Raw genomic sequence first — 144179 nt, 5'->3', positions numbered from 1 at the left:
GGAAGATGAAGGGTTGACTCCCGGGCTTCTGTGTGCCACTGACTCTCCTGGCACCCTGCCCAGCCACCTCGTGCCCAGCCCAGGTTAGCCTGCTAGACAATGAAAGTCACAGAGAGCAGGGACAAGCCATCCAACCAGTCAACACAGAGGTTGACATGAGAGAGCCAGGCTCAGAATACAAGAACACCTGCTGATCCCAACTTACCCTGACAGCCACAGGATGCCGAAGCTCAGGATGACAGCTGGTGACAGCCACTGGGGTTAAGGTCACTGGAAACAGCTCATTATTTTGTTAAGGAATCTGGGCTTGGTAACTCTATCATTCATCCATTTGCCCTGAGAAAATCTGGCCATCCTGGTCGGTTGCCGAGAAGGATTTCAATGTCTTCTCTTGCTTCCTGCTATTCTATCCTTCCTCCAAGGGACTCTCATTCCCAACCAGGACCGCAGAGCTGTTACTGGGGGCTTTGACCTGTGAGACGTGTGGTAGGTGCTGGAAAAGCCCTAAATGGTTTGCTTAACATCTGCTGTGATAGTCAGTCTTCATGACCAACTTGTCATGAATTTAGATTCACCTCAGAAGCACACTTCTGGGTGTGTCTATGATGATGCTTCCAGAAAGGATTAACTGAGGAGCTAAGACCCATCCCAAAAGAGAGCAGGGCCATCCCATAGACCAAAGGTGGAAATTAAAGGTGAACTGTGCACCAGCATCCATCTCTCTGCTCCCTGACTGTGATCACATTGTGACCGGCCACACCTTCAACCAAGAGTGAAAACCCCTCTCTTAAATTGCTTCTTGTCAGAAACTAGGTTATAGCAACAAGAAAAACAACTCCTACAGTGTCTCAGAAGCTGGCCAGTTTCTCCAGCCACATGACTTTCGATGGCACCCCTGGCCTTCTCTTTCCTTATTTCTAGAATAGAGACATTTCATGCCCACTCCCAGAACAGCAGTGTCATGAATCACAAAAGAAAACAGCGAGTGTCAATTTTGGGGGGACCCTCACACCATAAAGTGGGGGAGTTGGGGTCTTTCATTTGTAAGGTCAAAGACTCACAAAATGCTCCCAAAAGGGGTATTAGGCCACCTCTCTCCTCCTTGGGAGCTTACTTCCTTGAAAAAGAGTTTGATTGGGGTGGAAAGTGGGAAAGTCACTGGCCTACAAAGTAGTTGACTTAGCATTCAATTAGGGCAGCTTGGATTCAAATGACAACACACCTATGTCCTTGCTGGGTAACCTCGGACAGGTGGCTTGCGGTCTCTGGGCCTCAGCAACAGGAGGCTGACAGCACACTGTAGCATCCAACAAAGGTGGTGAAAATAGCTTGGAATAAAGGAAACAAAGAAGAGTCACCAGAGAATGAAGCTGATGGAGTTCTGAGTCCAGCTGAAGAGGAGAGAGCGTAGAGTGGCAATGAGTTGTGCAGGGATGGAGGGACCTCAGAGGCTACTGCCCTTGACAGATGCATCAAGGGAGCCAAGGACCGTGCTCCCCACACAGCTGAGAATATCAGGTTCACCTTGGAGTCCAAAGAAAACTGCCTAGCAGGGATGAAATATTCTTTTTTGTTTGTTTGATTTTCAAGACAGGGTTTCCTGAACTCACTTTGTAGACCAGGCTAGCCCCCAACTCACAGAGACCCACCTGCCTCTGCCTCCCGAGTGCTGAGATTAAAGGCGTACGCCGCCACCACCACCCGCCGGGATGAAATATTCTAAGTGACATTTGTGTCCCATACTTTTTGACTATTGGACTTGTTAAACAATAGACACCCCTCCTACCCCCACCCCAGAAACTAGAATTCCCCCCAGGAATCTCATGCTGGTGAAAAGAAAAAGGCTAAAGTATGGTCCAACCACACAGGAAACTTTTCCCTCAATGATATTTCATAGTGTTGACAATTTGGGGGCCTATCTGCCTGGAGAGGCCAGAGCTCAAACCAGTGACAGGCAGGGACATACCTTGCTCAGGACTGCCATGACATGCATAAGTCTGTCCTCCATTTAAATTGCAACCTCACTTCAAGGCCTGAAGAGAGACTTGGCGGGAAGGGATGTTCTTTGATCCCTCCCTAATGTGGTCACATTGAAGAAACATTTTTCTCTGCTAATTTGGCTGTTTTAATTGGCTAATGGAGGATGGGTGGCCGAACCTAGGTCAGGGCATGGGCTGTGAGGCCATGTCTGGTAACAATACAGCAAGCTCAGGCCTCTGGGAGATCAAAGTGACAGGCTGCACATCTTCCTGTTGTTTTCCTATAAACGTTTTCTTCTCCAAGGAAAACAGAGCAGGTCTCTCACATCCTAATGACTTTAAAAGGGTAAAAATATGTAATCTTCAGCAGCCCTAAGTCTCCTTGGAGCCACAGGCAGATGTGATGGTTAATCCTGTGTGTGCACATGTCCTCAGGTGTGTGAAGGCCAGAGGAGTCATTCATTTCTCGGGCACAGTGCATCTTTGTTTGAGACGGGTTTTCTCACTGGCCTGGAACTCACCCCAGTAGGTTAGGCTGGCTAGCAAGCCCCAGGGATCTACTTGCCTCTGCCTTCCCAGTGGCTGCCATGACAATCACATGGCACCATGTCCTGCTTTTTTTTTTTTTTTTTTAATGGAACTCGGGTCCTTGTGCATGTGTGTCAAGCAGCATGCTGACCTAGCTCCCCAGTCCCTGGTTAACCTCAGCTGTTAGCGCAGACGGACGGAGCCGTGCCTAGATGAGGAAAGCAAGTGCTGGGAGTACGCGTGATGCTACTCTCGAGATCTCTGACCTAACGGTTGGGTTCATCCTTTCATGCCGTCAGTGATATCACTGGGGGAAAGGCAGGAGGCAAGGTCTGTGTGGGGGACTTGGGTTGGGTGTGTCTTTGGAGGGACACATTTTGACTCTTGCCTCTTCCGCTTCGCATTCTACTTCCTTCCACTGTGAAGTAAAGAAAGCGCCTCTGCTTGCCCACCCCACTTCCATTCCCACTGGTGAATGTCTGTTCTGCTGTGGCTACTGCTGCTGGCAACATCCTCTGCTGACATCAGAACCTAAGTTTCTTCAGCCTCGCACAGTGAGATGAAGGCCTGCCTGACTCTTGAGAACCTTCCTGATCATCATTTTGAGTCTGGGCAGATGAGGAGGCAAACCTCACACACACACACACACACACACACACACACACACACACACACCCGTCACAGACTATGCAGCTAACCAAGCTCTCAGCCTCTCCTGCATGCAGACAGTCACCATTGAGCTACCCAGCCTATTGTGCAGTACAATGATCCCCTCTATATATTATTTTAAAAGAAATGCCTCTGAGGGGCATTGAAGACAAGATAGTATAGTTTTACAACCAAGTTTAGTTGGTTGGGGGACAAGATCGTTTTAGATCAGGATAAAGAAGTTAAGCTATTAGAGTTGAGATAGGATAGATATTGAATCTCATTTGGAAATTTAGACCCAACAAGACAGGAAAGACACTTACTTCAAACGAGACGAATGCAGATGGCCAAGTCACTATGAATGTAACATGTATAGAACTCAGTATTCTCATGATTGTCACATGGTTCTCCCTGCTGTATGTAGTTTGTTTTATACATGTGTAATAAAATAAAAGTATTAAGAGAAAAAAGAAAGAAAGAAACACCTCAGCCACATGTCCCCATCACCACCACCACCGTGTTCTACTCACATGCACTGGGCTAAGTAGCTGTGGACCCCGTTAGCTCCAAGAAACCCTGAAGTCTTTCTTCCTGGAGTGCTTTCTGTCAGGTATTTGGTCATGAAGACTATTTTTAAAATGACTAATAACAACTTACTTTTTAAACTTGTGTGGAGCCTGGGGTGGGAGCCAGAGCTCCTGTGACAGGGGTAGGCTCCGCTTGCTCTCAGCTCTGCAAGACCACACCTAGGAAAAGGCATCTAAAACTCTAGGACTTACAATCCCGTAGGGCTTTGATTAAAGGCCCCTGCTGCCACACCAAAGTCTTCCTGGCATTCAGATAAGTGTTCTTGATGATGAAGAAGAAGAAGAAGAAGGAGGAGGAGGAGGAGGAGGAACATCCCGGAACATCCCCTGTGTTCACTCATTCTGGGTCCCCCCTGCCCCCTGCCAGCTCCTGTCTGGCGAGCAAATTGCTGCTCCTGAGGCTGATGATATGTGCATGAGGCTGACTTGTGGCCCCAAATGCAGGGATACAAAAAGAGGCGGGAAACCTCCCTTCTTCTCCATCTGCTCTCACCTCTGCTGCCTCTCAGGCCACGCAGGAGCGGCTTCTCCCTCCTGTTGCCATAGCCATTGTTGTTAATTTCAACCTACAAGGCCTGTTGGCTCTCCTCAAATGCAGACCTTGGGGGAGCAAGTGAGCCCTTGGCTTCAGATGCAGTCCCCCACTTCCCTGCCTTAGACTCAATTTCTCTCCCTAAGACCTCCTCTGGCACAAACGAAGATGGGGGTAAGATGATTTATTCGGCCTTGGTTGTCAGCCAAATCCAGTTGCTTAAAAAGATTTTCAGTCCGTAGACCCCAGTGGTTCAAAGTCAGGGAGCACACTGTACCTCTGAAGGCCTCCTCCCGAGTCCTGTGGCATCAGAAACAGAGACCCCAAGAGCCAGCCAGTGGCCAGAATAGTGTGGACTCGGCTTCCGAAAGCCTGTCGTCACCCCTGAGCCTGCTGGGCTTCCACGGTACAAGGCTCAGGGCACAGGACTCAGCTAACTGGGCTCAGTTGGCAGTGTGTTTGCCTTATGACTCTGAGGGCCTGAGTTCAGTCCCCAGAACCCACATTAAAAAGCCAGGTGTGGTGACATTATGTTTATGGTAATGGCTCTGAGATTCCTAGAGCTTGCTGGCCAGATAGTCTAGCCTACTTGGCAAATTCCAGGCTACTGAGAGACCCTACCACAAAAAGCAAAGTGGACAGTGTCTGAGGAATGTCCTCAGTTTGTCCTCTGGCCTCCATATGTGTGCTGACACATGTGCATGTGTACACCGAACACACACACTTAACAGAATTCAGTTGTGTCTGTGAATGCAGCTGACCCGTCCGCCCCACCCAGCAACACTCAGGTAAATTCATTGAGCCTTTTTAAGTTAAAGTCAATTCCAGTGGAGGTAAATGATTGCCCAGAATACTGTGTCTGCTTTAAATAAACATGGAAACAAGATTCTCAATGACAGATCACGCACATTATTAGAAGGAGATCACTTCTGAACACCAGGAACAGTAGCTGGCGGGCTGGGGGGGGGGGGGGAGCGCTTCACACTCTCACACTCAGTTTATCTTCTCAGCCATCCAGGAACAGCCGTAACTCCTGGCCCTGGAAGATTCTCCCTTGGGTAATAAGATGATTCAGCACCAGCTAGGGAAACAGCACCCACGCATGTCCCCCAGAATCTTCAGGGAAAAACTCTTGAGATACTTTTTGGATCCTCTTAGAACTTGGACCCCCATACAAGTGCTTTTTGATCCCCCTTCCAAATGGTTGAAAAGGCACAAGGCACATTCCTCAGGATGAGGGAGGCGTGGTCTGAGCGCGAAGATCCAAAAAAGCTACTGAGGAAGTGGTTGCGTGCCTTGCCCTGCAAGTACAGAGTGGAAGTGCACAAGGAGCATGCGCAAACGAGCGAATACTGGTCAGGGCGCTTCTGAGTGGCAGGGTTAACACCAGTTCCCGTGTTTCCTCACGAAGATTGACATGGCCAGATGGGGCTGGGGAGCGGAGCCCCAAATCCCAAGGCCCATTCTAAATCCTTCAACTTCTTGGGAATCTCCCTCTTCCCTCTGAATAAACATCCCATGCCTGACTTCCCTTAACTAGAGCCTATGATGCAGCTGATATTTTCCTTGGGGCACAAGGTGAGGAGCCCACCGAACAAAGGATGGCTTTTCCATTCTTGGCACACACCATACATGTCAGTGTTTTACAGATGAACAGGTAGCTCACCCACTTTCATGTTCCATAGGGCTTTGATGTAAGCACCTTGCTGAGGCTTTAATAGTCAAATATGCTAAGGATCGACTTTTTGTTGCTGTTTGAGTTTCCTTCAAGTCTTGCCTAGCTCTTTAAGACTTAAGTCAATACAGCCTTCTGGGCGTGATGAGTATTTCCCTATTTGGGCTGTCCCAGAAGTAGCCACTAGCCACATGTGGCTACTCACACATGACTGTGATTTTGTCTAGTTTGAGTTCATTTTTATGGAAAACACAATACCTCTGGCAGGTGTCACCACCACCTGGCAGCACATAGTCTCTGCTCTAAATGCAAATGGAATGTTGGAGCTGCTCTACGTCCTCACTCCACGATGATGCTCTGCCAGCCGGCTACTTCTGCATGTTCGCTCAGTGCCTGAGCACAGCAGTCTTGCTGTCCCAGGAGAAGCCGGAAACACATCGCCAGAGAGGAAGCCAGTGCACCCAACCACTTTGGACTCTAGCACCCTGGGGATGGGGGGGGGGGATGGGGGGTCAGCCAGGCTCCATTTATTTATATCACAGAGTGTTACAGTTGTCGGCTCTGCAGCTGAGAAGGGGACAGAAATTGGCTTTGTCTATGTCCCCTGGCACCTACTCCTGTTGTTCAAAGGATGCCAGAAGAAGCAGGGTTGGGGAGGGTGGCGACAGGAGAGCTCTGCGTGTCATCATAGAAAAAAAAGCTCAGTCACTTTCATGTCTGCATCAAAACTGATACAGATGTCTCTAGGTTATTCTGGTTTATTCATCACGGGGACAATTCTTGCTAGCCAAGACATGGTGACATGGGTCCGTCAAACAAGTAGCACTTTGAACAAAGCTGAGTCTGGCTGTGACCTGAGTGGGAATGTGGTCACAGGAGCCAGACTCAACATGGGGGTGCTGAAAGGCAACATCACCCCTGATCTTCATGCAGGCATTGACCTTCCTCAAGAAGAAACAATTCTTAGTTACAAACCCAAGAGCTGACAGCTTTCACTGTGGAGGTAGTTCATCCTGGGGGGGGGGGGGAAGCACAGGGGGAGGGAAGGTCTGGTAAAACATGGTATAGATCAGGCTTAGCCCCAGCTTGTCACTTTTGGGAAGTAGTGAACCTTTCTGGGGTTAGGTCGGTCCAAAGTCACGCTTGGGGGAGGGGGTGGTCTACTTTTGTCCTTTATGAACTTCTACCACGGTGCACTCCCCCCACCACAGAGCTAAAAGCAGCAGGGCCAACACCCATGGGTTTGAGTCAGAGCCTGAGCCAAAACGTAACTTTTCTCTTTGTAAGTTTACTAACTCAGGTGTTTGTTACAGTAACAGAAACTAATCACACAACCTAACCCTCAACTCTGCCACCTGCTGTCTGGGCTCTCTCTGTCCTTTCTAGCACAGTCTCTGTCCTGTGGATAACACACCCAAATCACATCAGGACTAATCAGCTAAAGAGTATTTCATCCCGAAGGGGAGCGGAAGGCACAATGTTTACATAATGTCACTCATCTTTTCCTACCCAGGTTTCAATGTCTTTTCTTCTGAAAAAACTCCTTCCCTTCCTCACCTTTTGACTGTAAACTTTCTAAGTTACTCTTGCAGTTTTTCTCTCCTCACCCACTGCACCTGACCAGCCGCTGGCTAAACAACTACCAAATGCAGAGCCCCAAGTACCCTGTTTCCCGTTTCACGAGAACTTCTGTAATACAATACGGAATACTGTAAAACTGTCATCCTTGCTGACTGAGGATGTCTGATTCCAGGAATTGATTGCAAGGAAATAATTAAGAAGGCCCACAGTGCTTTGTTGTGAAAATGCTTACTTGTGTTATTAGAATTATAAGCAACTGGAAATGACCTGATGAGTTGAGAGGACAATTGGCTCAGGGACTGTGTAATACTGAGGGACATTCAATCATTAAGTCAACCAACCCGCCCTGGAGGTGTAAGTTAAGGCAAAGATTTAGGGTAGATACGAATTTCACAAGACTGGAATCTTACATATTTACAGTGATGCTTTAAGATTATTCTCAAAGAGCAGGAATAAAAGTAAGCCCAGGCCACAGTTGGGGCTTGTGTAAGTGGAAAGCCTTTGTCTGGTGTTCCATTAATCTCATACAGGTCTAGCTCTAGAGAAAAGGAGGAGAGAGGAAATGGAAGCTTCTCCCTCTTCAAAGTCCACGAGCCCCTGACTAGGCAGTAATGCCAGAAGAAGCTGTACTTAAGAGCCAAGACAAAAATGTTGGGGGAATGAAGGAAGAGAGAGAAACGTGGGAAGGAAAGGTTTTTTGTTTTGTTTTGTTTTGTTTTTTTAAGCTGCAAGAGGAGATTAAGGTACTGTGGTGGGGGCAATCTGCTTCAAAGATATATATTTTTTAATAGTAAAATTCAAAGAGCTGGGAAAAAAAACAAAAAACAAACAAACAAACAAAACGGAGGTACCAGCACTCCAATGCAGGGAGTGGCTTGGCAGGAGGGGGCACTTCTGAGATCAGCAGGCCAGCTGCTTGTCCCCACAGAGATGCCTGACCCTCTCCCAACAAGGTCAAAAACCAGTATTGCCACCCTATAATGCAGCCTGGGTGCCAGCCTGGGTGCCAAGCATGAGGCCAAGATGTCTTTCTCTGCAAAAGCTATTCACAACGTCTTTCAAAAACAAAGCAAGCTGAACACCTTGTCTCTGCTGGGTCTGCTCTTATCTAGTTCTCAGCAGGAGGAGGCTGTGACCTGTGATCTATCCAAAGCCAGGTGACAGGAGCCTGGCCCATGTCCCTGGAACCACGGGATTGCTGCAGGACACATAGGCCCACCCACAGCTTGAAGTTCCCACTGAAGCTATGCCTCCCAGAGCTGACTGACTGCCCTTTCCTTAATAGCCCCCCACCCCCACCCCGAACAGCCCTTCTCCGTTTGACAGTTCCTCCCATAATGCTGATGCCAAGGTCACACTGTGTGGGACTCTGGGAGTATTCTACATACTGTTTCTATCCGGCCATAATCTGCACCAAGCCCAAAGTCCACATCAGACCTGGAGCCTGCGGATATGAGAGAGGGTTCTGCCCACTGTCTACAAGGGGTTTGCAAAGGCGGGAAGCAGCATAGAGCCGGCTGGTAACTCTATGATTACAATCAACGTCAAGAAGGGATGCAGATGAGAGCTACACACAGGGTCTTTGAAAACTGGGTCTCTTGGAGACTGCACTCCTAAATACACAATTGTTAATAAGGCTGGCCACAACGTTCTCTTTCCCCAGGGTTCTGGAGGGTCCCCCATGCACAAACCCCGGGTTCCCTCAGCCCCTGTCCAATTCTGAGCAGAGACTCTCGGTATATTCCACTCCCAAAGAGCACACCCCTCTTTTAGCCTGCTGCTGCCTCTAAGGATGCTCACTCACTCGATAATACCCTCAACTCGACTAGCCATCTCCCGGGCCCTCAGTAACAAACACATCATATAAAACGAGGTTGGGTAGCTTTCTGACGACCGGAACTCTAGCTGCTATGAAAAGGTGGGCGTGGTGCGGCTGTTTCATTCCAAGGAAGTGGTCTAGGAGGGTACCCATCTTCTCTAAGCGGTCCTGCTATGGGCTCAGCTAACTTCGCTAATGATGGTTAATGAAGGAGAAACTCTTAACCTTCTTTGCAGGCTCTCCCATCTCCTCTGTCAGCAATCGTACCTCTTGGTCCAAACAAAACTTCATCCTCTTAAGTCCTTTCTGTAGACTGGCACGTGAGAGATGAGCTCCAGGGTGCCTGCCAGGCATACAGTCTGTTCCTTTAAGAGTCCTCCTTACCTTACTATCCTGCATCCCAGATCCTCTAAGAACTCTGCACGCTCCCCCCCCCACCCCCCGCAACCTCCCCTGAAGATACTCACGACCGCAGAACCCACTCCCACCACATCCCCTGTTTCTGTGCTTCCTGCACGCAGCTGCCCTAGAGCATGTAAAGTGGTCCCCAAGAGCAGCCTGGCCTCCTAGGGGCCCTCTGGGGATCGGGGGAGTTGGCCAGGCAGCGGTGGCCCCTCGAAGGTGGACAGTCAAGTAACTTTGCTGTAGCGAAAGTGAAGCTGCGCCTGACTGCCCCGGGAAGACAGTGACCCCAGGGACCCCCCTGGGCCTCCTGGAGCAGGCCAGGATGTCAGCGTGGCCGCCAGACATTTAAATTGGCCCCACGGGAGGCGGCGTGGAAGAGGCCGGAAAGGCGGCGGCCGACTTGGGGGACCGTGGGGTGGCCGCGCCGGAGTCTAGGAGCCGCGGGACACTCACCAGCGCGTGTTGTCGTGGAAGTGCTCCAGCACCGCGTAGCCGAAGAAGGAGCCCGCGGGCCCCTGGAAGAGCACCGGGCGCTGCGCGTCGAGGTTGTAGGCGCCGGCTGGGACCCCCGTGGCCACCAGCAGCAGCAGCAGCAGCAGCGGGGCGCAGAGCCCCCCGGCGCCGGTCCGCGCCGCAGCCGGGCGGCCCATCCCCAGCCGGCCGCCGCCCTGCGCCCTGCCCCACGATCGGGGCTCCCGGGACACGCTGCTGCCTGGGGCGCGAGCTGTGCGCTCCGAGTCTGAGCCCGGGACGCGGCGATGGGCTGCTGCGCGAGCGGGAGCGAGTCCAGGGACGGCCGCCAGCGCGCGGCGTCCTCTTAATCCCCGCGGAGAGGATTGTGCTCACGGAAGGAGCGGGTCCCGGACCGGGCGGCGCTGGACTGCGGAGAGGCGCGCCCGCGGGGTGGGCGGCCCGGGCGGCTCGGGCGGGACGGGCCCGCAGCGCCCCCTGCTGGACGTGGCTCCTCAAGCACCGCCTGGACTTGGTACTGGACCCCGGTGAACCCCATCTTTTCCAATGTTCCAGGCTCTACGAGGTCCGGGCTGGCTGGGTCTCCCCGCTTTTGTCTTACGCTGTAAGTCTCTCACACACGCACATAAAGGCCCAAAGCCACCCGAGGCAAAGATGGATGAATATTCTGGCCCTGCCCATCTGGAAGCTCTTCCTCAGAGGCAAGTGCTCAAGACCGTGAATCAGTTGCTGTTAATAAGAATTAATCACGCGGAAGCGAGCGGCGTGTCCTCCACATGCCTTGACCCGGGCAGTGCTTTGCAACTTGGCGGACACGCAATGCAGCCAGGTGTGCTCCCCTACGTCATCGCGGTGAAGTATCCATTGCACACAGTTTACTTCTTAACCACCTTTTGGTTGTGTGATCATCAACAGTTCATTTTGCAGGTTAAATTATGTACAAGTTCAACAAGCACCTCCAGCTCAGCCCAGGCCCTGGTAAAGCTTCATTTATTTCTGACTCCGTGAGGTTAACTATTCCAAGCTTAATGTTACTACTGAATCGCTTTTTGTCTTTTTCTTTCTAAACCCGTTTGTCCTTAAAACAACAGCACAAGAATCTGGGGGTGGGGGTGCGAGCTCTGGAATTATCTGCTCGCGGTAGTCTAAACACAGGGATCCTTACAGGTGAGGAGCCTCTCCCAGCTGTCGTCGGAGAAGCTGGGACAATGGAAGCGAGATTACGAACAGGCTGTACTCCTGGCTTTGGAGATGGAGAGACAGGTCCATGAGCCGAAGGATTCAGGCAGCTCCAAAACCTGAAGACAGTGGGATGGCTTCTCTTCTACAGCTTCCAGGAAAGCAGCCCAGACTTACCTTGGCATGGGTCCAGTAAGACACGTGACCTCCAAAACTGTTAGATGATAAATGTTGTTGTCTTAAGCCACTGTCTTCAGGTAATTTGCATAGCTCTGAGGGATAACTGCTGTCTTAGGGTCACTATCGCTGTGATGAAACATCAGGGCCAAAAGCAAGTTGGGAGGAAAGGAGGATTTATTCAGCTGACACTGTTCCCCATCGAAGGCACTGAGGACAGGAACTCAAGTAGGGCAGGAACCGGGAGGCAGGAGCTGATGCAGAGCCCATGGATGGGGTGCTGCTTACTGGCTTGCTCATCATGGCTTGCTCAGCCTGGTTTCTTATAGAACCCAGGATGATCAGGGCTAGGGTTGCACCACCCACCGCAGGCTGGGCCCTCTCCCAAGAATCTCCAACTAAGAAAATGCCCTCCAGGCTTGCCCACACCCGGATGTTATAGAGGGAAAATTTGCTCAATTGAGGTTCCCTCCTCTCGACTGGCTTTAGTTTGTGTCGCGTTGGCGTAAAGCTAGTCAGCACAACTGCTATATCCGCCTATCCTGCTTTCTGTTCTGGGCTGTGGCAAAGCATTCTGACTAAAAGCAACTTGGGGCAGGACCGGGTTTATCCCAGCTTCTGGGTTAGTCCATCACCAAAGAAAGGCAGGACAGGAGGCCATGGCAGCAGCTGAGGGAGAAATCATGAAGGAATTTTGCTGACTGGCTTTCTCACTGGCTGGCTCTTTTGCTCATGCTCGGCTAGCTTTACATACGACGTAGCTCACCTGTTCAGGTAATGGTACCACTCACAGTCAGAGCCCTCTTACATCAATTAACAGTCAGGCCCACAGACAAACCTAATGAAGACAATTACTCAATTGAGATTTTTTTTTTCAGGTGATTTTACACTGTACCAAGCAGACAGATAATGCTAACTAGTAGAGTGTCTTAAATTCTATGTAAAGTAGTATGTAGTATGTGTGTGCATGATCTTCAATTAAAAAAAATCTACAGCTACCCAGATCTAGGCAATGGACAGGACATTCTCCACAGTTGAGTGGAGAGCGGGGTCTGACTTTCACACGTACTCTGGTGCCTCACATTTGACCATGTCCCCTGGATGGGGAGACCTGGTGGCACTCAGAGGAAGGACAGCAGGTAGCCAAGAAGAGACTTGATACCTATGAGCATATAAAGGGGGAGGAAGTCCCCCTCAGGCACAGTCATAGGGGAGGGGAGTAAGGGGAAAATGGGAGGGAGGGAAGAATGGGAGGATACAAGGGATGGGATAACCATTGAGATGTAACAAGAATAAATTAATAGAAAAAAAAAAAAAAATCTACAGATTTTAGTAAATTCTTAAGAGGTGAGGTAGCCTTTAAATGGTTAAGAACCAGAACCTGGAGATACAGTTCAGAGGTTAAAAACACTTGTTACTACTCTTGCAAGGGACCTGGGCTCAATTCGTAGCACCTGCATACTGGTTCACTGCCATCTGTGACTTCAGTCCCAGAAGATCCAACATCCTCTTCTGGCCTTTCACAGGTACTGCATGCATGCTGTGCCCACACATATGTGCAGGCAAGCAATTATACACGTAAAATAAAAATAAATGGGTCTTTAAAAGAGGTTCGAATCCATTGGACGAAAACACACTGATTGCAATCTTTATAAACTGAACCTAAAAGTGTAAAAACAAAACTGTTGATTTGGCCTTTCATTTCATAAATCAGGAATCCCAAACGTGAGCATACATCAGAATCCAGGGAAAGCATTAAATATATATATATATATATTTGGGGCTAGAGGCACTGGCTCATCCATTAAGAGCATACTCTGCTCTTGCAGAGAACCCAGGTTCGATTCCAAGACTCACACAGTGGTGGCTCATAGCCATCAGTATCCCCAGTTCTAGGAAATCACTTAAAAATAAAATAAATAAAAATACAGATTCACAAGCAGTGAGCTGGTTGGGGCCACTAAGGGGAAAGGCCCAGGAATTAAGATTTGTTAAGCAACTGGGGTTGGGAAGCCAGGTCCCCAAGGGAAGAAATCTTTCTGCATTGTGGCCCTGAACATGGGACATTATGTCAGGAAAGCCATACACTCTGAAATAAAACACATGGGGCCAAAATCCCAGGTCCGACCAGCTGCGCTATCCTGCTCAGTCAATGCAGCAGGGATGCTAATAAACTCAGAAGCCTCTGCAGCATATTGATGAGCTATTTGAGGCATCTTAAAAATTGTAAAGTGGAACGATTTTTAGTTATTCATGTTATCTGACATCAGCTGTCAGCAGTGAGCTCAATTTTCTCCCTGCAAGAATAAGCTTGTCTGTCTCTAGGATGTCTAACTAGAGGGGTGGGCATCTGCAGATCTTCTCGTTGGCTGTGGAAAAAAATGCCTGACAAGAAGAAACTGACAGGAAGAAAGGCTGACTGCAGCTCATAGTCTGTGAGTGCACACAGTCACCATGGTGGGGGAGGCAGCACAAGGCTTGTGGCCTCGGGAGCACACAGCTGGGACACCTCACATCTGGGCAGACCAGAATGCAGAGCGAAGGAGACATAGTAACTCTCAGCTGGCTTTCTCCTTTCCCCCTTTTCACTTCAGCCTTGAACCTCAGCCTATGGGATGGCACTGCCCACATCCTCCTCAGTCAAACCTCCCCAGAAGCAGACATATCTAGAGGTGTGGTCTCCCTGGTGACTCTAATGTCAACCAAGTTGACAGTGAAGATGAGTGAACACTTGGGAAAGCCTTCTTTTTCAACCCTGACCACACAGGAGGTAGCTTTGCTTCCTGGTGCTGTGCCTTTTTAGAAACTGCACCTTGTGTCCAATTTTCTACCTAAAAATGACAGCTTGGTGTTCCTCTTCCTTCGTACCCTCTCAGGCCTCATCTTGAAGGCTTGTTTTTGTAATAGAGACTCACGGGTCAAGGCACAGAGAACTATGTAGTGCTCAGCCATAAGTGGACCGACTATTTCCCACTTTCTTTCTTCCCAAGGCTCAGGGATCGTCACGGAAGGAAGGGTGGAAAGACTGTAAGAGCCAGTAGTAGTAGAGGGCTCCTGCGAAACAGTGTTTTCTGCACATGGCAGGGCTAGCTCTCACACAAGCTTTCGGTGGCTGTGACTCCGTGTGCAAGATGGGAGGGGGGCCAAGGTCAAGTCAGACACACTCCCAGCATCCACCCCTAGCCAAAGAGCAATTGGCAACTGATGTGGATAGTTGAGGGAGTCCATTTTCTTTAGAGTTGTGACCCCAGATAGAAAGCCCAAGCCTTAGCATATATATATATATATATATATATATATATGTAAAATAAAGTAACCTTGGTGGCTTTAAAAAGAAGTATATGTGTGTGCGCATGGGATTAATTGAAGGACTGTGTAGACCTTCCATTTCTGTGCTGGGGTTAATCCAGGGCCTTTGCACACCTGAGCACATATTCACCTGTGAGCTGCAACCCTGTGGTCTTAAAAACTGCCTTGTCGGTCTCGTTAGCTTTTTTCTCTCTGATAGTACTGTTTGTTAGACAGGATCTTGCTACATAAACCAGGTGGCCCTGAATTCTCACTTCCCAAGCACTGGGATGTCACATGTGGCCCTCATGCCCAGCTCTCGATCTTACTTGGGCTGCTCCCTTCAGGTCTTTCTACATTATATTCTGGCTTTGACTGTCTAGGTATGTGAAGGTTGTACGTGTACTTCTCCAGCTTGCACCCTCCTCTCTCTCTCTCTCTCTCTCTCTCTCTCTCTCTCTCTCTCTCTCTCTCTGTGTGTGTGTGTGTGTGTGTAGCTTGTGTTCTTGTGTTGTGTAGGCTTCGGCTACAATTTCATGTACCTTGGAATTTTATCATCATTCAGACCATATTTTTCCACAGACAAACTGTACTTCTTCTTTCTGGCAATTGCCTGGGCACTGCTGATCTACCTGTGCTGTGACCTAATGTCTCGCTGGTGTAGGGACTGATAGGGAGATGACAAATGACAATATGTAAATAGACAGATACGTACTATGTGATTGTAGGTAAGTGGGTGGGCAACAGGCAGACGGAGGCATAAGTAGGTAGGAAGATGATAGCTAGTAGGCAGATATAGATAGGTAGGTAGATAGATAGATAGATAGACAGACAGACAGACAGAAAGACAGGTAGGTAGAATGTAGCACAGGCTGTTTTAGTGCTCCTGAAGGCTGACTTCCTATTTCATTCATTTACAATGCCAACAGGAAAGACTTAGCCATGGTGATTATCACAGCAACAGAAACCAAACTAGAATAACTTTGGATGTCTCTTTCAATGGGGCAGGCTATCCCAGTTCAGTCTGACCTGGGGCTGCCAGTCTGATGGTACCCGAGACACCAGTCTGATGGTACCCCTGGGGCCGCCAGTCTGATGGTACCCCAGACACCAGTCTGATGGTACCCCTGGGGCTGCCAGTCTGATGGTACCCCAGACGCCAGTCTGATGGTACCCCTGGGGCCGCCAGTCTGATGGTACCCCAGACACCAGTCTGATGGTACCCCTGGGGCCGCCAGTCTGATGGTACCCCTGGGGCTGCCAGTCTGATGGTACCCCTGGGGCCGCCAGTCTGATGGTACCCCAGACGCCAGTCCCTGGCTTTGCCTGCTTTTCCCTGGCACATGTGATGCCCACTTAGATCCAGATTCAGCCAAGACTGAGGCTGACTTCATCATTCATTTTTCCTCTGTGCTAGAATTTTTCATTATTTTTGGCCTCTGAATATTTACTTTGTTGGCAGCCAAGCCATCCCTCGATCAGTCTTATATTTAATTCAAAAATGTGAGGTGTTTTGCAGGAAGAAACAGCTCTAGATGTCTGGGTATTTATTAAGTTAAAATGCCAAAAAGAAAACTTCCCTAATTTTTAAGTCATTGAATAACTTAATCATGCTTTAGCTCCATTGTCTATAAGGAATCCGCATGATCTCAAATCCTGTGCATGTATGTTTATATGCTTATGAATGTGCTATGTACATGGGAGTGTGTGTGTGTATGTAGTCATAAGACCACCTTGGGTGTCATTCTTCAGGCACTTTGCACCACATTTTTGAGACAGGGTTTCTCCCTAGCCTGGCACTGTCTGGCTAGGCTGGTTGGCCCATAAGTCTCAGGGTCTTCCTGTCTCCATATTCCCAGCACTGGAATTACAAGTACATGCTACTATTCTGGGTTTTGTTGTTTGTTTGTTTATTTTCTGTGGGTCCTGGGTGTGGAACTCAGGCCCTTGTGGTTGCAAAGGTAAGTGCTTTACTGGCTGAGCCATCGACCCAGCTTAAAGAGGAGCCAGAGCCAATGCAGGACTCTGGAATGTGAAGAGCAGATCAGACTATCTTCATAAACCCTCCAGAGATCCCTAGAACAATCCTGAGAACAATTGTAGTTCTAGTCCACCCACAGACATAGGCTCGCCACGTGGGTCTATCCTTCCCTGCTCACTGGGCACAAAATTCTCAAGCCCAGAGCTGGGAGTGGTGGCACACGCCTTTAATCCCAGCACTTGGGAGGCAGAGGCAGGCGGATTGCTGTGAGTTTGAGGCCAGCCTGGTCTACAAAGCAAGTCCAGGCTGGCCAAGGCTACACAGAGAAACCCTGTCTTGAAAAAACAAACAAAATTCTCAAGCCCAGATGAGCTTTCTTTGGAGTTAGCTAAAAGATTCAATAATCAGATTGTTCAAACACACACAGGGGTCCCACAGTGTAGGCACTTGCTGTCGGGATCAGCACCTTCTGTAAGTGCGTTATCAAAGGGTAGCACACAGCCTTACATGCCTACAAGCAGACACCTGCAGCACACACCAGTAAAATGTGAGTTCCTCAAACAACACACCCAGTTCAATCTGGTGAGTAAACTGCACCTGCAAGCACAAAACATGTAAAGAGAGAGCCGGGATTTTACTGTGTTTGCAATGTGTGATGGAGTGAATGGGATGTCCCCTGTGGTCTCAGGCATTTGAGACCCTATTGGTGGCACTGTTTAGGGTAGCTTTAGGAGGTGCGACCTTGACTAGAACGTATGTCAATGGGGCAGGCTTTGAGCAGCATTTCAAGATGAGAGCCCTCAGTTTCCTGCTTCTGCCATTCTGCCTCTGATCCACCACCATGGACCATTAACCCCTTGGGAACATGAGTGCAACTAAACCCTTTCTTTCTATAAGTTGCCTTGGTCATAGTATTTTATTATTACGGTAAGAGAAAAGCAAAACACAAGGATTACAGTTGAGACTGTCTGTCTGCCTGCCTGTCCTTTGTATTCTTTGAGTTGTTTGCAGATAGCCTACCATGGATGTAGAAAATGGGACCTCCATAAAACTGAAGTCACCAGTCAAAATGAACGCCTGTCATGAAGACAAAGCAAACCCTTGCACTGCTGCTGGTGCACACCTGCCACCCCAGCTGTTCTGTAGGCTGAGACAGGAGGACTGTTGTAAGTTTGATGCCATCATGCTCTATGGAAGGAATTCTAGGCTAGTCAAGGCTACATGCTAAAACTCTGCCTGGAACCCAGGATGAGTGAAAAGGAGGAAGGGGGGGGAGAGTAAAGTGGAGAAGGGAGAAGCATTGGGATTGGTGCACACAAAAGCCATCTGCTCTCCAACTGAGAAGAAAACTTGGGCGTCACTAGACAGTGGAAGCAGGTAGAGCTAAGAGCAGCCACATTGCCAGTCTCTGGGCCAGCCCTGCCTGCAGTCCTGGCTTTTGTGGAGGGCCTAACTTTGCCAACAGAGCTAAGGAAGTGACCAGCCAACACCATGTGGAAGAAGGAAAATGGTCGGTATCCAGACGGCTCCTCATGGCATTTCCAGAAAAAGGAGAAACACCGAGAACCATCTTCTAGATTGCTTACAGGTTGGTGGGTGGCTAAACGCACTTCTGAGGCTGCGTCTTCAAACATCACCTGAACTAATTTTTTATACACAAGAACAAATGTTTTTGAAGCCTGAAGAGTTGAGGAGGAGGGTAAGTCCTGTCGCCAAATCTTCAACTTGAGCAGCAGGCGGAGGCTTAGTGAATACTTTCCCACTGAGGTGTTCAGAAGCCAAGGTTCGCCACTGCTATTGGGTGTAGCCTTTCCAACCTGTTTCTGGGCTCCATATCTTTTTCTAGAGATCCACAGTTAGTGAAACTGCTTCTAGTAACAAACACTGTTGTTAGAGTCACACACCTTTTGAAATGATAAGTTTGAAAAAACATTCTTCATTTTCATTTAAATAATAAAACTAGCTTATGACTTGCCAAAACACAGAGACATAACTTTTTTAACTTTACAGTGGTGTGAAAGTATTCCCATACAAATGTTCTGCTTTGCCACGTGCAAGAAATTGAGCACTTTGTTATACAATAGGCTTTGTGTTGGACGATTTTGCCCAACTGCAGGATAATGCATATGTTCTGGGATGTCCACAGCAGGCGAGGAGGAGCCTAATGTCCAGAACATCAAATGTGTCAAATGCACCTTCTACTTGAGGGGTTTTTGACTTTCAAAGGGTAACAGAGATTTAATCACACTGTAACTTAAGGAACCTGGGACTTTCAAGATAGGTTAGGGTGATGAGTAAGACTTATCCCAGTAGCCTGTCAGGCGCATTTGCCAGATCAGGCTGCCACAACAAAACACCACACAATGCCTGGCTTAAACAACAGAAACACATTTTCTCACATCCCTAGAAACGTCGTCGAGCCTAAGATCAAGGTGCATACAGGACTGACACTTGTAAAGGGGTGCCAGTGGCTGCCTGATACCTTTCTAAATGTCCTCAGGTGATCTCTTCTTTGGATTTACATGGGACAAAGGGGAGGAGAGGAGAGGTGAGGATGTTGCTTAGTGGCTGTGCCTATCTAACATGTATAAGACCATGAGTTCGATCCCCAGCACCACAAGGAAAAAAATGAGACGGGGGAGAGGCCACCTGAGTGAGCTCTGGCATCTCTCCTCACAAGGGCACTAACTCTACCAGGTCAGGGCCCTACCCACAAGACTTTAGTCACTTTCTTACCCCAGATCTGTATTGCGTAGGGATGTGTGAGTGCATACGTGCGTGTGTGTGTGTGTGTCTGTGTGTGTGTGTGTGTTGAGGAAACACATATTTTCAGTTGATAGTATTGGTATGTGACCCTGAGTAGATAGGCTCTGTAGGACTCAGTCCCCCTATATGCCCATATATGTAAACAGGAAATCATCTTCATTATGCCGCTGTCAGGACTAAATGAAATAAGCCATGTAAATCATGTCACAGAGTGGGGGACGGAAAGCAACTGCTAACCCTGAGTCTCTGCTTTGATGATGAGACCACGGGGCTGATGGTTAGAGCATCGTGACAGACTTATATTTCTACAACTGTGTGAATCGGGCTCCACAGAAGCTGAGGAGACTGCTGCAATGCTTCCCGTTATGGGAATCGCTCTGTGGAGAGACTGATGCAGATATTGCCTGAGAGACTTGAAGCCTGAAGCAAAGTCCTGCTTTCTTACTAACTGCTAGACCCAGGGCTCATTGCTACCTCTCATTTAAGAATAGTGGCCTCCTGGGTTATGAGGGGTACTAAACAGAATAGATACCCAAATCTGGGTCACACAGAAGAGCAGCAAAGCTCAGACGGGGGTGTTCTAGTTTGGTGTCTCCTGCTGTGGTCAACACCGTGATAAAAAACAACGTGGGGAGGAAAGGATATTTTTGGCTTACCCATCACAGGATCAGAGGAGTCAAGGCAGTGGGAACTGAGGAAGAGACCATAGAGAAATGCTGTTTATTGGCTGCCTTTGTTTTCCAGGCCAGGCTCATCTACCTAGAGACCACATCACCTGCAGTGGTCCGGACCCTCCTACATCAGGTAGACAATTTAGAGACTGCCCCATAGACATGCTCACTCACAGGCCAGTCCGATGGAGGCAGTTCCTCAAGTGAAGCTCTCTCTTCCCAGGGATGCAAACAACAGAAGGGGGGGCGGGATAGCTCAGTGGGTACAGTGCTTTCGTAAAAGCATGAAGAGCTCAGATCTCCAGCACCCACAAAAGGCAGGGTGCGGTGGTGCACACCCGTACCCCAGTGTTGGGAGGTGGAGACAGGATCATCCTTGGGACTCCCTGAGCAATCAGTCTAAGACAACTGGTATACTTCAGATTCAGAGAGACCCGATCTCAAAAGATAAGATGGAGACCGATAAAGGAAGATAGTTGATGTTAATACCTTAGGTCTCTAAATGCACATATGTGCCAATCCCTTATATGTACACATACACACAATTTAAAGCATGCCCAGATGACATTGTGACAACTTATCCAAGCTGCTGAACAATCTGGCCTCATGTTTCAGGCACTTCATGAGGAATGGCCCACACAGGCCTGACAGACAAGGCCCACGATGCCCTCCCTTTGACTACCATCTTATCTAAATGACTTTCCTGACTGGGACGTTTTGAGATTATTTTTATTTTTTTAAATATGCTTAACTTGGAGTTAATTTAGAACTGAAAACATCTTTTGGAAAGTACCTATACAGCCCAATTCACTTTATTTTCCTGTCTGTGCCTGTGAGCACCAGCTCCTCCCATGCTGTGACAAGTCACTAGGCTCCAGCACACAGTTCTGACCAGCTCCTTGAGCCAGCTCAGAGAGGCAAGCTTCAAAGCTGCAAACCAGGAGAGTGTAGCTCAGTGACATAGTGATTGCTTGGCATGTTCACGGCCCTACGTGATGGTAACAGAAACACACACACACGGGGGGGGGGGGGGGGGGGGGGGCTAGGGGGGAGGGACAGACAGAGAGACAGAGAGACAGACAGAGACAGAGAGAGATAGACAGAGAGAGACAGAGAGACAGAGACAGAGACACAGAGAGAGAGAGAGAGAGAGAGAGAGAGAGAGAGAGAGAGAGAGAGAGAGACAGAGACAGAGACAGAGACAGACAGAGAGGAATAAATTGCAAATTTCCCAGAATCCTATGGCACGTGTCTTTCACACACATGGACTTTCAGAAGCCGAGAGGTTCTTCCTGTGTGTGCTATCCGTGTCTCCAGCTTCACCTCACGCTGCAGCCGTGAGCATCAGTTACAGCCTTCCCTCCCACCAAAAGTCCCAGGAAACGAGATGAGGTGTAGCTTTGAGCCACAGTTATGAGGGGAAACGGAAAAGGGTTTCCTTAAAGATAAAATCCTTAAGATACCCTCAACTGTGGAAGGCAGAAGCATCTAGTTTTAAGAGGATCCCTGTAGTGACGCACACACAAAAAAGACTCTTGCGCCCAAGTGGAAGTATGAGGAGTGCCAGGACACCGAGAGGCCAGAGGTACGAGAAACAGCGCCAGAGAGGCTCTGAGCGGCTAGTGGAAGATAAGCCCAGGTGCCAGAGGAAAGTCTTCAGGTCAGTATTCTGTCTCTACTGCCACTTGGAGTAGGCTCTGTGCACCACAATGATTCCTCTCAAAAGGAACACCAAGAAACCATGGAACTGCAACTCAGTACAAGAGTTTCCTTACCTGATACAAAACTTAACTTCTGAGGAAACAGAGCTACTAGACTGAGCTGATCTGAATAGTCAGTATTCTCAGAAAGACACAAGGTTACCACACTCCAGCACGATGAATGGTCCTTGTCTTAAAGATTAAACAATGGACAATTGAGGAAAGTCGGCATATGGGCTAAGCAGTAGAAGGAACTGCCAAAGGGGTAAATTCCCGTGACAACATCAAGACAAGCAAGTTTGTTAATCTTCTCATTGCTGTGGTAAAACACTTGACAAAAGCAGTTTAAACAAGAAAGGGTTTGTTTTGCCTCACGGTTTGAGAGTGTAGCCAGGCCATTAAGGCAGGGACAGGATGAAGGGGGAGCTGGTCACCTTGCGCCCCTGTCAGGAAGCAGAGAGAGCCAGATGAATGTTTGTGCACTGTTCACCTTCTCCTTGCTCCACCAGGGACCTGTGGATTAATGCTGCCCACAGTTAGGATGGGTCTTCCCACCCCACTCTAGGAAGTGCCTCGAGATGTGACCAGATGGTTCTAGATCCGTCACACTGACAACATTAAACATCACACCTGAGAGAACTTCCGGAATGTAACTGACATCTATAAAGTGTGCAATAGAATTCGTGAAATGTGGAGTGCAGCTAGGACCTCACCAGAATCGAGAAGCGTTTGTCCTTTTACCAGACCCAGAGGATGTCTCATCAAAAAACATTTTCTAACAAAAGGTTTCCATCCAGAGGGTGGGGGAACCCTCGACTCAGCAGCTACTGAAGCAACTCGTGGGGCACTAGATTTGACTACGAAATGCCTTCCCTCATCTCACAAAGAAGGCTAATGGCTCAGGCGCTGGAGGGCCGCGTGGGCATGCCTCTGACGGATCTATAACCTGGTGCTGGTCAGAGGAAAACTGTGGAGTCAGTTCTCTCCTTCCACCTTGCAGTGGCCAGGGACCCAGCTCAGGTGACCTGTATTGTGCCCCTATTGCCTCTACCCCTCTAAGCCATCTTACTGGTCTCAGATTATATACAGTTTATTGCATGTAGGTTACGCCTCAATGCGGCTGTTACTGTAGCTATGTACACCGGCTCACCTGCTATTTCAGTTTGCAGAGCTGTGGCTTACGCAGTGTGACAAACCAGAGCCTAAGCCAGGCCCCACCTCATGCTTGCCATGCACGCCTCATTGACTGACTTGGTCTTTCAGAGCCTTGGGCTTTTGTACTTGTTGTTTCATCTTTAAAAGTGGTTTGTGGTCTTAGGGGAGTGGTGGCGTATGCCTTTAATCCCAGCACTCGGGATGGCAGAGGCAGGTGAATCTCTGAGTTTGAGGTCAGTCTGGTCTACAGAGGGAGTTCAGGATAGCCAGGACTACATAAACCAAAGTGGAGAAAGTGAGTTATGGTCAGGCTTAAATGGCAAATACCTACAGTGGATTCTTGTAAAGTTTAGTCCGCCGCCCTTGTAGGAATGGAAGCATATGTATTTATGGTCTCCCCCAATGGTGCTGCCTTTATCAGCCATCCCGAGGCCAGAGGTCGGGAGGCAAAGCTGTAGCCATGTGATGTGCTCAGCCCTCCTGCTTCTGTCTGTTGTGCTTTGTGTCCCTCGCGTCCAGCTCTAGTGTGAGAAGTTCAGACACGTAATAACTTCCTCTTTGTCACACATTCCAACTCTGGGCCCCTCTGCAACATGCTGACCCTTTCTCGTTGCCGTTCTCTTCACGTGGGAGGCACTGGGGGCCTTCGCTGAAAATGTTTGCGGGTGAACTTGATACAGATGCTCACCGCCAACACCTGAAGATGAGAGCTGGGAGGAGTTAGCGCGCGCAGCATGTGTTGGCCCAGCAGCAGTTCTGTGAGGAGTGTCTAAAGGCCGGGGGCTGAAAAGAGCTGGGCAATGTCATCTGGCCTTAGGGCAGAAGTTGGATATTGAAAGTAAGAATAGAAACGTACCAAAGTGAAGGTGTAGCACTTTTAAAAATCACACAAAGGGAGCTACAGAGAGGGACAAGCAATTAAGAGCAGCTACTGTTCTATAAGAGACCAGAGTTTGGATCCCAGAACCCACACTGGTCAGCTAGCAAATGCCTGTAGCTCCAGCTTCAAGGGATCCAAGGACACCCACACTCACCCCCCGACACACACACAGACTATGCATTCACCACATCACACACACACACACACACACACACACACACACACACACACACACACACACACGTTTAACTATAGCCATTGCAAGTCACATGACTGCAAAAATCACTGCATCCTACTAACAATACTAGGTACACAGAGTGGCAGCTTCATGCTGGCCTTCGCTGAGCACCATTCTGTTTAGACCTTTACAAGCTTGTAGGTCAAAGACTTACAAGAAAATCCGCCGCTAAGTGACTCCTGACATGGAAGGATTGTATCAGTTCTAATAGCTGGGAGTCCAGATTTAATTCTAATGTGCAGCGAACCCTGCTCAGATGTCCCTGGAAACCTTGTCTCTCCTCCTGTCTGCTTTCTGGTGGCTTTGTCTTTGGGTTGCTGCCGTTCAGTACAGAAACGCCACACTTTCCTATGGCTACCCAGACCCTGCAGCTGTGCCAGAGATCACATCCTTATTCTAGGTCATCAAGGGAAAGATAGAAGTCCTAGAATTCCATTCCTCTCAATGGTTCAAAGGGGATCATGTGGCCTTCCCTGAAAAGGTCACTGGTTGTGGGGAGAGGGGAAGGTAAGAGAGATGGATTGCTTTCGTGTCTTGGGATGAAGGCGCAGGAGAGCCCCCTTCTAGGAATGAGGGATGAGGCTAACCCAACCATGGCGGCTGACTTGGTTTGCCTCTTTGTGGCTGTGATAAACACTATGGCCAAAAGCACTCTGGTTATAGTCCGTCATGATGGGAAGTTGGGACAGGAACCTGGAGGCAGGAGCCAAAGCAGAGGCAATGGAGAGGTGCTGCTCACGGGCTTGCTCCCCATGGCTTGCTCAGCCTGTGTTCTTACAGCATGCAGGCCCACACCAAGTACAAGCTTACCCCGGACCTGACCCATGCCGCCAGTCCTGCCCATGACTCATTGCCTAAAGCCTGCTGCGGTGGACCCCCATCCCAAGGATGAGGGTGCATGGCCCACAGGAGCTGGGGTAGTAGAGAGCTGAAAGTCTGAGAACATATCTAATGACAGCACTACCTGCCTTCCTGGTTACAAAATGTTGGGCTTAAAGAAACGCACTCTCCTTATGGGGTCCTGGAATCCACCCAAGGTACTCTCTCAAGGGACAAAACAGCCTATGCACATGGACTTTAATCACAGTCTTGTCAGTAACAGCAACAGCCCAGACCAGCTCAAGTGTGCATCCAATGCTATTCTGATACAGTGAGCAAATTATGGTGCGTGGGACAGTGATGCAGCTGTAAAATCTGTGGGAAGAATTCTGCAAACAGGAAGAATCTCCAGGGTACACTGCTGAGGGAGAAACGCCACACGATGAAATGTATACTTTGTCAAATTTCGAGTACAAAAAAAAATTTACGTCTGCATGTCTGTATGCATATGTGTTTTTGCTAAGAGAAAACCTGAAAGTGGGAAAGGAAGGTAACCTTACAGATGGAGGCAAACCTTCATGAAAGTACCTCTTTGTGCTGGTCATGGTGCTGTGTGCCTGTAATTCCAGTACTCCAGAGGCTGAGCCCGGAAGATCTGGGATGTAAGGCAACCTGAGCTCCACGGGGACACCTTATCACAAAATGAAACCAAAAATAGGCAAACACCTTTTAACATTATCTTGTCTTTGAACCATGTAAATATTTTGTATGTTCAAAAAGGCAGTTAAGCAGCAAAAAACTAGGTCTGCATGTTGCTTCTTGGCCTTTTGACTACGGTTCAGTGTAGAACTAAAGATAAAACTATAAAATTTCACGATCAGCGTGGAAGGGGGAGAGAGAGAGAGAGAGAGAGACAACTGACATGGAAGCCACCATGGAAGGGGCAGGAGTGAGAGGGGACAATCAGGGCTCAGGCTTAGGAGCGTCCCATTTGAGACTCTGGTTTGACTTCTATCCATGTGGAGATGTCATGCTGGACACACAGTTGGATTCATGAGTGTGGGGCTGGAGCTGGGGTCAGACAAGACACATAATCATAAAAGTCATTGGCATATAAGCGGTGTGTGAGGTCATGAAACACGATGGGGTCATGAGGTGAAGAAGAAAAGCCCTTAGCCGGGCGTGGTGGTGCACACCTTTAATCTCAGCACTCGGGAGGCAGAGGCAGGTGGATTGCTGAGAGTTCGAGGCCAGCCAAGTCTACAAAGTGAGTCCAGGATGGCCAAGATAACAGAGAGAAACCCTTTCTCGAAAAACCAAAAAAAAAAAAAAAAAAGAAAGGCCCTTGGATGACCTTATGACCTTAGATGTCAAGAGAACAGGTGTGAGCCATTCAGGAAGGGAAGGCAACGGTTAGGCATTCTAGAAGCTGTATTCCTTACTACTGTGGCAGACACCTGACCAAAGCAACTTAGAAGAGGGAGGGTTTCTTTGGACTCAGGGTTTAAGGATACCATCCATCATGTATGGCCGCAGGCACGTGAGGGAGCTGGTCACATCGCACCTGCCCTCAGGAAGCAAAGAGGTGAATGCTGATGCTCAGCCACCACATTCAAAGTGGCTTTTCCCTCTTCAGTGAACCTTTCTGAAAAACACCCAACAGACATCCCTAGAGGTGTCCCCTAGGAGAGTCTTAATCCAGCCAAGTTGACAATGAAGAGATCAAATGAAGGGAGAGTTGTCGCAGGAGAAAGGCCACTGTGGAGAATCAGCAGGCGACAGAGAATGCCCTGCCCTTGCCATTGGTCTTGCCAAGAGTGGAGTCAGAGAGGAGGAGGGTCACGAACATGAGTCCACAGGGGAATGAAAGTCCACTGAGTGGCCACAGTGAACACAGACATTTGCTTAGGGCTCATTTCTAAAGGGCTATCGGAAAACTGACCTTCTGTTCTCTAGAGGGCAATGTGGCATAAAAAGACAGTCACCTATGTAAGAAAGGAGCAATGAATGATGACATATTCATATGTGGATAGCAACGAACTAGGATAGAAGACAAATATGGTGACAAGTAGGCCTTACCATCTGTTCATAAGATGAGGGCGCTGCGACACAGCGGAGTCTGTACAGTGCTCTGAGTTGATCTCTGGAACTCACGTAACAAAGCCCGCTGTGGTGCTGTGCTTTTTCTATCCCAGCACAGTGGAAAGAAGACAGGTGATACCCTGGGGCCTACTGGCCAGCCAGCCTAGCTGAGTCAGCAAGATCCAGGCCAGCGAGAGACTGTCTGCTCCCTTGTGAATGTGCACACACACAAAGGACGGTGTTGCCCAAGCTCACAACGCAGGGCGTTACTGCCACCTCCAGACACAGCAGCCTCTGAATGGGCACAGCAGGTCTCCGGCGTTGGCCACACATGGCCACAGATCTGTGAGTGGCTTCTAGCCCTGCCTCCAGAGACAGGTTGCCACAGAAAGACAATAAAAGAGAAGCCACTTCCATGAATCAGAGTGTAGGCTTAGATGTGCGTGGCAGTTAATGGCAGATGCCTTGTCAGCAAGCTACAACTAGGGCAGCTGACTGGGGAGAATCCGGCAGCCCTTAGGAAGAAGCATGCCTCTGCAGCTTCCAAGAAGCCTATTTGAAGAAAGACTGCCTAGGTCCAACAGTGCACTCTGGCTCCCAGAACCCACCCAAACCACAAAACAGAGCAACAGCCCACGACCTACACACTCCAGAAAGCGGGAGGGGAAGCAGAAAGATGTCCGACTCTCTTGGCTCATAGCTGTACATTGGCCCAGTGCGCTCAGTGTCTGCAAAAATGGACAGAGATTTTCCCCTTCTAGAACTCACACTCCCGGACATTAAGGAGTGGCTGCCTACTTCCCCAGCCCTTGGTTCTGGATTAGCCTTCAAGCTTGCTGCACTCAACAGAATGCAGACATGACAGAGTGTGGGGCCTCAACCCGGGCCTCAAGATGTGCACTCTCAACTTGTACCTTCAGACCCCTACTGGGGTGCCATGCAACAAGGTTAGGCTGGCCTGCAGATGGTGGACCATGGCACACTGAGATAAACCATCCTTGTTCTAGGAGGAGGCAGGATTCAATTCCTGCCGTCTCTGTTTATGGTCACTTAGCTTCTGGCCCATTTCCGGACCTCTTTGATGACTCAGGCTTCTTGCCCACGGATGAAGTAAAAGCTAAGCAAAAATGACACAGGAAAAGCACTGAGAATTCTCTTGTTGAAGCTCCACCCTTGCCATTAGTTAGTAAAATCCACTTAAAAGGCTTTGCCAATAGTAATTAAAACAGCATGGTACTGGCACAGCAACAGGCTGGTTGATCAGTGGAATCGAATCGAAGACCCAGATATGAATCCACACACATATGGTCACTTGATTTTTGACAAAGAAGCCAAATCTAGTCAATGGAAAAAGGATAGCATCTTCAACAAATGGTGCTGGTCTAACTGGAGGTCTACGTGTAAAAAAATGCAACTGGACCCATATTTGTCACCTTGCACAAAAATCAAATCTAAGTGGATTAAAGACCTCAACATAAAACCAGAGACACTCAGTCACTTAGAAGAAAAAGTGGGGAAGAGCCTGAAACATATTGGCACAGGAGACAACTTCCTGAACAGAACACCAACGGCCCAGGCCTTAATGTCAACCATTAATAAATGGGACCTCATGAGGCTGAGAAGCTTCTGTAAGGCAGGAGACACTGTCCAGAGAACAAAGCGACAGCCTACAGACTGGGAAAAGATCTTCACCAACCCTACATCTGACAAAGGTCTAATATCCAAAATATATAAAGAACTCAAGAAATTAAACACCACCAAACCAAATAACACAATTGAGAAATGGGGCTTGGAACTAAACAGAGAATTCTCAACAGAGGAATATCAAATGGCTGAGAAACACTTAAAGAAATGCTCAACCTCCTTAGTCATCAGGGAAATGCAAATCAAAACAACTCTGAGATTCCATCTTACACCCATCAGAATGGCTAAGATCAAAAATTCAAGTGACACCACATGCTGGCGAGGATGTAGGGGAGAGAGGAACACTCCTTCATTGCTGGTGGGAATGCAAACTAGTAGAGCCACTTTGGAAATCTATCTGGCGCTATCTCAGAAAAATGGGAATAGGGCTTCCTCAAGACTTAGCTATTCCACTCCTTGGAATATACCCAGAAGATGGTTCAGCACACAACAAGAAAATTTGCTCAACCATGTTCATAGCAGCCTTATTCATGGTAGCCAGAACATGGAAACAGCCTAAGTGTCCATCAGTAGAAGAATGGATAAAGAAACTGTGGTACATATACGCTATGGAACACTACTCAGCTATAAAAAACAAGGAATTCCCGAAATTTGTGGACAAATGGATTGAGCTAGAAATGATAATAATGAGTGAGTTAACCCAGAAGCAGAAAGAATCAAATGGTATATACTCACTTATATCTGCATACTAGCCCAAGGGGCATGTCCCACGAAAGCCTTCACTTACCAGGAAACTGGGACAGAGGGGAGGACATCCTATTGGGACTCTAAATGAGAGAAGCATGGGAGAATAGCAAAGTAGAAGGAGCCAGAGGGTCCTAGAAACCTACAAGTAGAACATTATGATACGCAGATTTGGGCCCAGGGGTCCCGCTCAAACTAAGGCACCAGCCAAGCACAATACAGGTGGTAAACTTTAAACCCCTACCCAGATCTAGCCAATGGTCAGAACATTCTCCACAGTTGAGTGGAGAGTGGGATATGACTTTCTCACGTACTCTGGTGCCTCACATTTGACCATGTCCCCTGGAGGGGAAGACCTGGTGGCACTCAGAGGAAGAACAGCAGGTTACCAAGAAGAGACTTGATACCCTATGAGCATATACAGGGGGAGGTAATCCCCCTCAGGAACAGTCATAGGGGAGGGGAATAATGGGAAAATGGGAGGGAGGGAAGAATGGGAGGATACAAGGGATGGGATAAACATTGAGATGTAACAAGAATAAATTAATTTTAAAAATTAATTAAAAAAAAAAGCTTTACAAAGATTAAATATGGCTAAAGGAGAGTTCTGCATCCTCAGGAGGTAGCCACAGGCCTGTGTAGAACTTTCAGGAAAGGCAGATTGGAAAAGGAAAGCCTTTCCTTTCTCTTTCCAAGGAGAGCAGCGCCCTCTTGCGGGCCCTGGTGCAATTACAGTGCTGCCCCTGGAAACAGGAGGAAGTAAGTCATGTGCTTAGGAAAGTGGATGAAGGAGAACAGGAGGAGCAAGAGAGGCAGAAGGAAGGAAAGGAGGACAAACAGGAAAGGGGAGACTGAGGAAGAGGCAGGTGGAAGGAAGAGGAGAAGAGGAAATGAAAGAGGGAGGGGAGAAAATAGGGAGGAGAAGGAAAACGAGGGGAAGGAGTAGGAGAGGAAGGGATGGGGTAGGATATAGGAGGGTGAGGAAGAGAAGGAACAAGAAGAGGGAGGAAGAGAAGGGGAGAAGGGGAGGGGGAGGGGGAGAAGAGGAGGGGGAGAGGAGGAGGGGGAGGGGGAGAAGAGGAGGGGGAGGGGGAGGGGGAGAGGAAGAGGAGGGGGAGGGAGGGGGGAGAGGAAGAGGGGGGGGAGGGGGAGAGGGGGAGAGGAGGAGGGGGAGAGAGGGGAGAGGGGAGAGGGAGGAGGGGGAGGGGGGGGGAGGGGAGGGGGGGGAGGGGAGAGGGGAGGGAGAGGGGGGGGAGGGGGGAGAGGAGGAGAGGGAGAGGAGGGAGGGGGAGGGGGAGGAGGAGGGGGAGAGGAGGAGGGGGAGGAGGGGGGAGGGAGGAGGGAGGGGAGGGAGGGGAGGGGGGAGGGGGGAGAGGGGGAGGAGGGGAGGGGGAGGGGGGAGGAGAGGGGAGAGAGGAGGGGGCGGGGAGAGAGGAGAGAGGGGAGGGGGAGAGGAGGAGGGAGAGAGAGGAGGGGGGGGAGGGGGAGAGGAGGAGGGAAGGGGAGAGGGGAAGGGGAGGGGGAGAGGGGAGAGGAGGAGGGGGGGAGAGGGGAGAGGAGGAGGGGAGAGGAGAAGGGGGAAAGGAGGAGGGGGAGGGGGAGGAGATTCTATATATTCAAAGCAAAATCCCTTACTTGTATGTGAATTCGGTGTGAATTCACTCGGTGTGAAGCTGGAGTGCTGGGCCATACCATCTTGGAAGCCACCAGACCTCTGAGCTAGCACAGAAAGGGCTGTGTGTAGGATGTGTTTCAGGGACCCCACTGTGTGAGAAGGAAGTGGCCATTGCCGGTTTGCTTTCAGGGTACCCACTGGCCACTCACTCGGTCCCTCTTCTGGGCCCTGGGTTCTTTGGCCTTCGGTGCTCTTACAGTTGCGCCTTGGCCTTGGCACCATCTCAAGGACCCTCCTTCCAGCTGACAGTCGGTTCTTCTTGATCTTTTTCCAAATGTTCTTCCCCTCTCCTTGGTCCTCTTACATCCACCTGACCTTTGCATCTGAAACACTCTCAGCCCACATCTCTGTAAAGCACTCCTGGTCTGCTGAGCTTCCAATCTATTTTCATGTCTCAGTCTCTCCTCCCTCCACCTCTGCCCCTGTGTCCTAGTGCACATCTGTGGCCACAGCTACTTGGCTGGGGGGTGGGGGGGGGAGGGACTGAGGCTGAAGGCTAGGTCAAGTCTGGCAACTTAGAGACTGTGTCAAAACTAAGCAAGAAAGGGAACACAGCTGTGTGGCCCTCATGTTTGGCATACGTGAGGCCTTGGCTCCAGTCTCCAGGACAACAGAACAAGGCTGGTGGGTTGAAGGTAAATGCATTAGCTTAAAGGAATAGGATTGCTGGCATCCCTTCCCTTTCTATGTGTGGGATGTTTGGAGGAGCACAGGTGTCCACTCTTCTGTAATGGTTGCTAGAATTCTGGCATGACTTCATCCTGACCCAGCTTCCCTCAGTTTCAACCTCATTGTTATATGTGCCTATTTATATCTTTTTGGCATCATTTTGATAACTCATGCTTTTAGAAACATAAACATTTTTTTCTAGAGGTTTTAGTTTTGAGGATTATAAAATTTCCAAATATTTTCCCTGGTTATTATCTGAATTTCCTTGGTCTTTGTTTTGTCCCTTCATTTCATCTCTCTGCATATTAATTTGGGTCTTCTTTCACTTTTGGTCTGACTAAGGTTTTGTCAATCTCATTCATCTTTTCCAGAAACCAAGTATGGTTTCATTCTTTGTATCATTCCTCTGTCTCCATGGCATCTGTTTCTCCCTTGCTTTTTCATGCGTTCCTTCTCCGGCTAATCTGGACTTTACTTTGCTTTTAATTTTCAAAGGCAAGGACAGCATTATTCATCTGCACTCCCTCAGATTGTTTTGTTGTGGCTTGGGGGTCTGGTCTTGCTATGTATCCCAGCCTGGGTTTGAACTCAGTGATTCTTCTCTGCTTCTACTTCTTGCAACTTTAGGCACGTGATGTCATCCTGTGCTCTCTGATTTTATAGTGTATTGTTGTTGTTGTTTGTTGTTTCGGGTGTTGTATGCGTTGTGTGGGTGGCCTGCCTTCTAGTACTCAGGTGGAAGGGTTTGCCCACAGTTCTGAGAGCTGGGAAGGTATTCCAGGCCTGAGGTGGGACAGTGTCCCAGGGGTACCCTGAGGCATGGGAGCCCAGGGACCTCACAGCTCTGAGAGGAGGCCTCCTCAAGAGAGATGATGCAGCTGCCAGGGAACAGTGCCCCTAAACCCTGAGGGACTGAGGAGCCTTGGAGCCTGAGCTCTGCTCCTTCTCCATCCTCCTCCTCTTCCTCCTCCTCCTCCCCCTCTTCTTTTAGAGTCACAGCAGGCAGTAAATCTCTTAAATTAAATTAAAATTTAAAAATCTCTTTAAAGAGATTTACTGGTGGGATGAATCCAGGAGAGATTTCCTGAGTGTGCATTGGTGGGATTTCAAGTCTGGGCTGGGGGATGCTCAGGGATTGGTGGGTTTTTGTCCAGACTTCTCATCCCAAATTAGAATAATCTGGGATGAGTCCTACTGAGGGGCTGGAGATGGCAGTTAAAGAGGTTGGGGGGCAGCGGTGCTGGGCTGCTGGAGCTTTCTCAGGCAGAAGTCAGGCCAATTTTCTGCCTTGACGGGTAAGAAAGTTTACAATGTGCCAAAGATTTAGAAAGAGTCCATTGTGAAGGCTACCAATAGGCTGAAGCAGGAAAGGTGGCCATCATGGACAGCTCCCATGACTGTGGCAATAGGCTTTCTGAGGCAGGAAAGGTGTCTGGGTTTCATAGAGCAGTTGGCTGAAGCCTGAATAGTCACCTTGGACAGAAGCTGCTGCCATTTTGTGTCCCTCCCACTCCCCATCCCCCAGACCCATCTCCACAGCCCCAGGGCAGGAAGGAGGAGGTGACTACCTTGAGTCAAGAGGACTGGCAGCCAGCCACTTTAAATTTAGTGGCCCCTGCTTAAGGGCTACATAGCTCTTGGGTGTTAGGCACTCTGGGCCGAAGGACTGGGACTGGGGAGGGCAGTGGGCTCCCCTCAGCTTGGGAAGGTATTTTGTCATAGGGTTGGGGGTTGTGATCGGTAGTGTTAGGCATGGAGAAATTCCTAAATGAGTGTTCGAATGAGTGTGTGTCTATTGGTGGCAACAGTGGCATTCCAGCAGCAGAGTCCTTAAACCTATAGCTAGGCTCTTCCATCTTATAACTGCCTTTGTTGTATCCCAAAAGCTCCCATAATGTCTGTTTTCATATTCATTTGATTCCAGAAATTTCTTCAATGAGCCACTGAATTTTCAAGAGTGCTTTGCCATCAACTGTTTTTGTAGTGTCTATAGCTTTCTTTGTTTAAGTTCTTTGTTGCATATCTCGTCCATTCTGCCAAATTTCTAGTCCAGATTCTAAGTGGAAAAACTTTCTTGCTTCATTTATCTACCTGTTTGAATCTTTTAGGTCAATGATAATTTTCTGAAAAAAAAAATTTTTTTTAAAGGACAGGGATTTAATTAGTTAGTTTTAATGTGCATTGTTGTTCTGCCTGCATGTATGTCTGTGTGAGGGTGCCAGATCCCCTGGAACTGGAGTTTCAGACAGTGTGAGGTACCATGTGGTTCCTGGGAACTGAACTCTGATTCTCTGGAAGAGCAACAAGTGCTCCTAACTGTTGAGCCAGCTCTCCAGCCCCTGCTTCTACAGTTTTTACTCAGCATGTTAGCTATTTTGTATCTTTGGTTTAGTTATTGGAGACTTACAGTCTTTTTTTTGTTGTTGTTGTTGTTTCGAGACAGGGTTGGCTGTCCTGGACTTGCTTTGTAGACCAGCGTTTTGAATTGACCTTTTGGTCTTTGAAGTTCAGGTTGAACTTTATGCATCTTGTGGTTGTGGTTTGGGCTTACTCTTCCCAGCAGGAGCCTGAACCACCGAAGCTGGGGGCCATTTCCTATTTTCTCTTGTGTAGGCTTTCGGTTTCTCCATGTTTTTGAGATGTCTTGTCACCCACATCTTTCTGGGCCTTTTCTCTTATCAGCATATAGTCTCCTTTGGCTACCCTGATTGCACCTATTTGGAGGCAGCTCCTAACTGGGCGCTGTACCCTAGAAATACCATCCTCTGTGACCTGGGCTCTTCCCCTCAGGAGATGGAATTTGCTCAGCTAAGTTGGGCCAATGTTGAGATGAGATGTAACAGAAGCACAGTGAGCGTCCTGGCCTCCACTTTGTACTTGCATCTTGGCCTTGACCATGAGAACATGCCTGGCTGGGCTTTGGGAAGAGTAAAGCTGTTCTGAGTTGGCCCTGCAGCGCTTTCCTGGCAGACTGTCTGGAGTCAGCTGATCCCAGAGTGAGCCCCCAGTCCAAGGCCACTACCTAGATGACAAGAGGGTGCCCAACCTCGGCAGACCAGAACCACTCAGCTCCATAGGTATTTTTGAGCTACTGAATTCTGGGTGCCTTATTGCTAAGTACTTATCATGACAATAGATGCCTTGGATAGCTGTTCTGTCACAGAAACCAGAAAGAGCCAGCTGCATTCCTGAAAGGCATTCTGGGAGAACTGATGCCTGGGCTCCATACCATTCTCCATATCCCCTGATCCCTGGCATTCCTATGCAGTGTGGATCACAAAGTCTCTGCCACATCAGAGAGTTGTCCAAGATCAGCTTCCCTACAGGGTGTCTTTGGTAGATCCTCACGGGGCCCAGATGGATGCTGGAAAAGCTTTCTGGACAAAGTGAGGTTGGCTTTGGCAATCATTCCACAGTCCAAAGCTGAACAGGGAAAAAGAAGCTGATATGCTCATGGAGGGTGAAAATACCGTCTTCCCTTTAAGTCATTCTCCAGTCATTAGTTATGTGTGCCTTCAGCTAGATGTGACACAGATGTTCCACGTCCTGAGTGGGATCTATTTGTGGATTAGTTCAGTAAGACCCAAACTATGGGCCAAAGGGTTTGGGGGTGGTCCAAACCTTGCCCATAAAGCTTGCTGGCCATTCTTCTGCACCCAGGCAGCTAGCAATAGGGTGCATGTAGCTCCAACAAACAAACTTGGCTTTAGACAGCTTCCCCTTCTTTCCATGAGGCCGACTACTTTGTGCACCAAATTCAGCTTGAGCAATGGAATGCCCTGTGTGTGTTTCAGTTTTCAGAGTCCACACTGGCAAACACTGCTGCTGAAAGGTTCTAGCTGCAGCACTGGCCCTGAAGTTTCAAAGCTCTGTGGCTGAAACCAGCCAATATTGTGTTGAAGTTGTCTCTTACAGTTGATGACATCACAGAAAGCAGCCAGGAAAATGTGGCCTTGAGCATCCATCTACCTCTGTCCTTAACTCCCACATTTCCCTCACAGCTCCTAGGCTATCAGCTCTCATTTGCTGTGGGCTCATGCTCACACAAGATTGCCAGCCCTTTCTACCAAGGTCAACTGCCCATCCTTCTTCCTTGGACTCTTGGATTAGGGTCATTCTCCCCAGAGTCAGTGGAGTGTCCTCCTTTTAGCTTGTTTGTTTATTTCTTTATTTGAGTCAGGGTTTCTCTGTAATGTCCTTTTAGCTTTTATTTATTTGAGACAGGGTTTCTACGTAGCCCTGACTGTCCTGGACTTGCTTTGTAGACCAGGCTGGCCTCAAACTCACAGCGATCCACCTGCCTCTGCTTCTCTCTTTTCAGCTTTTATAGTGCTGTTTTGTTTTTCTCCTGGCACCACTACACATATACCACGATCTCTCCCTGGTGTTCTTTCCTCATGCTAAGGGAGCAATTTTATTTGTGCATCTACTGCTGGTCCTCTTTGCAGATTTGTTTCGGAGGGTTCTCCTGCTAGCTCATCTTTAGCAAGGTAACTCTAAGGGGTTCTAGGCCCTCTTCCCCTCTACAGGGAAGACTTGCTCACTCACACTGGGGTTCCTGGGGTTGCAGAGCAGTGCTTGTGGGCTTCTGGATGCCTCTGTGTCCTTATGTCACTCAAGTGGTGTAACGACCTGCCTCTTCCTATTAAGTACAACTAAAATCTCTGGTGTTATAGATGAAACATAGCTGAAAGGGAAGGGGAAGGCAGAGTTGCTGGGAAGCTCAGGACCTGTGAGGTGGCACGGCAGTGGGCTTCTCTTTCCCTTACAGAACCCAAACACAGAGCTGGAAAAGTCAGCTACCTAGAAATAATGAAGATAAAACAAAAAACAACACAGAAAACCAAAAGCTTCCAATGAGTGCCGTCACTCTCCAGCCACAGAGCCAATGAGACAATCAGCTTAGGGAAAGTAATTTTAAATTAGCTGTTCCACTCCAGTTTAACACCTCCAGGACCTGTGGCCCTAGCCCCACCCGTGCAACACATGCAGAGTAGAGACTTTACACTAACATCTGTCAAGCTGTGAGGTACCCACATCTCTCCTCAGGGTGATTATCAGAGAAGGCAGAGTCTGGAGCATCCCTAGGGAGTAGCAGAGACCATCCCACACTACCAAAGGGAATCCTGAACTTATAGTCTCTGCCAACAAACAGGTACCTCTCACGTGTTGCTGGGTGGTATAAGATGAAGCCTACTGATTAAAGCCTGTGGTCATTTCCCAGAGGTTCAAAACCATCCTCATACTGTGTGACTGGAGACTAAGTGAGGAGCAGTATGAAGGTGCCTCTATCCCTTCCAGACAGTGACAGCCTCAAAGAGAACCACGCCCTACACCCACCCACCACTAACAAGCACCCTCCCTCACCATGGGTGTCACTAAAGGCCAAGTGGAGAGCCTGGGCTCCTACTCTTACCTTTGAGATGATGTGTTCTTACCCAGCCCATCCTCTGACAAAGCAGCATCAAAAGAGGCCATGGAACCTGAAAGATCCTGTATAGTGAGGGTTTTTGGCTTCTTTAAAAGCACAGAAATGTTATGGGGATATGGGACTGCTTTGGATTATACACAGCAGCTGACTATGACTTGCCTCATGCTCTAGCAGAGGCGTGATTTTGCCAGCTGCAGATAGTTTCTGCAAGGGTTTGGCATTTGGAATTCTGGGGACTTTTGAGAGGGTATATGAATGCGTGAGCCTTGAGAGGGACTGATCCTGTTGCTGGTGGCTATTGTTGTGATTTGTCAAATGATAAGAAGAAATTGAATATCCTGATGGCAAAGATCAAACTTGCCCCTAATCAGCAGGAAGCAGCCTTATAATAACAACACCCCCTTTCCTTTCTCTTTCTTTCTCTCCTACCTAGTGCTGGGGGATTGGCAGGGTAGAAAGTGGGTGAAGAAGGGTGGAAAACAGAGTAAGGAACCCACAAAGTAGCAAACACCGGCTAGAATCCCATCTCTCAATATCCATGAAAGGCATATGACAGATGCTAGAAAGAGCTGACAAAGCTTCACAGACATTTTGGTGAGTAACTACAGAGAGGTCCGAAGCAAAAACCAGTCTCTGCAAAGCAAAAGATGTAAAGAACTGGGAATTTTGGACATAAATACAATATCCAGATTTTTAACACTACAGATGCATCCAGCAACTAAGATCTAAAAGAAAGAAATCAGTGGACTTAAAAACAGAATGACAGAAATAATGCTAAACATGAGAAAACACACTAAAAACTGAATATAGCCCCATAAGCTGGAGGCATAACAAACAATCTAACATTGTGTCCCTGTGACTCTGGGAGGGGAGAATGAAGGTAGGGCTGAAAAAGTAAAGCTGTCATGGCTGAAAACTTTTTACATCTGACAAAAGACCTATAGGTTACAAAAAGCCAAGCATGGTCTAGGGAGGTGGCTCAGTGGTTAAGAGTGCTTGCTGCTCTTGGAAAGGACTGGAATCTGGTTCCCAGCACCCACACTGGGTGGCTCACAACTGCTTGTATCTCCCATAGCTAGGCATCTGATGTCCTCTTCTGACCTCCATAGACCCCGTACTCACAGGAAGCAGCACCACACCATATAAATGTAATCTGCAATAAAATATAAGAGGCCAAACAAACCCTAAACAGAAAAAAAGAATTCTACACTAAATGTGTGCTATGGCTAAGGTTCCAAAGCCTGGAGACAGTGGCATTGGCCTGAAGTTTACAGCTTTCACAAGTAACAAATCCTAGTCTCAGGGGGTTGCACCAATCAAGCCATTTCTTCTTTCTCATCCCCTAACACACCCTCATCTTTTCATGGTTACTGAAGGAGCAACCAGGAAAGGTTCAACTATGCAGAGACTTGGATGCGGCACACAGCCTTCCTACTTGCAGCCAGACTGAGGGTGGAGGGGAAATGGACTCTACCCACCCTAAAGGAAGATAACTGCAACATACATAATGAAAAAATGCAAAAGAGCAGAGGGAAGAAGTGAAAACAATGTGTCAATCTGCAATCTGTGCAACTGCAGCCACAGATGCAGTTCCTTCTTGGTCATCCTCAAAGCTAAGGACACTCACCTGCACCACATGAGCACCCGAGAGCTTCATCCCATGACTGCATCAGAGGTCATACCCAGATCTCATCACCTGTATCAGACTTATGAATTTAAAAAGGAAATGTGTCTTGCCCACCCCTGACATGGGGACAGAGAGAGAACACACTAAACATTCCTTGTTCAATAGCAGAAGCAACTTCATCCGGTAGAAGAACAAACACACGTGTCTGTCCTGTAGAAAGGTGGACAACTGGAAACCCTTTTTAAAACAATTTTTATGTGTCTGTGTGTGTACATATGCACTTGTGTGTGGTACCAACAGAGGCCAGAAGGGGGCATTGGCTTCTCCAGAACTGGAGCTACAGACAGGAAGCTGTGACCAGCTTTATGTGGATGCTGGGAACCAAACACAGTCCTCTGTAAAACTAGCGAGCACTCTCATCTACTGAGCCATCTCTCTGGACTCTATTCTGCACCTCCGGCTGCTTCTCTTGTTAACCTTTTAAAATGCCCATATACAATGAAAACCACTACTCTGCATGCTGACCTAAAAATTAATTTAAAAATTTAAATGTCTATAGTTTACTAAGTATCATCATTATGTGTTTGAGTTTGTACATGTCTAAAGAACAGAAAGCCAATTAAAGATGTTCCAGACCTAGGTGGGGGCACTGTTGGCACAGAAGCACGTGGCTCAAGGCTAAACGGTCCTCTACTCCGCATCCCTGCTGTCCGGGCCACCACTGCCATGGTTTATGTGAGATGTACTTGTTCTAAGACAGCTTCAGCCCTTCCCATTTGGTGAAGACACTGGAAGGAGATGGGTCTAAGAGGCGTGGATGCAGAATACTCATTCAAGCGTCAGTCTTAGAATGCCAGGGCCACGGACAGGCTTGGCACACAGGGCACACCAGGCTGTTTGTCGCCAGCGAAGGCTGCTGAGGCAGACTGGTTGACCTTGTTTTGTCAAGTGTTTTCATGCTCTGAACAGTAAGTTCATCATGGTGTACTGAGTGCAAGTACTAAGTGCAACCTACTCAACACTGAAAGAGCCTGTGAGTAAAATGCCACACAACCAAAGACAGATTCAAATGAGTTTTTTTGTTTTGTGTTTTCGAGACAGGGTTTCTCTGTGTAGCCTTGGCTGTCCTGGACTCGCTTTGTAGACCAGGCTGGCCTCAAACTCAGAGATCCATCTGCCTCTGCCTCCTGAGGGCTGGGATTACAGGCGTGCACCACTATGCATGGCATTAAACTTTAATGACTCTCAATACAGACTTATGAATGGATGCACGCATGCATGCATACACACAGCCTTTTTTCCTTCTGTCTGTTCACATATTAGGAAAATGTTCCTGTGACTCAACATGCTAATAGTAACCATTACTTCTGGAGGACAGCAGGTCTTGCTATACTCCATGCTTGGCCTTGAGCTGCTACAGCCTTCTAGTAGCTGGGTCACAGCCATGTGGCACTGAAGCTAGCTCTTCAATGTCTGAATTTCCAATGTAGAAACACAGTCTACTATTACCCTAAATGTCTTTAAACATCAGAAAAATGTTTTGTTTCAGTGGGTAGCCTTTACTCCAGCTTGTTGAAGAGGATGGGCAAGCTGCAGTTATGCCACTTGCTGGCCCTGTAGCAGGAGGTGGCATGCTCGCTATTACCAACAGGCTAATTTTAAAGTCCAAAGGGTTTTGAAAGGGGGAAGACAAAGCAAAACAAGAAAACCAGGTAGCAGTGTTGGCCTGGCATTCATCAAGGCCTAGGTTTATCCCCAGCACCATGTAAGAGAGGCGAGATGGCTCAGTGGATAAAGCTGCTCGCTAGTTGAGCCTGCTGAAGTGAAGGCGGAAGCAGAAGGAGAGAACCGACTCCACAACGCTGTGCTGTGATCCACACATGAGCCATGACATGCATCCGGCTCCATTCTCATGATGCAGAAACATACATATAATAACATTAAAAATTGTTTTGCGACAACTAACATACACATAAAATAATGTTCCTATCTTTTAATTTAGAAATGCCAAAGTCAACAGCTTCTAACAGCAGGTAGTAACAAGGCCATTCTGCACCAAGACCCACATGCATCCACACGAACCATGTAAGCACAAATTACAGTGACTACAAGTAAAGTTGTGCCACAGTGTCAGCTGTATGGCTTCTGACACCTTTTAGCGAGAGGCGCTGGTTTCTTGGTGGCACAGTATTTGCTTATCGCAGTCAGAAGGATAGCCAGACTCTGGCCAGGTCTGGACTGAACACTGAGATCACTGCTCTTGCTCTGTGGGCTGGAGCTGACCTGCAGCCATTACAAACTTTTGTTTCTCAAGCATCAGAGAACAGAAGACAAAGCACCCAGCCCTGAGTTGACACCTGCGATGTCAACATGACCTGTAATGAACGATGCTAACATGTCCTGTAACTACCACTGACAAAAGTCTGGCGTCTCCCAACTTTCAACCAGGAAGCGTTGTTCAAAGTTCTTACCTGGGACCAAGGTGCTAACATCGAGCACAAGCAAATGCTCTGCCTGCCATGAGGATCTGCTAGCTGAGAAAATGCTCACGGGAATGTGAGTCACAGAGGAAAAGCGAGCAACTCCAGCTTGACTGCTTTCCCAGGAGCTGACAACTACACCCTAGAACCAAAACCTGCTTCACATTTTTTTTTTTAATTTATTTTTTGTGTATGAATGTTTCGTGTGCATGCATGTATGTGCACGGTGTGTGTGCCTGGTGCCTATGGAGGTCAGAAGGGGATGCTGGATCCTCTGGAACTAGAGTTACAAATGGCTGTGAGCCACTAAGTGGGTGCTGGCAACGGAGCACAGGTCCTCTGCAAGAGTAGCAAGAACTCATAACTGCTGAGCATCTCTCCCCCTCCTGCCACCTTTTATGAAAATGACATTTGAAACAGCATTTGCAGGACATGACAGCACAGTTGTATGCATGGATTCACAAAGCCTGGCCTGCATGCACGAGACCTGCACAAGGTCAAGCCAGCCGCAATCCCGGTGTGGATGGGAGGGGCTCCCGGAGTTCCACTTCTGAGGAGCTCCTGGCAGTTGATGGCTCCTGGGGAAGGGAGTCAGTTCCCCTTAGGGATGTGGGTCCTGAGAGACTGCCCGTGCTCCAGGAAAAGGTCTCACAGCTACGCACATGCAGGCGGCACTAAATGAACTCAGTGAGTACTGAAGGTCGTAACAACTTTGAAAAGAGAGCACATGAAGTTGGGAGGGAAGGGAATGGGAGGCGGGCAGCATCCAAACACACTGAGGTACATGCATGAACATTAAATACTCAAAGTTTAGGCCGGGCGCGGTGGCACACACCTTTAGCCCCAACACTTGGGAGGCAGAGGCAGGTGGATCTCTATGAGTTCGAGACCAGCCTGGCCTACAGGATGAGTTCCAGGACAGCAGAGCACAAAGAAACATGCTCCCCCGCCCCAAAAGGTTATATTGAAACACATATGTTCACTCATGTAAGTTATCTATAGCTGCTCCTGACTACAGCAATAGTGTAACGAGGTTATAACACATAGCCTCCAGGAGCAAATATGCTCACTAACTGGCCCTTTATAGAAGACTTTTGACAAATGACCCCTGCTCCTTTACATCTAAGGTATCTGCATGAAGGGGTTAAGGAGAAATTATAAGAAGCTGCGTGGAGTGCACTGAAGAGGCCAACGCTGCTGCTTTCCTGGAAAGAGGCAGAAGAGATTAAGAAGTCATGTTACTGTCTGAAACTCTCCAGTGGGGGGCACGGTTTTACCAATTTAACTAAGCCATGGCGTGTGTGTGTGTGTGTGTGTGTGTGTGTGTGTGTGTGTGTGTGTGTGTGTCTCCATCTTCTCTCTAGAAAATAATGAACATTTGGAGGGTGTGGATGGCCCCTTTTTTTTCCCACAGAGCAAGAGCCCCAGCAAAGCCAGCAGCCTGGCTGGATGGCTGGAGCTAAATTCCCAGCAGAGACTCTAAGACTCTAAGAGTCCGAGTCCCGTGTTCCCAGAGCATGAAGGCTGTGAGTCCTTCTGAGCAGTGCCCGCAGCTTTGTGTCCAGAAACTTGTCTTTCATTAAGCAGAAGAAGCAGCAGTAACCGCAGCCCCTGCAGATGCTCGCCTGTAACACACTGGAGGGGCCCCCATAGCCTTCCCATTTGCCCCTGTTAGGTTTGAACATAACACACACTAATCTTTCCTAGTGCTCAGCATTTCACTCTCCTGACAGCCCCTCGCTATACTCACCTAATTACACTCACCATGAGCAGAAACATGGATGCTTAACCATCTTAAAGTGATTTCAACTTAAGAAGCAGATGAAAAATATTATACAGGAAATAAACTTTATTTATCTGATCCTCTGAGATGGCATAGCCAATAGTCACAGGTCTGCATACAATAGGATTATGTACTGACTATTTACAATTTACAGTAGTATTGTTTCCTCCGAAAAATAATATAAGTACAAAAGCTAGGTAAACATGAGGCGCTGCCATTTGGGACTTATCGTAGATTAAAGAATTAGGCTTTCGCAAATATTTTTAAAAAATCAATCTGTGAAACAGACAATTAAATTCTCTAATTTATCAGAAAAAAATTCTCCAAGTTTCACCTCAAAATGTATTGCACAAGTCTTTAGGAAGAAAAAGAAATCACCCTAAAATAAATAAGGAAGATAGACAGTTTTTTAAAAAGTGAGAACAGATGAAAGGGACACTGAGTGACCAGGCCACAACAGACCAATCAGAAGCCTTTAAACCACATAAAACCTCCCCAAAAAAACCTGAAGAAAAAACAAACAAACAAACAAAACTATGGCCATTTCCCCACCAAGACCATCTACTTCAGAAGCAGTGCCTATAACGACAGCGCCCTTCTCCAAAAGCAGCAAACATGGACAGCTTGTCAAGCAGCAGTTGCCCAACCTCCCTCTCCTCATTTCTTCAAGATGAAGTTCGGAGCCATGACTGAAAAACAAAAAGGAAATTAGGGTGAAATAAGAACAACAAACAAAGAAGCTTTTATAGCCAACTTTTTGTGAGATTTGTTTTTTTCAAGGTAAGTAATTAACACTCTAAGGATGACAGTACAAAAGTAAAAACATTTCAAATACTGAAATCTTGTAGAAACTGCTTTTAGAATAATTTAAACCAGCTGATAGCAATCCCAGAAAACAGTACTTGGGTGGATTTTGAAGCTGAGACGCTGACCATGAATCCAGGCTGTTGAGCCCTGAGGAGAGCCAGCCAAGAGCACTGTGTAGAGACTTCCACAAAGATGCAGCTCTGCAGACAGGGCTTACAGGGAAGCAGGTGGTCCCACTTCCCCCATGTGTAGATTTTCTACTTCCGGCAATGCTCTCAACATGGCACGTGTGGCAGAATGACAAATGCATTATGATGTAAAAGGCAAAACTCAAAAATGCTCTGTCTTAACCCTGCACGCCTTGTAGGCAGGGTAAGTTTTGGGTCAAAGTTTCTGTGGGTGGGTTGGTGTTCTTCTCTTTCTACTAGAAATCTTGTTTAGTTGGGGGGAATCCTCTTCAGTTGCTACTAGGAGTCTCTGCCATAGTCCCCTTCAGATCCTCCCAGAGGCCTACCTGACTTAGGTCTCCAGCAAACCCAGACTCTTCCTGAGAGCGTCCTAGATTACAATGCTAAGGCTAGTACTCAGATTTGAGTATAGTGTTTAAGACGCCAGAGAAGTACACTTCAAGTAAGGTTACCCAAGACAGACACACTGTCCATTTACAGTCAGTATTCTGAGCATTTATTTACAAAGCTAGCTCAACAACCATGCTGGCTCTGATAACCTAAAAGAGAGATGGAAAACACTTCTGGTAAGGTTTTTCCTTTTCAATTATTATTTTGAAACCTTGCCTTGAACACATCTAAGAAACAAAAGTCAGTTCAATAAAGTGGCACAATATCACTGTTATAAAAGCAAAAAGACCGAGAACTCTAGTTGAAAAGAGAGCTTAGAAAACATGACAGGGGATTGGGGATTTAGCTCAGTGGTAGAACGCTTGCCTAGCAAGCGCAAGGCCCTGGGTTCGGTCCTCAGCTCTGGGAAGAAGAAAGAAAGAAAGAAAGAAAGAAAGGAGGGAAGGAAGGAAGGAAGAAGACAGCCTGATGTAGTGCTTGCTCTTTGTGGAGCTTGGGGTCTTACTATTTATAAAATATCTCATTCCAAAAGTGGAAAAATTGAATATTCTGTATATCAGATAACAGTAAGCATTATCTGACTGTGCAGTTTACTGTGCAAGGTAATTCCCTTCTTAAGGTATGTCTATTCACTTTGTCTGCACCTGTCAGGTGTTTATAACTGCCAAATGTTACAAAATGGGGAGACGTATGGAGAGAAGCCAAGAGTGAGAACAGGGAGAAAATTTTACAAAATGTTAGAAGCTGGAAAGTAATGGCAGACATGGGCAGTCACTCAAATTATTTTTGCAGAGCTTAGGTCTGAAATGTTTCAAACTAGAAGTTGATTTGCAGAGCAATCAATCAATAGAATGCCGAGGCACACATTTCTAGTGTAAAGGAGGGCAGCTATCTGCGGCACAGTTTAAGGGTGACACAATACGCACACGACTTAATGGGCAGATAGATATCAGACTTACTGCTACTCAAGTCTCTTATTAAAGCAAGCTGATAAACCACGCTCTGCACTGCCAGCTACCATAATGGGGACAGGAGCAAGACAGCTCTACATAACCATGCAAGCGAGCCGATTAGATGATGAGATATGAAAATCAAAAGGAGACTCACTGCAGGTAGTTAAAAAATATCTTAGAAAACAGAGGCACTGGCTTAAGAGCACTGGCTGTTCTTGCAAAGGCTCTGAGTTCAGGTCCCAGCACCCACATGGTAGATCACAACCACCTGTAACTCCAGGTTCAGGGGATCTAATGTTCCCTTCTGGCCTCTATGATGAACGCACATATAGACAAACACAGAAGCATAAAGTAATAAATAAATCTTTTTAAAATAAGATAAACATTTTAAAAGCTTCTTAAAAAGCTGCATCTCAGCCTTTACGCCTTTGGTCCTGCTGTTGTTCATGTGAAACGTACCATCATTATCACCAAGGAGGATCGGACGATAGTCACTGTGATTCGACTTACTTGTGATTTGTGAAAACCACAGCCAAGTTAGAGGTGCATGTGTGCCCTAAATATTTAAGGCAATGTTAAATCAAACTAATGACATGAATACTGTGCAAGGTCGAGAATCCTGAACATTAAGGATCAGGACACCATGGGAGACATTTTGATAAGTACATTTCATAGAAATAAAATGTTAATCAGAAACAGTTACATTCAATTAAACTAGGCTGCCTAAGAACATTTACAAAACATATGTGCCATCATGCACTGAGCTGTGAGCTGCTAGGATGCAATAAAATTTTACTTTTAATCATCTTTCTTTTCTTTCCTCCCTTCCTTTCTTTCTTCTTTTCTTTTCTTTCTCTTCCTTCCTTCCTTCCTTCCTTCCTTCCTTTCTTTCTTTCTGTACTAGCACTCTAACTAGACTTTGCAGTAATTTAGGTTCTGGATGCGTCTCTTCACTGGAATTTCAAACGCAGCACACCACTATTTCCTCATGTCTCTAGGCATTCCCTTTCATTTCTCTGTCATCATCTGCAGTAGTTTCAAAGGTCATACTTGGTGGCTTTAGTCTAGTTATATCAGTCTATCTAGCAGATCAACAGAAAGCAAGTACATAACCCAATGTCATAATCATGCCCACTAAAAAGAACAAAATGATGCCATAAAAAAGGTTAATCACATGCAATATACATGATTTCTGTATCAAAGATACAAACATATGACTCTCACTCACCACATGCTTACTAAGCACAGACTGATGGTTATCAGAAGATGCCACTGCGAGCTGAAGTGAACTACAAAGCCAAGAGGAAAAGCTTATTGGGTTAGTTTTCAGACAAATAGTACAGAGGTTATATTGTATTTATGAAGTGGACAGAATTACAGAGAGTACTTAAGTTCTTTTCAAATTTAAGATCATTAGGCAAAGCATAAGGAATGTGTACTACTTCCCCCATCCTAAACTTTTACTTTCAATTTTCATTTAAAAGTTTAAATGCTGAAAGATGCACTTCATGCTAAAAGGTAAATTTAACTACAAAGTAAATTAGAGGGGACTATATTATGAAGTGATTTTTTTATCATAATTTCATTACCATATATATTAAAATTTGATTTACCTAATTTTAATTTACCCCCAAGAATTTTTAGAAGTTGATGAATTTAAAGCCAAGTATACCTGTATATTGAATTCTCATTCCTGAAGGCGTCAACTTTATATTCCCTTATAATTCAACAGACTGTCAAGAGTGGTTGCAGGAATAATGCATCATGCAGCAATTTTAATATAAAGGCCCTTAATGTCCGTTTGTTTTACTGTGGCAGACCTCTTAAACAAACCCCGTGCCCTAATCTGAGGCGCCCTAATCTGAGGCGCCCTAATCTGAGGCGCCCTAATCTGAGGCGCCCTAATCTGAGGCGCCCTAATCTGAGGCGCCCTAATCTGAGGAGCCCTAATCTGAGGCGCCCTAATCTGAGGCGCCCTAATCTGAGGCGCCCTAATCTGAGGCGCCCTAATCTGAGGAGCCCTAATCTGAGGCGGCCTAATCTGAGACGCCCTAATCTGAGGTGCCCTAATCTGAGGAGCCCTAATCTGAGGAGCCCTAATCTGAGGCGGCCCTAATCTGAGGTGCCCTAATCTGAGGCGGCCTAATCTGAGGTGCCCTAATCTGAGGCGCCCTAATCTGAGGCGCCCTAATCTGAGGCGGCCCTAATCTGAGGTGCCCTAATCTGAGGAGCCCTAATCTGAGGTGCCCTAGTCCAGGGTGGCCACCGTCTATCATCATCAGCTTCATGGCTGGCTTTAAAATGGAAGGATGACAGCAGAGAGGCTGTTTACCAAAGCGGAGTCTGTTCTTGGATGGTGTGACAAGCCTCTGAATATATAATGAAGTTAGTAAAAATTAGCAAAATTAAAACGCATACTAGAAAAAAATGTTTTTCAATACTCACAACCTAGTAAGGTTAGTATTCTGCAGGAAGCTCTGCAGAAACACACAAGATACAGGTATGTGGACACCTGTGTCTGTTTCAAGTTAAAAACCATTTAGAGAACTGAACAAAAAGAAACCCAGTGGAGCTAGTCAACATTTGGTCTTAAGTCTCCCACTTTGTGGCCCTCAACAGCCTTGAACTTGAGATTCTTCTGCCTCAACCTCCTAAGTGCCAGGACTACAGGAATGTTCCCTGGCTTGCCACATTATTAACAGAGATTATCTTGGCAGGGGCAAACAGGATAAGTAATTTTTCTCAGTTGTTTTCAGCATTTTAAAAAGTGATCTGATAGTGCCTTATCCTAACAGTGTCAGTGGAAACCACTTTCTCAATTCAACACACATTCACATACGTGCTAATTTTCATTATGTATCATCTTCATTTGCACTAGTTTTCCAAACCCACCTGGCATGCATCTTATTACATGCCAGGGACTGATCAGCCTCATGGTGGAATGGAAGACTTTTCCACCTAAAATGCTGACAATTTATTAACTTAGGGGAGATTTTAAAATTCTGAGCCAAATGGAAATGAGTGAGACCAACAAGACCAGAATGCTGTATGCCAAGGACGAAGCCAGAACTAAATGACGCCGAGGATGCAGCTCGGTGGTGCAGGCTCCAGCAGGCAGGAGGCCCTAGGCTTAGTCTCCAGCACCACACAGCACAGCGACAAGCAGACAACACGGTGGGTGAGATTGAAAGCTGAGCACAAGCGAGAGAGGAAGGAAAGCCAAGCCTCGCAGACCAAAGGAAGGCGACACTGCTAGAGCTGTCATTAGGGACAGACAGGTGGACTTATGTCTTTGGGGTCTGTAGCACTTCAATGAGAAAACATGCTTTCAGGGAAACTTCACAAGCTACTTCTCTACAACAAAACAATCTCTTGACTCCAATTTCAGCCAATTACAATAAACTTTATTAATGAAAGTCTCTTCAAGATATAGGAAATGATCCTAAGTCACTCTACAAATAGCAAGAATCTCTATAGACTGACAAAAAGAAAGTCAGTCAAGCTGATTAATTTTCAACATACATTATAGGATTTCTCCTATTTCATGCCCATAAATTACTTCACATTTTCTACATGTCTATTTTTATCATTTGAATGATCTACAGGCTTATCTTTAATTCACACACGATTAAACAGAAGTTACCATGTACCCCTAAAAGTAAAGATTCCAGGAGTAGGTGGCTGCAGACTGAACTTATTCAGCAAGCAGAGGGCCGAGGCACGTGAGGCTTTCTTTAAAGCCTGGGCAGGTTGGCCTCGGGGCCAAAGGAGGGCTAACAGACGGCAGCCCCTTTCATCCCTTCTAAGAGTGAGTTTCCTTCAGATATGCTTAAGCTCGTCTCGGTCTGTCTTACAGAGTTTGCTTCTGGTTTTGGTATTGCTTACTACCTATCGGCCTTAATCTGCTGAGCCATCTTGCTGCACGCACCCCCCACCCCCAGATTAAATTCTTTTGAATCGATGTGAATGAAAAGACTTCACACTACAAGAGGGAACAGCCTGCTGCTTGGAAGCTGTGCTCTGTGAAACAGGAGGACAAGGGTCTTCCCATCAGCAGCTCAGGCACTGGGCTCCACACCACATGTGCAGCAGCGACTGTCCACACTACTAAGAAGGCCACTCTCTCCCTTCAGAGTCCCCATCAAATCCGCCTGGGAATAAACTTCCTTAGCACCCATCCACCGCCACTTTTTAAATTGTAGAGTAAAAGAACATTAAAATTTTTTCAATTTCTTTTATAAACACAGAGAAAGGCTCTACAAATGAGGCAGAATATTAACTGTAAGAAAGCTGCCTTCCGACAGCTTGCTTCTAGAACTTACCATCAGCCGAGCATCTTCTCTTTCAAGAATTTTCTGGGCCTGATCATCAGGGAATTTCAGGACAGTGGTTATAACTTTGGCCATGGTCTGGAAGAACAGGGAAGCTCGTTAGCAGGCCACGAGGCAGGGGTGCACAGCGTCCGGCATACTCTGCTGACGGTTCTCTAGTGCTTGCAATGGAAGCCACGCACAAAGAAGTATGATGTGACAGTACCGACCGTGGGCGTGCAGCCAGCAGCAGGGTTTCGGTTAAGAGGGTTCCTTACACGGCCTGCGTCTGAATTACTTTAGATGACGCATCTCCAACAGCATGAAGCTATACAAAGATCGAGCTCTTGGCTTTTGTCGTATTAAGATGAAACTCCATTATGAGCCCATCCACTAACCTGCAGTGATGCCCTGCCAAGACATGTGCTGAGGACCAGGGCTCAGAGGCCCCAGGCTCAGCTCTAGCTGAGTCACATCATATATCCCATAGCCAGGGGCCACTGCGTGGACATGACCATGCTGAGCAGTTATGTTTCAAGACATGCAGCACGCTGGCCTAATAGGACTTACAAACTAAAGGAACATTAATGTTTTGTTTGGTAGAACACATGATGAATCAAAACATCACACATGGAGGCTTGCAAAACAAGATCAGAAACTGCACATCACAACAAACACACTGCTCCTGGGAAGTTCTCCTCAAAGGCTCAAACTCCCTACTGTGTATCAAGATGAGATGCTGTGAGGAGGACAGAGAGGGAAGATGTCACTTATGAGAAAGGAAGGACGACGCGTTCGGTGCTTACATCTCAGGTCAGGTGGCACACTCTCCTGGGGATTCCTATAGGGCATAGTAGAGCGTCCCCGAAAAGGGAGCCAGTGCTCATGTACATGTGCTCTGTGTATAGGCCTGTGTGTGTGGTGGCAGCAGTGGGGCTCTGGGGAAAGTTGCAGGAAAAAAAATCAGCACAATATTATCAACCCAGAATAATTTCAGAATTTTATTCATATCACTAGGAAAAATTTAATTATGAGCAAAAAGCAAAGAAACTAACATTTCAAAATTTCTATTACCAGTAGGGAGCCGAGGCAACACAGTACATATTCCTAAAAATTTAATAAGTCAACTGAGACTGTTTTCAGCTGTAAACCTCACACATAATGACTTTAGTTTCAGGTATCTTTTTTGTCTTTGTCTTTTCCATTTTAATAATGTAAAAAAAAAAAATCTAAAATGCTTTTAAAAGTCTAAAAAATACAACTAAAAAAAAAAAATCTAAAGTGCCATTTATAAGAACCACATTCTTGTAGGATTTTAAAGGCATCAGCAACACCTCACTTAAATTACACTAACCAGACATCATAACACAAGCTAGTATGTTCTATCTGAGGACAGTGATCAAGCATAAGTATCAGGAACTGGCAAGAAGAAATAGGAGGAGTAACTCTTTCAGGATTTTCTTTTGGTTAACAGAGGCAACTTCCTGTGTACTACTTATAAAGACTCTGCCCCCACCCGACTCCAGGTACCAAAATCTAAAATTCAAAGTTTCACAGTTTCAGTATCACATAGGCTACCAAAGTAGACTTCATTTTGAAGGCACACACAGGCATGTATGTGCAAGCATGTTTATAAAAGTAGACTTCATTCTGAAAGCACACACGCACGTGCAAACATGTTTATGAAGATACAACCATGAACTGTGACACTTCCAGACAACACAACGCTAAATGAAAACCCACCCCTAAGTCCCTCAGCGACCCACAACCCACAGCTGACAACCAACACGCCTCTAGCTAGCCAGAGTCCAGGGTCTTGCTACACCTTGGAAAGAAACTGGTTTAACCCTCCAAACCCCACCCCCAGCCCTGGGAAGTAAGGAAACGTTCCAAGGAGCCCCCTGGTTCACAAGCAGGCTCTTCAGCTAGTGGCTCTTCAGTGCCTCTTCAAGGAAGCTTACAGAGCCAAAAGGAAGGCAGACTGGATTTCAGTATGAGCAAGAGTGTGGGACCGAAAGCCATGAAGGAGGAAGCAGAGCTGAATGAGGCAGCTCCCTACTACAGACTGTCCTAACTGCGCATTCTCCAACGCCTGCCTCATGAGGAATGCTGCAGCAGCAGAAGGAGAAGAGGAGCGGGTGCGGCTCAGCACGTGGCCATGAAAGGACAGCTCACTACCCGACTCAGTCACGACACACACAAGGTGGATCCCATGAACAGTTGACAAGGGTCAAAACCAGAAACTGATTACAACAAAAACTGATTGATAAAAAGCTATATTCAACTCCATTCAAGATATATTTACCAAATATCTAATTTAAGGTTTAAAATAAACAACAAACACAATCAAACTATACAAGATACAAATAATAAGGCAATTTAGACATATCAATATCCCACACATGCAGAAACGACTTGTAACAGGAAGTTACCTCTGCATGTTCCTTAGCAGCCACAGTCGTGGTGATGGCATGGTGATTCACAGTGCTAACTACAGCGTCCGAGAACCTCCTTTAAAATGCAACTGCTTCTCCTACTTTAAGATCTCAAGTCACACACATATACACACAACGCCACACACTTCACTTTTTCTTTGTTGCTTTAAAAACTTGTTTATGAAATTTTCATTGTAGTAGTATTTAGTAACATCCAATAGCATTTTTAAAGTTAGTATTTAATAAATTGAGCAAGACTGTCAGTCAGTTCACTTTTGTAAATGCTTCTGCTCATATGATCTAAGGATGCGCAGACAGACCATCAAAGTGTGTTCAAAGGAGCCTCACACCAAGTCACCAGGCAGGGGCTGTACCTTGGTCTCACGACCCATCATATATTCAAACAGCACTTTCCGCAAATATTCAAACTCAGTAGGTTCTCCGAAGAGTGAGACCTCAGTGTGGTACAAATTGCCACCTGTCAAAAAAGACAAAATCAAATTACAAAAGGAAACCCAAACAACTTACCACTCAGCAGGCAGACACATTAGGAAACAGGGGGAGGCCTTGTTTCCCATCAGCTGCCCCGTGCTAGCCACAGGTCACACCGTGGCCATCCCAGCTACAGCAGCAGGAACAAAACTTCCCACGGTCACACACCGTGTTTCCCACCTGCTTCTCTTACAGGATCATACGGCCAGTGCAAAAGCTGCGGAACATCAGCATTTCTCTACCAAACAGTATGTAGATGACCTTAGACATTCCACAGTGACTAACAGTGCCATTTTCATTTTTCGGGGATTTAGTGTCTTAGACATCTTTAGTTTCCTTTTAAACATCCCAATATTAAAGTACTTACCTTAAATCAAATTTTCAAAAATGTGTGAAACACAAAACGACTAAGAAACCTGGAAGTGTGGAAACTATTGGTGTCATAGTGATTTTCTAATGCTTTTATGTGAACGAGGCCCAGTGGCACAAGCCTGAGATCACAGCTAGTCGGGGGCTCAAGCAGACTATTAAGTATATGAAGGGAGAAAATACACAGAGGAGATGAGACAGAGTAGTAATGGCAGTGGATATGATAAATGTATATTGTATGCATACATGGAAATACCCTAAAAGCTCACTGATTTGCATAAGTAATGTATGCAAATAAAAAACAAAATAAGCTGGATATTTAACATTTTACGAAAAAGAAAATGACAACCTAACTTTAGAGGACGTGGAAAACATAAGGCACTGCACACAGGAAGACGTGCATGCTGCAAGAACCAATGAGGGATAGATGAGGTGACCTATGATACTCAATCCGTTACTAAGAACAGGAACAAAATTAACACACTGATAACATTCTAACACATGCCTATCAGCTAAGCACTGAGGAGCCATGGCACACAGAGTAGGAGAGAGGCTGCGGTGGCAGCAAGGGAACAGACAGCAGTGGAATAAATTCACAAACAACTAGGTGTGCCTACTGCAGTATTACTTGCACAAAAATGTCACATGTTGTGACGTGTCAATTCTATTCTTAGTTCTATACCCTACAGAAAGTCTTTCACTTGTAGACTACGGGAAACATGTGCAAGAGTGGACCGGTGGGATAAAATACACAACGTGGATGGCTCAAACCTACATTAGACAAAAGAAAGGAATGGATCATGTAAATTCCCCAACTTGGCAAATTAAATGTTGCCGGAAACTTGACAATGAGTGTCAAGTAAGAGCGGAGAAGGAGTAACTCAGTGTCAAGTGGGTTCCGCATCAGGAAGGTGCTCGGTCTGTCACTGCACAAGCACACAGGTGTAGAAGGAACAAGCAATGTCCATTTCGCTCTACAGGAGGGGGCAGCATGGAGAAGGCATTAGTGTGCACAGCACACAGGTGCTGTAGGGTCTCATTCACATACGAAGTCTACACAAGCTAGAGTCAAAGAACACAGTAAGGCAGTAGTTGTCATGAGCTGGGAGATCAGGTGGAGTGGAGGTGCTCATTGTTCAAAGGAGACAAAACTTCAGCCTCCAGGTAGAAGCAGCTTCCAGACAGCCATTGTACTGGTATAGCGATGCACTTGTTACATTACTGACAATCAGGACTAGACTTAAAGTGTTCTCACCACGTGCCTGAGTGAGCGAGAATGGCCAGCACAGACTCAGATATTGGTATGTTAGGTCCCCAGTGCTGGGACTGTTTTGGGAAGAAGCAGGAGGTGTGGCTTTGTGGGAGGTGGTGTGTCACTGGGGAGTGCAGGCCCAGGGTCTCTCTCCGCCTGCTGCCTGTGGGTCAGGACCTGAGCTCTGAGCTGCTTCCCCCTCAGTGTCTACGCCTGCACGCCTGCCTGCTCTCATGTTCCCAGACATGATAAACATGGAACTGGAAAGCAGGCCCTAGTGAAGCACTTTACCTGATCAGTTGCCTGGGCATGGGTCTCTTCACAGAAGAGCAGTAACTAAGACACACGGCGGGATGTATGAATGCGCTCAGCCTGTGCACCCCACACAACTCGTATTTTACAAGCACCATGCTGCAGTAAGTATATATAATCTATGCTGGCCAACTACTCAAAATGATACAAAATAAAAATGAGAAGAGTATAAACTAGCAAAGAGAGATAAACCCGCTCATAAGCCTGCCAGTAAGAGCTGCACACAGGTGGTGTGGCAGAAGTCAGCTCACCTTTGTAAGGTGTTCCCACAGTTGCTGTACACACACTCTTTTCATATCTTTTCAAACGGTCTTCTAAATTATGGACCTAAAAACAATATTCAAACCATACCATAAAATTAATATGGAAATCATGTGTAAGAAAAAGAATAGCTATAGCCACTGCATTCTTTTTTAGTGCTGAAGAAATATCATACGCAGATAAAATTAAAAGAAATAGTTTCTTTGGTAGAAACTAAAAGCATATTTAATGGAAAAATACATAAATTGAATTTTATCAAAATCAAAAGCTTTTGTGTATCAAAAAGATTTTATCAAAATGTGAAAACAAATTACAAAATGGGAGAACATATTTGCAAATCACACATATGATGAGGAAGTTGTGTCCAGAACACACAGTAAGTCCTTACGTCCAACAACAAAAGGAAAACAGAAACCAAAATAAGCAATCAATGCTACATCACTCCAAAGAAGAGACGCAAAGGGCCAACAAGCTGATGAAACTGTTAATATCATTTATCATTAGAAAAATGTAAACTAACAGCACAGTGAAGCACTGCTTCCCATGTCTCGGGTAGCTGTAATCAAAAACTCTTGTTGATAAGGATATGAGAAACGGAATCCTTATAAACCAGCACAGGGCAGCTGCTATGAAAACAGTGTGGCCGTTTCTCCAGACATCTTACTACAGAAAGCAATTGCACTCCTTCACATACATTTACCTCTTCAAAAAAGAACTGTAAAAGTTTAAACAAAGAGGGGTCCACAGGCTCGGGCACTGTGGCACACTCCTTCAGTCCTAGCACTCAGCAGGAGACCTCTGCGCCAGCCTGGTCTACAGTGAGCTCCAGGGCAGGCCAGTCTCAACAGACAAAACAAAAACTGGGTGCACATATGTTCCGAACAGCACTGCTTGCTATAGGCAAAGATGGAAACACACAAATGTGTATAAACTGGTGAGCGGCTGTAGACTGCTCACAGGAGGAGGAAGTGTAAGCAGCTGGGCGTGGCAGCACAGCGAAGGAACGAAGGGCTAACAGACAACATGGACGCGTAGAGAGAACATAAGCATCATCGTAGGCTGTGCACTGTATTAAGTGAAGTGCCCACAGCTGCAAATCCACAGAGACAGAAAGCAGAGCAGCGGCGGCCAGAGTCCAGAGTCCACGGGAGACGGCAACAAGGAGCGGCAGCTAAAGAAGATGGAGCAGAAACAGTACAGAATGACCACAACCATGAATTTATGATCCACAATAAAAATGACCAGGACAAAGCTCATGTGCTGTGGTGATTCTGACGACCTGGAGGCCCTGCAGGAAGGACTGCTGAAGCACAGGCTTGAGAACAAGAGCGAGGAGATGGCTGCTGAGAAAGGAGGGCGGCACTGAAACTCAGGGACTGTCTTTGTGAGCTTAGAAAACATTTCAAGCACACTCAATGTAGAGGAACTTAAGTGTCCCAGTGTCACCAATTTTCAAGACCTGGTTGTCTATTTTAAGGAAAATGAAAAAGCTGGGAGATTTAGTGTCCTCGTGTGGCCTGAGGACACAGCCAGCCCTTCACAGTTTGGAGACAGATGTCACAAAGCATCACGGACCACACACGAGCACCTGCTGGCATATGCTTGTGCTGGGTCCCTGGAGAGCACTAGCTCAGTGACAGACACTATCCATGGACATTGTGTGAATACATCATATAACATTAGTTCAGCCACTGAGGAAAAAGATTAAAAGAGTAGTTTTTCTATTTTTCCTTTTGCAAACAAGAAAAATAACTCCTTTTTAGAATAGAAGTTATTACAATGATATAAACAAAAAACATTATTCAAAATGTTAGACACCAGAAATAATAGAATACAAATGTTCTGGGTTGGGTCAGGAGCACTGGCTGCTCCTCTAGAGGACCCGGGTTCAATTCCTAGTGCCCACATGGCAGCTCACAAGTCTAACTTGTTCAGGGAATACATGACAACAGACATGCACATTGCGCACAGACATATGCATGCCGGCAAAGTACCCGTGCACATAAAATAATCTTAAAAATGTGTGCAATCATAGATGTAAGGACTGCTTCAAGCACTTGTGGATTTGGAAATAAATTTTCAAAGCAAGCAGTAAATCATTATCAACTCCACTGCTTCCTTACTGGCCGAGCCCCATGTCCACAGCAGCAGAGGCCGCACTCGCCTTACCTGCTCTCTCAACTCCTGCTCCTTCAGCTTGGAGTCGCTGATCAGAGTGGTCTTCTGGGCTAGCTGTGTCTGAAAGAACAAAAGCCAGACTGACATGAGTGCATCTCATCAATGCCTGGGCATGTTTCTGTACTGCTTGCAAGAAACTTTCTTTGTAGAAACTGGTCGCATCCTTACGTCTTAACTTGTTAAAATGGGGGGTAGGGAGCATGCTCCTAAATGTACTAGCATCAGTCAACGTCAATGACGAACTAATCTTACCTGTAGCTCCACAACTGTTACCTAGAGATGGGGGAAAAAGAGAATGTAAACAATAAAGCCCACAAATGAGGAAACAATAAAACAGCACTATGAAATGACAAGAAAAGGAGAAGCCAGCTTTGCCATCTTGAGAGAGTGAGCAAGTTCAAATCTTTGTTTTTAACCTGGTCTACTTGTGTTGTATAAAATGCCCACATGCAAACACACAGACACAGAGGGACATACCGGAAGGCTGGGAGCAGATGGGCCAGCACAAGCTGTACTTTCCATCCTCCAGGATGGCTGGACACAAGAACATGTTCGCGGGTCACTCACTCAACTCTGAGCAAACATGTCCGATCTCTTAAAGGCCGTTGGGGAAATTTCTGAGCACAAGGTCTGAGGCTCATGCGGGCTCTGATTACAAAATGTTCCTCGTGTGACTCAAGGCCATCTAGACCATCTAGACTCCAGAAGGAATACAGCACCAGTGAGATGCCAGCTATTCGGGAGGCCGAGCCGGGAAGACTGCCTGAGCACAAGGGTCAAGCTGGCCTGGGAACCATGCCAGCACTACCATCTCAAGGAAAACCGAAATCAAAATATTCAGAAACACTGGAACATGTTCAAGGAGAACCAAGACACTACAAGGAACAATTCTGTGTATAGTTATTTTCTTCTTTCTTTGAAACAAGGGGAAGAAGGCAGAGCATGGATACTGGCACAATGTCCTTGTGGACTGTGTACAGTTTACTCTTGTTCATTCAAATGCTGATCTCTCCACTGGTTTCAATCCAGACATTGCATTGTGATGTTTATTCTAAGTATCTTCTGTTTTAAGTTTGTGTAAACATGTCACTATTTGTCCTCTGTGTTGCCAATAAAAACTAACTAGCCAATGCTGAGCAATAGCAGAGAACAGGGAGGGACATCCTGGTGAGCGAGGGAAAAAGAGAAGGAAGGACAGGATGGGAAACATCAGGAGAAATGAACAGGGCCCACGAGATGACTTAAAAGCAAGTATAACGTGGGCAACCTGAATGGGAGCAAACTATACCAGGATGGAGTAATTATTGTGCAGCACCGTGCTCTAGGCTAATTAAATAGATCCTAGTTTCTCTGTGTGGTTCTTTGGGCATAAAGCTGGTTAAGGAGTAACTGCTGCTTTTATTCAAATTATTATTAGTATTAAGTATTAATTCAACACATCCCTGTCAGCTTCACAGTGCGTCAACACTCTGGTAGTCAGGTGATAAACATCATGACACTAAGGTGTGCCCACAGCCACGACCACTCGCTAGACAGACAGACAGACAGACAAACAGAAGTGCGTTCATGGCTGTCTTTCCACGCTCTCAGTGCTTGTACAGAGGCAGCTAGTGAGGAGTGCTGCTTCGTGATGCCTTTTACAAAGGCTTCCACACCACATTCTGGGAAGGAGATTTGAGTAACTGCTGCTATCAGTGACTGATCATCTGTAAGAAATCTTCTCAAGGACGGAGTCACAGACCATGTCTGTCCATTTTCCCAAGAGCCTCATGATGATACTGTGAAAAAGTCCATCCTAGAGAAGGGAGAACATTCCGAAAGAAATGCTCCAGTGTCAAGCTTCTCAAAGTGGGAGCCACGTACTTTGTGGGTGACTGCTGGTGTGGAGGGCAGGACGGGCAGCCGGAGGCTTACATGGCTTTGTGGGTAACTGCTGGTGTGGAGGGCAGGACGGGCAGCCGGAGGCTTACATGGCTAATCTTTCACAGCATCAATTGTTCTTAAAAATTGGGATTATTTTAAAAATGCCAAGGACACAGAGCCAGCTCTCGCACGTCAGTCATCTCACTGCATCTGCAAGCAGCCCAGCAGCCAAGGGAAGACTGAGGCCCAGCATGCTCACGCAGTACAACTCAGGACACATTACAAAGCCGAATCCAGATGAAGCGTGACCAGAAAACTACCGACAGGTGAATGCTGAGGGGCTGGGGTCACTGTCTTCAGTGGAGTAACAACTAACAAGCGGCCCGTGCTTCAGTGGGGAGCTTCATGCCCACACTCATGTGGGTGGCTCAGGACAAAATCACGGGTCACACACACACAAAATGGCATGAAGTGGATGAGGGACTGGTTAGGAGGAGAGGGAAGGGCTGTGGGAATAGAGAACTGAGAGGATGGGGAAGGGTGAGCGTGACAAAAATGTAGCCTAGGCATGCGTGCACGCGTGCAATTGACAAAGAATAAACAATTAAAAAAAAAAAAAAAACTAAAGAAGCAAACTCTGTTTTGTTTTGTTTGGGGTTGTTTGGGGGGGTGGGTTGAGACCAGGTTTCTCTGTGTAACAGCCCTGGCTCTCCTGGACTCGCTTTGTAGAACAGGCTGGCCTTGAACTTAACAGCCATCTGCTTCCCCTAATGCTGTGATTAAAGGCGTGCACCACCACACCTGGCTAAAAGCAAACATTTTTAGAAGCATTTTTAGCACAATTCACAAAAATCTCAGTGTGTCCCATTTGCTATGGACAATTTCTGGCATTGTCCCAAGGGTGTGAAGTTCACTCTTGCTCTGCTCTCGTCTGTGGAAAGCCCAGGAAACACCGTGGAAAAAGAAAGTCTAGGCTTTGCATGTGGGAGCCTCGATTTAAAATCCACTACAACATTTAACACAAGATCTGAACATGTGGTTAACCTCTTTGGTTTTAGTCACACTGACTGAAAAAGGGAACGAGTCCTCAAAGGCTTCCTTGGGATAAAATGAAATGAAGGTACGGCCGTGGGCAAGCCAACCGTGGGAATGGCAACATCTCAAGAACATAAGAAACTCGAAGTCTTCTCACAGTGTTCTCCGCGCTCTCCTCTTGCTCCAGCCTGAGCTCGTATTTCCTCTGTAGCTCCTCAAGCTGCGTCTGCAGGTCATTTACTTTTGCAGTCATTTCTTCTTCCCGGGCCTTTAGAATGAAAACAGCAATGTAGTAGTAACGTTAAAAATCATGCATAGAGGGAGCGGTGTAGAACAGTCAACACGTTTGTGAGACACACAGACTGTTTTTCTTATCACTGCTCTCCTAGCTGCCTTCCTGACCCAACTGAATTCTCCTCAGTGCTGCTCACTCTTCCTACAATGCCATACTCCACTCACACTCCTGTCACACCCAACTTAGGGCAGCAAGCTGCTTCCTTCCCCTCACACTGCGTTTACCAGGTCCTAAGCACGAGAAATCTTATGATGTTACAGGTCCTGTGGCTTAAGATTTGGGTGCCCCTGTAGCGGGACCCTAAAGATACTCAGGAAATGGAGTGGTCTTTTCGCACACAGCTGGCAACAGGCTCATCACAAGAAGCTGTGGGATGATTTGGTTCCATTTTCTTCATCAACTGTGGATGAACTGAGTAACTCAAGAATTGGTCTTTGAACCCTGACATTGCCTACCTATCCATCCCACATCACATCAGCAGTTTGTAAGTGACCTAATAGTCTGCGTTGGTGATCAATGGAATCTTCTTCATTTTCCCAACACACTGCAAAAACAAGCAAAAAAGGCTGAACTAGAAAAATCTCCTAGGTGATTCTTGCTTAGAAGTCTGACAGACAATTCGCTTTCTGCTGTGTCCTGAGGGCACTGGGGTCGCCCCTCAATCGTCATCCTGCAGCGCCTCCGTGCAAAGGACAGTTAGATCAGGACTACTGATCTGAGTGCGTGCAGACTGAGCTAGCAGGAAAACCACCACAGGTGCCACTGGACAGTCCACGCCTGTCTAGTGGCATGGGAAACACCCTTCTCACAGACAGTGTGATGAACCACAAGACTCCTGAAAAGTCTGACTTGGTCCCGCCTCCAACACTATCAACCTGGACTTGAGATCTCACTGTCTGGGGTCTTAGCTGTACTGAATCTACCATTGCATGTCCCTGTGGCTACCCAGACTCCACAGCTACTTCCTTAGGCACATTCCGACCGTTAGCAATGCCGTTAGTACAGACTAACAAACAATCTAAGGCAAGCCTTCTAAGAATTAGAGAATATACAGGGGGAGGTAATCCCCCTCAGGAACAGTCATAGGGGAGGGGAATAATGGGAAAATGGGGGAGGGGGAGGGAGGAATGGGAGGATACAAGGGATGGGATAAACATTGAGATGTAACAAGAATAAATTAATAAAAAAAATTGAAAAAAAAAAGAATTAGAGAAAAATCTCTGATAAGTTATCTAACTTAAAAAGCAGCGTCGGATCTGGGGGAGAACTCAGTAGTGGAGCTGCTGCCAACAAGGTCCTATGAAAACCCCCAGTTCATCAAAAAAGATAGGAAAGAAGAGGAGGAAAAGAGGGGAGTGGAGAACTCTAGTTTTCTTGGTTCTGTTCCTTAAAAACAAGAAACAAGAATGAAAGTGATTTTCACTATACACTCTTCTAGAATATACATGTAAATACATTTGATTCAAGTCTTTCCAAATAAAACTTAAATTTAAAGTGTAAAGATGCAGGACAAAGTGGTCAGCGGGTAAAGCACCTGTTGCACCATCAGGACTCAGGTTCAGACTCGCAGCACCCCAGGAAAAAGCCAGGTTTGCTGGCACAGGTCTATACCCCAGTATTAGGAGTCAGTCCACCATGGGAGTGCCAGGTTCAGCGAGTGATCATGCCACAGAAAGCGAGATGGAGAGCATCTGCCTGAGGGACATCTGACACCGGCACACCCACCATCTTAGTTGACTGCTCTCTTGCTGTGAGGAGCCACCGTGACCACGGCAATTCTCACAAGCACTTACTTGGGGCTTGCTTATGGTTCCAGAGAGTTACCGTCATCATCCTGTGGGAGTATGGCAATACACATGGCACTCCAGCGACATCCTGATCTAGTGACCCGGCCTGGCGTGAACTTCTAAAGCCTAAAAGCCCCTCCTAGTGGCACACTTCCTCCAACACCACCATGCTACGCAAACATCCACCACCTCGAGTCTACACACGACAACGCAGGAGCCTGAGGGGCCCATTCTCATTAAAACTACCACAGCCACACACACACATCACAGAGAAGTAGTAACAAATGAAGAGTCACAGCACAGTGAGGAACAAGCTCAACCCAAGTCTAACTGAACGGGTCCCATGGGAGAGTAGAGCGTCTCTGGGCACCTTCACGATCATCAGACACAAGATAACACCAGCTGGTGGGAACTGATATACTCGGGGAGGAAGGAAGCACAGCACCCAGGAGATCAGGTGACAAGTTCAAACAGCAGGCTGGATCAGATACGAGACGGCAGCATACACTAGTAACAGCAGTGCAGTGCAGAGAAGAGGGGCATGTACTACAAGAGTGTAGTAGCATATGCTGACCCCATGCTGAGGATGCACACAGATCTCTTACCCAACTACAGGGCTGCACTTGTGGGAGGGGCTTACGGACTTGTCAATCAAAGACAAGTTTCTCATTTCTTCAGATGTGGAAGATAAGAAAGTTATCTAAAGGGCAGCCAGCAATCTTGGCGCTTGGAATACAGAAGCTGGATGATCAAAAGTTCAAAGCTATCTTCAGCTACACAGTAAGTTCAAAGGTAGCCTGAGCTACATGGGACTATGCCTCAAAAAATCAAACCAAACCAACCATAAAAAGAAACATTATCTGCGATAGAGAAGGGGAAATGAAATGTTTTGTGCTTAGATTTGTTATTAATACAGCCAGAACTATTAAAAGTGATGGAGAAAGTGAAGTCCATGGTCAATGTGACAGCAACTTTTCCGAAGGGAAAAGGGAAGGAAAGAGGTGGAAAGGAGGACAAAACAGCTTTTCTCTGGGTCCTCAAGGCATCTACCTATCATGCTGACTTAACGTGGAAGCATTCACATTTTGATTGGGTTAGGGCAACCGACACACATTATTAAAATAAAGCTTCCTTGCTAGGCATGGTGGCAGGTCATTGTGAGTTCAAGATCAGCCTGGTGTACAAAGTGAGTTCAGGATAGCTAAGGCTATACAGAGAAACCCCTGGGGGTTTCCCTTTCTAAAACTGTAGTTACTAGAAAATGTTCAACTATTAAATGAGGCTTTCACTTAATTAAATGTGATTAATAATTAAAATCATTAAATAATCGATTAGATCATGTTTAATAACTGTGGCTTAGAGTAGATGTGTAAAGGCAGTGCTAGCTGGGAGGGTAAGGAAGGAGCCTGGGAAAGCGTGCACCTCACTCCTGTCCACCCACACTGCTGTCCCACAGCTGCAGCGTGGAGGTCTGTTGCCTAAGTCCCTTCACACAGCTTCCAGACAACTCCAGTTACCTTCTTCCTATTCCTCAGCTGGTGACCTAGGAAGGCCCGTCATGGTGGAGATCTCCTCTCTGATCACCTGTGCATCTACAGACAAAAGGGATGACAGGAAGGACCCCCTCCCTCCCTGAAGCGTCCAGCCTTGAGTTCCCCCCAAGAATGGCTGCCACCTTCTCCAGGCTCCTGTCCTGGAAGGACGTCTTTATTTATGAAGGGTGTGAAGGCGATGAAGCAGCCCTACAGCTCAACAGTGTTAGGCAGGTCACTTACCTATGCTAAGGTTGCCTTCCCTTCTGTACAAAAGAACCACAACACAACAACAACAACAACTGTACAATAACCAATACCAGAAGCTAGAACTAAACTAGGTACTAGGTACACTGCACCATCAGATGTGCCATAAGAAGTCAAAACTGATTGTATTTATTTATATTGAGACAAGGTCTGAGAGAGCCCGGGCTAGCCTTGAACTTGATATATAGCCAGAGATGGCCTTGAACTCCTGATCCTCCTAACACAGGTTCTGAACTGATAGGATCAAAAGCATGCACCACCAAGACCTCAATGGATTTCTTTAAAAATGCATTCATTATGTGTATGTGCTACATGAGACTAGATGCACCATGTGCATGCAAGTGCCCATGAATTTATGTGTACCATGTATGTGCCTGTGTGTCCACAGAACACACAGGAAGAAACTGGGCCTTCTGGAACTAGGAGTGACAGCTGTGAGCCACCATGTGGGCGCTGGGACTAGAACCTGGATCCTCTACAAGAGCAGCACAAGCTCTTAACTGCTGTGTGCCCTCTCCAACCTCCTGGCTGTATTTTTTTTTTTTTTAAACTTAGCACACAGAGACTCTGAAGTACAAGATAATATGCACTTACTTTAAATTTCCCTAATGAGTTGGAAGCTTACAAACTGCACAAAGGTGGTATTCTATATCCTATATTCCGGAATTTCACTCAACTCAGTTACATTTAACACAGTGACCAATACTATCCCCAGCTCACACATACACTGCTGACACAGGTGAACATGGCTCTTCTGGAACAACAAATGTTGATAAACTCACTTTTTCCCTCCTACACTCCACCCCGGACCATCAGAACTCTGAAATGAGTGGAGAAGGAACGAGGGTGGCTGGCTATCCTGGGCAGACCCCGGCTAAGCCGAGCCACCTCAGACAGTGACCGCTCTAGTTCCCAGACTTTCCCCAAGCACAAAGCCTCCACCCAGTTTCTCTCAGAGGAAAAGATGTCTCTACATTCAGCACGACCATAAAACACAGCTACATTTCAAAAGAGAATGAAAATAAGGTACATCAAGGATCTCCTCGTATCTTCTGGCTGTCCTTTTGAGATCATCGTCTTTTTCTGCGATCTTTCTATGCAACTGCTGTGTCTCTTCTTGGTGGCTTTCCAGAAGCTCCGCTTCCACCTCCTGGGCCTTATCTAATAAAGGACAAGGGATACACAGAAGAAAGCATGCTCATTACTAAATGCCAACACAAGTAGGAATTTCACATTTCAAATTAATGTTGATGAAATTCAGTGGAATGGGCATGGGGAGACACTGCCTCTCTCCAATGGCAAGTGAGCTCCAGGCAAGGCAGGCTGGACAAGGACCATCGTCCCTCTAGTTGAATGCATACAGCACCCAGCACAAGGCCAGAAGAGAGTAAGCTTCGACTGTAGACTCAGCCGAGCGTGGTCTCCCTGTTGGTGTAAAGCTGTGCTTACCGATGGTCTCCTTGACCGTCCTCTCTAGTTCCTGGTCCTTCTGTGCCAGCTGTGTGTTAAACTCCCGCATCAGCTGCTTCAGTGTCGACGTGTGCTTCAACTCAAGGTCTTCCTGCTCCTGTCTGAGTTAACAAGAGCGGACAGTGATGACTGCTGCCTCCAAAGAGCGAGTTGAAAAGAGGTAACGGGTTTCAAAACAGTGCATACACTGTGATCTCACTGCCATGGAACAACTTTGAGTGTGTGTGGGAAGGGTAGAGAAAACTAGAGAGATTCACAAGCTGTGAGCACCTTTGGCACTGACCCTGGACACTGGAGAGTTGCTCTCTCCCACTTCCAGCTTCTCCTCCAGACATGCATGTCACAGTCACAGGGCTGCCACTAAAGAGAACCAGCAATGAGGGCTACTCAAGACACACAGCCAGCAGTGACATCTGCCTGCAAGGAAGGGTGTGTCCCCTAAATGAACACGGAATGGCACTGCCTCCTGCCCCAAATTTTCATCTCTCCTCAGCACTTAGCTTACTAAATTTATGTAACAGTTTGGCAGGTAGAGGTATCTGTATCACACACACACACGTACCCATGCACGCACCCATGCACACACACATGTGGGGTGGGAACACTTACTTGATCTTCTCCTCCGCTTCCTGCTCACACTCTTTCTTCAGGATGTCCAGTTCCTGCTGATGCTCCTTTCTCAGGGCTCGAAGCTCTCTCTGCAGCCTGGCCACCTCCTTGCCCAGCTTCTGCTTTTCCCGCTCTGCCCCCATTAACTTTGACTGCAGGTCATTGTGATGGCTGTCTATGCTATTCCCCACTTCCAGCTGGGTCACGTGTGACTTGGAGTTTTCCTCCTCAGGACTGTCCTCCAACATTGCCGCAGATTTGTCTTTCCCATCCACCTCTTGCTGTGAAGCTTGAGATTTTTCACATTTTAAGGTCAATTTTTCCATCTCAAGTCTGTGTGCATCCTTCTCTCTCACGAGGTCCGCCTCCAGCTCTTTTATCTTTTGCTCCAGGCTCTGGCAGGTCAGCTCCTTCTCCTGGAGAGTTTTCTGGACACTGTCAACCACACTTGCCCAATTCTGCTTCACTCCTGCATTGTTTTTACTAGTTTTTTCTTCCTCGAGCTGGGACACAACTAAGGAACACGTCATCATCTTTTCTTCGAGTTCTCTTTGAAGACATCCTATCACACACTGGTCTTCCAGATGCTCGCCTCTGGTGTGGCCGGACTTTATGGAGGGCTTCTGGTCCCTGTGCTGAATTTCAGATGGAGATGCTGCCACCGCCGCCTCACCTTCCCCCTGCCCCAGCCTGTGCAGTAGCATCTCCTTTTCAGTTAAACGTCTTTGCAGTGCGCAGATCCTTTCTTCACACGCCTTCCGTGTGCAACCTTGGCCACCTGCTGCTTCTTGCTGGGGAGACACGGCCATATTTTCTGTGGATTGGGACACAACTGACATTTCTGACTGTGGAGAACTTTCTAGGATTTTACATTTTTCTTCTAGGATGTGAATTTGCTCCTCTCTTTCTTGTAGTTTTGCACTCAGCTCACTCAACTGGCTTTCTGTCTCTTTTTCATACTGCTGTTTTTTCTCTTCCATCTGAGTCAGTAACTGCCTCCTGATGGCTGCGATCTTCTGCTCGGCCTTCCTCTTCAGCTCCACCTTTGCAGCACTTTCTAACTCAAGCCTGTCCTCTAGAGCCTTTACCTCCTCGTCTCTGCTCTTCCCAGCTGAAGTTACATGTTCTAGTTCTTTTCTCATGATCCCAAGCTCGGCCTCCAGAGAGGACACGTGCTTTTCTAGTTTCAGGACCTTTTCCTCAGCCTCCCTAAGCGTGTTGTCTTTCTCCTCTGCCACCTCTTCCACGTGTTGAAGCTTCTGAAGCAGCTCCTTGTGCTCCGCGTCCTTCTGCTGGCTGTGGCTCTTGAGTCTTTCCTTCAGGGACTCAGCTTCTTTTCTCCTCTGAGTGACACAGTCCTCTAACTCAGCAACCTTTGCAGTCTGAATCTTCAACTCCGTCTCTAAGTCACGCTCCTTCTCCTCCATCTTGCTCTGCCTGTCTTGTGTCTCGCCCTTTAAACATTCAAATCTTTTATTCTGCTGATCAAGGTCTTCCTTCAGTAAATGGATCTGCTCGTCCTTCCCACTGGCTTCTTTGGCTTTTACGTCAAGCTGTGCCTGCAGGTCTTTAATAGTGCTTTGGTACTGCGCAAAACGGGGCTGTGCTTTCCGCTTCCATTCTGAGAACTTGTTGGACCAATGATCCACCTGCTCAAGAGCAGATACCTTCTCTTTACTCAGAGCGTCCACTCTCACTGTCAGGTCTCGCAGCTGACCCTGCAGCTCCAGCCGCTGCTCCTCGTGCTGCCTGTTCAGTGATGCCACGGCTGCTGCTTTGTCACTCTGGCTGAGCTCACTGAGCTCACTGAGCCGCTTGTGAAGACTGTCAACCTCAGAGTTCTTCTCTGAAAGCTCTCCTCTCAGGAGTGTCACGGCATTGATGTTTTCCGATAACTCTTTCTTCAGCCGGGTGATGCATGACTCCTTTTCGGAGGCCACCTGCTGTTGCTGGCCCCCTTCCTTCTGTAAGGCTTCTTTTTCTGTGACAAGACCTTCAATATCTGCTTTCATGGTCCTAATCTGATTTTCTTTTTCTTCCAAGTGATGGGTTAGCTGTTGAAAAGAGCCCTTTAGTGTATGCTGCTCCTCTGTCAGCTGGGTAAGTTGTGCTTCCAACTCAGAAACTTGGCGCATTTTCAGGAGCAGTGCCTCCCTGACTGTGGCCACGTGCTGTTGACAGCGGGACAGCCTAGAGAACATGGCATCAGTCCTGTCCTGGCTAATGCTGAGTAGCTCCTGTGTTTTGGCTTCTAACAAAGCTTTACTTTTCTCACAGCGACTGTCTAGCTGAGATGCTAGTTCCTCAAGCACAGTTTTGAGGCTCAAGCTTCTGTCTTCCAGGCTCTTCTTGCTGCTTTCATGCAATGACTTCCAGCCCTGGAGCTCCTCCTCTGCAGCCTGCAGCTTGCCAGTGAGCTCAGAAACCCTCAACTTATCCTTTTCTGCCAGCATTTTCAGCTCAGCTAGCTCCTCTTGAAGAGAAACCTTTTCATTCAGAGAACAACCAAAATCAGCTTCCAGCTTTTCAACTTGTGATTTCAACTGTGTTTCATTCTCTGAAAGGGAAGCAATGTCAGCCGACTTCTGTTCCAGCTGCTCCTGCAGAGCGGCCAGGACCAAGGCCTGCTTAGTGGCCGCCTCTGTCAGCCTGCTCACTTCCTGGGTCACCTCCTCTTTCTCAGACTGCACCGTGAGGATCTTCTGCTTCAGCTCTGCTAACTCCTGTTCCCTCTCCTCTAGCTGCCTCTGGTGCTTGTCCTGAAGTTCTTCAGCTTGCTGACTCAGTTTCTTTTCCCAGGACTCCATGACATCATCAAGTTTTCGCTGGTGAGCCCCAGTCAGGCTCTCTATCTGCTGCCTCTGGTTCTCCTCCAGTTTGGACACCGCGTCACTGACCCCTGCTGAGTGAGCCTGGGCCATCTCCAGGATCTGGGTGTTGAACTGCCTCTCCTTCTGGCTGAGCTCGAGGACAGTGTTCTCAAGCTCCTTTTTAAGTTTGGCTTCCTGATCCAACAGCTTTTTCTTTGTTTCTTGCATTTCTTTTGCTTTCTGCTTAATTTTTTCCATCCTTTTTTCCTGATTTTTAAATTTAGTTTCATATTCCTCATGCAAAATACTAATGTTCTCTTCTTTAGAAGACAATTTCTGTTTGAGGATCTCAATTTCTTTGGTCTGTTCTTCTCTCATTTGTAAAATAAAGTTTTCCTTCTCCATCAGGATCTGCCTTGCCCGCTCCTTCTCTGCGTTGCTGTCCTTGAGCTGTGACTCGTGGAGCTGGGCTAACGACCTGACCTCCTCCTCCAGCTCACTCTTCTGCCTCTCAAGCTGCTGCACCTGTGCTCTCTGAGTTTCTAATTCTACACACACGTGCTTTATCTGTGCTTCCATTTCAGCTGCCTGCTGGGTAAGAAGGCTTTTCTCTGTTTCCAGCTCCAACAGCTTCTGCTGCATTTGGGCGAGCTGCTCCTCATGTGCCCCTGTGTGCTTCTGCGCGGTGCTCTGTTGTGAGTGGAGGAGGTCCAGCTGGGTGGAGGCCTGCTGGAGCTCGCCAGCAGACTTCTGAAGGTGAGCTTCAAGATCTTCTATGCGAGCCTGACGCTCTTTCAGCTGCTCATCTTTCTCCTTCAGGAGAAGCCCCAGCTGATTGATTTCGTCTTTTAATGCCTTCTCTGTTCTCCGGACAGTAACTTCCTGCTCCTCACTGATGCTGTGCACCTCGCGCTGGTGCTGACGCCTCTGCTCCTCCAGCTCGGCCTCTAAAGCCTCCTTCATTTTACCTGCATCAGTCCGTAGGGCAGAGAGCTCCCCTTCGAGCTGGTCCCGGGCTTTCAGGACTTCTGACAGCTCAGAGGACAGGGACTCCAGTTCTGACTGCTTCACGTCCAGCTTCTCCAAGGTCTTTTCATTCATGTCGTGTACGTGGGCCTGGAAAAGACTCTCCTTCTCCTGTAGTAAGGCGTCTTTTTCCTGCTCTTGCTTCTCTCGGAGCTCCTCCACTGCAGCCCGGTGCTGCTGCTGCAGGCCCTCCACTTCCGTCCTGTACTTCTCAGCCAGTGCAGCGAGCTCCACACTGTGTTTCTTCTTCTCAGCTTCCAGACGGGCAGCCCAGTGCTCAGACTGAGCTCTGCTTTCTTTCAAAACGGTTTCCAATTCAAGAATTCTCTGTTAATGAAAACGGATATATTTTTACTAATACACACACTTGTTAATTAGCAATGATGTACAGGTTACTTGGGCCTAGCTAAAGGCTGTAACTCGGATGCTTCATATACCAGACCAAACATAAGGAAAGGCAGACAAACGTGCTGTGCTCAGTAATGAACACAAACTCAGCTCTGAACTTTTTCTACTGACTTGGATAATCATCTCAACTGCCTCTATTTAAAAATAAAATATATTCTAACGGGATAGCCAAAAAGAAAATAAATCACAAAAAAACAATGATAGAAGGTTTGGTAGGAAGAATGATTTCCACACTCCACATTTTTAGGTTTACAATTCTACTTTATTACTTTCATAATTTAATTTTTTTTTTGAAAATAGTATCCCATTTTCCTACCCACCAAGGCATACACCTAAAAGCTTTTAAAATTTTATTCATTATTTATATGTGCTACGAGGGGGAGAGGGAGCAGCACACTGCTGTGGAAGGCAGGGAGATCCGGGAAATGGTTCTCCCTGAACTGTGGGTTGGGATAAACTTCAAATAGCCAGGCTTGGGCAGCAAGCATATTACCCTGCGCTATCTCGGCAGCCTGGCATGTTTTGTTTTTAAAGAAGATTCTTAAACATATCTTACCAAAGGTTACTATTATCTCAAGAAATATTAATTCTTTACTGAGAACATCAGAGCTAAAAAAAAAAAAATGCTAAAAAACTAACAGGTCCAGTCTCTTGGTGGCTGGCAAGGAAGTAAAGTGCAATGCATCTCAAAGGTGGAAGTGCAGATCCAGGCTGCTCCAGCACTATCTATGACACAGTGTCACCTGTCTAAAGTGTTCATAAGGGAAGAGCAAAGACAAGCTTACAACCACGGGAAGAAGTATGGCTGCTGGACTGTTTAACAGATCAGAAGACTTAAACACCATCAGTACGTTCTTACGACAGGTAGCACAGCTCTAATACTGAGGAGGAAAAGGGCCAGAAAGCCTTAAAACTATGTCACTGAGACCATAAACAACTGCATCCCAGCATCATGCTTAGTATGGAAAAGTGGGCAAGTTCAAACATAAGAGCAGGGCATTGGCGGGCCTGCACTATAGCAAAAGCAGAGGGTGGAGTTTACTGAGGGCACAGTACATGATGACACTAGACAAAAAGGAAGGTGTCAGAACACATGCCAACTACTAAGTGAGGCCACGCCCTAGTGATCAAGAGTGGATAAGCAGGAGAAGCAGTCACTGCAGAGTGAAGAGATGCCATAAACATGGGGGGCTGGGAGCAAACCAAGAAGGACAATGTGGGAAACGAAGCCCAAAGCCAAAAAGCAATCCCATGAATACTTCTCCCAAAAGATGAAGAGTATGCACATATGAACCCCACCCCATGAGCCAAAGCTCCTCAGAGCCTGATTCTGACTGGAGAGAAGTGCCTCCATAGACACATGCGCCCCAGCTCTGGAGCCCACACAGCACATGAGTGTTAGAACGATGTTCTTGTGTGCTATGTGAAGCTTGTCTTTGAATATTCAAATGCTGATTTCTATGCCAGGAGAGCTGAGTACAGACTGGACTTTGGTCTTCTTAGGCATCATCTCTCTCAATGCTTTGTAAACACTGTTCTCCATCACCTTCTGATTGGTTGAATAAAGAGCTGAACGGCTGACAGTAAAGGCAGGAGAGAACAGCGGGACTTCTGGAGAGAGAGGAACTCTGGGAAAGAAAGAGGTGTCAGAGGATTTGCCTGTGAGACACCGAGGAAGTCACATGTATGAAACTGAGGAAAGGAAACAAACCATGTGGCAGAACTTAGATTAATATAAATGGATTAACACAGGTTATAGGAGCTAATTGGGAACAACAGTGAGCTAAGGCATAAGGCTATTATAAATAAAAATAAGTCTCCATGTCATTATTCAGAAGTGTGGCAGGCACAGAAAGTCCGCACAGTTTTACATCAACTTACAGTTCGGTAAGCCTCTGCTTCTTGACCAAGTTCCTGGAGTTTATTGTCACTCTCTCTAAGAATTGCTTTTTTCTGCAGCTCTAACTCTTCTAGAGCCAAGGATTCTTGCTGTTCTTTTTCTTGGGTGAGCTTCAAATATTCTGCTTGACTCTTTTCCTGTGCCAAAAACAATCAGTACCATCTCAATTCCACATGAGTCCTGGGCTCCACAGAGCACTCCACCCGCCGTGCAGAACCCAGGCTCTGCGGCGGTCCAGTGCAGCCAGCTCTGAGCACCTTCCATACTTAGCACACAGAAAGACCCATAGCCAAGGCCACAAGAACTTTTAAAATGAAATTAGCTGTGCTCATCTACAGATGAACTGGTGCTCACCAAGCAAGTATTGGTGCAGCAGCCACACATAGCACGTCACGCAGCACACACGGCTTTACAAGACGATTTCATACTACAGACGGACAGGTTACCCACAACCTTGACTTCAGTATTTTTAAGTATATTTTATAGAGGAAATTTTAAAAGTGTGTTGAAGTAAGAAACAGTTAGACCTCAGCGTGTATGCCTGTGTTTGTCTTTTCATCTGCTTAAAATATAGCTAATTGTATCAGCCCCTAGAAGACAGCATTGATGTCACTGCTCAAGAAAACAACAGGCCCCTTTAGCATTACTACCAGCTTCATTTATGTTCCACTTTGTTTTTTTATTTCCAGGCCTCTATTCTTATTTTATGCTCACCTACTGCATTTTAAATATTCTTATAAGCTACTTTAACTTCGTTCTGGAGCAATACAGAATGTAAATATGCACCTACATATTTGCAAGTCTTTCTTTTTTTCCTTGTTTTTCTTTTTGGGTTTTTTAAGACAGGTTTCTCTGTGTGCCTTTGCTGTTGTGCTATGTATATCAGGCTGGCCTTGAACTCAGTGATTCCCCCTGCCTCTGCTGGGATTAAAGGCATGTACCAGCACACCTGGGCACAATTTCAGCCACGCTTTTTTCCTAGCCTTGCATAAGTGTACTCTTTTTTTTTTTTTTTTTTCTTTTTCTTTTTCTTTCTGGTGGGGAGGCCTGAGGGCACTCAAAGAAAGAATAAACAGGCTGCCAAAATGAGACTTGATAGCCTATGACCATATAGTGGGGGAGGAGGTCCCCCTTGTTCTTAGACCTAGGGGAGGGGAATAGGGTGAAAACGGGAGAGAGGGAGGAATGGGAAGATACAAGTGATGGGATAACAATTGATTTGTAATCTGAATAAATGAATAAAAATTTTTTAAAAAGAAGGGGAAGGGAGGGGAAGGGGGAGGGGAAAGGGGGAGGGGAAGGGGGAGGGGAAGGGGAAGGGGAAGGGGAAAGGGGGAAAAGAAGGGGAAGGAAAAAGGGGGAGGGGAAGGGGAAGGGGGAGGGGGAGGGGAAGGGAGGAAGACACTCTGACCACAGAGGGCAGCTGCAGTCCTTCTGCACTAAATATGTTTAAAATCATACATATTACTTTATGAATAATAATTTAATATATTTTCTGGATAATTTCATACTAAAACAATTTATGGTAGCTCATATAAAAGGTTTACACAAGTGAGGAAACTTATTTTTTGTTTTAAATCTTCAAATTGCATCATTTACAGCAAAAATCTGATCTGCTTTTCTGACTATTATTTTCTTAGTTCAGTAGTTTGTTGTTGTTTTTTTTTTTTTAACTCTATTTTTTAAACATCATATGAATTCAAAGTTTTGCTCTTTAAACTTCAATTCAGAATAAACTTTGGGAGCCCATTAGTGCAGCCAGCATACTGGGCTTTGAGACAAGTGATCCATCTTTTCCTTCCCTGACAGTCTACAAGCAGGATGAGAAGGGTAGGTAAACACACTGATGAAAGCTGGGTACCAGGACATTTAGTTAGTTTCATGCAAAGTCACACTAAAATAACAAGACCTGGTTGCCTGCTCTCGTCCCTTCATATACTCAGCCCCACCTCCCCTGAGTGGACGGCAACTCTGAGGTTTACCTCTAACAGAGACAAACAGCAGCACTTACAAGAGCCATCTTCATCTGCTCACGCAGCTCCCTTTCTCGGGCCTCAAGCTCCCTGGTCAGCTCCTGCTCCTTGCTGGCTAGCTCCACTGCATGCAGCTTCTTAAGCTCAGTGAGTTGTTCTTCTGAGGTCTTCTGAAAACAAGCCAAGAGGTCAGTGAAAACGCCCAGAAAAAGCATGTAACTCCACAGCTAAGTCACCGTTTCTGAATTAACCATGCTTGTAACTTATTGAGGAGAAACACAGGGACACACTCCAAAGTCACTGTATATACAGAAGGTCTGAATATTTTCCTCTTGACTGAAGAAACTGAGGGCTGCCCTGGGTCCTCTGGGCTGAAGTTCCATGTCCATCGTCTACAGTGAACACCCATGGGTCAGGACAGGGAAGAGGGAGTGGAGGAAAGCAGGAGACGAGAGGGAAGGCTATTCTTAGACCAGACCCTCACTGTGGTCACGTTGCACCTAGCTTTCTAGGAAGGCATCATTTGTTCGAGTTACTGGCTTTGTTCATTTTTGGAAAGGAAAACTCAGTTTTATGAAAATATCAACTTTCCCTATGTAAACCTAGGGGAGGTTGTTCCGGAGACAAAAGCTTACAAGTTAGAATAGCCAACAAACAGTTAGGGTGTAATGAGACGTTTCAGTGGTTACGGGCAGGCAGTGCACCCGTCACCACTACCAAAAGAAACGGTGGGGAGGGAGGCTACTGGCAGGAGAGCAGCTCACCAGATGCAGTGCCTATCCCTGCAGCAGCCGTGCACTCTGGGGAGCCACAGACGGCCCCGGCATTCAAAGAAAGGGGAAAAAAGTCACGTGCTGAACATCCTATAGACCTATTATGGAATAAAGACAACAACACATCAGGGGCAAAGGGTACACTACTAAATACATGACTTAGAGTCTAGTAGCAGTCCCCTGGGAAAAAACCAAGTTGAATTTCAACCTTATTCCTCATACCAAATAAATTTCAGCCAGAACAAAGATACTATAATAACCAAATAAAAGCTCTGAGTATCAAAAGAAAACAAGAGGACTGGGGGAACCCAACAACAAAGCCCATACAGCATGGTGATTCCCACCGGAAGGAAGCCCAGCATTCGGGAAGCTAGAGAAGGACAAACAGCGAGGGTCTAGCTTGGGCTACATGGTGACTCCTGCCTCAAAACCAAAATAAAAACACATGAAGGACAAAACAAAAAAAATAATGGTGTCAGGATTGGGCAGGTGTGTTTCTTTCCAGTGTGAACTGTTAGCGTGCTGCCCGCAAGAGCTAGGACAGCCCCCTCTCCTCTCCCTGGACGCTCACAGAGCAGAGTGGAAACACTGTCTTTGTGAACAAGGGAAGCCAACACCTGGCTGTGGGAGTCTAAACTGTCTGTCCTAGGGCTTGTAGCAAGCAAGCCAATAATTTAAAACACATATAACTTTTGCTAGAGAAAAAGTGAATTCACTTTAAAGAATTTAGCATAAAGAAATATACAAGGGAGCCAGTCTCGACAATGTTAGTGATACTGGGAGACTGACTCAAGCAGGAGAATGTTAGACAGAGAAATCCTGAGCAACCCTTAGAATGAATGGCACCATGGCCAGCTACCAATGCAGACAGAGTAAGTGAAAAGCAAGTACAGAGCAGTGAACATAACGTGCTGTCTTCTGACTAAAGACAACAGGAGAAACCAAATGCAAGAGTCTGCCACAGGGACCCTCTTATCTCTGTCTCCCCAGCCATGGGACTTCAGGTGTGCACAGCTGCCCTTGGCCTTTTACTTGGATGTTGGGATGCAAAAACGTTCTTATAAGAACTTTTATGTTTTAAAGGAATTGTGAAAAAGTCACAGTCACCAAATTCTGCTCTGTGTACATTGGACATCACTGTTACTGCAGTTGAGCTCCGTGTGCAGTGGAGTAGAAGGAGCCGCAGGGCCAGGTGATGGGTGGGGCCAGGTGATGGGTGGGGCTCGCTCACTCACTTCTGCTTCTCAACCATTTCCATTATTCTTCACAAAATGCGCGATCCTGCCTGCTGACGTTATTTTTCTATGACTGTTTGTTTCTCTTTGCTTATTTCTTAAGCTGGCTATCACACAAATAATTGATACTTATTTTTGTTTAAAGTTAAGTGTCTCAACGTAATCTTGAGCAGTTTAAGTCTACTGTTAAACGTCCATGTTACTTTGTCTTTCTCCCAGCAAACATCCCAGTGACACTTGCACTTTCTGGCTTTCCTCAGCTCCAGCTTCTCCCTCCTGATCTTTCTTGGCCCCGTCCCAGTGGCTCAGTCCTCTGGTTGAATCCCCTACTTCCTCCTCTAACTCCTCCTGCCCTGGCTGGCAGGAAGTCCAGCCCTATTCTCTCCCCTTCTGGTTGCCTGGCTGTAAAGTGCTTTATTGGCATACCAGGGAGCAATTGGGCAGTAGTGTTTACACAACATTGAGAGAGATCAGCATTTGAACTACACAATAACCTTATGCCTACGACTGCCATGTGATGGTAAGGATGCTTTTGAGAAATGTTTTTTTTAATATCATATTTGTGGGAAATGTAATCTTAATTATCTTTTTTTTTTTTTTCTTTTCTATTTAGGGGAGTAATTACTCTGAGTGTGAAGTATCTTGGAACCTGACAGCTGGAGAACAGACAACAAGCTCCTTACCCCAAGGTAATCCACTACTAATCAATTCATTAGTCATTTAAATCTACTAACTACTAGATCTCTTACTTAAAAGGCAAACAGGTTTGCCTTGCTCACAGACCTCACGTAAACACACAAACAGGCTCAGATGCCTTCTCAGGCCTCCTTACGCTTATAAATCACGCCCTGGCCCATTCTCCTAGAGACGCTACCACTAGGTATACATGCAGTCTGCCTTGTTACCAGAGCAACAACAACAACAACAAAAGTCCCCAGTGTAGCCTTTTACCATTGCTTTAGCTAAAGGTCAATGTCTGCTCCCAGTAATTTCACATATGCCTCATGATAAATAGGAAAACACCTAAGGATACATAAGCTTAAGCTGTGAGGACCTAAAGAAGTATTCTATGGTCTAACAAATACAAGTGAAACCCTAGGTCACGCTAAGATGGCGATGCTGCAGGCCTCTTGCCATTGCTGTGCTGCTGTGGTATGGAGACTGTTCACAGTGTTGACATTAATCATTGGAGCTCTTACTTTACTAATCTAATACTGGTTGGAAAAAAAAAAAAGAAAACATTTCACTATGTGGAACACTATCACAGGCCCACGCTCAAGATTTTAAATTTCCTTTAGTTTGCTTGTTAAGTTCACCCTTAAAATGGTTTCTTGTTGTGCTGAGTGTGTATGCATCCAATGTTCTGGACAGATGGACAACGTCCTTTTTCCATGGTGTGTAATCCTACTGAAAGTCAAGGTCAAGCTTCTGCCCTTCTACTTCATGGAAGGTTCTGCCTCCCCTGAGCTCACCTTAAAGAGTGTTTGTGCTGTTGACACAAAGACGTGTGTCTACTGCCTTTTCCTACAATGTGTACTTCAGTGAAGACTGCAAACAACGGTGATGCTAACATGTCTGAAGTTTACCTCCTTGTAAACTTAAAAGGGATTCTTGTAAGCTACAGGAAACCCGCCTGACCCACCTCTCAGATGAGTGCTGCCAATCACCCTGAGTTTCCCACCTATGGCCTATTTCAGAGGGTGGGATTCCTCCCCCTTTCCATAGTTTTGGTCTCCTCTCCTCCAACTACAAGACTATGGGTCCAAAAGCTTCAAATGTACAGCTAAAACAGAATTTTCTCCTTAACCTATGTGACTCTGTCTTCTGCCCATATATATGTTCCAGAATCCTGTCAGGTGCAGATGTTTTCTACATCCAGGACCACACGGAAGCAGCTGTCCACAGGTGCTCCTGTCTAACCTCACAGATTGTACCAGCTGAACCTGCATTCTCCCTCCTAGCCACAGATGATTTTAGATCCTGGAAAGCAAAAATAAAGTCTGTTCTTCCTGGACTTGGCCAATATTTTAGTCTTTTATGGCTAAGCCATCTCCCCAGCCTCATCTCTTGACCTCCGTCATATGGCCATATCATTATCTTCAAAATAATTCATAAATTATTACAACGTTGTTAGATTCTATAGTAATATTAACCACATCATATGATCACTTACAAATAAAAATATACTGGAATTCCTCCAAGATTCTCATGCTAGGACAGCCAGAGGGATGTCTGTCTCTGGGAAAGAGATGTGCACTAAAACAGATCACCCTACAGGAGGGATTGCAACTGAGACAAAGACAGTCAGTGCTGGCTGGGACCACGCTGGGCTGGCACTTCATGACTAGCTCTGGTTCTCTACCGAAGCCTTGACCCCAAGATCTCCAAATCTGTCCCCTTTGAATGTGGCAGCATTCAATAAGTCTCTCCTTTTTGCTTTTCCTCATTTTTTTAAAAAAATTACAAACAGTCAGAAACTTTGGGCCAAGGCTGTGTATATCCAGTAACAGACCATAATTAATTGATACTTTTTGAGATGTTTAGTCTCATAGAACGAAGTGTGTGAAAATTATTTAAATTTCTACCTGCTGTATCCTTATTCACAGTGTACTTACACAGTGTCCCCTCTGCACTAATAAGTAAAAGCCACAGACCTTTCTAGGTCATTGTAAGACACACGCTGTAGATCTTACGTCTTCAATCCAGCCTCGTGATTCACAGACATGCAATTTTTAAAATTAATTTTAGTGGCCATAATCAAACACCAAGAATAGAAATGAAGACTCAGTAAATGAACAGAATAAAATGGAGAAATCGTCAATTAAGGCAAATATGAGATGAAGAAAAAGGGGATGGAGCTTGGGACAGGGATCGGCACTACAATTACCTGTTCACTTGGCTGGAAAAACTGGAAACCTATGGGATATTGAAATTTACTTATTCTTTCTTTTCCTTGTCCATCTGTAGTGTGTGTGTGTGTGTGTGTGTGTGTGTGTGTGTGTGTGTGTGTATGTGGTGCTTGCACATGAGTGTGGGGTGTGGCTGCCCACGTGCACACACATGAAGGCCAAAGCAGGACATTGGGCGTCTTCCTCTCTCATTCTATAACTCCTTGCCTTTGAAACAGGGTCTCTCATTGAATGAGAGCCTTGACGTCTGCAGTTTATAGGCTGGCCAGGCAGCGCTCAGAATCTGCACATCCACAGTCTGCCCGATTTCTCAGTTGGACCCTCATGCTTGCGGAGTAAGTGCTCTCACCTGCTGTTTTTTGGTTCAGCCCCAAACTTCTTATTTGCACAAGACAACTTTATGGGCTGCACGATGGCTCAGCAGGTAAAGGGCCCTGCTGCCAAGCTGCCAAGCCACCAAGCCAGATGACTTGACATCAGTCTATGGAACCCACATGGTAGAAGGAGAGAGCCAACCCTCTCAAGCTACACTGAGCTCCACACATATACTATGCAACTTACACACACTCACACTTTTTTTTTTTTTTCCGAGACAGGGTTTCTTTAAAGTAGCCTTGGCTGTCCTGGACTCACTTTGTAGACCGGGCTGGCCTCAAACTCACAGCGATCCACCTGCCTCTGCCTCCAAGTACTGGGATTATAAGTGTGCACCACCACACTGGGCCATGATAATTTTTAAGTTATAAAAAGATAATGTTTTATAAAAATTACTAATTTTGAAAATATTATCTATTTGTATTTTTAAGAGTAACCAGAGCCTTGATAATTATCCTTTAAGGGTCTGGTAACTCAGTGGTAAAACAAGTGTTTAACATATGTGAAGCCAAAGGTTTGATCTCCACCAACATCTAAATACCCAGTCTCGGTCACATACTCCCAAGCTAGAGAGGCGTCTTGACAGAGTGTGCACGGAAGCGGACAAGCAGTCCTCCTTCAGGAGCCTCAGGTCGGAGCCAGTAAGGAACATGCTGACTGGAGAGGGGCGAGGTCTTGAAGGACGCAGAGACCTGTCTAAGTGTGAACCTCTCTGCCAAAGTGCTTTTTCACTGCACCCTGAGCATCATTCAATGCTCAGGGTCTAAAAGACAAATGAACTCTTTCTTACATCAGGGGTCTGGGGAAAGAGCATCAGACTGAAGCCATTCGGCTCAGTCAGCCTTACTTCCACCGTGCTGATGGCCTCCTGTCTCACTCGACTCAGTTCCTGCTGAAGACGGAGGCGCTCCTCCTCGCTTGCTCTCTCAACAGCCTTCATCTGTTCATCCATCTCTGCCTTCATTCTTCTCTGTGCTTCTTCAGTTTTTTGGGCTGTACTCAAGGCTTTTTCAAGTTCCTCAAAAGCTATGAAAACAGCAGAAAATAAGTATCTCAAGAAACATTGTCATCGGGCTGGAGCGATTCCCAATCAATGCACAGACTCTAGGAGCAGCTGCAGCAGGGCAGTTAGAAGACGCATTGCTGTTCTAAGCCTGAAGAAGTGCACGTTACTAAAGCCAGTGTTTTGCTGTTGCTGGATCCTGGAGTGGGATATTACAATTGCTTACATGAGCCTAAGTTCAAAACTATTAACATGTCCCTGCTCTGCCCACTAAGTATCCTACAGCTAACAAGTTCAACAGACACGCCGGGCCACCACTTCTGTGTGCTGCAGTGTCAACTGCACTGTTTGCTCTACAGAGCTTAGTTTCTCTGTCATCAGCAATCAGGTCATGCCATATGTACTCACTAGGACTTGTTTCTTTTTGTGTTTTGAGTCAGGGTCTCATTATGTAGCCCAACTGGATCTGAACTTGCAACATTCCTGCTTCTTCTTCCTGAGTGCTGGGGTTACAGGCATACGCCACTATGCCAGGCTCACTACAACATTTTTAAGAATGGAGAAACTGCTCTTTGGGAAATCTTATTTTCAGACTTTTTAATCATAATATAAAAGACATGGGTTTTGTTTCTTTTTAAAAAACATTTACTGGGTGAATCAAATACTCAAACACTGTCCTTTTGAAATGAAACCTATCATTTGCCTAAGTTTCAAATTAGAGCTGTTCAAAGATGACTAGGAAGAAACCCACCTAGCTCAGCGGTGCCCAGGAAGCACTGCCTCTGCTCATGGGTAAGGTAAAGCCAGGCCTGTACACAGTATCACCTTGAAGGGACAAAACTGCTCGTTCAGCATCCAGCCAAGTCAGACACAATGGGTGCAACAGGTGAGTAACTTGGTACCAAAGTGTGTATACATGTGAACCTATGGATGTGTGTGTGTGCATGTATATGTGTGTATATGTATGTGTAGATCCATATACACATTATTAACAAATGCCCTGTGAAAATCCTATTGCTACTCTCCTCTTAGATTATTTCCTTTAGCCCTTATAGAAGCCCCAAGACTTCCCACTGTACACTCAGTGGTCAACAAGGGTTTCCAAAGCCATCAAGAAGCAGTCCAGAGGATATAGTTCACCAACATGTCCGGTATCTTGTAAAACTAACTAGTTTAAGAAATGTGGGGGCTTCAACTTAAGGTGACCCCAAGTTGGCTTCAGACAATGCTTTAGGCACAGGAATTACACCTGAGCACAAGCACCTATACTAAAGCAATTTTTTATTTAGTTTTTCCAGACAGGATTTCTCTGTGTAGCCCTGACTGTCCTGGAACTAAAAACTCCACCTGCCTCTGCATCCTAAGTGCTGGGATTAAAGGCATGCGCCACCACTGCCCAGCCGAAAGCAATTTCTTAATAGTAAATAGCACTAGGCATGGAAGGGGTATGGCTGAATTCTGGAAGCATTGGTCAGTGGTCAACAGAATTTAAAAAAATTAATCTTTCTGGCGACTAATAGTCTTTGATATAGAATGCAAATCTATCCAATGTACTCATCTCGCATACTTAGAGTAGAAAACTGAGGCTCAAATAATCTCTGTATTTCAAAGGGCCAAGAAATTGGTTGAAATCATTTCTCAAGAGTCTTATTCTAACTCTACATTTGCCTGAAAACAGCACTATAATTCTTAACACATGAAGACGCTAAAAAGTAAGATATTTAAGAAAAACAGTATCTTTGCTTTATTTAGCTGTTTTTACTATAAAGTATCAGGTATAAGCAACAGTTAGCTATTGCTACTACTAAAAACACTAGCTAGTTCCCTCACTTAAAACTCAGCCTGAGTATGGGAGACTCTCCAAGAGTGCCCACTGCTCAGCTTGTGCTCAAGATGTCCCCCGAGCACGTGGGGGTGGAGCAGGAACTTGTTCAAGTCTCACAAGTCACCAGCACACTTGCACTGTTGCACAGGAAACCATCCATCAGCTGCTGGTCTACATCTACCACCTGCCTCTCACTTCTGGAGACAGAGTTTCTCTGTGTAACCGGCCTGGCTGTCTTGGACTTCCTTTAAAGAACAGGCTGGCCTGGAGCTCCCAGGCCTCTGCCTCTGGCCACAAAAATCTCTTAAGCTAACTCTGTAGATCCTGAAAACAGATCTGCTATTCATTCAAAATTTAGATGAAATGATAAAAGGGGAGTAGATTTGGCTCTAGTTTTTTCACTTAAATTTACTGCCTGATATGTCAGAGAACCAAATAATTTCATAGCTAGAAATAAAATCTTGTAATCTTCTAACCTATCCTCAGTCAAATACAGAAATGGAAACACCCCAACCTTCCCACGAGATGGTAAATTTACTTTAACATACAAATTTGATGGGAGAGCTTCAAAGGGGAGAAATAACCCTTGGTTGCCAGTATTTTGAAATCTAAATAAAGTATTGCAGACACTGATCAAGTTCAGTGGTTTCTGGACGAGTCACCTGCAAGAGGCTTCCAGCTATCAGCAAGATACACTGCGTTATCATCTGACAGACACAAAACTTACTGGCTGCCATCTCCTCCTTTAAAGAAATATTAAGTTTTCTTCCCAAAGCATTAAGATAAGTTCAAATACCCACATATAATAAACAGACAAAACATACTCAAACCTACTATGGATTCTACACTATGCCACAATGAAAACCACTTTCTCACAGGAAGCCTGCTTCTAACAGCGACTCCCAGGCAATTGTTTAACAGGAGATACTGAGAGTTTGCTTAGGGATCAGACATGTGTGTGAAGTGGCAGCCACATCCTATCATGTAAGAGCGAGTTCCCAAGTCTTTCCTAAGTGAGAGCACTAACAAGTATGTCTGAATGCCTACGTCAGCTGTTGCTCAGTCATAACACAGGATAAGCGTGTGAGACGAGAAGCGCACGTCAGCAGCAGCCAGCAAGCTGTCCTCACGGCATGCAGCAGGGCAGACCCCACAGTCAAGGCACACACTGGACGGGAAGGCTACGCACAAACAGCCATAGTGTTGGAAACACAACTGTGTTCTTCCAAAGCAAAATTCAATGTACCTCAGGCAATTTTTATTTTAAAAAAGAGAGAAAAAACTATCAATCTGATTATACTTTCAAACCTTTGTAGGCAAAAATGTAGCCAAATAAGTGTGAGTGCAGTATGATCTCTTGTGAGCTAAAGCAAACGCAGGGCTGCGATGTGGTCAGGCTCTCCCCTTCAGATGAGGGTTATTACCCTGTCTATGTGGTTATAAAAGTGGAGTTAAGTGAGCAGGACTGGCAATCTACAGCTAATAATCCCATCACTTATCAAATTCTGACTGGATGTTCACTACATGCCAACTGTATGTTAGGGAGCAACATACAGGAAATACTCCAGGAACACAACTGAACTAGTAAGTGGACAAAGGGGAGAAAAAGAACACTCAGAGAAACTATTGTCCACCACAACCAGCCCAGCACCTTTCCCTCTCCTCACTGGAGCATTCCAGTCAATGCTCACAGCAAATAGCAGTTCTTAGCTCCAGAGTGTCACTACTCTGTTCCCATGCCAGAGGGCACTCCATAGAGGGCTACAGGAACAAACAGAAATGCCACCCTCTGGATTAACTGTTGACCCTAAAACAGTGTGATGAGATCAAAATGAGTCAGCTGGGCCTATGTCTTTATTCTTGGGAGGGGAGGAGGAGGAGCTTTTGAAACGCATTTATCATAGGGACAGGGGGGCTACTATGAAGTGAAAGAATGAAAATCAACACTACAACAAAAGACTTGTCCTAGCACCCTACCCAATCACCAGCAGCCTACAACAGAACAGCACACCGAGAGCAGCAGGGTCACGATGAGACCCCACACAGGACCTGGGAGGCGCTCTCCTCTTCAAATAGCTACCTGAATGAGCGGCTTTCTTAATGTATCACATGTCAATCAACTGACCACAGACTAAAAGAGGCACAGAAACCCAGTTGTGTTCCACTGTGCCAAGAACACAACAACAAAAAACATACACTAGATTTTGAAAAGCAGTTATATTTCATAAAAACCTATGCTAACTGCTAACATGTGACAGACAATATGTTGTGAAAATTTAAAAACATTTTCAGTTTAAATTACTACCATGGTCAACAGGAGTACAGCACCCCTGGAACTACCCTCAGTTTAAAATGTGTAAAGAAGTCTCTCTCGGAGATTTAAAGGCTTGGGGACTCTTCTCCTCCTGCTTATGTAAGTGAAAATAAAGCACTACCACCTAATGGCCTGAGTCAGCAGTGCAGTGCTCCTGTGTGAACCAGGACTCTCTGCAGTTTAAGAGGCAATGCAGCTCCCAGCCAAAGCTACTTCCTAAGCCACTTCCCAAAGCACACAACAAGGCTCCTTCTAATCACCTTGTCCTGACTTTCAAAGGCCTGAAGATCCATGCAATGTCACTTTTTAAAACACATCAAATACCTTAAAAGCCTCCAGTCTTGGAAAATATTACATCAAAGCAAAGTAAATTTAAATGATTAGCCACAAATTTGTTCTTCCAGAAGTTGAGGCTTTCCAGTAATAATGACAGTGTTTGGGACACACACAAAACCCCAGAAAGAGCCTATTTAAAACAACAAATCTTGCTAGCAGATATTCATTTAATATTAAAATAAAAATAAATTACTTCCAAACAGAATGTCTACTTCAATTTGTACTTTTTTTTTTTTTGCCTGAGAAACATGGAATTTTCTTTTAAAGGCTCATTCTAAGTACCCATAATAAGAAAAAAACAGAAAGAAAGCCAGCCTTACCCCAGTCCTGTTCATACAAGGCTTGGGAAAGGCACCAGGATTCACTTATTGGCATGTGTGGATGCACAAAAACAAGACGTTCAGTGAGACTTGAGATTCAAGGGAACTGTCACACAAGCGTCAACAGCTAACACAGCACTTAACACAGGTGGTTTTCGTTTGTTGTATATGCACAAAGTGGACATGTTAAAGAGATAAAGTCTTATTTCAAAGGTTCCCCCTGGGATTCCAAAGCACATGTTCTACTTCTGCCTGGCTTATCGGGCTGTTCCATACAAAGGAAAATATACCATGACAGTAACAAAGCAAAGAATGTCATGAGTTAACCCAGATGTTTACATGCAGCCAATCATTTAAAACACATAAACTCAGCAAAGATGGGCATAGAAAAAGGAAACAAGGCTTATGAAAGTTAGTGCACCCTGAGAAACCTCCTAATCCATCTGCATAACTGTCAGAAAAAAGAATTTGTGTGTGTGTGTGTGCGCACACGTGTGCACGTGTGCATGCATGTGTATATGCACATAGAGGCCAGAGATCAACCTCAGGCTTTGTTCCTCAGAAGCCATCTGACTTGTGTTTTTGCAACAAGGTCTCTCCCTGGCCAGGAGCCGTCCAGCAGCGTTTGGGCAGAAGCCCCAGATCGCGGTCTCCACTTCCCCAGCACTGGGATACATGTGCACACCACCATGGCAGCTCCCACAGGTGCTGGAGAACCGAACTTCTCACCATTTGTAGTGAGAACTCTGGAACTCTGGTTTCTTTAAAAACACAGAAATCTATAAGAATAAGTTTTCGTTTTAATCTCAGCAATGGGGATCTGGGGCTGCTTCCCAGCAGCTGACTATGGGTTGCCCCGTGCTCTGGTGAGGGCATGATTTTGCCAGCTGCAGACAGTTTCTGCGGTTGAGTGATGTTTGAAATTCTGGGGACTTCTCAGAGGGTGTGTAAATGCCAGGACCCTGAGAAGCTGGGTGGGTTGTTACGTAGTGATACTCGTAGTGAAACAAGAAAACGAAATTAGATACCCTGACAGTGAAGATGGACGCTCCTAACCAGCAGGAACTATCCAATGATACTGTTGCCCCTTTCCAATCCCTGACCTTATTCGGACATCTCTTTCCTTTCGTCTCTATCCTTTTTTTTCTCTCTTACTGAGTGTTAGGGGTTGACGGGGAAGATGGAAGGGGTGAAGGAGGGTGAAGGAAGAAGAAGCTGTGGAGCAGCAGACGTTGGCTAGACCATTCTTGGCTGGCAAGCGCATCAGCACCTCAGCTACATCATCACCTCCTGTCCTTGGTGAGAGAGCTAATGCTGTGGTTTGAGGTTTCTTTTTTGCAATAGCTGTATCTGAGTCACTTAAAAGTAACTAACAAAAGTTTAAAATTAAGCTGCTAGTTATCAACAGAGGAACCGTTACCAAGGAAATTATGTACATGCACTATGGCTCAAACCATTCAAACATGTTAGTACCTGTTTGTACGTATGTACAGACAGCAGTACATACAATGATTCCTAATACAGTGATAAATGGCATAAAAACATACAGTTAAATTTACAATATTATTATAATATAAAACCATGAATTACTATAAATACTAAAATATACTCAAACAGTAATGTACTTTTATTTTCACTACTCATGTTAAAGATATGAAATCAGCAGTTGTTGCACAGTGCTTATAACGGCTGTATCTTATCTGTTAACATGAGTAATTCTGAACAAAGCAAGAGTGCTGTAGTGAGAGACTTCAGAACAGCACTGGCATTCCCAGGAGACAGTTAAAGTGCTAGAAGCAGACTGTAGTGTCCTGGTACAAGCACATCATCACACTCATGTCTTAGCAATTTTTACACATGTGTATGTGATATGTGTGCATGTGTGCTCACATATTTGGGCATACATAGGTATGTATAAATGTGCACATTTGTGTTTAAACCTGAAGATGGCATCAAATCCTCAATTCCTTTCCACTTTATTTACTGAGGCAGGGTCTTACACTGAATCTGGGGTTGGCTAACTGCAGCCAGTCCAGCTAACCAGCCAGTCCAGCTAACCAGCCAGTCCAGCTAGCCAGTTAGTCCTAGGATCTTGTCTCTTGCATCTTGGGATTATAGGCTCCAGCCATATAGGCCTGGCTTTTGCATGGACTCTGGGGGATCTGAACTGTGTTTCTCAGGTTTCTGAGGCAAGTGCTTAATTCACTCAGCATGTCCCTAGCTCATGCCTTAATATTTGAAACAGAATTCTTTATAAGTCAGACTGACTTGGACTTTATAATGCATTAGGTATAATGCAGCATTAGCTTACAGAAAACTCCTTATGAGCAGTGAGTGCACTGTGCCTCAAGAGAAGCAGTAAGAAGTCCTTTAGTCAGTGCTGACACTCAGTGAGGAGTCAACAGTCACACCTCCAGAAATACTTTCAAAATCAAATTCCTTGCAGTGGAAGATGTATCAGGATAGCTTCTTTTCTTTGGTAACAATTTTATGTAGATACATCTGCTTTTAAAATCCCAACAACCAACTGTAATGATATTACCGTTTCCTTTGTTCAAAGACTTTACTCAAGACAGAAGACAGATATTCAACAAAGCAACTGACTACGATCACAAGTTGTTCATGGAAGCTCTGTTTGCTGGACATTGACTGTCTTCCATGTTTAGAGTTTTGTTTTGCTTAGTATCTGTGCTTTACACTTGAAACTGAGAACCAATTTCTGTTAGACAGTCCTCAACTAAGACCATCAGCTGGGGTGCAGCTGGTATGCAGAACTAGGTTTCATTACAGATTTAATGTATGTGTCTTCAGTGCAGAACCAGTCTTGCTATAAACTTCTACCATAGTACTTAATAGTTAGGACTACAGACAGAAGTACATGCAACTATGTTGTTTGGTGCTTTCCAAAATCAATGTATATATTAAATATTAAATATCTATTCTCTCCCTCAATGTTTATTAATTTGTACTCTTCTGATATTGACATGCTTCTGTGCACAGGGCTTCTGCACATTGAGGCTGCACTTGGAATCTATACATTGGGTATCTGTACACTGAGGCTGCACTGGGCTTCTGTGCACTGAGGCTGCACTGGGCTTCTGTGCACTGAGGCTGTACTGGGCTTCTGTGCACTGAGGCTGCACTGGGCTTCTGTGCACTGAGGCTGCACTGGGCATCTGTACACTGAGGCTGCACTGGGCTTCTATGCACTGGGTTTCTGTGCACTGAGGCTGCACTGGGCTTCTGTGCAGTGAGGCTGCACTGGGCTTCTGTGCACTGAGGCTGCACTGGGCATCTGTGCACTGAGGCTGCACTGGGCATCTGTGCACTGAGGCTGCACTGGGCATCTGTGCACTGAGGCTGAACATGGCTTCTGTACACTGAGGCTGCACTGGGCTTCTGTGCAATGAAAGCAAACCTGTCTCCAGTATCTCACAATGTTTGTTTTCAGGAGCTTAGATTCTTAAAGTAACTATTCCTCCTTGAGAGGAAAATTTCTTATGTTTAATGAGAACAAGTTCATCAAGTAAAATCATCAGCTCACTTCATAAAACAACACAAAAAAGACAGACATGCATTTAGGAGCTCAGGTGGTATTAACCAAATGTTTCGCCGACATGGCTCCATTTCCCTTTTTGGTACCTTATACTAAGACCATTTCTCATAACTGTGTCCTAGAAACCAAATCTTTATCAAATTCAAAGGCCATTATAAAACTTTATCCACTCTCCCCAACTTCATGAAACATCTATTGTACTTTCCCTAATGCCTAATCACTTACAGCCCCTGTAACATGCTGAGCAACTTCTTTCTTCTCATCTATTTCCATCAGTCAAACTCAGGACCACTCAGCAAACACTCTGGAGCCACATGCTCAGGTTAAAATCCCAACTACACATTGACTTTCTGTGTGTCAATGGAGACTCATTACTTAAAACGCAGCCCTGAGTCATCCTGTTTATAAAGTGAGAATAACAATGGTCCCATTCGACAGAATGAAGGACTCAGTATAGTAGAAGCGCATCACTGGCAGCTGAGCCCTGCTCGCAGACAGTAAGCACTGCTGGCTGGAAGTAGTACTTACAAGCACTTGCAGCCACAAACACTAACCAAATGGCTCTGGGCCTCACCAGAAACCCTACTGGAGCCTGTATCAGCCTCTGCACACAGCTACCGCAGGCTGTTACCTTAGGCTAACGACTCCAATGTCAAATCTTCAAATGTGTGCAAGTTAATTCCACTGAAAAATCCATGGCTAACTCAATTCAAAATGTCTTAAACATCCTAGCAATCAGCCCCCAGTTTCTCAGTTTAGAACCTATACTGTCCACAATTCTCTTTATTAAATAAACTGTTAGACCATTTTGAGTCTGGCTTCTCTTTTGCTCCTCTCCCCAGAGCCACCACACCCTAGGCAGCCAAAGTGTTCTCTTCCTCAAACCTGGATTTCCTGCTTCTGCTTCCAACTTCATTTCCTTCGCACATCAAATACAAGCGTCCGTCACACTGTGACACCTACACTGCTTCCTATGGTCTATGTGCAGACATTTAGCTGCAGCTACCCACCTTTAACATTCCAAAGGCCAGCTCCTTCACATTCTACTGCATTACCCACTTCAGCAAACACGGTTTCCAGTGTGACCCCTGTCTGGTCACAAGCTTGCAGTGACTGACACTTGCTGCCCCACCTCTCTTAGTTCCACTCTGCTCATTAACCGAGGCCCTTCCTGACCTGCCGCCTCACCTTTCTAGCACCACTTAGTCCTGAATGTGATGACATTCCTCTGGCCTGAATTCCATTCAGCTAATACGATTACCAGTTTGCTGATACCAGTGGAAGCAGATATATACCTTGTGCTTTCTGTTTACCCTTTATCACCTGTAAGGAAGCAGTTATCTTAAATAAGCCCCATGCTATGACTACTTGTGAGTTCCTGAAAGCTGGATTTTAATACTCTAAAGCAGAAGTCAGCAAACATGTCTGTAATGGATATATTTATATATATGTATTTCTCATATGGTCTTCTCTGTCACATTTTCTTCTACCATTTAGAAACTTAGAAAAACACACACACACACACACACACACACACACACACACACACACACACACACCACACCCTTGGCTTGAGGGCTGTGGCTTGGCCTGGCCTCAGCATGAAAGTCTTCTCCAGTAAGCACTTCCTGTCTTAGAAGGGGTCACTCTGGTTAAACATCTATATCAACAATTAACTCACTTGTTAAAATACTTTGACTTCTGAGCTGATATAAAATACAAACCCCTGAATTCTTACCAGCTCTTTCAGACTTTTCCTTCTGTTCCCGCAATTCCTCTCCCTGGGTAGTCAACTGTTTGATATGACTACGAAGCTGAGCAATTTCTTCTTCTTTCAGTTCCAGGGTCTCATGCATCTGCCGCTTTGTCTCTGTTATAACCATTGCCTGAACAGAAGTGCAGACTCTAAAGCATTTGCATAAGAAAACTGTATCACCAACACACAGGGCAGCTAGCTCCAATGATGTGGGAGGCAGAACAATAGCTCTTACTATGGACAGTGGAAGAACCTCTTCAGTAGCTCAAGCTGAAGCCTGTTTTCACCCTATGCCTCCACAGACCAGGGTGTTTCCATATGGGAGTATTTTAATAGTAAGTTTAGTCCCTTAAGCATCAGAACATGTTTCAGTTACAAGATTTAGTTTATGGTCATGCTACAGATGTGCATGTTAATAAACAGTAACAAACAATACTAGCCCTGAATGTGACTCGGGGCTAGAATAAGCCACAATTAATATCTGTGTTTTCACACATAACTAATTCCAGACACAGGGTAGGTGCTGCCACAGCTGGGTGGAGCAAGGCTGGGCCCAGCTGCGCCTACTTTCCCCTTTTTCCCTGTGACTCCCTCTGGCTCCATCACTACTTAAGTAACTCCACTCCATCCTCTTAACTTAAGAAAGTCCCTGCCACCTCTCCCTCTGTGGAGAATCCATAGAGAAATGAAAGTCAGTGTGTGGAAAGGATCTAATCAGCAAGTGTTAAACAGTCCTTTGGAACAAACAAAAACCCTGGGTAGTTGATCTAGTCTCGCTCTTACCTGCAGGGCCCACTGACCCCCGCTTTGGAGTATGACTCTTCCAGATGGCCAAAGCTATTGTAAACTAAGGCACAGTTAAGGAAATTTAAAACAAAGTAGTGGGCCTCCATTGTCTTCACAACACATGTTACAAAGGAAAGCAAGTATCAGAGAGGAAAGACAATTAAGCTTACAAATTATAAGAAATCTTAAGAATCATCTCAATTACAATAAAAGTTTACTTGTTCATTTAAAAAAAATCTATGAGAGAATAAGAAAAACCAGAAAGTGACTAGACAGCAGATGGTACCACGAATTACAGGTAAACTGCAGGATATGATGACCACCAGGTGGCTGAACTTGTGAGAAGATGAAGAGTACTTTGTTTCAAACTAGGTTAAACTACTACATTCATGAGCCAAGATGTGAAAAGAACAGGGAGCTGTTTTACAAAAGGGCAGAGTGAGGCTGCTCGTGCTCCTGTGACCTCCCAGGTGTCTGCTAGGGCGAGGCTGCTCGTGCACCTGTGGTCTCCCAGGTGTCTGCTAGGCCTAGCCGATCTCCACCTCCAAATGGCTGCAGTGTGCTCAGCCCTTCCTCAGGCCTCAATGACCTAGGCAGCCTGGAGTTTTATGCTGATGTATATGTTACCACGTCTTCACTTTCCAGACGACTCATCCAAATGATCAACCTACTTCTACAATGCACTGAAGAAAACCCTGAGACCATTCACGCTCGGCCTCCCTTACCTTTAAGCAACTTAATTTCTCTCTGAGAAACAGGGTTGTACTACAAACACAGATTTCCTTTGTTACCAGCTAAGACTGCTGACTAATACTAAGGAATCAGAGAATCAGGCTTATTAATGCCAATACTACATACACATCTAGAAATTAAAATTAGTTTTCATGGAAGCAGCTACAAAATTTTGAAAAGCAGATCTATAAATGCTTCTAACTGCTTTCAAGGCAAATTTGGGGGCCCCTGACAAATTTCATACATTTGGGAATTTTACCTTATCTTGTTCAAGCTGTTCAATTAAGTTCTTTGCATCACGCAACTGAGTGATAAGTTTAGTCTTCTCAGCCATATGAAGCTCCTAAAAAAGTTTTAGAAATTCATTTCCATCTCTAATAAAGCTTTGCCTCACATGAGGACTTATCTAATCTAGACAAACCTTACTCTCTAATGGGGAGTATGCAGGAAGTCTCAAATGTATGTAAATGCTATAAACCCCAGAGCACTGGGGTGCTCACACAAGGACACCCCTCTCCACCCTGTCTATGGACAGGGGGGTGAAGGCGGCTTCCCAGAGGAGGCACAGGCCATGCAGGAGCCTGCAGCCTGGCTTTACAGTTAAGCAGAGCAGAGCTCGGTGCTCACTCACCTTCATCTTCTCCAGCTCCTGCAGCCTTTCAGCCAGCTGCTCCTGCAGGGCTTCCTTCTCGCTCATCAGAAGTGTGCACTGCTCCTTATGAGACCGGATGGTTTCTTTACAACGCTGAAGCAGATTCTCCTGACGTTTCACTCTTTGCTGGAGCATTTCCAGGGTTTTAACGGAAGCTCCACCTCCTATGAGGTAAAGCAGCATAAGCAGGCAGACTACAAGTGACCAGACCAGTGAGAAGGCTTATCGGGGAAGGTGCTAGCTGCAAGCTTGATGACCCAAGTTCAAGCCCCAGGACCCACAAGGTGGAGTGAAAACAACAACCGTGAGCAATCCTCTGACCTCCATATGCTCATCACGGCACATAAACACTCACAGACACTCAATAAGTAAAAGAAACAGAATTGCCAGGCGTTGTGGCGCATGCCTTTAATCCCAGCACTCGGGAGGCAGAGGCAAGTGGATCTATGTGAGTTCAAGGCCAGCCTGGTCTACAGAGAGAGAATTCCAGGACAGCCAAGACTACACAGAGAAACCCTGTCTCAAAAAAGAAAAAAGAAAGAAAGAAAGAAAAAAAAAAAAGGAAAAAAATAAAAGAAAAAGAAAAAGCAAGCAAGAAAGAAATGGAATTACGAACATTTTTTTAAGGAATGCAAGAGGATTCTGGGAACAGCTCACTTTTTAGGGGGTGAGGAGGGCAGGGATTTGGGAAGCTATGTTCAGCCTTCTGCAAGCTAAACACACACTCTACCACTGAGCTACTGGCCCAGTCCTTGCAAAGCCGTCTTCTACCCAAACCTAACTATCCTCTGAGACAAATAAGGAAAAAAGAGAGTGACAACAGTAATAATTAATAATAAGCCAAGTGGCACTCTTCCAAACTACTCTCAAGTTCTGTTTACATGAAAATGCCCAGTGTAAACTCACACCATTAGTGGTCCAGGTGCTGGCATTAGCTGGATCTAGCTTACTTAAAAGACAAAGTATGTGGGGAGGGGGGGAGGTGCAGGAGGAGGGGGAATCATCCCAAGCCATGATAAGCTCCCATCCCAAAAGTATTATTAAGCATCTTTCTAGTCACATTCTCATCTCTTCCTGGAAGGAGCTCTAGTTACTCCAAGCTTTATCTCCTAAGCATACGAGGGTATCTTCACACCCACAGAACTGTAGCCTTGTAGGTTCACTGCTCACAGGCAGCTAGCTGCTCAGCAACTTCCTGTGCGTCTGACAGGACCAAGCCTATGGTGGTCTCTCTGTAGGAGGACCGAGACTGAAGGCAGGTATGGACACAAACCTGCAAGCCTGGACTTGGGAGGCTATGGCAGAAAAATCACAACTTGGATGATCTGGGTTACATAAGACCCTGTCTCAAAACCTGAAATAGTGTGGCATAATTTATATACTTCAGTTATTAAAAGTGAGCTCTCCTTAAATTTTGTGTAATTTTCAAGTCTTAAATCAACTGCTTTTTTTTTTTTCCTGAAAAAAAGTCAGTTGTTTTTGTTTGTTTGTTTTTCTTTTTCAATTTTTTGAGACAGGGGTTTCTCTGATGTGGCCAGGGCAGTCCTGGAACTCACTCTGTAGACCAGGCTGGCCTTAAACTCAGAGATTCACCTGCCTCTGCCTCCCAAGTGCTGGGATTAAAGGCACATGCCACCACTGCCTAGCTAAAAAGTCAGTGGTTTTTTTTTTTTTTAAACCAATTTGAATCTTTGAAAAACCGTTAGGGTCAGGGGCACCTTCCTTCTGCCTCAGTCTGTTCTTCAGCTTGAGTCCTGGACTCTCTGAATCCTGCTCTCTAATTTGTAAGTTATACCTGACAAGAATGGGGCTTACCCACTGCCTCCCCGACATCCTCTGTCTTCTCCCTTTCAGCGTCCACCTCTGGCTGCAGCTCCGCTGGAGGGAGAGGTTTTAGTGTGTCAACACTCACTGGGCCATTCTGTAATCGTTGCTTTAGAAGAGAAACCTTAAAAAAAAAAAAAAAAAAATTCATTAGTAGAAAAAAAAATGTACAACAGAAGTATTTTCTTTAAAATTTCTAAGAAATAGAGTGAAGCCAGGTGGTGGTGCACACCTTTAATCCCAGCACTCAGGAGGCAGAGGCAGGCAGATTCCTAAGTTCCAGGCCAGCATGGTCTACGAGAGCAAATTCCAAGACAGGGCTCCACAGAGAAACTTTCTCAAAAGACAAATCAACAATAACAACAACAACAAAACAAATGACAAAAAGAAAGAAAGAAGGAGGAAGGAAGGAAAGAAATTGAGTGAGCAATGTTTACTATAGTGAAGAAGAAAAGCAGCGAGCACAGTACAGCTGTGTGTTGCATGTGCCATTAGTGGGGTTACCACAACCAGTCAAAAGGTACAATAAACAAAACACACTGTTACAATGAAAGAAAGGTAGAGTTTTAAAACAAGTGTTTTTTTTTCTTGACATTTGAAATTCGTCAGCTTTCCAGCTACCACCCGTTTTTGTGTCCCTGGTGCCTGTGCCTTTGCTGGCCCTTTTACCTGAGTTTGGAGAACACTGATGTACTGGTCTTTCTCCTCCAGACACGCATCAAACTCTTCCTGGAGATGTTTCTTTGCTTGCTGGTCCATTTGCAGCTCCTAAAACATAAAAAGTATTACGATAGTTTTCAATATAAAACAAAAGGTACAAACTTCAAGTTTACAACAGCTTTGTTTCAGAGTTGACTCACTCTTAAGATAAAGTACAGAATAATTAGAGAATTAGTGTTTAAGATATTAATATTTAAAACCTTAACATCAATAAATAATTTTGTTTCTTAAACAATATAAAGGTCTCTAAAGAAAATGTACTCTTTTAAAGAACTGCAATGATAGATAGTAATGTACAAGGGAAAAAGAAGGCTTGAGATCAAAGTACAACTTGGGACTAAACTGCAGCCAGGCCAGCAGAACACCAGCAGTGCCCTCCACACAGCCTGAGTCACACACACTCCCAGCTGCACAGTGCAGGGGATGAACTAACTGGCTGCCCAGCAAGGAAGAAGACTTCCAGCTCTTGATATCACTGCAAATACTACTTCTTAAGGTGGTTAACCCCAAATACAATACTTATCTCTGCTGCACCAGGCACAAGAATGACCTCCTCAGTCTCGGCACCTGCTCACCACACATCCTCCTAGCTCCACTCTTCTTTTTCCTTTCCAAACTCTCTCTATCCATACAGGCACAGTTGTGTGCTCTCTGTTTCTCCCTCAGTCACAATTCCTTAGAGACCCGTGGCTAGAATACATAGCTAGGACACCAAACTCCCTTAATGTTCTCGGGTTGCTATCTCACTAACTCCCTAAATATCTCTCTCTCTCTCTCTCTCTCTCTCTCTCTCTCTCTCTCTCTCTCTCTCTCTCTCTCTCTAAATTCTATCTCTCTATCTCATGCTTGTGTTCTCTTATCTACAACTATGGACACAGCCCAGATCTCTACATCTAGATTTGTAATTCCCATCAACAGGGCTCTGGAGAGGTTTCTCATGTCACCGCCCTTTGATTTCATCTGTCTTCACAGATCTGCTAGAGTCTGTCTAGACACTACTCAAGGGCTTACAAGGAACTTCTGATTCTTGCACTGTTTCAAATTGATTAATTCTCAAAATGCCAAGGCATTGTCTTCTACAAAAGTGCCCTGTATTCCTCCCTGCACCTAAGATCACTAACAGGCAGCAAGAAGGAATATCGCATGTGCTTACCCATCTATTAACAAAGCAGAGGTCCACGCCCCATTTTCTTGAGGATAGCTCCCTCAGTGAGGGACTCCTTAGCAGAATGATATGCAGCAGGACAAAAAAAAAAAAAGTATTCTGTGTCTCTAGATAAAATACCATTATAAACAGCCTCAAAACTTGCGCCCACCTCTAATATCCATTCTCTGAATTCAAACACGTCTGTTATCCATTGCTAGGTGTATCTAATCATTAAGTACATAAACCTAGACAGTGAATTTCTTGTCCCAAACAGAATTGGTTATTTATTTATTTACTTATTTTTTTCCCTTCATTTATTATTATTCCCAAAATGCAAGAAAAAAGAATAATACATTAAAGAAAAAAAGACATTGTTTGTCCCTCTAAGAAAAGCAAAGGTTCTTGTAGCTTGAAAAAACTTCCAGGTGATTTCTCCCCTGACCTGCTTTGCTGCACCCTCAGCTGACACTCTCCAGCACCAGCTGTCCTCCAAGTCAAACCAGCAATGCAGACTTGGGAATACTAGGGTGAGGCTTTGTCCCTTCTCCATCAATTCACAGCATAGGGAGAAATAATTCTTCTAGGGTACTAGTTCAAAACATGGAAGAATGACTACCATTATCTGTATGATAAGGATCAATGGTTATTCTTGGTGTTTATAATGTTTTAAAGGACAAAACAGTAAGAACTGGGTATATACAAAATGTAACAAGAGACTAGAAATTAAACATAATTTTAATATAAATGAAACAATAATGTGACACAAGAAATTCATATATGAGTAATATGGACAATATGTCTTTAAAAATAACAAATGCTCTGAGGACAACAGGGATGTGATGACTTGACCCCTCAATGAGAATGCTCTGCTCCACAAAAACTTAGCTTGACATTTCTTCCCCTCCCTCTCTCCCTCCCCACCCCCCTCTCTTCCTCTACCTTCTCAGTACTAGTCTACCACTAAGCTAGATTCCCAGACTTACACTAAAAATTGCTATTTTTAGATTTACCAATCTACTACTTTTAAAACATATTTGTACTTTTAACACATCATATCTTGAACTGATAAATTCCACAAAAGTCTACCAAGAATACATAGAATTCAAAACTCTTATTTGTCCTGAAATCCCTGGCCTCAAAGCTTTTAAAATAAAACTGAAGCCCATGAAGAACACTACAATGAAACCAGGCAACAAGACATCCTGAGCAGCACTAAAGCAGTTGTGCAGAAAGCTTGCTGCTGGGCTCCAGGCAGGACAAGGCAGAGGAGCGGAGACCAGCACTGTCAAAGTGTCTGAAAAGCCTCCTCACTGGGGCTCACTGCAAAGGTAAAATGCTGCCCACAGAGTGGCAGCAAGGAGCTCAGTCAAACCCTAGAAAAAAATCACCACTCCAAATTGCAAGTCATTTTAGTGCACCACAGCCACCATGTTGACTAGGAAAGGCAAAAGGAAATCTAGACTCTTTAGCAGTGAGAACAAGTTAGCCTTGGGAGTTGACACCAGCTACAAACACTGTAGACTTACTATTTTATTTCATTAATTTCAACATCCTGTAGAGGAAAACCACATAGACAGAACTACAGAGATGATGTGTGAGCTCATCGCTGGGCTTCTTGGTGACCAGCGTCACTTCCTAGTACACATAAGGCCAGCCTTGCAATGTGAAACCGCTACTAAACTAAGAGGTTCAATTACTGTTCTCAAATCACTAAACTTACCTCTCTTAACTCTGAAATTCTCCGAAGTGATTTATCTTGACTCTGACTCAATATACCCTTTAATTAAAAAAAAAAAGTTAGATATTTATATAGCAAATTCATGCAAAAAAGTAAAAATCAAAACAAAAGCAATCAATCAAACAAACAAAAACAAACCCAAGGCTATGTTGACACAGGAAATCTGTTGAACTAACTTATGATGGCACAGAAGTCCTCTGAACCCTGGCCATGTGAGTAGTTACATCTGCTAAAGTGTACAGACATGGACGTCACATTACAAACTGAACTATATGCTAACGTGAACAACAGAAAACTTGTAAGCTCAAACTTTAGAAGCAAATGATTTCACTTATAAGAGTACACAGACCCTGTTAATTATCATTATCCAGTGTAAAGGTTTATGTAAAATAACTTTTCTTTAAAAAAAAAATCTAATTTCCATGAACAGCATTACAGATGGTTAAATTAGTAACTGCCCATTAAAAAGAAATCAAAGTCCTAGATAATCAGGATACTGACAGAGACCCTGCCTCAGGAAAACAAAAGAAACAGAGCAACTTGTGGCTTCTCAGACTTGTGGGCCTAATAACAGCAGCAAAAACAAACAAATAAGAGGGTACAGGTAAACAAAATGTCTGCTTATCAATGCAGATTATAGGGATCTGCTTCTTTGAGTTTAAATGTTTTAGACTACTATTAAACTTAATGATAAACTTTTATTATAACACCTTTAGTGTTTATTCTTTTAAAGAAGATAAAATGTTGGGAGCTGGGGCAATGGGGCATATTGGCAGCTTTAGACCCTTCCCTGTTACCCCATGTCAATGAAAGACTATCAGCCAAGCAGTAAGCGAGACACCCCTCAGACAGCACCCTTACTCTGAGCACTTCACAGACACTCAGGAGCTTCTGGCTCCTGACGGTCTGTGTCCTATCTACAATGGTTTAGTTTGTCCTAACCTTTTTGCCCCTACAAGCAAAAAGTAAACTGTAGTTGCCCGGAAGCCATTTGCAGAAAAAAGGATGTTTGCCCTAGTGACCCAGCAGAAAGCATATGACTGGTGCAAATACAACCCTTAACTCTCATGAGGGACTGATGGTATAAATGTGGTCCCTTGTTTGACTGAAGGTCTGCTGTGACTGGTGCAGACACTATGACCACACCTTCCGGGTTCACACATACTGTGTGGCTCTTCTTGTGCTGTTCTGGGTGCTGGTATCATGCTCAGTAGCAGGATCCTGGGTGCTGGGGTTGCCTTGCCTACTTGTGGTCTTTATCATTAATTACAAGTGCTGAGCTGCTCGCAGGGAGATGGCTGAAGTGGCAGCACAGTGGTAGCCACGGTGAGTGGCAGCAATAACACTAGTGACAAGAGGGCAATGAAGAGTTCTAGGAGCCAGGCATGGTGGCGCACACCTTTAACCCAGCACATGGGAGGCAGAGGCAGGCAGATCTCTTTGAGTTCCAGGCCAGTCTGGTCTACAAAGCAAGTCCAGAATGGCCAAGGCTACACAGAGAAACCCTGTCTCAAGAAAAACAAACAAAAAAACAAAAACAAAAGAATTCCAGGGACACGTGTGGCAGCTGGAGCTGATGAGAGAAGAGCTATACAACACTGTAAGGGCTAAGGGGCTTGGACACTAGAAGAGTCAAAAAACTCCTTAGAGACTGTATAGTTTCATGTAACGCTATATCCAAATCCAAGGCGGCAGCAGCTGGTGCCTGGGAACTGTCCCAAGTACTGAGTACCTGAAAGCACTTGTAGAGCTCAGAATGTCTGTACACTAACAAGGGGCACCCCCGCAGACCGAAGCAGCAGGGAAAGTGCTCCAAAGAGGGAAAGATGTCCTAAATCGAAATCTCTTCTACAGTGGGGACCTGGAACTCAAGGGAGCTAGGATATACCACCTAGAAAACATCTCTGGGGCCTCCATAACGCACTCTTTGTCAAACCTCTAGTAATAGTAAAATCTGGAACACACAGACTAATTTAAAAGGAGGGTTAGCCGGGTGTGGTGGCGCACACCATTAATCCCAATGCTTAGGAGGTAGAGGCAGGTGGATCACTGTGAATTTCAGGTCAGCCTGGTCTACAGAGTGAGTGCAGGACAGCCAAAGGTACTCAGAGAAACCCTGTCTCAAAAATAAATAAATAAATGAACAAATAAATAAGTAAACAAACAGATAAAAAGAGAGTTAATATTCCTATGTATTCCTATGAGAACTTTCTAACTTTAAAATCACAGATGACTCAACAACGGTCAATAAATCACTTACTTGTAGCTTTTTCTTCTCTCTCTGAAGAGTCTGATACGCTGTGACAAGCTAAAACAAACCAAGATAACCTTAGTTATTTACAATAAATACAGTTCATTATACTAACTGCTGCTAAGACTTTTCTCTTTATAAAAACATCAAGCACCAATCAGAAGAGTCCTATAAAGACAATTAACCCTAATTCAATCCATAACAAAACTAATAACACAGCAAATCTGTTTCTAAAATATAAGCTGTAAATTTACTATAAGTCAGTGAATTTCCACATACATCTTTAGATTTCAACACCTAATTTATAGGTGAGAACTGCAGCCAACTTGCCTGAAGGTAGAAGGCTACCCAACTATAGTCACAGACTAACTACATCTGCAACCAACAGCATTGTGCAGCTGTTTGCTAGAAACAAATTCCAGGACCTAACCCAAAACTGATTCACTGAGAATTAAGGACTATGGTGGGGAGACAGGAATCTGTTTTTAAAAAACTCTCTAGGTGACTTTTTTTGTTTTGGACTACGACATTAAACATTATAATAATAAAAATCTGAGAAAGGAAATACATAACCAATAGATAAAAGTTAGCAATCCTAAATAGAATAAGCAATCTAACACAAGTTGATGAAGTGATAAAATGACATTAGTTTTGTGTTTTTTAAGACGGGGTTTCTCTGTGTAGTCCTGCCTGGCCTGGGACTCATTCTGTAGACCAGGCTGGCCTTGAACTCCGAGAGGTGCGACTACCTGCCTCTGCCTCCTGGTGCTGAGATTAAAGGTGTGCGCCAGCACTGCCTGGCTGAGTAACATGTCTTTACCCTGTAAGCCTCACACAGCCGACCATGGTGTTCAGTGCGCTCCTGGGAAGCATGGCCTAGTAAACACATCTCCCTGCTCCTAAATGCCACTGCTGATGCTGGAGGCAGTCAGCTGTGTAAAGGAGACGGGAGTCTAGGAAGAGGCCTAAGGATTAGGAGCGGGGCTCCCCTTGTTACCTGTAGGCTGAAGAGGTTGCTGTGTCCAAAAACAGAGGTGGGGTGGGAGGAAGAGCAGCTCCTGAGTTAGGAGCCACCCAGGTGCCTAGAGCAGCCATGAAAGGGACAGGCAAAGGTTACAAAGCCTCCTTATTCCTGGACAGCTGCTTGACTCTAAGACAGCCTAGACTGGAGACCACCCACGGTGACTGAGAACAAAGCACAGGTTCTGCTGACTGCTCTGTGGCTGTAGTTCACCTTGGACTATCTTTACACCCTAACCCTGAAGTTTAGTATTTATTAAAATTGAATGTGAGGTTGATTTATTAGCCATTTCAAAATAAAATGATGTGTCTTGAGTATGGACAACAAAAGCCATAAACACAAAATATTTCCTGAAGAAGAATTTTTCTTTTCTTTTTGCTTTTGTCTTTGTTTTTCAAGACAGAGTTTGTCTGTGTAGCCTTGGCTGTCCTGGACTTGCTTCCACCTGCCTTTGCCTCCCAGAGTGTGGAGAAGAATCTTTCTTTCTTTCTTTCTTTCTTTCTTTCTTTCTTTCTTTCTTTCTTTTTAAATTAGATATGGAGAAGTTTATTAAATGAGCATGGGGAGAGAGGGAAAGGGAGAAGGGGTACAGAGAGAGAGAAAGAGACAAATGAAGAGAGGAGAAAGAGGAGGGAGAGAAGTGAGCGAGCAAAGAAGAATTTCTTAACTGCACCTGACAGAAAGAGACTCAAGGGAGGCAAACAAAGTACCAAAACCAACCAAAACAAAAAAGGAAAGCGCTTTTTACTTCCTCCCTTACACCAAACAGAGTCTTTAAAGATTTAATAGTTGTAAGATTCAAGTTAGGAGGCTAGAGAGATGGCTCAGTGGTTGCTCTTAAGCTCTTAAGCGTTGAGAGGACCCCGATTCAATTCCCAGCATGCACATGGCAGTAGACAACTGACTGTGTCATAACTCCAGTTGCAGGGCATCTGATGCTCTCTTCTGGCCTCCAAGGGCACCAAGCATATAAGTGGTGTATACACACATGTACACACAAACACACACACACATACACACAAAATACCCATACATAAAATAAAATTTAAATTTTTTAGAGTCATGTTAGGCAAAAATTTAAGTGTCTAAAAAGATAAAAACTGAGCCTGGCAACATGGCTCAGTGGTAAGGGCATTTATGGCCATGGTCACTAAGTGCCTGAGTTCAATCCGTGCTATCTATATGGTAGACTGAGAGAACCAACACCCCAAGATTTTCTCTAACCTCTCCTCCCATGTGCTATGGCGCGCACACACACACACACACACACACACACACACACACACACACACACACACACACTACATAATGAAAAATTTTAACTTAAATATTGGTACAATGAAAATGAGCCAAATCTTTGGAGTCATCACAGTGTGTAAGCCACGGTCATTCTGAAGGTAGTCTAGTCAGATACGAGGAACATGGGGAATAGAGAAAAGAGGGAGAATGATCTCTGCCCAGGTGTCCATAGACACTGCAGAGACTGTGAGAACTAGAAGGCTATACACATAACCTCCAAACGTCAGCCACTAAAGGCATCTGCCCCACAGGAAGATCTGAACTAGGCCCTGCCACAGACTCCCTGCCCTCAGTGAGCAGGCTCAGGTCAGGGGGGCGTGTTCTGTGTGAGCAGCGCCAGGCAGTGCCCTACCTCTGAGTACTTCCCTCTGTAGCTACTTAAGCTTCGCTCCATTCTTCGTAACCGCTGAAGCAACTGCTCTCTGTTGAGACTGTCTGAATTCCCTGGTGTGTCTTCAGCCTCGCTCTCCATGTCAGAAGGTGGGTCAAAGGTGGCAGCAGAACAGTCCAGGTCAAATTGGTTCAGGGACTCTCTGGAAGATGTTCGGGCCAAAGACTCTTTAGAAGATCGGAATAGAGATTCCTTTATGGGACTTCGGAACAGAGACTCCACTGAAGGTACTCGGAGCTGGAGCTTCTGTGCAAAAGTCTGTGTGTCACCTGACTGTAACCAAAGCCAACAAAGCAGGAGTTAAAATACACAATTCCAACATCTACTACACCGTCACCAGCAGGGGTCTGGCAACAGCTCTAATGATTCAATTTGCATTCCAGGTAAGTAATACAAAACACTGTGTTCTGAGCAGTGAAAGACACTGGCAATTTCTGTACAAGGTTTGGACCTGCAATGAGAGAACTCTTGGGCCATTGCCTAGCACTGCCAGTGCCCTCACTAAGTCACTGCCCTTCAGTTTGCCCATCTGTACAAAAGGAAGCATGTTTCTGGGCTGACCCTCACACCCACTTGCTAGATTCTTTAGAGCACACCATGCTTAAAGTGTTGACATCCAGAGTGAAGTGTGAGGCAGCGGCTAAATTCTAGTCTATTTTATCTGGTGAGTCTTCATAGACTTAGTGATTCCAGATCATTCTTTTCAACAAAAAAAAAAAGTGGGCTGTGGAGAGGGTAATGCACTAATGAGGCAGTTTCCTTTAGAAAAGGTATGGAGCAAAGTGGACCAGTGACACACAGCTCTACTGGAGCCCTGTCCTGTGAACTCAGGCTGGTTTGTTCACCGCAGAGAACACACTGCGGAGTGTATACACAAGCTAACAATGGAAAAGATCATGTTAGAAAGCAGTGTGCATACCATGAGCTCATTTTGTCTTGTTTATAAATATGTTTTAATTTCTATTTATATTTTCACAGATGCCATCAGAACAAGTCACGAAGGACAGGCATATGCAGAAGTAAACAGTGTCTTCTTGTGGAAGAATTTTGGATGTGCTCAGTTTTTTTTGTTACATTATTCTGTACTTTCTAGTTTGTTTTCATAATGTACAAGTTTTACCCTCATGGTGGAATGCTTCCTGTACAAAATCTAAGACCTTCTTTTACTGGCAATTCCATTACCAGTCACTTGTGGCCCACCTGAAAAACTGCTTTCAGTTCCCTGACACACAGCATCCATATAAAGACCCTAGGATAGACAAACAAAGCACATGTGATATTTCAGCGTCTCCAGAAGCTAATGAACTGTCAACGCCTGCATCTGTAAACCCTAATCATCTTAAGCACCATGCCGACTCTGACTGGCAGTGACTTTACTGTTCACTCTTGGAGCTGGGAGGACCACAGGGCCTACACATTCTGGCAAGTGTGCCCCACTCTGCCTCAGCCATAGCCCAAGTCCCAGCGCATCTGTTGTTCTACAGACCTTGAGCAGGTCCCTAAGCCAACAGTCCTGTTTCCTCCTCTGTAAAATGGGGGTGGAAAAGACAATGATGATGACGACAATGATGCCATCCAATCTACATGACTACTGCAAAGACTGAGTGACTTAATAAACATGCAGCAACAATTCCTACGAAGAGACAGGTAATGAAAAGAGATGCAGCTTCAAACAAAAGTAAGGGGAGAAACTAAAGACTCCTCACCAGGGTGGATGAGCTCACGGGCAGAGCACGAGCCCTTCTGGTTACAAGAACCCAGGGCTTTAGCTATGGGGCCTGACTCACCTTTTCCACAGTAGGTATTGACACAGCCTCATTCTGCCTGTCTCTGGCTGTCTACAATGAACCAGAAGCACCCTTTCCTAAGGTGGTTGTGAGGAATAATAAACTAATCTGTGTTAAGAACTTAAGCTCACTTAAGGCAGATACGACTTTCACCTGACATCTAACCTTCCGTTCTTTCTCCATACCACACCCAGGTTTTGTAGAAGTGCAAACCACCTCCTCAGCCCCATCTCACCCCATCCAGAAGATTGTTAATGAAAACTATGGTAACACAGAGCACGAGGATGGGCAGCAAGCACAGCTGTGGCTGAAGCTGAACAGAAGCACCCTCTCGGAACCAGCAGCTCCATCCCTACACATACACCAACAAAATGTGTACATGGTCAACAAAAGACACTATTCAAAATGAACCCCAAGGGGCTGGAGAGATGGTTCAGAGGTTAAGAACACTGTTCTTCCAAAGGTCTTGAGTTCAATTCCCAGCAACCACATGGTGGCTCACTACCATCTATAGTGAGATCTGGTGCCCTCTTCTGGCCTAAAGGCACACATGTGGGCAGAATACGTACTGTACAAATAATAAATAAATCTTTTTTTTTTTAAATGAACCCCAAATCAAATTAGCCAATTAATAAAGGGCTTCTTTTTTAAACTGTCTTATTCACCATTGGAATACCAGCCAACAATCTTATTCACCAATGGACTACTACAAAGCAATGAAATGGTGTGGAATCAAAGTAACAATGTAGATAAATCTCATAGAGTATAAAACAAAAGAAGCCAGGCATTCTGGGCATGGTGGCTCACACTGTCACTTCAGGACTCAAGAGACAGAAGGAGGGCCGCTGCTGGTTTGAAGCCAGCCTAGCTTACATAGTACATTCTAGACCAGCCAACGTGAGAAGCAAGACTGTCTAAGCCAGTTATTTTTAACCTTCCTAACACTGTGGCCCTTTAATACAGCTCTTCATGTTGTGATGACTCCAACCGTAAAATTATTTTTGTTGCTACTTCATAACTGTAATTTTGCTACTACTAATAATCATAATGTAAATATATCATGTGCAGAATATCTGATACACAACCCCTATGAAAGAGTCATTAGACGCCCAAAGGATTTGTGACCCTCAGGTTGAGAACCACTGATCTAAAGAAATGGAAGGCAGGAAGAAGGGGAGGGAGGGAGAAGGGAAGGGATGGAGGGAGGGAGGGAGGGAGGGAGGGAGGAGGGAAAGGTGAACAGGCAAGCAGGAAACCAGACACCTTTACTGTGGGGAGCCCTGCTAAATTCTGCCATGTCAGAAATCCCGTGCTTGGGCTGCACTCTGTGACCTTCCAGTTGCTGAGCTTTGCCGGAGGAGGAGGTCCATCTTGGACTATTTACCTTTGAAAGAAGTGGGGAAGTCCCTACTGAGAAACACCCAAAGGGTTAAGGAAATCCTTTCAGGGAGCTACTCAGTAATAGGAAGTTCTTACAGGGAGCTATTCAGGCTATTGTGTTCTTCTTGGGAGCTAAGGAGAAAAGGATCAGAATACATCCTATTGACCTTGCTATATAAAGTCCTACTTGTCTGCATTAAAGTGAGTCTTGACAGAGGCTGGAGAGATGGCTCAGAGGTTAAGAGCACTAGCTCCTCTTCAAGATGTCCTGAGTTCAATTCCCAGCAACCACATGGTGGCTCACAACCATCTATAATGAGATCTGGTGTCCTCTTGTGGCCTGCAGGTGTACATGCAGACAAAATACCGTACATATAATAAACATCTTAAAAAAAAAAAAAAATAAATAGTAAGTCTTGATCAGAAATTTCCCAACTTGACTCGTTATTTCTTGCATCTCTGTACCCTACTTTCAATCCCCACTCCCTCTTTCAGGTGAACCGTGATTCGATTTGTCCCGCAGGCCGGGACACGTCACTTTACATAAAGTCAAAATAGCCATGTTAATTTGCAGTCTAGAGGCAAGAATGGTGGTGACCTCTGAGGATGAGGCAAGGGACCAGAAGGAAGCCAAGGCCTTTAGAGCACTAATAATTTCTGTGTCTACGGAATTTTTATTTTTAATTTTTTATTATATCTATTAATTTATTTGTGCATATCAGGATACAGAGCAAATACATCAGAAGACAACTTGCGGGAGTCAATCCCCTCCCTGTACCTGTGGCTCCCAGGAATCAAACTGAGGTCATCAGACTTCATGGCAAGCACCTTTACCTGCTGAGCCCTTTGTCTGCCCTGAGTAGAAAGGTGTATTTGTGGGGTGAATGTGCCATACTTTTCTACAGATATTAAAATTTGATACTATTAATTTTCAATTATTATTGCTTGAATTTAGCTTTTCCGAGACTCAGTAGGGCTGATAACAGACACTATAAAGAAAAATCCACAGGCTGGGACCTTTTGGTATAGCTATCATTCTACTGACAGAACTCGCTAGACCAGAGATGTTATTTCCTGAAGGCCAACCTGTATTTGTAAAGTGGCAAGGATGGGGTACAAGAAGCTACAGTGTTGCACCACGCCCGCCCTCTTCTGCAAATGGGAACAGTAACAGCCTCTCCTGCAAAACTGTCATGTGGTCTCAGAGCAAGCCTTTAAAACATCCTTTCCAGGCAGTCACATACTAGTAACAACAGGCAGGCCAACACTCTGAAGGCCTGACATTTTAATAAATTAGTAACAAACCTGAGGAGAAGATGATTCACTTCTATTAACACCATCTGGAGATTTTGTAGCTGGAGTGGATGCATTCTAAAAACAAGAAAGAATGTCATTAAAAAGAGAACAGGAAACAAACGTTTTAAAACTTAAAAACAAAATATTGAGACACAGTACTTTGATCTACCGAATAAAATTAGTAATTGTTTATTAGAACATTTTCATGCAGGGTGAAGGGAGTATAGTTAAGTATTTTAGAAAATCACTTTGCTATAAAAAAGTAAAGAAGAAAGAAACTAAACAGCAAAGATTAGTGTGCAGCAATTTTGTAGCTCATGTGGAGCTCATCACACACCTCTTCCCCTTACGTCCCCACTTCTGTCCCCACGACAAAAACCAGCATCAGGGAGTCAATAGCCAAAGCTCACTCAAATAGAAAACTACCAGAAAGAAGTCATGTCAACTGCTCCCTACCGGAAAAACACATTCAAATTAAGATTATCTGGGCAAACTTATAAAAATAAAATATCAAAATGCTTCATTCACTTGAAGCCAGCAATTTAAATAAAACTAATGTAAACATTTTCAGGAAAGTTTCTTCCACACATACTGGCTTTTTGTTTTCTTCTGTTGGTGAGCCCACTGCTCCAAGGGAAAGTTGCTGGTTACCTCATGCCGTGGACTGCAGAGGCAGGCCCAGGACGGTCTGAGCTTCAGAAGTCTACACTGTATGTATGGTGCACTGCCTCTCCAGTCCCTACCACCACAGAAAGAGCTCATGAGGCAATCACCACCTTGCTTTACACACGGCACTGTACCATGTGCAGCAGCAGGCACTGCCCTGGGTGTCTGGCATGGTGTGCTTCTTCTTCCTTTACAGATAACCCAAGGAAAGATCAAGGGAGAAATGGGTGATTTGTTTGTTTTGAGTCGGCATCTCGCAAAGTCCAAACTAGTCTTAAATTCACTAAGTTCCTGAGGTTGGCCGTGAACTCTGATCTTCCCTCCCTCACTTCCTGAGTGGTGAGATTACAGGCATGCATAATCATGCCCAGCTCTGGAAACATTTTAAAATGTAAATACTGTATTACATAGCCAAGTAAGTAGTCTGTCTAAAGAGCACCAGCCTAATACAGTGTGTGAACGGAAGTCAGGGCTCTCCATAAGCAGTGAAGTGCTGCCACTGTCTGCGGAGTTCTCCTTCCTGCCGTGGTCCTTGCTTGTGAAGCCCCATCTGGCTCAGCTGTAGAGCCAGCCGCCTCTATGCTACAACACTGCACCTTCTGCAGCACTGCTCTACACACAGCAACAGCTCTGCCACCAGCTGCCAGGGGGCAGCACACAGTATTCCTACCCTGGTGCCCAATACCTGACATTGCCTCACAGTAAGCGCACTACAAATGCTTGCTAAATCACTGCCTAGGCACTGCCCTAAGCACAGGAACTCACTCCACACACTGAGGCTCTAGGTCACCAGCGCTTTCCCTAGAGGGAGTTCTCAGACAACAGGAAGCCTGCTCAGCTGACTAGACATACTAGAGCTTCTCTGCCAAACCTGTCTTTGTTTGTTTGTTTTTGTTTTTGTTTTTGTTTTTTCATTTTTCTGCAACATTTTCAATTATACCTGTTCAATTTTTATTACCATTTTTTGGCTGCTGAGCACTAAAGATACAGCTGTATTTAAGAATGACCAGAGAAGTATGTTTTTAAAACTAAATTAAATAAAGCCCTGTTTGGGGCAGCATATGCTTTTAACTAGGAAAGCAGGAGGGTCTCTGTGAATTCAAGGCCAACATGTTCTACATAGGAGAGCCAGAGCCAGAGCCAGAGCCAGAGCCCCTGCCACCCCCAATAAATAAATACAAACCTTGGAAAAAAAAAAAACTAAATTAAGGAAAACTCAGCTCGTGGTGAACTTGTACTTAATCTCACTAAATCTTTATTATGACACCAAATAACTATTCTGGTTTCCCTTTGTCTCATGGAGAAATGCAGTTTTCAATCATGAGCATATAAAATGTATGTAAGATTAGTTTTCTAGTCTACTAAAGTTTATTTCTAAATAATTTACAGCACTCATTTTTACCTTATAGCATTTTTTAAAATAGACGATGAACTGAAATGATTTTTATACTGTACTCATGACAGGTGTGCCTTTGAAGTTGCCATTAGTCCTATATGCAGTGTACAGCATATGTTCCTTTCCTTTCTTTCTCTTCCCTTCCTTCCTTCCTTTCTTTCTTTTAAGTAAAGTGGTAAGTCTGTGTACTAAGACTCCTGATTCAGCCACAAATATTTTTGTAAACAGTAAGTATTGTATTCCTTGTACCCAGGGGGAGAGAGAGAGCAGCTTTCTAAATGTCATTTGACACCCAATCACCCTGAGCTCCTTGCTTCTCTAGACCCAAGTTTAGAATAAAACTGAAGCCCACTGTTGGCCGTGCGCACACCAAGCCTTCACTGCCCACTGATGTAAGAACGGACATGCTCTGTTTCTGCCACTGGCTACCAAGTTAAGCCAATTCTCAACACTTTGAAAATCTACAAACCCAGCTCAGCCACCCTCCTGAGTAAGTAAACTGCTACATTATTAAATCATCAGTTCACCAGATACTTCAAATAGAAAAATGTCTACTTTCCCAAAATAAATCACATATAAAGTTAAAATTAAGTGAACTCACTCATAAAAAAGAGACAACTGTTTCTTTTCATACTCAAAAAATTAATAAAGTTACAAAGCACAATATGCTTTGCACTTACTTCTTACCTATAGTTTCAAAATAAAGAAATGAACATGCTATAATACAATCTCTCGACCTATGCAACGTTACTAATTACTGATTTATACAATGCATATTTTCCTGTAAAAATGTCAGGAACATCTCAAACACTCTTTGCTTCCTCCCAAAAGTAAAATGGATTTCTAACCATGCATACTGGTTTTTGAGAATAAGAAAACATTCCCAAGGGAAGCTAGTTCTATCCAGTGAAGGCGGCCTCTGCTCTGTTAGTGGGGAAGGGGAATGGTACTGTGATGCTGTTAGTGTTATCAGGAAGCAGTTCACCACCAAGCTCAGCAACTAGTTCTCTGAGATTTTAGAGCATGGTTAGCAACACAACACTGAAGACACTCTGAGGGAAGTGATAAGCCACGTGAGACTAGCTGCTAGAGCTGCCCAAATGCTGTGATTCCTCACAAGAGAATGCAGAAAGCGGTGGAAAGACTCACCACACTGTCACTCTGTGTTTTGGGCTGTTTGGAGGAATCCAAAGCAAAGATAGTATACTCAGAGAGAAAGGCAGGCTCTGCTACCATCCCGGCTAGTAGCTGTCTCAGTCAGAGTAATAAGCAGAGGTACAAAAACAAAACAAATGATGAAATAAAGATCATGACATGTTACAAAGTGATCTCACAGCACACAACACTCAAAATACTACAGCCACTGTCATGATGGCCACCCCACCCCACACACTGCAGCACCATCATGGCCACCCCACCCCACACACTGCAGCACCATCATGACCACCCCACCCCACACACTGCAGCACCATCATGACCACCCCACCCCACACACTGCAGCATCATCATGGCCACCCCACCCCACACACTGCAGCACCATCATGGCCACCCCACCCCACACACTGCAGCACCATCATGATGGCCACCCCACCCCACACACTGCAGCACCATCATGGCCACCCCACCCCACACACTGCAGCACCATCATGGCCACCCCACCCCACACACTGCAGCACCATCATGACCACCCCACCCCACACACTGCAGCACCATCATGACCACCCCACCCCACACACTGCAGCACCATCATGGCCACCCCACCCCACACACTGCAGCACCATCATGATGGCCACCCCACCCCACACACTGCAGCACCATCATGACCACCCCACCCCACACACTGCAGCACCATCATGGCCACCCCACCCCACACACTGCAGCACACCATCATGGCCACCCCACCCCACACACTGCAGCACCATCATGGCCACCCCACCCCACACACTGCAGCACCATCATGGCCACCCCATCCCCCAAACAATCCAGCATTGTCATCATGATCATTCCCATCCTTAAAAAACGACCAAGAATGGGATAAACTAGTGAGTTTAGGATTTCAAAACCCAAATTGGAAGCCACTTGCCAGCTGGTATACATATAACGTCTGCAGTGGGCATCATGGCAGCCAGTGTATCTGGCTACGTGGTATAAAGATGGCTCTAATACAAACAGCGCACAAGAGTGCAGACCTTTAGCAATGTGTGATGAAGAAGCCTTGAAGATCTACAGAGAATAATGCACACAGCTAACCATACTGTACACTTCAATTTCTCTAAGTACTACATCTTAGATGTGGTGTTAACTCTTCTTACTAGACGCCATTCTCTTCCTTCTCCTGCTCCTCCTCCTCCTCAGCAGCAGCAGCAGCAGCAGCAGCAACAGCAGGAGCAGCAAATAATGACAGGAGGAAGCGCGAGGAGCTGGCGGGTATGGCATAGTAGCCACAGCCCCTACACTGCCCACTTCACGGGTCTACACTCACCCTCAACTCACTGAGCCACACACACCAAATACAGATAGCATTTATGTCAATCATGCCTGACAGTAAAGTGGGCTTAAAGATACATGCATGCACCACAAACACTTAGCATAACTTTTCTAAGTACTAAGATCAAGTCTTTAGATACTTAAAAAGACAGCACTGAAATATATAGGAATGATAAAATACAAAACAACCTTATTAATACTTATATTACATGAAAAATTACTTTTATCAAAAGTACTTACAGAAGAAAACTCTGAAATAAAATGTATAACACTAGTTCTTCTGACACATATGTGCCCACTAAGCTTCTCCCCAGACCCTCTCAACGGAAGAGACTACATATCTATTCATGTGTAAAACTGCACAGATTACTAACATATACGCAAGCACACAAGAGCAGTACATATAAGACAGGTGATCTCTAAACAGAGGTTCTGTGGGTGTTGCAGATCTCTCAGTGGCAACTGTTTTTTTTGGGGGGCATCATAGTATAATTTTATAAGATGTCATTATTTGAGGAAACTAGTTGAGCCCTAGTTTTTTATAATCTCCTACACATATACATTATAAAATGAAAATGCTAAAAATTATTCCAGTGAAATATTGATGGCAGTTGTTTTAAGAAAAATTACATAAGAAAGTATAATCTACTCTAAGGTATATGATACTATATAACACGGTACATAATATACAATAACTTATATATCCTGTAAAGGACATGTCTGAAAATAAGTATGTGCAAAAGTTTAAAGGCATACACACTTTCCTCAGGCCTTTAAGGCTGCAGATAATGACTGGAACGCTCACTGGCTCTTCACCCAGCACTGCACTGGAGACCATCATAATTACAGAGAGACAAATCTCTGGTTTCCTTGGTCTGGTTAGCATTTAAAACATGCTCTCATACAGCTCAGGCTGGCCTCGGGCTTATGATGTAGCCAAGGACCACTCTGAAGCACTGCATCTCCTGCCTCTTGTTCCCCACTGACTGGATTAGTTAGGTGTCACTATGCCACACTAAGACAAAATTAAATTACATTAAAAACAATTTTAAATGGTGTGCTACACATTCGTGTATGTATGCATGTGAGCGTGTGGGTAAATGTGGAGGCCAGAAGCCGGGCGTGGTGGCGCACGCCTTTAATCCCAGCACTCGGGAGGCAGAGGCAGGAGGATCTCTGTGAGTTCGAGGCCAGCCTGGTCTACAAAACTGAGTCCAAGACAGCCAGGAATGCATAGAGAAAACGTGTCTCAAAAAAAAAAAAAAAAAGGAGAGAGGTGTTTATGTGAAGCTTTAAGAGACCACTACTGAACTTTGATGCCTATCATAAAGAAATGGTGACCAGCAATCCAAAAGGTGGCCAAACAACACTGAGCAGACTAGACGCAAGCCTCTCCCGCCCCAAAGCAGAGCAATCAAAGACGAGTTTGACAGGCACACGCATGAGAGCCTCGGATGCCTTTCTCCTGCCCTGTCTCATCAGCACCAGATCTTGGCTGTCCACACAGCTCAGTGGTAGAAGTTGCACAGCAGGTGCAAGGCAACTGGGTCCATTCCAACACCAAACAAGTAGAAAGCAAACAGCTCTTTTCTAACTTTCAAAAAGATTCCAGCAATTCATTTTCTCAAATTTGTCAAATTCTAATCTAAAACAGCTAAAACCCAATTGACCTCTTCTGTGTGGTCCACAGTGAAGTCATCCCTAAACTACCACTGTATGGAGTCTGTGCCCTGACACTCATGTCACTAACACTGTGGAGTCTGTGCCCTGGCACTCATGTCACTAACACTGTGGAGTCAGTGCCCTGGCACTCATGTCACTAACCCTGTGGAGTCTGTGCCCTGACATTCATGTCACTAACACTGTGGAGTCTGTGTCCTGACACCCATGTCACTAACACTGTGGAGTCTGTGCCCTGACACTCATGTCACTAACACTGTGGAGTCTGTGCCCTGACACTCATGTCACTAACACTGTGGAGTCTGTATCCTGACACCCATGTCACTAACACTGTGGAGTCTGTGTCCTGACACCCATGTCACTAACACTGTGGAGTCTGTGCCCTGACACTCATGTCACTAACACTGTGGAGTCTGTGTCCTGACACCCATGTCACTAACACTGTGGAGTCTGTGCCCTGGCACTCATGTCACTAACACTGTGGAATCTGTGTTCTGACACTCATGTCACTAACACTGTGGAGTCTGTGTCCTGACACTCATGTCACTAACACTGTGGAGTCTGTGTCCTGACACTCATGTCACTAACACTGTGGAGTCTGTGCCCTGACACCCATGTCACTAACACTGTGGAGTCTGTGCCCTGACATTCATGTCACTAACACTGTGGAGTCTGTGTCCTGACACTCATGTCACTAACACTGTGGAGTCTGTGTCCTGACACTCATGTCACTAACACTGTGGAGTCTGTGCCTTGACATTCATGTCACTAACCCTGTGGAGTCTGTGTCCTGACACTCATGTCACTAACACTGTGGAGTCTGTGTCCTGACACTCATGTCACTAACACTGTGGAGTCTGTGTCTTGGCACTCATGTCACTAACACTGTGGAGTCTGTGTCCTGACACTCATGTCACTAACCCTGTGGAGTCTGTGCCCTGGCACTCATGTCACTAACACTACGTGGAGTCTGTGCCCTGACACTCATGTCACTAACACTGTGGAGTCTGTGTCCTGACACTCATGTCACTAACACTGTGGAGTCTGTGCCCTGACACTCATGTCACTAACACTGTGGAGTCTGTGCCCTGGCACTCATGTCACTAACACTGTGGAGTCTGTGTCCTGACACCCATGTCACTAACACTGTGGAGTCTGTGCCCTGACACTCATGTCACTAACCCTGTGGAGTCTGTGCCCTGGCACTCATGTCACTAACACTGTGGAGTCTGTGTCCTGACACCCATGTCACTAACACTGTGGAGTCTGTGTCTTGGCACTCATGTCACTAACACTGTGGAGTCTGTGCCCTGACACTCATGTCACTAACACTGTGGAGTCTGTATCTTGACACTCATGTCACTAACCCTGTGGAGTCTGTGCCCTGGCACTCATGTCACTAACACTGTGGAGTCTGTGCCCTGACACCCATGTCACTAACACTGTGGAGTCTGTGCCCTGGCACTCATGTCACTAACACTGTGGAGTCTGTGTCCTGACACTCATGTCACTAACACTGTGGAGTCTGTGCCCTGACACTCATGTCACTAACACTGTGGAGTCTGTGTCTTTTCACTCATGTCACTAACCCTGTGGAGTCTGTGCCCTGGCACTCATGTCACTAACACTATGTGGAGTCTGTGTCCTGACACTCATGTCACTAACATTGTGGAGTCTGTGCCCTGGCACTCATGTCACCTACCTGAAGCCTCTAGATTATTTTGAAGTTTTCCAACCTATCCTGCATATTTTACGCAGCTAGTCCTTCCGCATCTACGTCAGTCTATGGTAGGGTAGTCAGTATTTTTTTCTGAATTCACCTATTTTTTCTTATTTTTATTATAATTGACACATTTATTCCTAATGAGTTCTTTTTCATATAAACCTAATCTTTTTGTTGTTGTTGTTGTTGTTTGTTTGCTTGTTTTTTGTTTTTTGGGATGGGGTTTCTTTGTGTAACAGTCGTGGCTATCCTAGATTCACTTTGTAGACCAGGCTGGCCTTGAACTCACAGAGATTTCCCCTGGCTCTACCTCCCTAGTGCTGGGATTAAACGCATGTGCCGCCACGCCCAGCTTACCTAGTCTTATTTTGTTTGCTCTGCTTTTTCTCACAATATTCTGTTAAGAAAATTATGTCTTCACTTGTCTTTTTTTTTTATTAATTTATTCATATTACATCTCAATGGTTATCTCATCCCTTGTATCCTCCCATTCCTCCCTCCCTCCCATTTTCCCCTTACTCCCCTCCTCTATGACTGTGACTGAGGGGGACCTCCTCACCCTGTATATGCTCATAGGGTATCAAGTCTCTTCTTGGTAGCCTGCTATCCTTCCTCTGAGTGCCACCAGGTCTCCCCATTCAGGGGACATGGTCAAATATGAGGCACCAGAGTACGTGTGAAAGTCATACCCACTCTCCACTCAACTGTGGAGAATGTCCTGTCCATTGGCTAGATCTGGGTAGGGGTTTGAAGTTTATGGCCTGTATTGTCCTTGGCTGGTGCCTTAGTTTGAGCAGGACCCCTGGGCCCAAATCTGTCTATCATAATTTTCTTCTTGTAGGTTTCTAGGACCCTCTGGATCCTTCTACTTTGCCATTCTCCCATGCCTCTCTCATCTAGAGTCCCAATAGGATGTCCTCCCCTTTGGTCTTCACTTGTCTTATTCTAGACCACTCTACTAAATTAATCTAGAATAAACTCACACTTAATGTTGGGGTGATCTTCCTGTCTTTGTATTATTGAAATGCTGGTGTCTGTACCAGCAGAGACCTGGCTACCGGCAGAGCTGAGGACAGGTGGGCTTCTGCATACTGCTATTCTGTGGCTGCATCCTACTTTGTAAACACTCCAGCACCTTCTGATTGGTTTGATGGAGAGCGGACTGGCCAATAGCAAAGGCAGGAAAGGGAGGCAGGACTTTCAGGCAGAGATGGAACTCTGGGAAGGAACATAAGAGGGGAAAAGACTCGCCAGCCAGCCACAGAAGTAACAGGGTGCCAGGAATGAGACTGAGGAAAAGTACCAAGCCACATGGCAGAATGTAGATTAATATGAAAGGGTTAATTTAAGTTAAGAGTTAGTTGGGGAATAAGCCAAAGCTAAGGCCAAGCATTAATAGTAAACATAAAAGGTCTCTGTGTGCAGTGGTGGCACGAGCCTTAAATCCCAGCACTTGGGAGGCAGAGGCAGACGGTTCGCTGTGAGTTCCAGGTCTGCCTGGTCTACAAAGGGCCAGGGCTCCACAGAGAACCAAAGACTCTCTGTCATAATTGGGAGCTGGTGGTCCAGGAAATGCAGTTATATTTGGCACCCAAATGATTATATCTTAGTGTCTAATTCTGCTGCCTGACTTCTTGGTGTTTTAGAATTGGCTTTACAGTGGTGGTTCTCAACCTGTGGGTCATGAATCCTGGGGTGGTTAAACGACCCTTTCCTAAAATTACTGGAAAACACAGACGTTTACATTGCAATTCATAACTAGCAAAATTACATTTATAAAATTGAAAAAAATAATTTTATGGTGGGGAGTCACCACAACATGAGAAACTGTATTAAAGGGTCACAACATTCAAAAAGTTGAGAACTATTCTTTACAGGCTCATTTGGAGAAAAGTACTGTCTTTTTCATTCCCTCTATGACCCTCCCTTCTCATCCAGTTAATCTGGTTCCCCAGGCTCCAGCTTAGGTCAGATTCTATGGCAAGAGCCATCAAAAGTTCAATCACAAAGCCCAGCGGAACGAGACTTAGGTTTTGATCATGAGGCCTCCCCAGTGACAAAAGCTTCCCACAAGCCACAGAGATCCCTGGACAGCAGAGCACGGCAGCTCACTGCTGTAGCCAGGAGAGGCAGCCCAGCTCAGCTGCTGCTCACAGCACTCAGTGCTGTAGCCAGGAGAGGCAGCCCAGCTCAGCTGCTGCTCACAGCACTCAGTGCTGTAGCCAGGAGAGGCAGCCCAGCTCAGCTGCTGCTCAGAGCACATGCTCCAACTTACCAACAGAGAACATGCTCATTTTCATTGCTCTCCATCAGTCCAAAGGCGGACTTAAGTAACCGCCTACACTACCACACTCACCTAGCTCCTCGGTAGCTGTGGTACCAGCTTAATGTCATCCCTGGGGAAACTTACAAAACTTCACTAAGCAGGTTTCCATTCTTACAGGGCTGCAGTTGGAAACAGCTGCCTTTGGTCTCACCTTCAAGCCTCTCAGGAATGATTTCAGTCCCTCTTGGCCTAGAGGTGTTTACCATATTTGTGAACCCATAGACACCCCTCGATGACAAGAGAGAAAAGCCTTATCTTCCCATCTGTGTCTCCAGCACAGTAAGAGTGATGATGGCTGAAGGCTCGGCCAGCAGGCAGCACTGCACGACAGCTTCTACAGCTCACAGAGAACCCACTGCTAATTTCAAGTAATGTTTTAATTTCTTTTTATTCACAGTCTTTTTCTGTCTGTTTTCATTCTTACTCACAATCTGATTGCCATCCCTCCTACATAGTAGTGGAGATGCCATGCTGAGGAGCTGAGGCTCAGAAACCCAGCACTCTCTCACCTCTCTCACCTCACTGCTGTCCAAACGGGCAGCCTAAGGCTCTCGTTCTTCCTCGCAGCACCAGCACCTACCGCCTGTGGTGACGCAGCTGCAGAAGAGACTGATGGCGCGTGGACTGAGGAATTCCCAATCACAACTAAAGCTCTACTCTGTCTACATGGCTACTTCTACTTCATGCGCAGCCTTCAAAAACAAAACCATGCCATGTGACTCTCCCCAGCCCCAACACAAATCCCGCAAATATAAGAAGACGGAAGAAGAACATACAGACTATAAAATGATTCCCTCAAGGTAGCTAAGACTTGAGAAAAATAAGATTCAAACATCAACTTGCCACTCCCATCCTGCAGATGCTCACCACTAAACTGCCGTGCAAACAAGCCGCTAGCTAAGGTGGAAGAAAGAACAAGACAATGAGAACTTACTGTTAACAAAAGAAAATTTAGAAAAATTGGAAACAATTTTTCAAAATTGAAAGAAAGAAACAAACAAACAAAAAACCTGAATAAAGCTATAGAGATTAAATTAGTAATCAAAACAGTTCCACACATTAAAAGGGGAGGGGAGTGGGGATGAAGAGAGTTACAACAGCCTAAGACCAGATCAAACTCTTTACAAATTCTTCAAGAAAAACAAAACAACAACAGCAAAACAAAACAAAACAAAAGAAGAATGCCAGTATGTTCTATGAAGTCAGTACCTCTTAATACCAAAATCAGAAATCACTAAGCCAAACACCAAAATTGCTGGCAAACATCCCTCACCAACACAGGAGACTCTTCAAAACGATGGAACTATCAGAAGCAAATCTAGCCTCACAAGAAAATGGTGCACCCTAATCAAAGGAGAGTCCTAAAGGAAGCAACCTACATCTAATTTCAACACCAATTAGTACCGCATCACCATCTACAGAGTAACAGATCAAACCGCAGATCCACCTCAACACACATAGAGAACGGCACGGACTACAGCGGAGTGCCAGCTGGCTGGGGTAGTCTGGGGAGGCAGGAGAGCTTACCAGACAAAGACCTGAGTTCAATCTCTTGGACCCACGGGGTGGAAGAAGAGAACTTGACTCCCAAGTTGTCCTTGACTTCTACCATGTACACTATGATGCACACAGCCACACCCACTCCACACCCACAGGATAGATAACTAAGCTTTTCTAATGTTAAGTCTTTTACTGTTCTAGATGCTAGCTGTGGGTAATTTAATCAAGCTCCCTTCCTTTGTCCTTACCATGAAGCAGAGTTGGGCTCTGTCAAACACCTCCTCTATGGCTCATTCACTTCGGGGCTTCTTAAAACTACTATTCCATAGAAATATAATGTTATGTTTGTAAATTAATCTCTTATCTGCATTTATTTGCTAAACTCATATAAGTTCTAATAGGTTGGGGGTTTGTGTTTGTTTGTTTTTTAACTGAAATCCTTGTAATTTTCTATATGTAAGTCCTCTGGAGATCAACATGATTTTATACCCCCTTTACCCTTCACCTTTTGTTATGTGTCCTGCCCAGTCTCCACTGCTAAAATGCTAAAGAAAGTAGCACACACTTGCCTCTCCTGTTCTTAGAGGCAAAGTCCTTCGATTCATTTGTTTTTGAGGTGGGGTCTGTCTGTGATGCCCTGGATGGTCTCAGAAATCCTGGACTCAAATGGTACAGTAGCTGTCTTTAGTTGATTTTATATTTCCATATCTGGTTTGCTTCCAAGTTGTTGCTATAACAATCTCTTTCTCCTTTCGGAGTGTTGTTTGGCATTGGGCCTTCAAGAGAAGGCTGCTCACAAAACCACTCCATATTAAACTGGAAGAGATAACCATTCAGAGAAGCAAATTGCAATTTATATGAATGATGCACTAACATACATGCAAGCAAACACTCATATACATAAAATAAAAATAAATAAGTATCTTAGGGGTGTAGGGCTAGGGAGATGGCTCGGAGGCTGAGATAGGCTGCCCTTCCAAAAGACCCAAGTTCAATTCCCAGCATCCACTTGGTGGTTCACATTCATTTGTAACTCCAGTTCCAGGAGACCTGATGCCCTCTTCTGGCTTCTATGGGCACCATGCACATATGTGACACACAGACATAAATAAATGTAAAATAAAATAATTTTTTTAAAGGATCGGATACCTCTTGGGCTGGATAAGTGTTAAGAGCACCTGTTCCTCTTGCAGAGGCCCTGAGTTCAGTTCCCAGCATTCACAGATGCCTGTGACTACGGATGCAGCAGCTCCATCACCTCCTTGGCAGTTCCTCGCAGGGAGTCAGAGCCCCTGGAACTGGAGGTATGGCATGTGTCCCATGTGGCTGCTTGGAACCAAACCTAGGTCCTGTGCAAAAGCAGTAAATGCTCTCAACTGAGCCATCTCTTCAGTGCCTTTACCATCTTCCTGTATTTGTTATGCCTCACAGAAAGAAGAAAAAGACAAACGCACACACAAGTAATTTTCATGATAGTTACTAGTTATATGGAACTGGCTGTTACTTTTCAATTTCTGACCACCAGCTTGAAAATGATGCTATATTGAACAAAACATTACTGAGTTATTCCGATAGCTCCAAATATGAAATAAACATACTTATTCTCTGAAATTAGTTTTTCCAATGAACAACTTATAAGACCTAATTGCTACTTGTGTTTTAAAAAAGACCAGTTGAATTATTAATAAATACAATACCCAGAAGTTAAATAACTAACTTGTCACAAGTGTTTCCCATACTGTCACCATCACCAGCACTATAGCTTAGCTTCCAATGAGAAGTACATCAGAATTGCACACTAACCTCTCTGTTGGGTGTCACGTCATCAAGCTGGTCTGTAAACGAAGATGTCCTGCTTCTAGTCCTTGTTGGTGTTGAAGAGCTGGAGGAAACCTACATTTAAAATCATTACACAAATTAGAAGACAGTACTGACTAGTACACTATGTACTGACTGGTTCTTTTCTCACTCCATGCCCAGGAATGCAAAGAAAAGAAAGGGACACATAAAAAAGCAGGAAAGAGAGCCGGGAGTGGTGGGGTCCACCTTTAATCCCAGTACTCAGGAAGGCAGTTGGGCAGATGGATCTGTGAGTTCAAGGCTAGCCTGGTCTACAAAACAAGTCCAGGACAGGCAAAATTACACAAAGAAATCCTGGGGAGGGGGGGGGTTGGGGGAGGGCAAGAGCAGGAAAGAATAACTACAATAGAATCATGTAGCGGACTTAACTACCATCCACTAAGTCTCTGGTCTGACAGTCAATTTTAGCAAACTGTATACACGCTAAGACTGATTATACTTAGGATGAGACTTTTGGGGGAAACCGAAGCCAAGTGATGAGAATATGAAAACTTTACTATCTTTGCCATTTTTCTGTAAAACAAAATGATTCAAAATTTTAAGTTTGTTAAAAACAAGTTGTCAATTTCAACTTTAAAGTCCCTGAAACATTCAGTACTATCAAATTTATAGGTAAATAGCTGGGCCCATCTCTCTAGTCAAAAGCCTTTCTTTGAACCTACTAGCACAGCACAGCTGGACAATGAACTGCTAAGAGCCTGATTAGTAGAACCCTCAACACAGAACAGAACCCAAATTCTAAGCCTGGTGTCGGAAGTCTATTCTAAAATGAGCTAAAATCAGCCCTGACAGTATAAAAGGACAACATTAAGGCCCCTCTGTACTTAAAACAGCTCTGAACTCACTCACCTGAACGCTTGCTTCCTCACTCTTTCACATCTACGCAGCTTTACAGAGAATACAAAGTTTAGTAACTACCTGTCATCCATGAGAGAACAAATGGGCAAATGAAAACTCTAAGTACCGTGTGAACACACTGCTATGGTCAGGGTGGAGCTGAGGTCATGGGCACAGTGCATACACATACAAACAAACAACACACAGAGAGAAAAACAGATGTAAGCTAAGCTTCCCATCAGGGCAGATGTTCAGAAAGCAGTGTAGAAACAATTGGCCACGTACTCTGTAAAAGATATAAATGTCGACCTCTGAACAGGAATAATGTTTATGTCAAAAGCAGAACTTAGAGTGAGCTTAAATGGCAAGAAAGCCACTTTACATGCCCAAGCTTAATAACTGTCCTCAATCAACAGCTCTTCTAAGGCCCTAAGTGCAGAACTCACTAGCCCAGTCCTCCCTGCCTCTGCAACAGGGAAGCTGAGCTCCACCGTCGGGCACACCACGTGAGACTGAGTCACAAGGAAGAAAATAGATGTGTAAAGGCAAAGGTCAGCCTTTAGCAAGCACAGGACAGAGCTGCAGACGGACGAGGGAGTGCCGTGCGGTGGGAGGTGCCATGCTGGTGCCAGCTGGGAACAGTTTGCAACATTTTTATGAAGAGCCCAGGATGTGGCAATCATGCCAGGCTACTGTACAGGCTAATCTTCTGTAGCTACCAGAGCCGGAGAAACCATGAGCTAACAAGCATTCCTTAGCAAACTCTTTTTCTTCTTGCCTAAACTGAATTCTGTCACTTACAACAGAGAATTCCAACATGTCCCTTCTGAAAATCAGCACACAATCCACTACAGTCAGCTAAGTGAAAGTCACATTAACTAGGACGACATCCTCCACCATCCAAGACAAAACAAGGAAAAACCAGGCCTCCTACGATTCTAATCACAAGGCCTCATCAACTCTGGATGAATATAAAACAAAGTGATTTAAATTTTTTAAAGTATATAAAGATGAGGAGTGAATGAGCTCTAAGATACCCTGTGCCCAGAAAAATATAAAACCTGATAACATTCGGCCTAATGACCAACTGATCATTCCCTGGAGCAAGGAAGAAAGACTCACAAGAAAAGCAGTGGTCTCCGGGCCTGGATCCTCCATGGCTCTCACACTCAGAGACTGGTAATGAATTTAAGGAGCGGGAGACCAGCTCAGTGTTAGAGCACTTGCCTAACATGAACAAGGCCCTGGACTTCATTGGTATGTGTGCTTAGACGTGCAAGCTATTTGCTGAAAGAAAGAAAGAAAGAAAGAAAGAAAGAAAGAAAGAAAGAAAGAAAGAAAGGAGAGAGAGAGAGACGGTGCCATCCAGGCTCAGATTCATATTCCACTTCTCAATAGCTTATTATTAGCTGACCAGAGGTCTCAACTTCAAAATAAGAAAAACCAGGCTAATGTGGTAGATCCCACATGACCTTTGCCCTGGGAATAACATATCACTCTCACAACTGTGCTACTGTACATGGAAAAGGGGGTTCTGAAAGCATGATTTTAGCTGAAAATGATTTTACTCTTAAAAAAAAAAATTACCCAGATAAGTTTAACCTAGTTACATAAGCCCTTCAAATCTGGGTCTAGAGGAGAGAGACCAAAGCTAGACACCTGCACTCTTGCTAGGCTGAATAAAAGCAAAATGGCAGTCTCCAGGAGCTGAAAGCCACAGAGCACTGACTGATCTACCATAACCGCATGGGCACAGAAGGAAAGAGGACAAGCTAGACAGCACCATGACAGCTGTGTAACGGAGACCCAGTGCTGCCATCCCAGACTTCTGACCTACAGACCCGTGGGGTAACTAGGGTAGGAGGCACTAATGCTGTGTGTGAAAACAAACAGGAGCCTTTGGGGATGATAAGCTTTGAGTCCCCATCCCCACTCCTTGGCTTTTCACTACCCATCAGGGGTTCCTCGGGTAGTGCCCTAGCCCTCCTCACAAGAGTCTTCCCTCCCCTGTGCACACAAAGCACCTTATGCACACCACTGGAATACTCAGCCGTGCGGGACCAGGTGTGCCCTTCAAGGCAAATGCAACACCAGCCCAGCACGCTGTGTGCACTAGCTAGTAAAAACATCAACAAGGACTACAAATGCCTTCTTGTATTTTGTCACTTTCAGTCCCTCAATCAATTTGAAAAGCACAAAGGGCACACGATATCATACCCAATTTCCTGGTAAGATTACATGGCTTGTCCAGGTTACATGCTCCAAGACTAGGCTAGCACACAGACCTTCTAACTTCCTGTCTGCTTCCCCAGTTCCCTTTAGATGACTAATTCTTTAACTTGTCTGGGACCCACAGTAAAAATAGTAATAATACCACCATACTTCTACCCAATTCAGAGAGACACCCCTAAAGTGAAAGCTTTACAGAACTACAGATTATAGGGACTAGGCCTCAAACCCAGGTCTTCACCAGTGTTGGGCTGCATGCCCAACATGTACAGCATGTAAACTTTATAGCATAAGATACATTTTCTTTTTATGGATATGATTATATCCATCATCCATTTCCTTCCTCCAACCCCCCTCTCCCCTGTACCCCGTCTAAGCTCAACTAGTGCTGCCCATGCGTGTATGACTGCGGGCATCCGATGAAGCCTGAGGAACCCACCAGTAAGAAGGCCCACTGACTCTGCTGCCAGTGGCTGCTCACCGAGGAATGGGTCCTGGAGGAACCTCCTCTACAGACTGCTATCTTCTAACCTGTATTTCCATTAAACACACAAGGAGGCGTCCAGGCACAACTCACAAGCCACCTGGAGTGTTTCCACTGTTCCATGTTATCTCTGCAAGCACAGAGCTCACATGTCTGGCACCAACTCTCAAGTCTATATACTATATACGTCAATGTATTTCACGGTTTTAACTATGACTTTAAAAAAATAGGAATTAAAAGCATTAATCGCAGGTTGGAACAACATGACTTAAAGGCAGCAAGAGCACAGAATCTGGATATTCATATAATAGGGACGCGCTGTGGCTAAATGGACTGGAGGCTGAGTTACCTGGGGGTTCCAAGGACACTTGAGAGTAGAAGTGTTAGAAACACAGGCACAATCTGTGCATACAGACCTCTTTAGGTGTCACCAAGGCTTAACTATCATCAAGCTCTAATCCCTGCTTTCCAAGAGAAAAGGGGGGAGGAGCAGTCACACTATTTTTCGGTCAGCTAGCTGCTACAGGAAGTCCTCTCTTGCATTACCGACTGCTGCAGGAACAGGGCTGCTCTGAGTATTGGAGCTGTAGACAAAACATGCATGAGAAATCTCAAAATAAGGGGTTTCAACCTTTTCTCATGAGTAATTTACAATTTCCATCAGCTATGGACTCTCTAGCATGCTGGGCTGCTCATGGGCCTTGACTTAGCTCCTGCCTCTCAAGTTTTGCCCCAAGCAGATGCTCTGTCAGAAACAGGTATGGCATTGGGCTTGCTCCAGCACTCAATGCACCTACTCGGTAACTCCTCCCACACACACACACCTAGGGCAGGGACAGGCCACTAGGCCTGTATCACAACACTGCTTCAGTCACTGCAAATCAACCTGACAATCCAGTTAAGGAAGAGTTACCTATCATGGGCTTGGTTTTCATGTTAACATCTACACTTGAGTCACTAGTGGGAGTTTTTCAGCATGCCCTTACACAAGCATCTGTCACTGTGCATAGTCCAGAAACAAGCCATCACTCCTATGGTATAAATGCTTCACTTCCCAACATGGTCTCCTAACATGTGAAACTCACTCAATCCAAAATTAACTCAGGGCAACTTCCATTTAAATATAGCATATGAGCCAGTACTGTCCAGTTAGAATAGCTGAGAATCTGCCCAGCTATAGAGCCTAAGCTATAGCAAATATAATGTCTCTGTGCCATTATTTAAGAACTGGCAATCCAAAGAAAGTCCTAGTTTAAGAAACATTACAAAATACAAAAAGTAACCGAAAATGGGGTGTGGGGCTGAAGGTGGGCACATAAGATGCTTAGGACAGGGATGGGCAAGAATAAACGTACGAGTGAGGAAAAAAGAGTCTTTCATGTTGTGCAGTGGTGGAGCACACCTTTAGCCCCAGCACTTGGGAAGCAGAGGCAGCTGAATCTCCTGTGAGTTCAAGGCCAGCCTGGCCCACAAAACAAGTTCAGGACAACCAGGGCTACATAGAGAAATCCGATAAAAAAAAAAAAAAAAAAAAAGAAACAAAACAAAATCCAAAACAAAAAAACAAAACAAGAAAAAAGAGTCTTTCATATGTCATCAAAACCTTCAAGACACAAGGGGTGGGAAGGAAGATGGCACAGGCATTTATCCCAGCACTAGGAGACATGGCAGGCGGATCTCTGAGTTTATCCCAGCACTAGGAGGCATCTCTGTGTTTGAGAACAGCCTGGTCTATAGAGGGAGTCCCCCAACAGGCAAAGCTACACAGAGAAACTTTGTCTAAATTAAAAAAAAAAAATTTAAAAAAAAAAAAAATCCTCAAGGCACAGCAATTTCAAGAGAAAACAATCTACATCCCAAACTGATGATCTTGAATCATCAAGACAATATGCAAATTGAAGACATCTTGCTTTAAAAACAAGAATAAGAGAGGCCTTCAAAAGGTCCTTAACTCTTTGAAAACACTAATTCAGGTTATTTCTCCCTCCTGAGAGCAAATGAAACCAGAGTAGGCTCAAGCTCCTCCTAGTAGCAGACACAGACAATTCATTTCTCTGTTCTGGGTGGAGACACTGATTTTCCAAATGCTCTCTTAAGTCTAACATACAGGATTGTGTGACCCAGATGCTTGCTTCTCTGACAGTATTAAGCTACAGGAACACGGAGCTCTAACAGCTTAATGTGCAAAAAGCTTTTGTTGTTATTAAAATTCCCTTTGCTACTGAACTGCAGCTCATCTTTAGAGAAATGTTAAATGTGAGAAAGTATATTAAATATAACATCAATACTTTATCCTACTAATATCTTACAGCATATCCTTTTAAACTTGAATTTTCACTACACATACACAGACACACTTACTGGTTTGGCTTTAGGGAACATGGGCTTGATGTGTAGTCTAGAATAGATCTGAATATGAAATTCTCATACCTCCCAAATGCAGGGATTACAGGTGTAAGCCACCATGCCACTTATAAAAATACATTTCTTTTTGCCACAAAAACTGGGTAACAATTTACATGCCACATTTAATTTGCCTCTTGTAACACCTATCATTCTATGTAAACAATGCCTGTCTGCAGCTCCATTACTATATAGAAATTAGGTTATCTGTGGGCCTCATGATATCTTCATCTACAGGAGAAAGAGTGTCTACCCTATAGGTTTATATGAGAGTGACCTATGTAACTACTAGATAAGTGCCTAGCAGAGAGGCAACTCAACGTTGCTGATTTTTAATGCTACGTGCTAATCAGCTACCTGATAAGAACTTACTCAGCCAAATGTTTACTGGCCCCAGAGTGTTACCAGGGCTGGCAAAACAGTTTAGATGGTGAAGTGCTTGCCTGAGTTCCTGCTCAGAACCCCAGCGTTCAGGGGCAGAGACAGGTGGGTTCCCGGGCTTGCTTTGGTGAGTCCCAGACCAGGAAGAAACTTTACATGTAAAAGGGGATGGGGTATGGTATTGAAGAGATGGCTCAGAGGGTTAGAGCACTTTGTTCTTGCAGAAGGCCAACCAAGGTTCAGTTCCCAGCACCAAAAAACGGCTCACAACCATTCATTACTCAAGTGCCCTGGGATTCAACGCCCTCTTCTGGCCTCTGGAGGTACTAAGCATGCACACAGCGTGCAGACATACAGATAAGACACACCCATAAAATAAATAAATCCATTTTTTAAATAGTAAAATAAAAGGGACAATGCCTGATGAATGACACCCAGGTTGTCCTCTGGTCTCCACACACAGACATACACAGATGCACCCACAGTGACACACACACACACACACACACACACACACACACGCACACACAAACAAAAAAAAAATTAAAACCTTGTAACTAAATCTTTTTGCATCCTAAATCCTCTAAGAATGCGTTTCTAGAAACAGAAAGCTGGGTCGTTATATTTTAACACCCAAAGTGCTCCCCAATTAGCCAAACCCCAGCCTTTCTTGAACTACAGGTTTTCTAGGTTTCTAGGAACCCTAAAAGAAGGGAGAAGCCAAGGCTCCATCCACTGATACTCAGAAAGGCTCGGGAGAGAGTTGGGCAGAAGACCTCAGTTCGCTCACAGCATCAGCACTGCGGAGCGCAGGGAGAAAGCCTATTCTGTTTCCTACGCGAACACGCCCCCCTTCCCCCCCCCCCCCGAAACATACTCCCTCAAAAGCAAAGACCTTCCCGAAAAGATGCAGGAGCAGGGTTGCTGACAGGCTCCGTGCCCATCTGGCTCAGTGTCTGCCCCTCCGCCCTGTCCGCCATCACAAAGTTACGCGAAGTGACTAACTACTCCTGACAGCCTTGGTCGCTGGACCGCAGCCCTCGGCTCCTGCAGACATCCTAGGCCAGGTCGGGGGGTGGGGGGTGGGGAGTGGGGGGGGGGGGACGGCTCCATCAGGCTTTGGAAGCAGGAGACTTACAGGATCCCGGCCATCCCGGGTTCAAGTATCCAATGGACACAGAGCGGACCTCGGTCAGAGGTCACATACCCCAAACGACCTGGGTTGCCCCACCCCGCGCCATCACTCCAGAGTCAGGGGCTCGCATGGGCGGGGGAAGCTCCCACGCAGAACCCAAACCCATCGCCCCCATCTCTCAGGCCGGCTCAGTCCTTAGTGGGAAAACTCCCGGGTCGGACGTCACGACGGGTCGCGCCACCCAGCAGCACGGGGACACAGTTGGGGAGAAGCCAGGGCGAGCCAAAGCCCATCCTAGGCTCGGGTTAGGGGGGCGGGGAGGGGAGCGGAGGGGAGGGGGGTGAGGAAGGTCCTGGGGCGGAGGTCAAAGGTCACGGGAGAACTTTCTCCCGCCTTCTGCGGCGCGGGGGGCGGGGGGGCACGCGGACGGCGTACCTGGGCAGGGCTTAACGCCTGCTGCAGCTGCTGCTGCTCCTCGCTGATCTTCTGCTTCAGCTTCTTGAACATGGCGCGGCGAGGGGGCCGGCTGCGTCTCTACCCGCGGGGCGGCCGGGCCCGTTCCTCGCCGCCTTCCCGTGGAGCTCGCGGGCAGCTCGGGGCGCTCGCCCTGCGGGTGTCGGCGTCGCCGCCGCCGCGTCTCTTCTTCCTGGGTGCCACTGGCTGGCCCCGGCCCCCCATCCAGCCCCGTCAGCGGCGGCGGCGGCGGCGGCGGCGACAACGGCAGCAGGTGAACGTATCCAGGGCGCCTGCGCGGCCGACGTGGAGTTTGCCAAGGTCTTGCTACGGAGCGCCGCTGTGGACAATACGGAAGCGGTGTGGATGAACGCGCGTGCACAGTGACTCCTGCGTGAAGAAGGCTGGAGCGAGAGAGCAATGGAGCTAGGGAGGCAGGAGTGTGTTCAGTGTCGGTTGGCCCTAAAACTGTTAAGATTCTCTCTAAGGATTTTTGGTTGGTTGGTTGGATGAGAGATCTGGAGCTGAGGATGAAGTGTTTGCTTAGCATGTGCAGGAGAGCTTGGGTTCTGACTCTGTAGCACGTGAACTGGGTGTGACTGTGCACATCTGTAATATCCAGAGGTGGAGGAAATAGGGACCGTTCTTGCCGACATAATCAGTTTAAGGACAAACTGAGCTACAGTGCGACCTTGTCTCAAAAATAAATAAACGATCTGGCCTTGTTACCTAGACCGGCCTTGAGTTTATGAGCCGAAGTGATTTTCCTGCCTCGACAGTAGCTGAGACCTACCTGCTGGTGCACAATTCCCTACCTCGACAGAATTAGCAGCCTTTACTTAATATTTGTGACTGCACTCCAGAGGGGCTATCTTCTCCCACCTACACTTTTCCACGCGATAGACAGGCGCCTACACTTGCAAAACATCCCATATGTCTGTGACCTCTGCTCACCAACATCCATATGGCATTTCTCAGCATTCTGGGTTCTGCACCGGCCACTACCCGGATGGCATCCATTCCGTTCTGATCCTTTGGCCAGAACATTTAGATCTGGGTATGGTGCCACACAGCTTTGATGCCAGCACTTGGGAGATCTGAGGCTGGTTGATTTCTGTGAGTTCTAGGCCAGCCAGGGCTCCACTACATGGTGAGACCCTGGCAGAGAGCATTTACAGTAACCGAGCAAAACAAAACAAAGAAACCCCCTAGGAGGATAACCAATCAAAGAGGGGAGAGAGTCCTCCAATGGGAAACTTAGAAACAGTGCAGAGAGAAATTGAAAAGGACACCCTCCCCTCCCCAAGGATCAGTAGGGTTAATATTGTGAAAATGATTGGTGCACATACACATTATGTGGGCAAACGTACATATATGTACACTTAAGAATAATGAAATCCTTTAAAATCATATAGAAGGGTCCAAAAATCCCTGAAGGAAGACCCCAGGACTCAAATAGTATATAAAAACAAAGAGCATTTATTCTGCAGAAACAGCCTGCTTGCAGGGGTCAACCATTCATACAAAATGGTGGCAACTCCAAGGAGGAGCTCCGAGGCTCTTTTAAAGGCTTCTAGGGGAATCCTATCTGTGGCTATGTGACTCTAGCTGGGATTGACGGGTGCTACATGACTCTAGCCATGGGCATGGACCTTTTAGCAATGTCCAGTCTTCTCACGTATACAAGTAAATTAATAAAAATTCAAATATAAAGCCCGAGACTCAGAGAGAAATTAAACGTCTTCCCTAATGCATGACAGTTCACACATGATTGAGGCATCAACTGACCTTGAGAGTTTTCATCCCTATGAAGCCTGTGCCCACACACACACACCACTGATCACACCATAAGGCCTGTGCCCACACACACACACCACTGATCACACCATGAGGCCTGTGCCCACACACACACATCACTGATCACACTATGAGGCCTGTGCCCACACACACACACCACTGATCACACCATGAGGCCTGTGCCCACACACACACACCACTGATCACACCATGAGGCCTGTGCCCACACACACACACCACTGATCACACCATGAGGCCTGTGCCCACACACACACACCACTGATCACACCATGAGGCCTGTGCCCACACACACACATCACTGATCACACTATGAGGCCTGTGCCCACACACACACATCACTGATCACACCATGAGGCCTGTGCCCACACACACACACCACTGATCACACTATGAGGCCTGTGCCCACACACACACATCACTGATCACACCATGAGGCCTGTGCCCACACACACACATCACTGATCACACCATGAGGCCTGTGCCCACACACACACACCACTGATCACACCATGAGGCCTGTGCCCACACACACACACCACTGATCACACCATGAGGCCTGTGCCCACACACACACACCCACTGATCACACCATGAGGCCTGTGCCCACACACACACACACCACTGATCACACCATGAGGCCTGTGCCCACACACACACATCACTGATCACACTATGAGGCCTGTGCCCACACCACACACCAACTGATCACACCATGAGGCCTGTGCCCACACACACACACCACTGATCACACCATGAGGCTGTGCCCACACACACACACCACTGATCACACCATGAGGCCTGTGCCCCACACACCAACATCACTGATCACACTATGAGGCCTGTGCCCACACACACACACCACTGATCACACCATGAGGCCTGTGCCCACACACACACCACTGATCACACCATGAGGCCTGTGCCCACACACACATCACTGATCACACCATGAGGCCTGTGCCCACACACACACACCACTGATCACACCATGAGGCCTGTGCCCACACACACACCACTGATCACACCATGAGGCCTGTGCCCACACACACATCACTGATCACACCATGAGGCCTGTGCCCACACACACACCACTGATCACACCATGAGGCCTGTGCCCACACACACACACCACTGATCACACCATGAGGCCTGTGCCCACACACACACACCACTGATCACACTATGAGGCCTGTGCCCACACACACACACCACTGATCACACTATGAGGCCTGTGCCCACACACACACACCACTGATCACACACTATGAGGCCTGTGCCCACACACACACACCACTGATCACACTATGAGGCCTGTGCCCACACACACACCACTGATCACATCACCCCTGGAGCCCTTGCCTTTGACCCACAGTCTCCTAGTGACATTGATTTCTCTAAGTTCTCGAACTCTGCTCCAAAATGGCTAACTGATTGGCATTCCATTTTCCCCAGCAGTGTAGCAGGTCTTTTGGGTCGCAGTATTTACAGTAACTTGTGCATTTGCTAAGTGTCCTCAAATGCAAGAATATATCCACTGTATTTTCTTTACATACCAGAGTCCCTAACACTTTCATCAGAGAAGAAATTATACATATACATTCATATGCACATATATGTTAGCGAAGGGGAGGTAGAAACCACTGAGAGAGAGAGAGAGAGACTGAGTGTGTGTGTGTGTGTGTGTGTGTGTGTGTGTGTGTGTGTGTGTGTTGGGAGATGGATTCCGGGGCCTTGCACATTCTGGGTGAGTACTCCAGACAAGAAGCTATTCACCCAGTGTTTATTAGAAATACTGGTATTTCTCTTAGACTATTTCTCATTTGAGCATTCACGTTATCTTTTGTATGTGGCTATGGAAATCACTGTTATAAAACCTTGGAAAACCTCCCTCTGGAGCCAGGCCCCTACGTCAGAATCTAAACTTAGATAGTGATTTGGCTTGGCAGGTTACCAATTCTTTGGCCTGGAGTAACTTCCTCAGAGGATTTTTTTTCCCTATTAATTTTTATTTTATTTTTCAGTGTAGACCAAAAGTGAACTAAGGAGGGAAAGCCGTCTTATATAGTTACCAATATTGCCTTTGTTTTATGAACAGGCACAAGTTGCAGGGGGCGGCGGGGGAGATAGCAAAATTGCGCGCAGAGGCATCTGATCACAGGGACCTGGCAAGCAGGTGCCACAGGCACCACTTATTATTTATTTGGTCCCTAACTGTAATAGGCTTAGTACTTTTGAATCTCCTTTGAGATACACGTGGCTGGTTTTTTTTTTTTTTTAAGCTATTCAATTTCATTATTAACAGTTTTGTATTTAGTTACATGGCATGTTCCAGAAATAGTTGCAAAACTAGTGACTCAAAAATTCAGTTATAACAACCATTTGAAGGGGAAATCCAACCCATAGGACTAAGATACAAATCTTATTTTAAGAACCAGGACTTTGGCTAAGTGGTGGTGGTGGTGCATGTGTTTACTCCAAGCACTCAGCAGCCAGAGGCAAGTGGACCTCTTGAGTTTGAGGCCAGCCTGGTCTACAGAGTGAGTTTCAGGCCAACCAAGGCTACACAGACAAACCCTGCCCCTCCCCCCCAAAAAAGGTCTTTTGCTAACAAGGGTTGATGGATGGTGGATGATGGATGATGGAATAAAATGAGATAAAAAAAAAAAAAAAAAGAACCAAATCTCTGTTCCTTTATAAACACTTGCTAAGCACACAGATTAACTCTTTCGAACATTTGGATCGTGGGTGTGTTATTCAGAAACAAACACTTGCTTGTGTTAATATTAGGTTCTATAAAGAGCATGAGTGTGGGTTTGGAGCAATGGTGCCCAATAGTTAAGAGCACTTGCTCTTACAGAGGAGCTAGACTCTGTTGCCAGTACCCGCATGGCTGCCCACAACTGTCTGGAACTCCAGACCCAGCACATCTGACACTCTCTTCTGCCCTTGGGGGCACCAGGCACACATGTGGTGCACACACATATATGCAAACCTACTCATTTAGAGAGGAGGTGTGTGTAGTGGATGACCATATTAACAGGAATGTCAACCAGATGGACAGGAAGTCAACTCATGGGTCTGAACCCACAAGCTCGCTACTTATTACCTGTGATGGGAGAAAACACTCAGCCTTCTTTTTTCCCCATCTGCTTTAAAAACTGAGACTGAGCTACATTGCCCAGTTTGGTCCCAAAGTCTGGGCTCAGCCTCCAGAGCAGCTGGGACTCCAGGCATACACTACTTTACCTGCTAGTTTTGGTTTCTTGACTCTAAGATATTGACCACCATAAAGTTCCCCTGAGAATAAAATGATTATTATGGTTATAAGTTGTCTTAGAAGATTCATTCCCTACTCCTAAAAGTGAAATTGTTGAAGTGTTAAAAGGCTGTGGAAGTAGCTTAAGGGTCAGGTGTTTACCTCCCCTGCTCTGGACCCTGAGTTCAAGCCCCAGCACCACAGAAAAATGGAATGCCATCTTAAAGGACTAGCAGCCGGGCCTGATGACACAGACCTGTAACCTCCAATACTCAGGGAACTACAGGAAAAGAATTACATTCAAGGTCAGCTTGAGCATTTAGCAAAACCCTGACTTCAAATAAGAATATTTTAAATGAGATGGAGGCATAGACTGGTGGTAGAACATTCGCCTAACATGCATAAGACCCAAGTTTTACTACTTCATAATGCCAGTACACACACACACACACACACACACACACACACACACACACACACACACACACACACACAGACACACACACACAGACACACACACACAGACACACACACACACACAGACACACACACACAGACACACACACACAGACACACACACACACAGACACACACACACACACACACACACACACACACACACACACACACAGACACACACACACACACACACACACACACAGACACACACACACAGACACACACACACAGACACACACACACACACACACACACACACACACACACACACAGACACACACACACAGACACACACACACACAGACACACACACACAGACACAGACACACACACACACAGACACACACAAACACAGACACACACACACAGACACACACACAGGCACACACACACAGACAGACACACACACAGAGACACACACACACACACACGTACATACTGCAATATATATTATATAGTAATACTGTCATTCAAATAAAAATGTATGTATACACACAAATATATGACCCTCAGAGAATTTTAAGTTCACTTCAGGGGGTTAATTTTATATGGTTTAGCATATGTATTACAGAATATATCTAGAAAGGTAAGTAAGAAACCACTAACAGTGTTTGTCCCCAGAAGAGGGACTAGAGAGATAGTCTTTACTATCTCTCACACATTTTAAATTTACACCCTGAGCATGCATTACCTCCTCCAAAATTTATTTTAACATATTGAAGAAGAAAATAGGGAAATATATTTACCCCTTGAATCCATTTTTTCACATAATAAGTATGTGTGTTCATAAATGCTAAGTTACATACTGTTAGCGGCAGACATGTTAACCTTGACTGGGGTAACTAGCCAGGGGAACTGAAGCCTTTAGATTTCCATTTTGTGTGTTTCTGTACACTTTGAATGTTTATAATGAGATATTAATACTTTTTCCCAACATGGAGCTGAACAAAGAAAAACAGTGGCCCCTTCCGGCCTCCACTTCAGAACAGGAGCATAATGGGTAATTTCAGAATTTTTTCAGAGTCTGCAAAAAGAAACAGACCCAGAATGTTCTACAGTGGCGTGTAGAATTGTTAAGCTCTAGACTGCCTTTGGGGAAAGGGTTTGGCTGGAAATATGGTGCAGGGTCCCTGATTGCCAGCGTAATGGGGTTTAGAATCACAAAAGGAGGCATACCTCTGGAGGGAAGACCCTCCATGAATATGGGTGGCAATCCCACCGGCTGGGCCTGCAGAGGAAAGAAACAGGAGCAGCAGCCTTTGTCTCTCTCTCTGCTTCCTTCACTGTGGGTGCTGCTGTGCGTGCAACCAGCCGCCTCTGCGTACAACCCTGATGGACTGTGTCTCCAAACTGTGAGCAAAAATAAACTTCTCTCCTGAGCCACTTCTGTCAAAGCAACAAGAATAGTTAACTAATACAGCATTTTATTCCAAATAACTCTTACTAAAAATGTCCTGAAGCTGGGTGGTGGTGGTGCACGCCTTTAATCCCAGCACTCGGGAGGCAGAGGCAGGTGGATCGTGTGAGTTCGAGGCCAGCCTGGTCTACAAAGTGAGTCCAGGACAGCCAAAGCTACACAGAGAAACCCTGTCTTGGAAAACTTAAAAAATAAATAAATAAATAAATAAAGTCCTGAGGCTGGAAAAATGGCTCAAGGGCTAAGAGCACTGGCGGCTCCTACAGTGGACCTGGGTTTGATTCCCAGCATCCACATGCTGGCTCACAACTGGTTAAATATTCTGGTTCCACAGGTTCCCTCATCTCCTGCTCCTACTCCTGCAGGCACTGTATAGTGCACATACAAACATGCTCGCACATACATATATACAAAATAAAAAAGAAGTATTTTTAAACGCCTTTTGATCCATGTAAGCCTGCCACACCCTCTGAGTAGCTATCTGACCCTCTCCAGTAGCCTCTGTCCCCAGTGAGGACACCTCCTCCACCTCTCAAGCCTTGAATTCTTGCATCTGTCACTTCACTCTGTCCTTTAGTCAAGGAAAGGCAATTGTTACTCTTGACAAAAAAAAAAAAAAAAAACTCAAAATTCATTTCTTTTTAAAATTATCTCTACAGGGATAACTTCTAGATTATTTTCAAGAAGAAAAGAAGATCTTTTTGTCATCAATTTTTAAAGGGTCATTCTTATATCTTGGGAACATTAAACAATGAAAAACAAAAACAAAAACCCTTTAAGCTGAGTTTTCCTCATCATGGGAAATAAATTCTTCAACACTTAATGGGCTTTTTAATACAGAAGAGGGTTTTTGCATGCTGATCTTCTGTAACCATAGAAAGAGGGGCTGGGGAGCTGACCCTGCAGTTAGGAACACTCACTGTCTGTTCTTCCAGAGGATCCAGAGTTTGGTCCCCAGCACCTACCTGGTGGATCACAGCCAGCTGTAACTTCAGTTTCAGAGGATCCAATGTCCGTTGTGACCTACAAAGGCACCAGGCACACATGTGGTGCACATACCCACATGCAGGCACAGACAGACAGACAGACACAGACACACACACACACAATGAAATACTTTTTTTTTTTACAGATAGAGAAAATCCAAGCCTGTTCAGCTTTAGTAAAAGACTCAGGCTTGACAAATGCCGAGGCATCTGAGCCAGTCAGAGAAGGACCACGTGTGCCATTCATGGTTCCCATGGCAACTGGGGCTGGGAGGTGGAGAGTGCAGGGCCACTGGGCTCACCTGTGAGGCAACTGCACCCCACCCTCTCCACACCCAGGACAAGGGGCATCTTCAGTATTCTTTCCTCTAAATAACTGTCAACCCTGACCTCCCCACGCACCTTCCCAAGTGGGCCCACCCAAAGCCCTCAGAGGGACTGACAGATACCTGGATCGGTCAGTGGCCATCTTTGCTTTTAGAACTCCCCGTGAGTCCAGGCCCCTCAGTCTCAGCAATTGCCTGCGTCAAATACAGCACAATCCCATGTCTGGATCCTGAGGACCCAGACTTACTCTACACACAGACACACATGCGATGGTCTGATATATAGATGTACACAAGCGCGTGCACACACACACACACACACACACACACACACACTTATCTCACTTTGAGGCTTAGGTTTCATGACATACTCAGCTAGCTGCTGTCTCACATTTCTCAAAGTGAATGGATTCTACTCTTTTGCATTTGAACGTCCATTATTCAGCGCTCCCTTACCTGCTCCTGGTTTGAACAGTCTTTGAGAGAAAAAAAGAGTCTCTTGTATCTTTCCTATTATGTGTGAGACTTGTTTGTCCTCCTAGGGGACAAGGAATGGAGGCCACAGCCCTGCACCGTGGGATGACTGTGAAAATATTGACATTTAACAATTCAGCAGCTGGCCGGGCAGTGGTGGCGCAGGCCTTTAATCCCAGCCCTTGGGAGGCAGAGGCAGGCGGATCGCTGTGAGTTCGAGGCCAACCTGGTCTACAAAGCAAGTCCAGGACAATCAAGGCTACACAGAGAGACCCTGTCTCAAAAACCCAAAAAACAAAACAAAACAACAACAACAAAAACCAATTTAGCAGCTGGCCTAACCCAGCTGGTGCAGCCAAAGAAATTGTCCCCAATCTGTTCCCAGATAAAGATGTTTCTGTCGTGGGACAACTCCTCTGAATCTGACTCACATCCTGCCAGACAACTTGACCGACTGGCATCCAAGAGTGTCACTTCTGGGCAGAGAGACCACCTCGCTCTGCAACCTCACCTCTGCTCATAAACACCTAACCCCCTGCCCTAGGATAAAAGGACGTTATTGTGAAAGGAAGCTGGTGTCAGAGTGACGCTAGGAAAGGGCCCGCAGACGTTGTCATACTGCCATTGTGCGCCAGGGTTCCCTCTCTCTTTCTCTAACCCCTGTTCTCTAATACACACACACACACACACACACACACACACACACACACACACGTCAGTCAGGATGAACCTGGTAAAGCACACCCATCCTGGGAGGAGGGAGCTAATTACCTACGTGTTCAGGGAAAACCAAAGGTGATGAGAAAACCTAATTTGTAAGGATGTAACAAAGGACCCAATTGCTTCCTAGTGTGTTTTTAAAACAATGATTTCTTTATTTTATGTGGAGGAGGTGTACATATGTCACAGAACTTTGTGTGACAGTTGTTCTTTTTTTTTTATGATTTTTTAATTAAAAAAAATTTTTTTTATATTGATGTTTTGCCTGCATGCCTGTCTCTGCCTGTGTATATGGAGGGATGGGGTCAGATACCCTGGGACTGGAGTTACAGACAGTTATGAGCTGCCATGTGGGTCCTAGAAATTGGACCTGGGTCCTCTAAAAGAACAGCCAATGCTCTCAACAACCCCCTACCTCCCAGCCATCTCTCCAGCCCAAAAGTCAGAGATCTTGCCTTCTACAGACTTGAGGCAGTCTCTTATCACTCCTGCTGTGTACACCCCACCTAGCTGGCCTTTAAGCTTCTGGCATATTCTCTTGTCTCTATCTGCCATCTCCTCAGGAGTTACAGATGTGTGCCACCGCATACAGCTTTTCTCATGGGCTCCAGGGATTTAAATCAGGTAGTAGGGCTTGCATGGCAAGTACCTTTACCCACTGAGCCAGGCCCTACTGCACTTTCATATCTAGATTGACGTCAAGTCATTGTTTGGTTACTTCTGTCCCACCCCCTTTAAATAGTATTGAGGATTGTAAGCCAAAGAGAAAAATACCCATTAAGACACACGTAAGGGGACTGGAGAGATGGCTCGTAGGCTAAGAGCACTGCCTGCTCTTCCAGATGACCCAAGTTCAATTCCCAGCATCCACAGGGTGGTTCACAATCATCTGCAAGTCCAGCTCCAGACGACCTGTCTCCCTCTTCTGGCCGCTGTGGGTACCAGGCGCGTCTGTCCTCCATAGCCTCAGCTATACATGTGGTGCATAGATGTTCATCCAGGGAAAACATAGACACACATAAATCAAAACAAAAAATTAAAAAGGAAGACCCACATAAAACAAAACAAGCAAACCTAATGGGGGAAAAAAACCCAACAAGATGGCTCAGTGGGTAAAGGTGCTTGCCACTAAGCCTGGTGCCCTGAGTGCGAGTGATCTCCAGAACACACATGGTGGAAAGAGAGAATCAACTCTTGCAAGCTGCACTCTGACCTCCTGGTGCAGTCCCATACATATATAACAAATAAACATTTGTTAAATGTTAAAAAGAATGGGGTGGGAAGATAGATCCATCCCAACAGATGCCCAAGTCACAGCACAGAGAAACAAAAAAATAAGAAAACTCAAGCCAACATGAAATGAATCGCTTGAAATTCAACAATCAAAACAAATATAACAAACTAATTGAAACAAAGAGAGACAGTTCTAATCCACACTGTAAAAATGTGATCAGTTCTGGGGCTTGGTGGCAGAGGCCACACCTTTAATCTTTACAGAGGCAGGCAGATCTCTGTGAGCTTGAGCTTGAGGTCAGCCTGGTTTACATACCGAGTTCCAGGACAGCCAGACTACGTAGAGAGATGGTCTCAAAAACAAACAAACAAACAAACAAACAAACAAACAAAAAAAACCAACAACATCAACAAAAACCCCAAAACAAAAAAACACCAAAAAGACAAACAAAAACCAAAACAAACAAACAAACAAACAAGCAACAACAATGACCACTTTTTAAAGATGGTTCAAACAAGTATATTATAGAAACAGTAAGGAAATCATAAGACAAAGTAAACAGAGTGATAAACAACAGCACGAAGGAAACAGTTTAAAAACTAAACAACAAAAGCAGAGATGTTGGAAGTGAATCACGCGACCGAAGAAAAGCCACAATTTGGAGGACTGCTGACAGACTAGAACAAGTAGAAGAATAAATGTCAGGAGGGTGCAAGAGGCAGCTCAGAGGTAAGTGGCACTGGCTGCTCTTCCCAAAGACCTGGGTTCAGCTCTCAGCACCCACATGGCAGTTCACAGCTGTCTGTAACTCCAGGCCCAGGGAGAACCTAGTGCCATCCTCTGACCTCTGTAGGAACTGCATGCACATGGCAAACATACACACAGGCAAAACAGTTCTGCACATAAAATTATAATAAATCTTTTTTTTTTTTAATTTAAATCTGAAAGACCAGAATAACTAGGGCAAGGAAATACTACATTCAGGTAACAATGAAGAACAGAAATCGGCACTGGAGAGATGGCTCAGCAGTTAAGAGCACTGGCTACTCTTCCAGAGGTCCTGAGTTCAATTCCCAGCAACCACACGGTGGCTCACAACCATCTATAATGTGATCTGATGCCCTCTTCTGGCCTGCAGGTGTACATGCAGGCAGAGCATAATAATAATAATAATAATAATAATAATAATAATAATAATAATAATAATAATAATAATAATAACAACAACAACAACACGTAATACATAATACATAATAATGATAAATACATAATAATAAATAAATAAATCTAAGACAGAAAATAAAAGAAATCAAAGGTGACCGCAACTTTAAAGAATTCTGACACATATCAAGAAATCAAATTTAAGAATAAATAGGGTAGAAGGACAAAAGCTAAAGTAAGAAACTGTTCAGTGAGATTAGAATAGACATTTCCCAAACTGAGGGAGAGACCCAGACATACAAGCAGAAGAAGCACTTAGAAGTCCAAATAGCCAGGTCCGGTGGTGCACACCTGTAATCCCAGCACTCGGGAGACAGAGGCAGGCGGATGGATGTGAGTTCGAGGCCAGCCTGGTCCACAATGCTAGTCCAGGATAGCAAGGGCTACACAGATAAACCCTGTCTGGGGGTGGGGGTGGGGTGGGGTGGGGAAGAAGAAGAAGAAGAAGAAGAAGAAGAAGAAGAAGAAGAAGAAGAAGAAGAAGAAGAAGAAGAAGAAGGAGAAGAAGAAGGAGAAGAAGAAGAAGAAGAAGTCCAAATAAGCACAATCACACTGTAAACTGAGCCAGCTTGACTGGGGTGTGGTGGTGCACATCTAGTTGGGATTGGCTGACAGTTCAGAGGTTTAGTCCTTTATTGTCATGGTGGGAAGCGTGCAGGCAGACATGGTGCTGGAGAGAGAGCTCAGAGTTGTACATCTGGATCAGCAGGAAGCATGAACATAGAGTGAAACAGGGCCTGCCTTGAACATCTAAAAACCTCAAAGCCCAGCCCCAGTGACACACTTCCTCCAACAAGGCCACGCCTACTCCAACAAGACCCAACTCCTATAGAGCCACTCTCTAGTAGTTTTTCTTCAAGCAACTACATTCCACTCCCTGGCTCCCATAGGCTTGTAGCCATATCATAGTCCAACTTCAAAAGTCCTCAACAGTCTACCGCAGTATCAGCACTGTTCAAAAGCCCGAAGGTCAAAGCCTCTTCTGAGACTCATGCAATCTCCTAACTGTAACCTCCTGTGAAATCAAACCCGGACAAGCAGATCACGTATTTTCAACATTCAGTGGCGCAGGATATAGATATTACCATTCCAAATGGGAGGAAAGGGAAAGTTAAAATGCCAAAACTCACCGGGCAAAGGAACAGTATCAAAGCTTCGAGAAGATAAAAACAAATACTTAGAACCAAGCCTGTCCACCTACTTCTGCCTCCCGAGTGCTAGGATTAAAGGAATGTATATCCTACCACTCTGGGCTTGAGTTCACTTTTTTTTCCCCCATGTGTCTTGCCTGCATGTACTGTGCGCTTGCCTAGTGCCTGGGGGAGGCCAAGAGAGGGTGTTGGATCCCCTGGTACTGGAGATGTAGATGGCTGTGAGTTGCCATGGGGGTGCGGGGTGTTAGGAATTGAACCTGTCCTGGCTGCATTTCTGTAGCTGCGGTAAAATACCGTGGCATAAAGCAGCTCGGGGGGAGAAAGAGTTTATTGTAGCTTACAACTCCAGGTTACAGTGCGTAGTTTGTGGGGAAGTCTCAGTGGTGGGAGCTTGGGCAGCGGTCACATCGCATCCAGGCAAGAGCAGAGAGAAGTAAATGTATGGGCGCTCCCTTGCTTGCTTGTGCTCAGCTGCTTCTCCACTAGCATACAGTTTAGGGGGGGAGGGGTGGCTGCCAAGGAATGATGCTGCCCACAGTGGGCTGGGTAGTCTCTTACCAATAAAACTTAATTAAGACAGCCCCTCCCCGCAACAGACTTGTCTACAGGCCAATCTAATGTTCCTCATTGAGATTACCTTCCCAGGTGAGTCTCGGTCATATCAAATTGACAGTGAAAGCCAACTCCCATAGCCACGTTCTCTTTATCGCTCATTTGGGGCCCATGTTCAGTGTTAGAAAGAGCTCCTCGAGAGCAGTTGGGATTGTTAAAGCTCTGAGCTACCGGGCCCATCGTCTCATTTCCTCCCGCCACCCTCTGTGTAGTCATGAGATGCAAATACATGCAATTGTAGGAAAGCTTCCAGGGGGCATTTATTAAGCACAGCTACCCAGAAGACTCAGAGCCTGAGAAAAGATTGCTTTCAAAAGAAAACATTGGGATGATAACGTTTCCAATTATCATGCAGTTGCTGTCAATCACTCCCCGCATTGTGCTCCTAAGTCGTAAATACACTCTATTATGAAAACGCTTCTTAAAGCAATTCTGAAACACAAGCTCCTCCAGTAGCGCATGAATGCATTAAAAGGTGTGTGTGTGTGTGTGTGTGTGTGTGTGTGTTATATGTGTGTGGTGTGTGTGGTGTGTAAGGGGGGAGGTGGGCTTTCAAGCACCAGGATGAGATTCTTCTTTTTCACTTTCTTCTATTTAATGTCCATAATAGTAGTTCTGAGGCAGAGGGACCCAGAAGGCCTCTGAGTGTGAATGATCTTACATTCATAAAAAGTTCATGTTGGCTGGGGAGCTGGAGCAATTGCTCAGAGGTTAAGAATGCTTACTGCTCTTGGAGCAGACCCCAGTTCTGTTCCCACCATCCACGTCAGCTGGCTCACAGGCACCTGCAACACCAGCTCCCAGGGATCTGACGCCATCTTCTACCTTTTGTGGACAACAGGCATACACACGGTTCGCATATGTATGTGAAGACAAACACTTATACGCACAAAAGAAAAATATATATTTTTTCAAAATAGAGGTACCTGGATGTCTACAGCCATTGTTGCTCTATTCACAGAATTCAAGCCATGAGATCAGCTTAGGCTTCTATCAACAGATTAGCCGACAGAGAAAATATGATGTGTTTACGTGTGTGGAGTTATTCAGGCATAAAGAAGGAAGCTTGTCATTTACAGGGGAATGGTTGGGACAAGGGGTCACTGTATGAAGGAAAATAAACCAGACACAGAAAGACAAGGGTTTCATATTTCTTCTCACATGCAGAAGCTAGGATTAAAAACAAAGCAAAATGACCTGATGACAGTACAGGGGCTCTTTAGGAAAGAAGTTTGTGGGTGAGGGGGGAGAGCGGATAAAAGTGTAGTTGGGAGGGTAGCATGACCAAAGCACTATAATATATATATGTATGTGTGGAAACATCACAGTGAAGTCCATTAGTATGTACAATTAATGTGCATTAATAACTACGGTAGTAAA

At 45.6% G+C, this 144179-nt stretch overlaps 2 protein-coding genes across 4 annotated transcripts in view; both read right to left on the bottom strand.

The window, feature by feature from the left end:
• The window catches only part of Itga9 (integrin subunit alpha 9), a 296042-nt gene extending 285638 nt beyond the window's left edge, over positions 1-10404 (bottom strand). Inside the window, exon 1 of the mRNA XM_051140720.1 lies at positions 10208-10404. Coding sequence (XP_050996677.1) covers positions 10208-10404 — 197 coding nt within the window. The remainder of the gene's footprint in view (positions 1-10207) is intronic.
• Positions 10405-43781: 33377 nt separating this feature from the next.
• On the bottom strand, positions 43782-129371 carry Golga4 (golgin A4). 3 transcript variants are annotated; one of them, XM_051140553.1, is made up of 27 exons: positions 129105-129371; positions 121144-121233; positions 110774-110872; positions 107572-107637; positions 103061-103372; positions 100398-100445; positions 98120-98176; positions 95202-95300; positions 94524-94656; positions 92688-92872; positions 92316-92399; positions 90521-90668; positions 80276-80454; positions 74175-74306; positions 72145-72300; positions 66020-70182; positions 65390-65511; positions 64971-65101; positions 60217-60327; positions 58820-58822; positions 57414-57434; positions 57153-57221; positions 54974-55049; positions 52672-52775; positions 49875-49961; positions 46781-46841; positions 43803-43903 (listed from the first exon to the last, which is right to left on the bottom strand). In XM_051140553.1, exons 1-26 carry the CDS (start codon positions 129174-129176, stop codon positions 46812-46814), a joined length of 6777 nt encoding a protein of 2258 aa, XP_050996510.1. In that variant the 5' UTR covers positions 129177-129371; the 3' UTR covers positions 43803-43903; positions 46781-46811. The 3 variants fall into 3 exon arrangements, with proteins under 3 accessions (XP_050996508.1, XP_050996509.1, XP_050996510.1); XM_051140551.1 differs by lacking the exons at positions 46781-46841; positions 58820-58822 and having other exon boundaries at positions 43782-43903; XM_051140552.1 differs by lacking the exons at positions 46781-46841; positions 58820-58822; positions 110774-110872 and having other exon boundaries at positions 43782-43903.
• Positions 129372-144179: the final 14808 nt, after the last annotated feature.

The sequence above is a fragment of the Acomys russatus genome, chromosome 32 (genome assembly GCF_903995435.1).
Source record: "Acomys russatus chromosome 32, mAcoRus1.1, whole genome shotgun sequence".
Taxonomy (NCBI): domain Eukaryota; kingdom Metazoa; phylum Chordata; class Mammalia; order Rodentia; family Muridae; genus Acomys; species Acomys russatus.
This window is presented reverse-complemented; position numbering and strand designations above follow the sequence as displayed.

Bases quoted from the DNA above. Each gene is read 5' to 3' on its own strand.
- Golga4 (XM_051140553.1), bottom strand. From the start codon at position 129,176: ATGTTCAAGAAGCTGAAGCAGAAGATCAGCGAGGAGCAGCAGCAGCTG. The intron at 103,373-107,571 runs GTTTGTTACTAA...CTTTGGTTACAG, and splicing joins GTGAATCATCTTCTCCTCAG to TCAGGTGACACACAGACTTT. The intron at 74,307-80,275 runs GTAAGGCTGACT...GCTTGTTTTCAG, and splicing joins AGGCCATCAGCACGGTGGAA to AAGACCTCAGAAGAACAACT.